This window comes from Bicyclus anynana, chromosome 9 (assembly GCF_947172395.1).
Source record: "Bicyclus anynana chromosome 9, ilBicAnyn1.1, whole genome shotgun sequence".
NCBI classification, from domain to species: domain Eukaryota; kingdom Metazoa; phylum Arthropoda; class Insecta; order Lepidoptera; family Nymphalidae; genus Bicyclus; species Bicyclus anynana.
In genome coordinates this window covers 2,506,208-2,622,283 of record NC_069091.1, presented here as the reverse complement: position 1 = coordinate 2,622,283, position 116,076 = coordinate 2,506,208, and the positions used below count along the sequence as shown (strand labels likewise).

The window sequence follows — 116,076 nt, the reverse complement described above, 5'->3', positions numbered from 1 at the left end:
GTTCCAAATATTACCCCTACAACCTCACAAATTTTACTTTCGAATATTGTCAGTCAATCAATATTCATTTACTTCAAGAAGGCTTATTTTACAAGCACTTAAGGAACGTCAAATCTGGCTATGTGTAAAAATTCTACCACCGGTTCGGAAGGCAGGTTTTGCTGAGAACTGCCGAAAAGAAACTCAATAGTTGTTTAAAAAAAAACATATAATCGTTAAAATAATTAGAAAGATTATTTATTAAAAAAAATTCTGTGGTATGCAGGTTTCCTCATGATGTTTTTCTTCACCGTTTGAGACACGTAATTTCTTAAAATGCACACAACTGAAAAGTTGTAGGTGCATGCCCCGTAATATTATAAACTAGCTGACACCGCGCGGTTTTACCCGCGTGGTTCCCGTTCCCGTAGGAATACGGAAATAATATTTAGCCTATATATAGCCTTCCTCGATAAATGGGCTATCTAACACTGAAAGAATTTTTCAAATCGGACCAGTAGTTGCTAAAATTATCGCGTTCAATCAAACAAACAAACTCTTCAGCTTTATAATATTAGTATAGATTATCATCGCGAAGCCGAACCTGCGCGAGATCTTCCATACGGTACTCCAATGAAGTTTGGCGAGCTTAGGGTGATAATTTTAAATTCTTTAACAACCACTTATCTATCAGATGGTTATGATAATAACCGGGAACGATAGCTTAACTTGTATTTATTTATTTATTTATACTTTATTGCACAAAACAAAAACAATAACAAAGAAAACAAAGGAAAACATAGAAAACAAGTATGTGCAAAGGCGGTCTTATTGCTTATACCAATATCTACCAGACAACCTTTGGATAAAGGAATTAATGTAATTAAATGCGGGATAGTGCAACAAGCTGATCGGAGAGCAACTTAACTTGCTCTCCGATCCATCAGCTTGCTAACTCCGACTAGAGAATTGAAAATTCTTTGGACGGGAATGGATTGATTCTTAATTGTTCATTTTAGAAAACAATTATAGTACAAAGTATAATAACTTCATACTGTTTAAAATTAAATTAAATTATCATCAATTTGGTAATGACACGATATATTAGAGGTTATAGATAACTAGGTATTAGATATCAAGAAAGCTGTAATTTTTAGATTAAAACAACGACTTTGCGTGCGGGACACACAACATACAGTAATCTTATCGGTCTTCTTTATTTATTGCATCTCTAATCCTATGCAAAAATATAGTTTATAATTATTATATTAAATTAATAAAAAATAAAAATTAATATATTTGGACAATACACACTTCATTATTTAGCCTCAAAGTAAGCAAACGCGTTTGCTTAACTTTGCTTGCGTTTGCACACCATACTAGATTACAAAAAAATAGTAATTCTTTTAAGGGCAGTTGCATACGTTTTTATAATAAACTACCACATGAAGCTACTGGAATGTCTCTCAAAAAGTTCAAAGTGTTTATTAAACGAAAGCTTTTGGGAAAGGCTTATTATAGTGTTAATGATTATATTAATGATAAAAAAGCTTGGCGTTAAACTGTAATATACGACTGTGTGCTTAGTTTGGTGGTAAACAAAAAAAAAACCTTGGCTGAGTTAGTTGTGGGCCCTTCTCGGACCAAGGCGCGTTTGGAACCCTCGTAACTTTAGTTTTAAGTTTTCGACTATTATTACCACCATTAAATTAAATTAAATTATGACATAATCTTGACCTTTCAAAAGTGCTTGTAAAATAAGCCTAATTAAAATAAATTAAAGAAAGCAACCTAGGACCTTTACAGTTTATTTTGATGATAAATGACCTGCCACAGGTGGTTAAGGACGCTACTTGCTTGTTGTTTGCGGATGATCTCAAGCTTTTTTTGGCTGTGGATAACGAAGAAGACTGCGTGAAATTACAAAGTGACATTGATAGAGTAGTCAAATGGAGTGGGGATAACCTGTTACAATTCAATACATTGAAATGCGCAATTATTTCATTCACTAAGGCGCGGTCCCCCCTTCGTTATGATTACAATATCGATGGGGTATCGATGTTAAGAGTCTCAGATGTTAGGGACCTGGGGGTGAATTTGAACTCGGAACTGTCGTTTCGTTGCCACATTACGAAGTGTTGCAAGAAAGCTTATAAAAACTTAGGCTTCTTACTTCGTACCGTTAGGGGCTTCAGTAACATTAAGGCGGTAATAGTGCTGTATAACGCTTTAGTTAGAAGTCAGTTAGAAACTAACTCAGTCATCTGGGCTCCACATGAGGTTAAATATAGTCTCATGTTGGAGCGAGTGCAAAATAAATTCATTAGGTATTTATATATGCGGCTATACGGCGTATACCCGTACTACCCACTAATGTATCCAACATTATTCGTACTGGGAATGGTCGGGTATACCGAATTACGGGTTAGGAGGGAATTTGCACTTGTTTTATACATCTTTAAAGTGATTAGAGGTAAGATGTATAATGCGGATGTATTAAGCCAGGTGAGCCTCCGTGCTCCGGAGCGGTACGTGTGGCGGCGACGCAAGCCGCAGTTGCTGGCGGTGCCGAGCGGACGCACCAACCTACTCAACAAGGCTCCGTTGACGCGCGCACTTCGCACTCTCAACATCGTCGCTGACAACATAGATTTATTTAATTGTACTTTGAGTGAACTCACAAAGGCTGCCCAGTGGGCTATTTGTTATAGTACCTAGGTAAAATAAGTTTTTTTTTTTGATTTTTTATTGTTTTAGTTTTTTTTTTTGTAACTTGTAAATTGTGTATGGCTACACTAGCGAATTGGGGACGACCTGTAATGCTAGTTTGTAAGTTTGTAAATAAATAAAATAAAAAAAAAAAAATGAATTTTGACTTTTTGACTTTGACTAAAACATGTAGCCAAAAGGCACGTCGATTTTCTTTCTACGATCGCTAACGCTTATATAAAATGTGGTTACTATTTGTTGTTTGAACATAAAATACTAAATTACGAACACAAGGAAAAGTCTAATTAAATTGAAGAACAATGAACTTATTCGTGCCTTATCGAGTGCAAATAGAGATAATATCTAACTTGCATTATGACTAGACCGCCTTTAATACTATTATTAAAGGCAGTAAAATCAACAATTAATGCACGCCGCACTGACCGACTGACTGACCTCTGCCTCCGATTCGTGATAGCCCAGTAGATATGACCTCTGCCTCCGATTCCGGAGGGTGTGGGTTCGAATCCGGTCCTGGGCATGCACCTTCAACTTTTCGGTTGTGTGCATTTTAAGTAATTAAATATCACGTGTTTCAAACGGTGAAGGAAAACATCGTGAGGAAACCTGCATACAAGAGAATTTTCTGAATTCTCTGCGTGTGTGAAGTCTGACAATCCGCATTGGGCCAGCGTGGCCTATTGGCCTAACCCCTCTCATACTGAGAGGAGACTCGTCTCAGCAGTGAGCCGAATATGGGTTGATAATGATGATGATGATGCACTGACCGATCGACTAGGACTATATCAGACCTATTGGCACAGAAAACATATTAGCAACAATATACCTGTCCCACTAGTCATAGGACAACGTCATTTACACTATGGCTGCTAAACGGTTTTGGCTGAAATTTGGAATAAAAATAGATTTTACTCTGGATTAACAAAGAGGCTTCCTTTTATCTCAGAAAAATCCTTGGGATTTGTGAAAAATTTAATACTCCGCGAATGATTTCGCAGGAGGGCGGGTTATAATTAAACATTTTTTTTTTCTGATCGTGTAAGTGGACCTCAGCGGCGTCACCGAGGGGTTTGGGCGAGCGCAGAAGCATCGCCTGATGGGGCCCGAAGGCAGAAGCAGAGTAGATGAGCGGAACGACTCTCTAAGGGCGTCTCCTCTGAGACTTGGGCCTCGGCTTAGATGGCCGTTCGGGAAGGGTGTTTTGGCCTGAGTGAGTCTGGATAGTTAAGTAATGCTAATACATATTGTAATTAAACAATATGTATTAGCATTACTGATGCTCCTCTAGTTATACATTTGTATTCAAAATATTTCTAGACTGCTCAGGAACGACCTGATGTTTTACTACATTGTAAAACAGAGGGGAATTCCTGAGTAATTTTATCTTCGTATTAAATCACTAGTAGATATTATGACTCGATAAACATTTAAGACGTCTGAAGTGTTTTTTTTTTATTTCGAGATTTTATCCTAGATTGAAAACAAGTTATATTTAAGTGTGGCTTATCGTCAAAATGAACTTAAACAAAACCAAAATAATGACCAATAGTATAAAAAATGCAATTATGTTAAACGGTACAGTAGTGGAATACGTGGATTCCTACATTTATCTCGGTAAACAAATTTCATTCAACATTAGGAGTGCAGAAGAAGAAGTAGAGAGACGAATTACTACTAGTTGGAACAAATATTGGGCTCACAGAGAAATCATGAAAGGATCTTATCCACTCAAACTTAAAAGAACAGTATTTGATACATGTATCCTCCCTTGTCTAACCTACGCCAGCCAAACATGGGTCCACACCAAAAAATATAAATAACAAAATCGTAACATGCCAGAGGGCGATGGAGAGGAGCATACTTAATATAAGAAAAATATATAAAATAAAAAGTAAAGAGATCAGACAGAAGACGAAATTAACTGACGCATTGAAACATGCCTTGAAGCTTAAGTTTAAGTGGGCTGGACATGTCTCGAGGCTAACAGACGATCGATGGACATTAAAAACTACCGCGTGGCCTGGTCCAGCAGGAAAAAGAAAAGTAGGCAGACCAAAGTCGCGCTGGTCCGACGATATCGTCCAATTAGCAGGCAAAAATTGGCTCACAGTGGCAAATAATAGAACTGAATGGTATCGGCTGGAGGAGGCCTATACCCAATGAGGGGTCCTTACTAGTTAAATAGATTTTATTAATTAGAAATAAGACTAACTCACTAACATACTAAACTTAAAACAGATACACTAACAATATACTAACATAGAAAAAAATTAAGCTGTTACTCTTATTAATTGAAAAACTTGTTTAATGTAATAATGTAAGGAATAATAAAGGCTTTGAAATTGAAATTGAATCGTCAAAATGACTGATAGACATCAATAGCTGGATACAGTTGGCCTATTCACTATTTTTGTCTTTATTTTCAACCTATAATAATAAACATCATCAAATCATTTGACAAAATGTCTAAAGCTGCTAATGTTAAGCACGCAGCAGGCGAATTCAATATCTTTGACGTATTCTAGTTGACAAATACGAAATTGAGATTCTATGTAAAAATTTCATCCGGTGCTTACCTACTGGTGGATATCAAACATTATGTAAATGACAATTTGTCAATTGATTTGATGTTCATTTTAATAGGTTGACAATAAAGGTAAAATAGTGAATAGGTCAGCAGGTCTTTTAAACAGTTCTTAATAACTACTCCGAACTTGAAACATGAAAAGGTGCGAGATGTATTAGCGAGTATTATATGCATTAGCCTAATATTTTTAACACCGTCCAGTAGATTGATTAGATAGTGGACTGAAAAGGAAACTTTTCAGTTGGAGTTGGTGTATGGACTGATGTTATGTGTTAATATTACTATTGCAAATATGGTTAATATTACTATTGTAGTACGAATTTATTTAAACGTATCTCAAATTGCATAAAAATATAGAATCAAGATGTTACCAAGATAAAACAGTTAACTGATAAGCACACTTCACATCTATCTACGTACAAAACAATTGGCATGGATTTTGATGATAATAATAAAAGTCGATAAAATAAATTAATATATTTATTGATGCACTTTAATCTAGACAGATAGATCTATGTACATAAACTTATTAAAACATTTTGTACAACCATGGAATGTGTTTGAAGTATTACTTAAATATAAGGCACTGTAAACTATCAAACATGTTTCTAAAACTAGAATTATATAATAAGCATTGTTTGACGTTTTCAAACAAAGCAGCAAATTGTCAAATTGTTTGACGAACACATTAATTTATTTGACATGAAGTTTGATCGTTTAATAGGCGCTTGAGGATTTCAAATATAGAAACAATTCGAGACACGAAAGTCTAGTAGATAGACAGATGTATTCAATATAGGGTATGGTTGCCTAAAGTCTTACCATGTAAATAGTACCTACATTGACAATAACAGAAATATAATAATCCATACAGATTTGTCTGTACAAAGCAATCCAGAAACGAATCAGACGAACCATGATTTTATTGTAGTTTAAAAATCTGAGATTGTTCTTGAGACTGCAAAATTTGACGAAAGCAAGAAACAGATTTAAGTTACACTACATGTATGTGTTAGAGCATAGACAGATAAAGAAATCAACGAAAAGATAGCAAAAAGAGATCAACTTATGCATGTTTTCGATATTCAATGTAATGACGCGCGTCGTTTATTGAGGCACAAAATGCGTCAAACAAGTTAGGTTAGCAATAGTAATCATACCGTTCACTTGATACAAATTATAAGTAACCTAAGACGCGAAAATAATAATAATAAGCCTTAAAGATGGTTCAATGTAGTTTATTATCAAAATTAATAATCAAATATCTTTTTACTGAGGCACGCCAGTCAGTGGTCTATTTCTTTGTTTGTCTACGCGCCACAGCCTAAAGCCCCAACTTCTGCGATGACCGTTTTAACTTTTAACTTTGTCAGTTCTGTATTATGCTACGCTGTGTCATGTCATACACATTGACTTTCGTATCGCGTACTGTAGTTTTTTATACAATATTTATACATTTCATAAACCATTTATTTTACAATTTACAAAAAGGTTCCGAAATAGTAAATACATTTTTTTTTTCGGATATACATAGATCCTGCAATATATATTGTAATTTTTCCTATGCAATGTCGACCAGTTTTATAAGTTTTTGTGCTTATCTTATTTTCAAAACTCGTTTACGTTTTGCATAACTCAACATTATAGATTTGAAAATTACTCATAATTATCAGAAACACAGTAGATAAACGGATATTATCGGGATTTTACATATAATTAAAAAGGTGTAGATAAGTTGTAGATATCTCTAGTAGGGGCACCTTCAAACTTGGCTAATTAGCTAACTTAAATATTAACTTAAAGATTAGCTTTTATACCTTCGCTTTACTCGTTACACAAATAAGCAACGCAATTATATTTGTCTCATTTTTAACTCTCGATAAAAAAAAAACATTTTGCTTGTTTGATAAAAATGTGCTGCGTACCATTTTTCATAATAGATTAGCTATAAAGCTTGTATGTATATTGTATCAACAATATATATACAAGCTTTATATATATTGCTATAAAGCTTGTAGGTATATACATTGTATCAACAATATATATACAAGCTTTATAGCTAATATATTATGAAAAATGGTATAAATAGATTAGCTATAAAGCTTGTATATATATTGTATCAACAATATCAAGTTAAGGACAATATTTTAAATTATCATTTATTTATGGCCGATATGATATCACTTGTAAGTGAGGTTGGCGATTCAAGACCATTTTGGTTAGCTAATAAGCCAAACTTACTAAAGTTTTTAGAGCTCATTAAGGGCGTTAAAAACGATCAAAATATTTTTGACTTTTTCATGACAAACACTTAACATTTGATCGTTAAAAAGGCGCTTAACAGCCTTTTGTTTACCCCATGTATCATTGCCTAATAGGCACTTTAGGATAATACAATCATAGGTGTAAATCATACAGGGTTATTTATTGCAATATGAAGGTAATCAATTAAAAGTAAATTTTTTCAAGACCTTATACTTACATTACTACATTGTATGTACAAAGACAATAAATAAAATGAATACTGATATCAATCATCATACATCATACAAAATTAATAAAAAAATAAACCTGTTTTACCTTTTTTCTATGGAAATCGGAAATTGTCTCTCAAACGGGTCCCCGATTCACCACGATACTATCTAATTAATAAAATACCCATGATATGTGTTTTAGCTGGAATTTCTTAATTTATAAATTGTACCACACAGCCACAGATTAAAGAATAATATGCAGATAGAGCGTACGGAACACGACGGTGTCGTAGCCGTTCCAAATACAAGATTCCAAAATGAATAGATTCTCTATTCAGTATGACACGAAGCGTCGCATCAGTAATATTCAATATTTTCAAGAAAAATTGCGTCTTATGTTTTTAAATATTTTAAAAACTGTTCTCAAAAGCTAAAGAAATAAGATGGAGTATTTTTTTATTGGTATCGTATATTTATTGTTCAATTATGAAAATGTTTGTATTTGCGGATGTCAAAGAGATTCGTAACGTTTGGTATTTATGGGTTTCACCGTCTTCAGCACGCTGCTTGTAAAGACTTATTCTGGATCATTCTTTATTCTGTGCACGCAGCACATAGTTCCGATTTTATGCGTTCAAAATGTCGCAGTGAAAAGGAGACGATATATTACATGTCCAAAGAAATCGTACGTAAAATGTACCAGCAATAAGGCACTAGAGAAAATTTGATCCCTAAAAATACTAAAGCTAAGACTACAAACAACTGTACACTAAATAAGTAAACATTCTAATTCTCAAATCGGCTCAAAAATATTTGATATTTACAAGGTGTAATAGTTACAAAGTCTGGTTAAAGTCATGATTATAATAGATATTACATGATTGGCTAAAACTTTGATATTGACATAGGTTCAACACAACTTGCAACTGCTGCTTAACACAACTTGTTGGTTTTAGCCCGAGTAGTTTCGGATCTAAATCGCAAAATTTAGGTAACCTGTGCATTTATTATGAAAATTCATTATATCTAAAAAAATATTTTACACAACTTAGCAATGTATTAATGATAAATGGTTTTGCTAGTTATTTTCAGTTAGAAAGTATTTTATTTATTTGTTGTTACAACAAACAGTACTTACCAATATATTTAATAGTTTATATGTATATGATTTGGGATATGTCGGCGTCACTGAAGCCAGAGCGTAGACAGAAACTCTCGGAACATCATCGTCGATTGATAAGCTAATTACATTACTGTTTAAAATTAAATCTATTAAAAATATCTACCAATTTCTAATTTTATTATTAATTAATAAGCTAATTACATTTCTGTTTCAAATTAAATCTATCAAAAATATCTTTAATGATATATAATAACACCAAAATGAATTTCTAATTTTATAATTCTTCTCGAATATTCGTCTATGTGCAATCGACGATGATGTTCTGAGATTCTCTGTCTACGCTCTGTGGGTTCAGTGGTATCAGCGCCGACAGATATGACATTACAAACGTAGATTGGTTTTTAAACTTGAAGGGGTAAAAACATGCGTGCTCCTATTTTAAGTCGGTTAAAAGAACGATTCTAAATGTGAGACAAATTGTGTTTGGGCAATAATAAATTATGGGTTTATAATCGAGCCGATTTGCACAAAAACTAAGAAGTAATCTACTATACTTTCTCCTCGGGGATCTGTAGAGGGACGCTGGCTTCTTCTGTCTTTCTTGCGTTCGCGGTAGCGGCGCTCTCGACTAGATTCTTTCTTCTCTTCTTGGTCCTCTCCTTCTGGAAGAACAACCTTAGGTAGTGGCAGGGGAACTCCACACAGTCTCCCGCAGGCTCCTCGGCGTCGATGTAGACTCCTCGCACCAGCACGGAGTTGGAGCAGTTGAGGAGGATGAGCAGCACCAGGCTGATGACGTGGGAGAACCAGTTGCTGAGCTTGGGTGTTTCTGTTGACAAATCATATTTATTTAGGTATCATACTATTACAATGACAATTAATTACTTAAAATCTTATCTACCCTAACTACGAGAAAAGTTTTGAACTTATGACATCATCTCCTAGAAAGTAAGTGCCTGTATAAATAAAAATGGATCTTCGAAATGTGTATATGCCCATAACTATCTAACAAATCTACTAAATCGGATGATTCTTGGTTTTATGTATTCGTTATTGTTAGGTTTGTGTATTATAAAAGTTATTGTATTAAAATAAAAAGTGCACTTTTTATTTAATCGTTTAAACAAATCGCTTGTATGGGAGTTTAGGAAAGTGTTGTTTTTAGACTTTATTTTAATACCAGCGAAGCTTTTAGTTATGTGCACAATTAGAAGCTGCAAGTTTTTTTTTAAATTTAACTTTTCTCAGCCCACGACTTTAAATCATGGTAGTTTCAAGACTCCACACTCTCAACCGCCCATGTAAAGACCAGTAAAGACTAACTTTACTAACTTTTTATACATGGGCGAATGAGAGAGAAATGATTACAACAGTCGCCAATCTCATAAATTAACAAAAATATTGAACTTTAAGAGTTGCCGAGGAATCAGAAAATATGTTTCTTGTTGACCAACGAACTGATGATAAATTTTAGATTTGGACGTACGTCATTAATTGTAGATATGTAGTAGTGCTATACCTGGGAAGAAGTAAATGTCCAGCAAGCCCCATATCCCTCGCCACACGTTGACGGTAGCCAGGAACGAGATCAGATGGTACACGTCAGCTAGCAGCAGCCTCGGCGCGCCCTGGAGCTTAGCCACCGCCCACCGCACCGGCGCCTGCGCGGCGAACGTGAGCACTACCAGCGCGTAGCCTACTACCTGGTAAACAGAAAAATACCTATCAGTAATGCCGTTAAAAACATCGTGAGGAAACCTGCATATCAGAAATTTTCTTAATTCCCTGAGTGTGTGAAGTCTACAAATCCGTGGTGGACTCGACACTCGAGCTCAGCAGTGAGCCAATTATGGGTTGACAAAGATGAAGAAGCAGAAGAATGCCGTTAAAATAAAGCCAAATTACATACGGGAAATTCGCAATACATTTTCATCCGAAATTCCTTAGTCCAAGACAAAAATCTTCGAACAGTGCGTTTTTCCAGTGGTGACCTATGGTTGCGAAACTCGGTCGCTAACTATGAGCCTCATAAGAAATCTCAAGAGTCACACAACGGGCGATGGAACGAGCTATGCTCAGAAATGAGGAGATCCGCAGAAGAACCAAAGTCACCGACATAGCTCCTTAGTCACACGAAGAGGCTCTTCGAACTATGTGCCGCGCCCATAGATAGTATAGTAGTATAGTATAGCCGAATGCCGATAGACGTTGGGTCCCAAGGTGCCGGAATGGCGACCCCGCACTAGAAAACGCAATATTGGTCGACCCCCCACCAGGTGGACTGACGACATCAAGCGATTCGCAGAGATTCGCTGGATGCAGACGGCGCAGGATCGTGATGTTTGGAAGTCACTACAAAAGGTCTATGTCATATTATGTCCATCGGTTGATATGATGATGATGATGAATGCCGTATTTTTATCGGCCTACCAAAAAGGGACTGAGCTTTTTATTTTACGCAGTCAGGGTTTTTAACCGACTTCAAATAAGGATGAGGTTTCCCAATTCGATCGTCTATTTTTTGTATGTTTGCGGACAACTTCGACGTTTATGAACCGATTCTGATGATTCTTTTTTTATCATTATAATAATATAATTGTTGGAATCTGTAGATGATTCACAATTGAGAGCCTGCGATAGAGACATACCTCATTTAATAAAATCTGAATGTTTGCCAGCCCGTGTTCCTCTACCATAGATAAAATTATGTATGTAATTATGTAATTATAGAGTTTGGACTGTGGTGGCATTTAGAAGGTTTAAGGGTCCAGACCCTCAACCATTCTAGAAGGTACTCTCATAGCATATCTATACTAATATAATAAAGCTGAAGAGTTTGTTTGTTTGTTTGTTTGATTGAACGCGCTAATCTCAGGAACTACTGGTCCGATTTAAAAATTTCTTTCAGTGTTAGATAGCCCATTTATCGAGGAAGGCTATAGGCTATATATTATCCCCGGATTCCTACGGGAACGGGAACCACGCGGGTAAAACCGCGTGGCGTCAGCTAGTTTTTAATATTTACGATGCTCTTAATACACGACCACGTGGTAGGACAATGGTTTCATTATCGCACCCTAATTTGACAACAATTAGGTATTGTTCATTTGACTACAGTAAACATAGACACTGAGTTTGTTTTTGTTTTGTAACTTAAAAACGTATTAAACGACACATTAGTATGTTAAAGCATCTACAAACAAGCCAACTTGAATAAATTCTAGTTCACTCAACATTCTCGCACGTCTGATATTTACTTGCCAATTTAATTTCCAATTACAATATGTGCTTAAACTTGATACAATAGTTGGTATTTAAAAAAAATGTAAAACTTAGTGGTGTAAATCTACCTATTTAGATCTTTCAAGACGAATTTTACAATGACAAATAGATATCGTGTGAGGTTATGAAATTTAATAATAATAATTTAATTTATACCTATAGGCTAGAGAGGATTTATGGGCGGCATCCCTCGAATTATTATTACTACTCTTTAATAATACTTAACACCACAATGATAAGATCACTTATAACAATATATGCACGAAGTGAAAAACAAAATATTAAGAAGGCCTTGTTTAGTAATCCACTAAGCAAACTTGAAACTGGATTTGACTTAGGTAATGGTCTAGTGTTGGTTCGTAGTAGGCTTGCACGATAAATCCTTTAAAGACTTTATTGTAATTGGCATATCTGTACGTACTTTAACGGCGCCTCTGTTGATCTTAAGACAAACAATTTATAATTCTCTTATCAGTCTTTATAGATAGTTACATACGGATGAAGATTGAGACTTTATTATAATTGTTGTTAAACTTAAAACCTTAACGACGGGCTTAGAGAGAGTTGTTTGCAAGTTTAAATATATCTCTTGTTTGGAGACGAGTGGAAACGACCGGGATATTTCAAAACGTATAAGTTGGTTCACGCAAAAAGAACAATTATTATCATCTTAACCACAAATTTATATCAAACGTCGAATCTCATCTGACTCGTTTAACTTCGTTTAATAAACCATATTTTTTTGGTAGTATAACTTATTTTAGTACCTAGGTACTCGCAACATACAGACGATAAAAGACTTATTAAAAGTGCTAATTAAAATTTACATACTTGTAAATTAATTTAATGTTTCCCAAGAATCCTAAAATAAATGTGTAGATCAGCAGGCATATTCACTATTTTTGACGTATGCTAGTTGACATACCTGTACGAAACTGAGATTTTATGTAAAAATGTCATCCGGTGCTTACTGGTGGATATCACACAGTAGGTGAATGACATTTTGTCAATTGATTTGATTTTTTTAAATAGTGAATAGGCCAAGTCTGCAGCTGGTAGCAAAATGTATCGTAATGTAATTGACATAATTTAACAATAAATGAACCAGCGCGTATATTACGTGACAGGGCCTGTATGAATATAATAATTAACCTGATGTTTATTTATAGAAGTCTATGTAATTTTTATTTAGGTAGGTACCTACCGAGATTATATAATTTTCTTCGTAGATAATTGTAGAGGGCAAATATTTGTGAAAATGTTAGGACGTGCATGTTTGCACGTATTTCATTTGTCATAATTTAATAAGACATCACATATATTTTTCTTATATTAGGTATCACCAATTAAGAAGCCAAATCAGTAGGTGCATTTTAAATTTTGTACAAACAAAGCCAAAATATCAATCAATAACTTAAGGGATGATTCCATGCGATTTCAGCGACTTTCAGTCTGCATCTGACTGTATGCTTTGTTTATAAAGATTAATATGATCTTACATAAATTGATTTTAAATTATCACTTTACATAGTAATGTTAAAAAGGACTATGTAGATATGTAATTTTTTCTACTTCCATTTCGTAATCTTATTCTACTCAATATAAAAGCTCAAATAAAAATCACTCATGTTACATTGACCCTCATTACATGACGGTGGCATAAAAGACTACTTTTTTAATGAAAAGGAATTTGATGACATATATGATCTGTATTGGTTTTATTAGCCCTTTTGAACCATTGAGTACCTAAAGCAAACGCAACGTTAAAATTTCCACGCCTTTAAATAGACACAGCAGTATGTGTTATCAATAAATAGTTTATTATCGTAAACAAATATACACCCAGTTCAACGAACTACTACATAAATATAACTTTTAATACCTATATCTATGGATAATTGTGTGGTTTTAGAATGGAAATGTCGATTTAAAACTGTAAAATATAAAACATTTTTCGAGAATAGTCGTAATTTGGAGGTTCCGTCAATGGTTTATTGTGTTTTGTTATCACTATCAACCCATATTCGGCTCACTGCTGAGCTTGAGTCTCCTCTCAGAATGAGAGGGGTTAGGCCAATAGTCCACCCCGCTGGCCCAATGCGAATTGGCGGACTTCACACACGCAGAGTATTAAAAAAAAATTCTGGTATGCAGCTTACGATGTTTTTCCTTCACAGTTTGAGACACGTGATATTTAATTTCTTAAAATGCACAGAACTGAAAAGTTGGATGCCCCGGACCGGATTCGAACCAACACCTTCCAGAATCGGATGCAGAGGTCGTATCCAGTGGGCTATCATGGTTCCTCTTGTTTTGTTACAATCACAAAGAAACCATGCAAAGGTGAAGATTGAATATAGTACCTCTACCAAGTACGGTTGGTGTTATCTAAGAGTCTATTAAATAATTATATTCTCACTCCAGTGTCGTAGATCGTAGAACCGAGTTCCTTTTGGAATATCTCGATAAAAAGTAGCAGCTGTATGTCATCAATGAAGACTCGAGTTCACTTTTGCGCGAATTACTCTATCCGCATAAAAATCCGTGGCGCCCTTTTTGAGTTAATCGCGATCAAAATAAATTCAAAGTTCGCGCCTTTCTCTTGACTTTTTGTAGCGTTGTCTTTCTCAAACATAATGCTATTCAAGATCATAGACAAATCTCGATCATTCATTCGCAATAGACGTTTCAAATGCGATTCATTCCAGGAGATGTCATGGTATGAATTAAAAACGATTCAATATGGGCTCCGGAGTTGAATAGCGTCGGATTTGGATCGTTAGGTTAAAGTTGATAGTAGCCCTTCTGATAGACAGTGTGGAGAAATTGTTTCATATGACCTACTCATATGTCATACATAATATATTGTTGAGAGGAGACAATATAGTTCTCTAGGGTTCAACTCCTTGAAGACAGAAAAGATAACTTTGTTTAATGTAACCGCCGAAAATATTACACGCGTAAAAGTTCTTTTTTTACACTAAAATGCCGTTACATATCCTTTCTGGCATATTTAAAGATGCCAAGTCATTACTATCGATCAAAGTGCGTTCGATTGACAATTGATCGATTTGTTTTCAAATTTCGTTCTAACACTGTTATACACCAGTTCATCAGCATAGATAGATACTGCAATGTAAATGGACTGACGTTGCATTGATTGATATAGCTCACAAAATAGGTACTTATTCACAGAATAAAGAATGATCCAGAATGAGTCTTTACAAGCAGTGTGGTGAAGCCGGTGAAACCCATAAAACCCAAACGTCCCGCGTCTCCTTGACATCCGTATAAACAAACTTTTTTCATAATTTATATTTTAAAATTGGACACTAACAGCAATTACGTTAATTAATTTAATAATCTATAATTACCAATAAAAAATACTCCATCTTAATTTTTTACTTTTTGTAATCAATTTTTAAAATATTTTAAGGATGACTTTTTCTTGAATAATATTGAAAAATACTGATGGGATGCTTCGTAGGTACTGACTGACTCGAGAATGTATTCGTTTTTGAATTTTGTACTTGGAACGGCTACGACACCGTCGTGTACCGTGCGCTCTATCTGCATATTATTCTTTAATCTGTGTACTTATTATATATTTTTTTCTCGTTGTAATCTATCACCCGCACACGCGGTAAATGATTGTGATGATCGATTAAGGATCAAAGTATTAAAGTAATTGTACAAACCGGATTTGTGAAATTTCTTGAGCACTTCTAGATCGCAGTCTTTTTACACGACTACTGAAGGTGTTTTTCGAATTCATGTAGGAATTCCTTGAAGTTAAATCGCGAACATGCTTTATAAAAATTGTCAACTATTTTTAAAATATTTGGTATATACAATGATAATATATTGTAGGTATAAAATATTTCAGATATTGATTTTCAGATATGGTTTTTATTATGATTAAGTAATCTCTGAAATAATACTAAAATATTGCTCATGTTTAATTATAAGAAAATTTTTATAACTATAAAATCGTTTTTATAACAACATTTAACATGTTCCAATATGACCAATTAGTTTCGAACCTAATAAGAGTTTCAAACCATATACCTTTTATGTAATTTACTCAGTTAAATATTTGGTTCGCTCAATGAATAATTTTTACCCTAAAACTATAATATAGTAACTAACATCCATACAAACTTTCGCGTGTAAGTGAAATCGTAATACAATGCGGAAATTACGTAAAAATGCAGTAATACAAAGTGGAATGTACCTAAAAATGCAGTAGTACAAAGTGGAAATTATGTAAACATTCAGTAATACAAAGTGGAATGTACCTAAAAATGCAGTAGTACAATGTGGAAATTCGAATGCATGTAGTTACTAAAACTGCAATAATATTATTATTTAAATTTCGTAAAAATGCAATAATACAAAGTGGAATGTACCTAAAAATGCAGTAGTACAAAGTGAAAATTACGTAAAAATGCAGTAATACGAAGTGGAATGTACCTAAAAATGGAGTAGTACAAAGTGAAAATTACGTGAAACTGCAGTAATACAAAGTGGAATGTACCTAAAAATGCCGTAGTACAAAGTGGAAATTACGTAAAAATTGCAGTATAATATCTCCCGACCCTGCCCTTGTACGCGTGCACGCTGTAGCAATCGGTTACAGACAGACAACTTATGATGAACGATAAATCGTAATCTATTACATGATAGAGGTGATCGAGTGATTGGTTACCCACTTTGTTGTATCGCGGAAAACTTGTGCTCAAGGTCAACGACATTCTTTTGCGTGTATCGGATTGTGAAAGCTTCCGGTGCCTTTGTACTGTGAAATCAATGTATTAAATCTGTGGTGCTACGTAATCTGTAGCACTATACGACTTTATAACTCTCTCATTCTCATATCATACAATTTGTATTATGAAATTAAAAAATATAGATTATTCGGACATTCAGGTAATAACATAGAAATATAAGTACTTGTAACGACTCGTAAATCTATGGGGTAATAAGCGTTGCATAATTATAAGGAAGTTTTGGAAAGTTTTGTAAAACTCAACACTTTTTCTAAAAAAAATTCGCGTTTTATTATTTATTTATGCAGTTTTTCCTCTTACAACTCGTAAACTTTGTCCCTATTTTTGTAAATGCTTACAGTAGCCAATCGCCACACTTTAATTTTTGTCTAACATTAATATGTACGTTTAAAATCGAAAACTTTACAAATGATGACAATTTCAAACGTAAGATTTGAAATTTTAGGAGTATCTGTAATGTAGATATAATGATAGAGATAGAGACTGTTGAGTTATAACATCATTATTGAATAGCGCTACTGCAAATCTTTGGCTACTGCTAAGTTACACACTCGATTTCAAAAACTGTAAGGTTTTTGAAATCTAACGTACGCATGCCAAACATGGGCGTTAACTGAACATCAACAAAATAAAATTAATGTATGTCAGAACAGTTTAGAGAGAAGTATATTGTGAGTAAGGCGCAGAGACAGATTCCAGTTAAAAAGAATAAAAGAAAAAACTAAGTTCAAAAATGTTTACAATGTATGTAGAAAATTAAAATGGCAGTGGACGGGACATATGTTGAGAGAAAAGAAAGAGAAATGGATAAAAATAATAACGGAATGGTACCCTAAAGATAGTAAACGAAATAGAGGAAGACAGATGAAGAGATTAGCTTAGATTAGCTAGTTGTTAACCCTACATTTTATTAACTTTGTTAGCAAGTAACTACGTGTATGTAATGATAAAAACAGCAATAAAGGCTTATTTTATTTATTTTTATTTTAAGGTTTTTGAACTCAACGTTTTGTTGTTTTTTAACGCACTCAAGTTCAATCTTCAAGTTTACATCTTGGTTCTATATATAGCGAAATATGAGGAGTATGACGTCGCCGCAGGATCTGACTAATAGGGTAAATGTCTGTAAGTACAGGCGTGTGCCGTCACTAATAAGCGCGTGTATTTCTGGCCGTCCGTTTATCCCACGGAGTTTTACTTTTCAATGTCATAGTGGTCATGAACGTGAAACCGTGCAAAGTGTGTAAACTTTGTAATGAGTTTGTGTTTTATTATATGTGAAACTTGAGTTTGTTTTAATAGTATAGTTTCAATCAATGATCTATTATGAACAAGCTTCTCTACATATTATAAACGACTCAACATCTTTTGAATAGCTGTCACCAGGTGATGTGGTCACCAGGGTCTCAGCGGAAAATCAGCGCTGAGGATTGGTTTTTTGCAATGAACGGCTAAATGCTATATCTAAATTGTGACACTAAGAATTAATAAACGTATTTTCTTTCTTTCTATCTTAGAGTGACTCAAAGGTCAGTCAGTCAGATATTAGGCCAGTTATCCTTGAGACAAGTTCCCAACTCCGAGGCAGTTTGAATTGTGGACAAATCAGTATATTGAATACTGATTATAATGATTGAGTATGAGTGCTTATAAAGTAAGAAAAATTAATGAAGGTAAAACACAATTGACCTTATATTCAAAGTCGGTTACGGTACGAGGCAATAATAGCAGCGTAGTACATCGGGGAACGGGAGAGGAAGAGCCAATTGTGGTCACTGACTCAATCACGATGTATGACCCATATGCGGAAAAATAACCTAAGGCCGCTCTTTTGAGAACCTACTACTTTAATGGTTATCATTATTTTTTTTAATTTGTCCTCCTCATTTTACGAAATACGATTTTTCATCATCATCAGTATTATCAGCTGATACTCGTAGTTAGGTACTTAAATTCAGCCTTCACTTAAATACCTTCTAAAGCTATACCTTAGTCCAATTTCCATAATTGGTTACTGTCCTTTTTATGATTGTGTAACAGTGGAATTTATAGACTTTGTAGGGGCACCCCCAGGGCATCATTCACCCGCTGAGTGTCAAATTTAACCTCTATTTGTTTGAGAATTTAATACACAGCAGGTGAATGATCCCCTGGGGTGGCTCTACAACGTATATGAATTCCACTGTAAGTGCCGTAGGCGCAATAATGAGTACGGTGGGAGTTTTTTTTTTATTCTTTGCAAGTTAGCCCTTGGCTATAATCCCACCTGATGGTAAGTGATAATGCAGTCTAAGATGGAAGCGGGGTAACTTGTTAGGGGGAGGATGAAAATCCACACCCCTATTCGGTTTCTACACGACATCGTACCGGAACGCTAAATCGCTTGGCGGTATGTCTTTGCCGGTAGAATGGTAACTAGCCACGGCCGAAGCCTCCCCAAAAGGAGTATTCGCTGACTAACAACCTTGAGCCATATAATGTCTGGCTCTGGCTCATGGCTCATGGCTGGGGACGGCAGACTTTTCTTGAAACATAGACTTACCAAGGAGGTCCAGCAGGACTTGACCAGGTTGTCAGGGTAGAGGAAGATGTCCAGCAGCGCCCAGGAGCCACGCCACACGAAGACCACCAGCGACCCCACCACGGTGACAGAGAACAGGCAGTCCAGGATGTACAGCGCTGTCTCCCTGCTGCTCTGTAACAACATAACATATGCTTAACAACAACTTCTAATAAATCATTGTCTGATGAGCTGCACTTTATCATTATCAACCCATATTCGGCTCACTGATGAGCTTGAGTCTCCTCTCAGAATGAGAGGGGATAGGTCAATAGTCCACCACGCTGGCCCAATGCGGATTGGTAGACTTCACACATGCAGAGAAGTAAGAAAATTCTCTGGCATGCAGGTTTCCTCGAGATGTTTTTCCTTCACCGTTTGAGACACGTGATATTTAATTTCTTAAAAAAAAAAGCTACGCTTGCTGTTTTGTATTATTATTGTTATTTTTTGCGTCGCTTTCAATGAATCTGTCCTGATATTATAAACTAGCTGACGCTGCGCGGTTTCACCCGCGTGGTTCCCGTTCCCGTAGGAATGCGGGGCTATATAACTAACACGGCTAGCTGTACTTTTTGCATTTTTTATATTTTTTCCGTTACGTTATATTCATTGTGGTTTTGTAACGCATTGTTTACTTGTAGATTTTTAGGTGGGATAACAAAAAGCTAATCTATAAATCTTTGATCTTGACTTTCGATGTGATGTTACAAAGATTAATTCACAGATAAAATAACAATTAATTCACTGTTCGGCAGTGGATCAACAATCATGAAGACAAAAATATGTCTATTAATGCATTTTGTGAAAAAGTTTATAACCTACCTACGCGCTTAAATAAAATAACTAATGTTAGATAAATAATTATAGTTAATGGTTGTTACTTGTTATGATGACATGAAGCAGAAACATGTATTCGCTGGATGCAGGCGGCTCAGGATCGTGATGTTTGGAATATCCTGCATTAGGCCTATGACTTGCAGTGGAAGTTCATCGGCATACTCAGACTAAATACATAAGGACTAGTATCGCACCCAAATTCACAAACAAAATTTTCTGCCATTTTCTAAGGAAAACGAGCTTAGATTTCATACATATCCTATACTAAACTAGCAGTTTTTGTTCGTTTATTAAAGCATTTAACTACACAAAAAGATATTTTTACGGAGGTTTTTAACCGACGGGCACGATTGTAAACTATGAAACATCGATTCTATAGAGACATTGTTTATAATCACATAAGATCGTTGATCATATACTTTGACAGAAAAATAATGTCTTGCAAGGCAGGTCTTTATCTAATTAGTCTGAGTCGGCATATGATGATGATGATGATAATGATCTCTTTGGCGCTAATAATGCTGAAGATTATAAACACAGAAGACTTGAATTCGATTCCCAGCTTCAATCAGCTTAAAATTTTATATTTTCGGAAGTAACTCAGACCTGGTCTGGCGATAAGCATCGGCTAACTGTACTTGTAATTACCACGCTACCGGTGTTACTAAATTTTGCGTTTATTAAGTGATTTGTAGCTTTGTAGAAACATAACCAAGGTATTGGGTATAATAAATATATTTTCCAAGATAGCCCGCTTCCATCTGTAATGTCTTCCCGGGTAATGATTAAGTAAATAAATAATTAAATCTTTAACTGCATCGTCACTAACACTAGGTGAGATCGTAGACAAAGGCTAATTTGTCTTTGAAGTAAAAAAAAAAGCGAACGATCACCTAGTTCTTAAACATTTTTCTAACAAGTCATGACCTCAATAACTTCAAAGAAAACAATCTGTAAATAAGCCAATAAGTGACAAGAGCCCGCCGCGATACTCGGTAAAGGTCAACAGATTGTAACGAGTTACTATTGTGTATTAATATACGTTGGTAGACTTCGGATTAGGCATACCACATACCACTGTGCTTAGATCATAGATGTCCACGTGGAAAAGACATAAACAAGTATGGATCTTTTTGGAACTATCGTGCCAAGGGAATGTTGGGAGGTTTTGGTTCTCTCAGGGCTTGTCCCCATTACTACGTCATGACGTGGTCAACGTGATGCTGTAAAGAGTTATGTTAGGAAGCGGTTTATCCTCACTTAAGAAGTTATCACTTTAAAAACAGTAGAAAAACAAAGATACAATAAGAAAATGCACTGACTGTAACCATATCCTTGAATTAAGCTACGTACTGCCCCTCCATTTGGTAAAGTTACAGCGCTGTAACATCGTTCGACTGTAAAATAGCAGAATCGCACCGTTTCCGATGACGTGCGACGCGTCGATGTGGCGACGGTGCTCTACCGTGCAGCAGTAATAGCTCACATCAATGCACGCACCGTTCCATGTCGACGACATCATGAAGTGGTGATGGGGATAAGCTCTTAATAATACGATGTCTACATGATGGCCTAGTGGATATGATCACTGAAGTTTGTGAAGTTTGCCAATCCGCATCCGCGTGATGTAAGGCCTTACTCCTCTCATTCTGAGAGGAGACTCATGCTCAACAGTGAGCTGAATATGGGTTGTTAATGATGACGATGAAAAGGTTTCTTGACACCAAAAACATTTCTTAAAGAGAACTTGGACCATACTCAGACCAGTCGCGGATTCAGACTTCTACGCAATACTGATGTGACGCCCACTTAATCCCATTGTTATACTGACGTCATAATTCTGCGTCATAACCAGAAGTAAATTATGAAGATTAGTAGCATAGAGGCTGATTAGCTTTTAATAGATCTCATAATATTATGTTACTTGCATTATAATGGGAAATGCAAATATAATTGTTATATCAGTCGTAGATAAGTATTATATTATATATAATATATGTATGTATAAGTAAACATTAATTTATTAGCTCACTGTAGGAAGCCATCAGCTCCCAGGTGCCTCAATCTACTACTCTTACTAAAACGCTACGCTTACTAAAATCTACTACTCTTACTCTTACTAAAGCGCTTTCATGGGTCCAAAAAGTAGGTGTTGGGTACATTACCAATGTTCAAACTTCGTGTAGGTATATAAATCTTTCTTTAACTTGCCTAAAGAACTTGGGCTCAATAGAACGGTAGCAAGTATTAGAAAGTGTATCCAAAGCAGCTCTAGAAGGATCTTACCAAATTGGCTAGGCAGGGAGAAGAACATGAGCGGAGAAGGGGAGTGCTATTTAACTGGCAAGGACGTCCTTAACCCTACACCATCCGGTCACAAGTCCGGGGATTAGCTCGCGGTTTTTCTCACTGCCACACATAGTGTGCCCGGCACCCGCAAGGAGAATCCATGGAATGCTACGATATTTCGTCTCTTCATAGTGAGTCGGACAATTATGCCCCCCAAAAATTTTCCCGCAACGTTTCTTAGATAGGATTGTATAGTTCTCTTGACGTCACGTTGCCGGGACGTTCATTTTATTGATTGACTTGAGCAAAAACCATATAGCTACTTACACAATTATTGTCTAATATTACAATTTTAAACGACAACAGAGAAATTCCTTTTCCCTAAACCCGGGTCAGAAGTCCCGGAGTCTCTTCGGAGTTACTCCTTGCCCACCAGAGTCTAACCAAAAAAGCTTAAAGCCAATGCTCCCACAATTTTCATACCGTATTGGCTTTCAATTGAATTACTAGACTGTAGCGATACCAGATTGAATGATTATGACCGGTACTGACAGCTCTCTTTAAGGGTGTCCCACGACTTTAATAAATAAAAAGATCATCCATTCAATCATAAAAGTAAACGCCTCAGAGAGGCAACAGGCGACCATCGGGCGGGCAGCTTCCTCGCGCAAAGAATTTCAATCGCAATTCAACGCGGTAATGCTGCCTGAGTCACATGAAACATATGTACAAGCCTGCGTGATGGGCACCCTATTAAGAGCGCGCAGCGTGTCGGTACGACATGGATAAAATTCGAAGCGCAAACGAAACGCCAAATTATGATTTTCACGTGAGTGAAAAGCACGGGGCGATTGACGCGCGACGCAAATTTTATGACGTGAGCGCCAGAACTATTTTTACCTAATTGCAAGTAAATTAAACAACATAACGAAAAACAAAATGGCCATGTTCAAGATATATACCTAATTTTCTATACAAAACAAAAATTTAAGAAAATAAGTTTGCTTTTCCTGAGATTGAAAACAAAATGTAAGCAAAACATGTATTTTTCAAAAAATAAACTATCGAGAAAAGTTTTACAAATTGTGTATTTTGTATAGTCATAACAAAGCTAACACTTTGAAATATCATTTACCCAAATATCAGGCTCCTAACTTTTCCAGAATCTGAAATCCAGAACCATTTGTAACCACCAAATAACATATTGCACACTCTTAAGAGCGGCAAGTTTTGATAAGTATTTTTAAGTATTAGTTTTATTATATTTTAATTTCATAGTTTTAGTCAATTTATGCTTATTTTAATAGTTACATTTTATTGTACGAGTAGGTCATCATTAATTAGTTGTTAATTAATTAATTCAGTCATTTATTCTTCCGTTGCAAACGAGAATTTCTTAGAATAAATAAAAAACTATATTTCGCTCAATAATAAATCGCTCCGTATCGATAAGGCCGCCTTTTGTATTCTACTTCTGTGCTATACTTTGTTTTTTCTAAGGTCATGTGGTGTACAAATAAAGTATAAATAAACAAATATTTCAGTACAACCCATAACAAAACCCAAAAGCAACCAAGGACACAGCGATCATCACATGCCACACTAGGTCGCAGATTTAAAGATGGCGACAGGTTTTTCCCCGTTCGAGTATCAACATTCCTACTTAGCACTTGTAATCGCAGACTGGCACGCTTTTATCTCGCCTGTACACATAAATCTTCGAAAAATAAATATGTAGATAGGATAATGATTGACAAATATCTAAAGCACTATTGATAAATCAATATTACTTGCGTATTTCGATTTTTTTTATCAAAATACATAATGATAGGGGATTATTTGTATAATGATATGGCGTATTGTTTCACTTTTAATTATTATTATCTTTGTAGAATATATTAGATTACATTTAAAAATATATCGTAAATATTATATCTAACACAATTAGCAATATACATTTTAATTATAAATAGATATCTTCTGTATCGCGTCCAAGTTGTACATTTATGATGAACGGATACAATTAAAATTTTTAAGTTCATAGCTTAAAAATTGATATAATTATCTAGATGTGCATTTATAAAACATGCCGTTATTTATTTTTGTAGATATATATTTATTAGCTGTAATTTCACGTTTCTAACTACATACAAAGTTGTTCTACCCGTTCATTCCCTTTCGTTCTCGCTCTTTCTTCGCAAGTTCTCTCGTCAGGGGTTGCCTGGTAGAGATTGCTTATAGCAATAAGGCCGCCTTTGCATGCTAATTATTAGTTTAAATTATTATTTTTTAATGTTTTTATTTATTTTTTATTTTGCGTGTTTATTTGCCGTCGTGCCATGTGCTTAGATTTTTGTATTTTTGTGTGCAATAAAGTATTTCTTTTTCTTCTTCATCATTTTAAAGCTGATATCCTCAAAATTCCTTTCATAACAATTGCTTGCATTATTAAATAAAGCTTTATTTCTATGATTTGACTAACTTATAATGTTTATACGCGGCATAGACGCGGTTAAGCCGGCGGGTAAGGTATACCGACGGGAATAGAATATATATGCGAGTAACTCCTCGGGTAACAGTTAGTACTAAAATAAAATTAAAATTAATGTAACAGCTTATAGCGGAATTAATTAATTAATCCAAAGTTTACCAATATTTTGCATTTATCGGTAGATAATTTTGTATTTTCATTTTCGCTCCAAAATTCGATAAATCAAAACCTGTCACAATCATCTTAATGCAAAGGATAATCGTATTTAATTACTAATCTTATGGATTATACCATAATTAATTATTATAATATGAAGGTATCGAGGAATTACAGGATTAGTTTACTTTTTCCCTTCCATACAAGTTTTAGTAGAACAAAATATACACAAGTGACTTTGAAGAAATTTTACTGTTGTTTCCACATTTTTTCCGAACGAAAGACGAAAGGCAATGTTTAGACTTATTTTCATACAAGCGGACGTCCGCGAATTCGTCCGCGTGGAATTCAGTTTTTCACAAATCCCTCGGGAAGATTATAGGTAAATAAAAAATGACATCCGATGCCTACAGACAACCCTTTGGATACCATAGAGTTGGTAGACATTGTGATTTTTGATAATAATGTGCTTTACGGAATACAAAAAATGCGGTTGTTATTGATATTTGATGTTAATAGATAGCCAACATACGTCAGAGTTAGTGAATTAGCCGGCAGATCTACTGCATTCGTTTTAGTGCTACGAACTATGTAGCGCGCCTCTACGAAATATAATTATTTTTGAGCTTCAGACTACTTTTGTTCATCTTGTGTAATATTATGTGTTTTTCATAACAATCGTGACTTAAAGAACTAGGTCAGTAGAATTAATTTGTAGATTTGCTCGTAAAGGTATGTTTATACCAGGCGCTGTAGGGAGATGAGTGTGCATGATGTGAGGACCAGCGGGGCTATTATGTACATCGGTTTACCATTGAAATAATGAGTCACTACATCGTTTTTCATCGTTTTTTTTTTGTTTTGTGACCATTTAAAATAGTTATTTAAGCGAAATAACCTTAACTGCACCATTTTACATTTTACCGCTTAAAGTAACGTTTTGTTTCAACGATCATCTAACATGATTATTTCAACGAAATTATATAAATATTAGTTTCTCGTTAAAATAAGGTAACTTACTTGCTACCACCACTACAATATTAATCTTACTCTACGTAAAATAACGATAATTGTGTCATTTCGTTAAAAACACAATGTTTTTTCAAACACACACCAATTAGATGATTGCAAAAACGAAAATACGATGGAAAACGATGTAGTGACTGATTACTTGAATGGTACACCGAGTTACATAATAACCCCGCGGTGAAATAGTCGGATACGCTATGAAAATATATGATTTAGTTATCCTTTATGCATAGGAGATTATAAAATAACAGAGGGCATAGTGGCAGTTAGATACTGTTACTATCGCGTTAAAGTAAACGCTAATTTCTAAGGTATTAAAACAGCACCATCTAGTGGCACTACTGCACAACTGTTTTAACTCCATATAAATTCGCGTTAACTTTAACGCGATTTTAACAGTATGAAAACATTGAAAAATCCCACTAGGCACCCTGATCTGCAACCCATCGCTCAAGCCAGTCAGATATATCTGTGATAAATCCGGATGTGATTTCGTTATCTTCCCAAAAAGATTAGGTTATGAGATCGCTTGGACAGACAACCGGAAATCCTGCCAATAAGGTTATATCCCGCCAACTGTTATTCAGGTTATCGCAACAAACAACCTTAACACTACAAAAAATATTAATTCATATCTTCGTTCTAGAAAACAATAACCATATCACCTACTTGCCTAATGCACTACAAATGACTCCAAACACGTCGTTTTTTTTAAATTTTGCGCTTTATAACAGTGGTCTGATTAATTGGATTAATGTAAGATTTATGGTCACGGATTTAGGCATCGAGGCGGCGATTTAGACAATGATCATTTTATACTATAGATCGGTTACGTCCCTACAAAATCACCGCAAAAAGTGATCCGAATAATAGGCTACAACACTGAGAGCACACATCTACAATTTTGTCTTTAATTCCATTATGTATTTATGTATAAATAGATTTTACATTTCCTGAACACACAACTCGATATTATAGACAATATTTAGGTATTATTTGTTTAAATAACGTTTATTGTTGACCACAACTAACATTAAGTTGTGTATAGATTTCCTCTTTTGAGCGCCTCATTTTTTATACGCTTACTACTACTCAATCATCAAAACATCTACTACTGTTAGATGTGTTACTCATCTAACAGTATATAATATCATTGGATTTAAAGCATAAATTCACCACGCTGCTAGAATATGAGTTGGCGGGCGGGTAATTTTATTTGTGTTTGTAATCATTACTATTGATACTGATAACTTCTCTCACTTACTCCCACAGAAACAATGATTTTATACTATTAGATATGTCAATAGCGCGTCGAAACTGAGGCGAACAAATGTGGCTAATTGTCTTAATTTAATTTAGTCGCAACAACGAAAGTTATTTAAACAAACAATACCTAAAACATTGTCTACAATGTCGAGGTGTGTGTTCAGGTAGTGTAAATACTATATCTAAATAAATGTATAATGTTAAAACACAAAATTGAGCATGTGTGCGCTGCGTAGTGCGCTGTGTGTGTGTGTGTGTGTGTGTGTGGAGTAGCGAAATTCGGAACACTTTTTACGGCGACTTTGTAGGCACATACTCGTAGCATATCTAATAGTATTATGAATGAATATCGTTTCATATAAATAGGACATACTTGGGTAAACGATATACTACGCGTAAGTCCTAATACCACAGGAATCCTACTAATATTATAAACGCGAAAGTCTGTATTTATTGTTTGTATTTTGTTTGTATGTTTGTTTGGATGTTTGTTACTCTTTAATGCCGCAACTACTGAACCGATTTGACTGATTTGGAATGGAAACAGATTTTACTCCGGATTAACACATAGGCTACTAATCCCAGAAAAATCCATGGTTCTCGAGGGATTTGTGAAAAACTAAATTTCACACGGACGAAGTCGCGGGCGTCTGCTAGTAAGATACGTGAATAAACCTGCAGGGAACAGCTAGTACAATAAAAGTAAAATATCTAAAGTTAACTTTCGTGTTTCTGAGGTAAACTTCTGTAACGTACCTACTCTCCGAGGTATGGGAGAGTAACACGAATTTCCCAGACCCGAGGTGTACTCGTAACTAAGAATTACATACAAGCAAGAAAAATCCACCAACTGGGTTTTATTCTAAATATCGTCACGTCACTTATTTATTGTTCAATATACTACAGTTGTCCTAATAAGTTCCTAAGCCTAAGGTTGCCTGGAAGAGATCGCTACTAAGCGATAAGGCCGCCTTTTGTATTCTACTTTTTCTTGTGTTTCTGTTTTGCTTGTTTTCTTTTATTTTTGTGGTGTACAAATAAAGAGTATTAAATAAATAAATAAATAAATATTATTATAATTTGTAGTTTTGTAATAAAAAACAGACAGACCTAAAAATGTGCGCGAGGCGGATAATAAGGGTTCCGTTTTTGTACTACGTACGTTCGGAACCCTAAAAATACAATAAAAATAAAAATAAATATCATGACCGAATGTTGATATCCGTCAAAAGGTATATTATGTTGTAAATCGTTCAAATAATGAAATTTTTTTTGTACATATTTTAAAGTTTTTTTATACAGTGTGCTATGTATATACATTACATATTGTACAAAAAATTGGAAAAAAATAATGATACTTACCGTTTTGTAAAACGTCGGCGCCTCGAAGTAATCCTCGGCAGTGTCAACTGTTATGCCAAATGGCGCTGAATCAACATTCCTCAGAGCCCTTAGCGCTATTACAGCCAGTGTAGACGCCACTGTTGAGAACATGATGGACCTTGCATCCACCAGAACATATTCCAGGAGGTTCCAAACACCTCTACACGCTGCTACGTTCACTATCGCCGCAATGCAAGTATACGTCCTCGTCAGTATCCAAAACTTCGCTTTCCCGACGTCTGGTGTTAACTTCGACTTGATAATTTCTTGTAGAAAGCAAAGCAGCAGACCGAAGACTATCCCAAACGCAGCTGTCCAGGCAGCACTCAGTAGTTTGTCGTGGGGATACACGTATAAGTCCATTAAGGCCCATGTCGCCTTCCAGTATATGATGATGAGGGGTCCCGCTATCCCAACCGTGAATAGGATATCGAAAACTTCCAAGAAAGCTTCGGTCCTCGGCCCGACGAACGACTCTACAATCAAGATAGTGCTTCCACGCATTATCTAGGATCTACTGTACTCTTTTGTATTCTATCTCGTGTTACTGATCCTTTAGGATACAATCCTTATTTCAAGTTAAACTTTTGTTTTGAGAGCTCAGCCGTTGTCAGGATATCTCCTTGTGCAGGTATTGAGAAGTTTTCGTCTTCGGTTTCTTGTATTCCCGAACAAAGTGATAGGTTAAAGCCATATAATAAAATATTATTTATTTAAAAAAACGCCCTAACTTCCACGATACCATCGGAAAAACGAAACACAACTGTTCGCCACTCAATATTCGTGTCAAAATAAAAAAATTGTTATGGAAATTCGTCAGATAAAGAGATTACTAGGAAGCGCGCACAAATATTCGCGATTTGCCGATGCAATAGGGTTAGAATTGAAATTCGACAGTTTTTATACTGCATCGTCATCAAAGATAGAACAAGTCTTGATAGCATGAGTATTCCGTACATTAATTGAAAATAAATTTTTAGTTAGCATAGTCACGGATTTTGGGACCTATTGAGTATTAGGAAAAAAAAATTGTTTTTAACAGTAATTTGTTGGCATTTATGTTTAACCTAATAATCAATCTTGTAAATATCTTCTAATTAAAAAAAATAACAATACGTACTAACAAAATACTTTGTTCCTTTTTCTTAAAAAAATATATTAATACACATTTATAATTACTGTATTTTCGTCAAACAAGTTCTACAATTCTTATAGATATTTGTTGATACAAATACTGGTAAGAATATGCAATTTTCCTAGGGTCAAGTTAAGGTACGATCATAGTATAATAGATAATAATAATAATGACTTTATAAATAAATGGGCTATCCAGCACAATTTAAAAGTAAAGCCATATTTTTTGGACATTTGTACAATTTTTTTCCCATTAATTCTGTAAATATCTGTTAAAATAATAGCCATATTCCCTGCGACTTAACATTATGTTACAAGCGAAGGTTCTTTTTCCTGTTATTTGTCCGAATATTTTTATAAAAACAATAAAATAACCAGTTAAGATTCTAGTGCAACGTGTATATAAATGTTCAGTAGCATAAAATGAAAGCATTTACGAGTACAAACACTTAATTAACATACGAGTATTGGTATTTTAAATCGTTGTTTTTCCTCACGGAACCCTAAATCGAATCCGATTGACGAAATCCGAGTATGAAGATAAAATGAAGCTACTGATAATTAAAAGATATGTACATCATTGATACGACAGGGACTGACAGGTGAATAACCAAATTTTATTTTCTAAATATATTTTAGTGTGGCTCTCACAGAGCTACAGTTAGGTAATACCGGTCACAGAACTCAGTTGCGGCCTCTTTCTTTGCCAGGCCCTTCTAGTGGAAGATTATTAGATACGAACTTCATCCATCTGTTTAATGATCTTCCAATAGACATTATCTATATACAGATTTATTATCTATACTTATAATAAATCTGTAGAGAGGTCAATTCTGTACATGAAATATATATTTCCAAAACATAATAAAATAATTTTTGTCTGTCTGTGTTTGTTATAGAAACAAAAACTGCTCGACGGATTTTAACGAAACTTGGTACAACTATTTTTCATACTCCTGGGCAGGTTATAGTATTCTTTTCATCACGCTAGGATCAATAGGAGCAGAGCAGTGAAGGGAAATGTTGGTAAAACGGGAGAGTTACTCCATTTTTACAGCGATAGGTACTGTAAGGGCAAGATTAAATGGGTCTAAGCGCGGACGAAGTTGCGGACATGCGCTAGTTTTTATCTGTTTTACAGACTAATAAGGTTGCACGTCTTTCTGATTGTAGTGAGGAAAAAAGTTTAGATTTGGAAAAAAGGTTCTGCTGAGGTTGAAAAGATTTTACTGAGGTTCCTGCTAGAGCGAGGCCCTGACAACGTTAGACTTACACCTAAGGCCGTTAATGTTATTGTAATGTTAAACATACCATGGAAGCTAAGCTAATAAGATATTATAAATGCGACCGTTATATCTTTAGCCATATGGGTTCATTAATTATACGTATAATATTAAATAGTTAACATAATATACCTACCTAAGCCAGTGACCTGTATTTCCTCCGTGGCAGGTTGCTAGTATATATTGAGATAAGTTTAAAATTTTATTATTTCTATAATTGCCCCCTTTGAAATCTACCACAAAATAAATAATAGTACAAGTATTAATATCTACATCAATCAGTGCAAGCGATCAATTTGGCTATTTGTATTCCCGTGAATCTATGTTGTAAATTGTTATGCCCCATCTTATATGATTTTAGATAATACACTAAATCAGTATATACACTCGTTTTCTGTGCTTTTATTATATTATATTTAGATTTAGATATCAGATATGGATACACGTAATATCAGAGTACGTAATCCATTTACGAGAATACTTCCGTATCATGTTATAGGTACAGAGAATTCCTGAGTAAACATTTTGCTTGATCTAAACGTAGGTAGTACTACGTAATAATTAGATAGTGTAGTAATTGCAAACGCTTCGAAAACTAGAAAAATGTATGGGAATAACATTTGCTATAGGTCACGTGATCAAGATCTATCATCTTCATACTTTTTCTAGTTTTCGAAGCGTTTGCAATCGTAGAAAGAGAATCTACACGCAAATTGGGTACAGGGGCATGCACTCTGTGTAAGAGAGAGGATATGGAGCTTTGACCCACCACACTGTTCCAATGCGGGTTAGCAGGCTTAGGGTGATAATGTTAAATTCATTTACCTACCAGATGTTAACGATATAATGAACGAGACCGGCATATTCTACAAAAAACGACTTCTATGCCGCAGTTGTGTACCCAATGTTACGAAAATCGTTATTAGAAATATATACCCTCATCTGTTACTTAGATATAAATCATAGATAATATTCACTTTGACTCTTTGTACATAGGTTGCCTAGTCAAATCGTGATCAAACATTAAAAAAAATTATAACTAAAAACTTTATAACAAACGAATTAATTCCCTCCCTTAGTTCATTTGTCGCCAACCCTATTCCTGAGGAGAAAATCTATATACTGGGAGACGATTGAAATCGATGCTTGCTCAATTGCTACGGTTACAATGAAAGCTGATAAAGTCCTCAAAATCCTACTTTAATTCCAGCTTTAGTAAAATAACGGCAAACAACTTTAATATAAATCTATTGAGTTGTCAAAGTTGTCCTTATTGTCGCCAAACCGGTTCTGTAACTTTTTTTTTACTTTTTTGGTCGATATCTCAATAACTATGAACGATAGATAAAAAAATTTGAAAGAACCGAGTTATTGTACAAAACTGGATGTAAATTTTTTTTTAAGATGGCGGAAAATATACATAGAGAATCGTGGTCGAGAATTCGAAGTTAAGCTTCTTTACGCTCTCCCCACGTCGTATCCAAAATTCAGCTTTCTCGGTCAATTTGCATTCCAAATATAATAGTTAGTAAAAGTAACTGGACTGTATACTGTACTGGTTGCATTAACAAAATCTAGACAACCCTACAGTTGTGCCAGCTTGAGAGCAGGCAACCTATGTGATTTCAGTACTGTTTGGTATATTCTTTTACCTATGGAACGATTTTTTTAAATAACAGTTGAGAGAAGTTGACTAAAAATGTTCAGTTAAAAAAAATATTGATTGGTCACGATTTCATTAGGCAACCTATATGCTGTGAGTCAAGGTGAATATAATCTATCATTTATTTCTAATCACAATTGAATAACTGATGAGAGGGTATATATTATAATAGCAGATTTTAGACCATAAGAGTATTTATTTATCATACAATATGAACTATATATAACTAAATCATGAAGTAGATCTTATCAATAATCTAAAATATTATTAGTCCTGATTCACATTTATCAGTATTGATTCGCTTAAAGCGCATCGGATGGGTCCAAACACACTTGTACGCACCGTAGGTCTAAAGCTATCACATGTATTCAGGATTGTAATTGTGCTTCGCGGTTTCACCCAAATATACCTTGTTCTCGTAGAGCGTATAAATCGCGTAGAAGTGCTTATTCGAGGTTATATCTTGCTTATCTCTGTGCCAAATTTTGTGATTTTGATGTAAATTTCGATTTGGTGTAACTAAACTAGACCAACTTTATTTTATACCTGACGCCCGCGACTTTGTCCTCCTTAATCCGGCTCTATTGCAAAAGCCTTGCTTAGCGGATGTCTACTAATTATAAACTACTTATCGGTTAAATCATTTTTTCAATAATTTTTCATTTTAGTACGTCAAGCAGTTTTCGATACTTCGTGATGAGTGACTTTTAGTTTTTATATACAATTATGTACATATGACCATCCATTTCTGAAAAGCAAGCTAATCTAAATTGACTAATGGTGTAAATCTATAGTATGTACACATGAAATACATAAGCAACGCTGTATATTTTCACTATATAAACTTTACTTTTTCAAAACTGATGACGTTAAGAATCCCGTTGTATTGCTGTTTATTTTAATAATCTATCTGGTGTAAAGAGGATCGATTTCCAACTTTAATCAATCAAGGAATTAATATTTTTCAATCTAATAATATTAATTAGCTCAGTTCTACCCTAGTTAAAAGCTTACGATCGCAGTTACCTTCCTTACGAACCAAAGTCTAGCAAAGGCGCACCGTATCGTACTATAAGTGATTTAGCTTTCATGTTTGATAGTTAATGACACTTTGTTGAATCTAAATTTATCGTAGTCTAGGATTAATTTGTTAGAATAAAAATAAATTAAATAAGTTTTTGCAAAGCAGTATTTAATGTTAAAACACGACAAAATACGCAAATTGGTGCGACAAAATGCGAATATAAACGGATAAATGTAAATCAGGCCTAACAATCCTTATCAAAAAAAAAGGAAATACAAATCACAGATAAAGCAGATCACTCAGCTATCTATGTTGAACCGAATTTACCAACGAATAGGAGGAAAATCAAACACTTTGAAAATCAACTCCACTTTTTAGTATTGCTTAACCAATTGGACACATATAGTTTCGACTTCATCATTATCAGACACTTGAACACAATAGCACTTTGTTTACAAGTCTTATTTTCACTATAAAATGTATAAAATCCCATAACTATTGTATCTTCGCAATTTCATCGCGAAATACTGCCTCCGCGCACTACTATCGCGTTATAGATTTAACCATTGACTAAAGTATTTAAACTGCAAGAATAAAACACTATCTTTGCGTTAGTTGATAAAATTGTTATTAAAGTAATTCATTTATTTGCAGTTTTTCTTGAGGAAATATTTGTAGAGATTAACCACATTTAATAAATTGACGCTTTCTGACTTTAAAGTTTACTTATCGTTGGTGGCTTATCTTTTTTACTAACAGAGTTACTTTTACAGAAAAAAATACAAATGTTGTTAGATTTAATTTTAGCGAGAGACGGTTTAATTTTTACAAGGGCGTAGGCCTGGTGTAGTTGTGTGTGTACAGTAAAGGGCTAGGCCTTCCTCCTTATACAAGAGGGATATGGAGCTTTTTTTATTTTTTACAAGTTAGCCCTTGACTACAATCTCACCTGATGGTAAGTGATGACGCAATCTAAGGTGGAAGCGGGCAAACCCATTAGGAGGTGGATGAAAATCCACATCGATTTCGGTTTCTACACGACATCGTACCGGAACGTTAAATAAAGGTACGCCTTTACCGGTAGAATATTAACTAGTCACAGCCGAAACATCCCACCAGCCAGATCTGGACCAATTACGAAAACCTCAATCGGCAGAGCCGGGGATCGAACCCAGAACCTCCGTCTGAAATTCTGAGGCCATCAGAAGACCCACCACCATGTTCCAATGCGGATTGGTGGATGTACGATTTTTTGCTTTAAACCGATCTAAGTGCTTTAGTACTCTGTTTTCTTGGTATTCCTGGAAACTTGTTTGAAGTAAGGGTACAGATATCCTATGGACCATCATACAACGTTTTCGACCGTTTAATTTAAAATTTTGGGAGCATTCAAGTCTGACAAAATACGATATAATTATTTTTAGATACTACTAGACTATACTATAATAGATTGACTATATAGACTTGGATATGAACCTTTTAAAAAAATGACAACATATTCGGCTCACTGCTGAGCTCGAGTCTCCTCTCAGAATGAGAGGGGTTAGGCCGATAGTACATCACGCTGGCCCAATGCGGATTGGCAGACTTCACACATGCAGATAATTGAGAAAGTTCTCTGGTATGCAGGTTTCCCCACGATGTTTTCCTTCACCGTTTGAGACACGTGATATTTATTTTTTTTAAATGCACACAACTGAGGTGCACGCCCCGGACCGGATTCGAACCCACACCCTCCAAGTTCGGAGGCAGAGGTCATATCCACTGAGCTATCACGACTCTCTACTCTCTCACTAGCTTATTGCAATTGTACTAATTGTTTCAGTGAAAACCCGTCATAAGTAAAAGCTTTGCCGAAGCAAAACACTGTTATCAGTAGACGATAGGAAACGATAAGCGACAGATCAGAACAAATATTGGTTTTAAACTGCTCCGTCATTATTGGCACTCTCGATTATAACTATTTTAAGACAAGTATTTAGTACAGCTGATGTTCTATTTTATTATAAATGTTTTGCTTTACTTGTAGGCCTTTTAGCACTAAAAATAGAGCGAAGCAACTGTTGAGTTTCTTGCTGGCTCTTCTAAGCAGAACCTGCCTTTCGAACCGGTGGCAGATTCTCTACAAATAGTCAAACTTGACGTTTCAAAAGTGCTAGTAAACTAAGCCTACGAAAGAAATGAAATGAAGAAATTTTGAAATTTTGAATTTTCGAACAGGAAGTGTCAATACAAAGAAATATTTATGGGTCTGTCTGTGATTTAAAAATAACTGAGTTTTCTCATGTGCTTATACACGAAACCAAAACACAATCAAGCTTTTCTTAAGTTTTTGTATGTCTGGCAAACGGTCATGCGAGTACAGGGGTTTGTTCGTTTGTCCGAGCTAGTCTCCTTCTTTCTGATTATATTATGGGACAGTTGGGACTGGGACACTGGAAGATAGAGGAGACTATTGAGCAACAACTAGACTAATATTAATTTCTGAAAAAATTGGTTCCCACGGGATTCGTAAAAAATATAATTTTAGGCGATCGGAGTTACTTAGCTACAAATAAAATCAAACTCACGCGAGCGAAGTAGTGCGGGCACGCTAGTTTGGCTTGCAATTTAGATATTTAATTTATTTTTGAGATCTTTTAATCAATCATTAATTCATTAGATTGGAAAACATCTTGCGAAGTTAGTGTGACCATGCGATTGGAAAATTTTCTTCGGTCTTCCAATATTGCAATGGCAGAAATATTTGTTATTTTTAAAGGTTTATTAAAATTAATGTCCGCCAACCCTCATTGGTGCAGCGTAGTGGGTCTAAGCTCCAAATCCCCTCTCTTATTATTAGGGAGGTCTGGCCTTATAGTGGCATAGTAAAAGAGGCTGATAATAATATTATAGGTAATAAAACAATAAAAGCTATTTTCATCAAAACACGAAGACTTGAAGACGTTTATTTCATTATATTAATACTTTGCCCACTTATTGTTAGTCGATTTGCAGAAAACTACTTCTATATTCGTTCTTCTATTTTGAGTTTAACTTCAATAATTAACATAATAATTTGAGATATCAAATTATTATGTTAATTATTGAAGTTAAACATAATAATTTGAGATATCAAATTATTATGTTATTTAATATCTTGTTATTAAATTTAATTATCTTGTTCCCACCATCATCTTTAATCACCCAATGCAGTTGTTATAATTATTTCCTATCGGAGAGCCGGTACCAGAAATTTAAATATGATAGTGAGATTTTGGCCTATATTTTTATTACTTATTTTTTATCGCTGTTAAAGAAGAGTAAACTTGATTAAGAATATTTTAGCGTTTTATTTATCAGTTACGGACTATTATACTATTATAAATAAAGTGCTAAAATATTTATAGAAAACAAAAGGGGTTTGGATTTATCCTCCTCCTAAAAAGTTAGCTCTCTTCCAGCTTTGATTGCATCATCACTTTCTACCGGCACTCCTGGAGTGTAACCCGTTGTTTGTTTTTTATTATTGAATTTCTATCAGTTCTAACTTAAAAATCCTAATAAAAAAATCTGCATTCCGACATTTTCTACTGAGTATTTTCTATGACAGAATAAAATCATGTAGGATAGTATTTTCAAGTGAGAATGTGGTCACCCTACGCGGAGATTACATTACAATGATTGTAAACACTTCACCCGATTTATATTTTGACTATAAAGTATTTTATCAGCGTCATCGACATCAAAAATCTGTTATACAACACGATAAAATATTATGTAGTATTCAGAGATAGCTATACATTACGAGTACATGGCACTACGTAGACGCATGTACACCGGTTTTTTTTCATTATGGCTTCGCAAATTGTGTTTTTTTAGTCGGACCTAGAGTAATAACTTTTCACCTAATAATGTGTAAAAAACGAAAGGTTACCACGAAGTTAAGCTTCTGGAGATTGTTTATCAGAAAATATCAAAAAATTAATTTTGACACTCAAACAATTGAGGATTTGGACCCTAGAAGTCTGCTAACTTCCAGAACTGCCACGGCCAAAATTCTATAATTGCCTAACGCACTTATAATTGACGGACCAAGCAGATTCTCTACTTGATGATAAGTGTAATACCATCACCTATAAATAGAGTACCTAACAATTTTGCAGGACATACAAGGAACACGTCCAATAAAGTGATGCTCTGTGTCCATCAACCTGAGGCGTAATTATTTAGCCTCTTAAGCGTGTAACTCTCAACCAGCCAGTTCCACATACCAGGACGTAGACTGCGCAATTCTGCCTGCCTAGCCTCTAACCCTGGGTAATGGTCATACAACGTAACTGTTTCTCCAGTCATATCCACTATCGTATATCTCCCTCTCAACGGCCGTTCGCCTCGTCCGTTCACACTTTTCGTAACGCTCGCGTCATGCATTCAGCAGCTTACACCCCAAGTCAAGTGTGCAAAAAGAAAGAGTATGGGCATCCAAAGATGGCAGATGCAGTTTTCTTGTTGGCATACTAACCGTTCTGAACATGGTGGGTACGTCGAAGTAGCCCTGCGGCGAGTCCACGGCGACGGCGAACGGCGCAGCGCAGATATTGCGCAGCGTACGCAGCGCTGCCAGGGAAAGCGCTGCCGCTGCTGTAGTGGAAGTCAGCGTCCGCGCGCTGTTCCCCGTGCACTCATTCAGGAGGTTCCACACTCCACGCCACGCGCCCACGCACGCAGCCCCCCCCACACACGTATACAGGCGAGAGAGCACGTAGTACGCAAAACCACGTCGCAGCTTCTGCGCCAAACACGTCTGGTACACGCAGAATACGAAGCCGCAAGTCAGCCCGAACGCTGCGCAAGCGGCGGCGCTGCCCACCGGGCGACCGGGCAGCACGTACAGATCCATGAGCGACCACGTCGACTTCCAGTACGTGACCACGGCGGGCGCGACCACCGCGCTGGCGAAGAACACATCGGCGAGTTCGAGCAGCGCGCTGTTGGCTTTCGGGCCGGCTGCCAGCGAGTCGCCCAGCCCGGCCGTGCTTCCACGCATGGCAGGAGCGAGTGCGCGAGTCCGCGGGTCCACTGCGACTACAGACTAGCGACTACGTCTCCGCCGACTACTAATTGTATTATGATCGCGCTGACGTCCCGCGCGCGAGCAGGGACCCTCTACGCGCGCTTGCGACGCCTTTCTCCTTTTATTTGTTTTTTTCACAAGATTAAGAAGATAACGAATAAACGAAGGCTCTAATAAATTTTGCGAGATAAAATAGAGAGAGACGCATACGCAATTCTAATTGAAACTCACACTTACTTGAGTATTTTGAAACAAATCCATAGTTTATTTTAACCCTTTGTCAATATTATTCGCAGATGCAATTGTAAAAGGTCAACGATCGATCAGTTTCTATGCAGTACCTACTTATAATTTCACTCAGATTTTCTGAGGCTTCTTAATCAATACTTACATACAAGAGGCAATATAAGGTGATTATTCGTATGATAATAATTAAGACAACATACTTCAGAATTTAAGTACTAGGGCTTTAAATAGCATTTTGCTGTCTAAAGAAATCATATCGTGATGGATGAGGTTGGACTGCGATGACGATGCATTTAACCAAAAATACTTCCCTGTTGTGACCGATAATATAGTGTAGTAAAAACAGTATATTATTTCGATTGCTGATGTACGTCAGCTACGAGAACCTATTTCTATTTCAATTAGCGAGAAGAGACACTATAGTGTGTTATATGAGTAGGTTTAGTTAAGAAATGCTTTTTTATTTATTTTTTCAAATATGAGCAAGGTGTCTGTTGTAAAAGGCCAATTTTCATATTTTTTTTTTGAGTTTTAGCATTTGTAGAAAGAGAAACTACATGCCATGCCATGCCATGGTTCACAGATCACAGATCAGTGATAGCCCAGTGGATATGAAGAGCAGTGATAGCCCAGTGGATATGACCTCTGCCTCCGATTCCGGAGGGTTTGGGTTCGAATCCTGTCCGGGGCATGCACCTCCAATTTTGCAGTTGTGTGCATTTTAAGAAATTAAATATCACGTGTCTCAATCGGTGAAGGAAAACATCGTGAGGAAACCTGCATACCAGAGAATTATCTTCATTCTCTGCGTGTGTGAAGTCTGCCAATCCGCATTGGGCCAGCGTGGTGGACTATTGGCCTAACCCCTCTCATTCTGAGAGGAGACTCGAGCTCAGCAGTGAGCCGAATATGGGTTGATGACGATGCTACGGTTAGAGGCCCAGGTTTTCTTCCTGTCTTTGTCTAGACTAGATTAAGACTATAAAAAAAGAGTAGTACTAGACTATAATAGTTCAAGAATCAGCTCACCTTTGTCTGAAATCTGGTAGTGAATATGTAGGTGGGTTCTTTTCCATCAGTCACCAGGAAATATGGTGGGGCGAGGAGGTTCCTTGACGAGCGGAGACACGTGATGCAGAAGTACAGGAGGATGGTGATACCGGCTATCATTACGGGCCTGAAAAAGTACAAAGATGACAAAAACAAAATTAAAATTCATTTATTTCAAGTACTTGCCTCGATGGTCTAGTTTTTTTTTATCATGGTAGCGTAAATGCCGTAGGCTCCTTAATGGGACCTCAGCGGCGTAACCGATAGTTTGGTCGAGGGTAGAGGCATCGTCCGAAGGCAGAATAAATGATCCTATCGCAAAATACGTTCTTAGCGGACGTCTACTAACTACAAACTACCTCACTACCAAATTTCATCTATGAAAGTCAAGCATTTTTCGTGATTTCATGACCTTTATATATTTATTATATTACTATACGTCTAACATGCGACAATCTTTCGACATATGTCTATTTCTCTACAATAGATATGCGACATTTGTCTATTTCTATACACCAGATAAGTCGTTGGACGCATGCTAGGCCTACTGCTTAGTAAAACACCTGAATATTCGTAGATATTATCTACTGTTCGTTGACATATACCTACCGATGAGGGTTGTCCCGGTCAGGGAAGGCAGCGTCCACCAGGCTGTCCAGCAGTCCCCAGCCTCCCCGCCAGTGCATGATGCAGGCCAGGATGAAGATGTAGGTGTAGAGCCTGCAGATGAGGCGCTCGCGTAGCCACCTCCCCGCCCGCCCTTCTCCCCACGCGTTGCGGGACCGCGCTAGTAGGTGTGATCTGAAATAAGCAGAAGACAACTACTATATATACTCAGAAGCACAATTATCCGCCCACTTTAATATACGCAGGTATACTAAAATGGGCGGATAATTGTGCCTCTGAGTATATTACATACGAGTACTCAATCCTAGCGGACGCCCGCGACTGCGACCGCGTGGAAATCGATGTAACCTTTCAATCCCTATTTCATTCTGGTAGTACATACATACTCGTATGCCAATTTTTGCAAATGTACCTTGAGTTTAATACAAATTTTCTGTCCTGTTTCAAATTCCTTCTGATTTAATTTTCGCGACAAACACAAGTAACCGTCTTTGTATAGGTCTCAAATCGTGCGAAATTTCATTTGAATTTGGTGGATTTCAAACAGCCAATCCGCCATCTTGGGGAGACCGCCATATTGGCTATACATTTCTTAGCTAGTCATGTATTGTCATCAGAACTCAGAGCGTGTGCAAAATTTCATCCTAATCGAAGACCGGGAAGTGGGTCAAATTAAGGTTCCAAGATTTTCTTATATACATACAAGTGAAGCTAATATAAATCGTGTAAAAGAGTGTTGTCTTAGCTCCGATTATGCGTAATATTGGGCCCATTAAACTACGTCATAGGTTTGTCATAGTCAGCGCCGGCCCGAAGTAAATTTTTAAATGGAGCGAGACCCAATTATGGAGCCTCTCCTGTTTTCTCCTAATAAATATGCAGATACCAAATTATGAGTGTAAAGTAAGAATGGAACGCGAAGATCTTGACCATACTCTGGGGTGAACAATTGAAAATCAGGCGCAGTACTGTCTACGGTTGACTAGGATTAACAATAAGGCGCTCTCTAGGATTTGGCGCCTGGAGCGACTGCTCCGTTCGCCGTATGGACGGGCCGGCCCTGGTCATAGTCTCAAGTTCGTAAAATATTAAGTTACCAGAGAGACGCCTTACCTGATCAAAGCGAAACAGACGTGTAAGACGATGCCCAGCAGGTATATCTGCGCGTAGGGGAACAGCTGCGGGTTCAACTCCATGATGCCCCATGTGCCTCGCCATACGCTCACCACTTGTGGCGCCACCACCACACTGGTGAATAGCGCGTCCCCTGGAAACAATGGAAAGCTTATGTCAGTTAAATATAACAAGTGGGATTTCAAATCTATACTTATAATAAATCTGTAGAGAGGTCAATTCTGTACATGAAATATATTTCCAAAATAACTATCAGGGGGTGATTAGTGATCGATACTGATGCCAAAAATGCAATCAGTAAAATTTTTGTCTGTCTGTCTGTCTGTCTGCCTGTCTGTATGTTCTTTATACAAACAAAAACTACTAGACGGATTTTAACGAAACTTGGTACAATTATTTTACATACTCCTGGGCAGGTTATAGTATACTTTTCATTACGCTACGATCAATAGGAGCAGAGCAGTAAAGATAAATGTTGACAAAACGGGAGAAGTTACTCAATTTTTTAAGCTTCCGTCGCGTGTACAGCCTTAATGGTTAAAGCTACATAGAAATCATATATGACGGAAATGTTCTCCTTAAAATTATCTATATAAATACAACAGCATATATAAGTCTATCTTTTATGGTTGACTCACAATAACTCCTGTAACTCCCGGATAGCTTAGCAGTTCGGAGCTTTCTAATGATATTTGTCTACTCTTATGTTTATAACACTCATCAATCATCCCTAATAAAAAAAAATAACATTATTACCTATTCAATAAAAAAAAAACATATAAATCGGTAAAGAAACACCAAAGTTATACATGAAATATGCTAAGCCATCGCGCGTGAATACTAATTCATGCTATATGGATTATTTTTGTGTAACGGTTGCCGCGCTCGACGCGACTCGCGGTGGGAGGAATAAATAAAGAAGTGCAGCCTTAATGAGTGGGGTAGGGGTATGGTAGGGTAGGTTAGGGGTAGGGTAGGGGTAGGGTAGGGGTAGGGTAGGGGTAGTGTAGGGTAGGGGTAGGGCAGGGGTAGGGTAGAGTAGAGGTAGGTTAGGGTAGGGTAGAATAGGGGTAGTTGAAAGTTTACAACGACTTTCACGCGGACGAAGTCGCGGGCGTCCGCTAGTTTTAAATATAACAACAATTTCACCGCGGCTAGTTGCCTCGACTGGTGACAGAAGGGCTGGCTCATTTTTTGTGCAAAGGATCAGCCTGGCTGTCCAGCGCGGAAATGCAGCCAGTATTCTTGCCACCATTCCACGTGGGCATGATTTGTATAGTTATTAGGATAAGTTAGCTTAAGTTCCTTATTGCATTCTTTCTCAATAAAAAAAAAAAAACAAGTGGGATTTATCATGACCAGTTGCTAGTGATGACCTACGGATCCGAGACTTGGTTGCTAATCATGGGCGTCTTAGGAAGGCACTCAGCGGGCGATGGAGCGAGCTTGGTTTCTCTGCATTTTTGTCATTCACGCTTGTTTGACGGCCTCCGTGGCGCAGTGGTATGCGCAGGGGACTTACAAGATGGAGGTCCTGGGTTCGATCCCCGGTTGGGCTGAGTGAGGTTTTCTTAATTTGTCCAGGTCTGGCTGGTGGGAGGCTTCGGCCGTGGCTAGTTACCACCCTACCGACAAAGACGTACCGCCAAGCGATTTAGCGTTCCGGTACGATGTCGTGTAGAAACCGAAAGGAGTGTGGATTTTCATCCTCCTCCTAACAAGTTAGCCCGCTTCCATCTTAGACTGCATCATCACTTACCATCAGGTGAGATTGTAGTCAAGGGCTAACTTGTACAGAATAAAAAAAAAAAACAAGTTAGTCCTTGACTACGATCACACCTGATCATGCAATCTAAGATGGAAGCGAGCTTACTTGGCAAAAGAGTGTATTCCAGAACCGACATTTTCTATGTGGCATAGTACCAGAATGCTACGCGGCTTGGCGGCACGACTTTGCCGGTTAGGTATTAGCCACACTTGATGCCTTCCTCCACACCGGAACTGAGCCAATCTAGATATAATAAAATCCTGAAATCCGGGATTCGAACCTCGTAACTCATAGCCACATAACCGTTGGACCTAAGAGTTTAGGTATTAAGATAATAATTATACAATTGTGTATTTTATACGAAATTCTGGTAATTACGAGTATACACAATTACATAAGTAGGTAAAATTTACTGAACTTAATTTATAAATGAATATATACACGTAATTAGACTATAAAATGTTATAAACTAGCCATTTCCCGCAACTTTTACCGTGTACAATTAAAATTTTAGAGCCTCAATAACAGATGAACCAGTCGGACTCATCGCCGAGGGGTAGTGGTTCGATCCCCGCCCCGTTGGACTATTGTCGTGCCCACTCCTATAGCTTGGCAACTTCGTTCGTAACACTCCCGATGCCCCCCGCGGCAGTGTTGTGAAGCGATGATTGTAAAACCCAAGACTGATGTATCTCACTTCCCCGCACGCACGATTTCACACCCGCGCAATCTTTCCCCCCGTCGCCCGCATATCATGGGAGTGTCGTCAACGAGCTTGTCAGACTATAATACAGTATTTCCCGACTATTACGAAAAAAAAAAATTTGAGTGGTTAATATTTATTTATTTCCTTTATGCCTTCTTTGGTCATTGTAAACATTTTATATGCAGATAAAGCTGTCTATAACTTGGCAAGTTCGTTCTTCTTTCGTGGTGTGGAGTCTAGCCTAATTTACTTTGATATCACAGACAGACACTTCAATATTATCAACGAGTGATACAGAGGTTATCTATTCAATCCCTATTTCTATATGAAGCCGTAAAACTATTATAACGTCAAACAACCAGATTTTTCCATAACAACGACAATAAAATGCTCTTTAAATAAGGAAAATTAATCTAATAGGTATCCCAGAATTTTCGTACCTACACAATTTTGATAGCCTCTCTGGCGCAGTATGTTGTATGGTTGTTAGGGTCTATAGACGTCCTGGGTTCTAGTTTTAAAACATTTTGGATTAAAGTGTCTCAAGCCAGGGCCTGTAGCCATGTAGCACGTCGATTCTTTTGACGGCGTCCGTGGCGCAGTGGTATGCGCGGTAGATTTACAAAACGGAGGTCCTGGGTTCGATCCCCGGCTGGGCAGATTGAGATTTTCTTAATTTGTCCAGGTCTGGCTGGTGGGAGGCTACGGCCGTGGCTAGTTACCACCCTACCGGCAAAGACGTACCGCCAAGCGATTTAGCGTTCCGGTACGATGCCGTGTAGAAACTAAAAGGGGTGTGGATTTTCATCCTCCTCCTAACAAGTTAGCTCGCTTCCATTTTAGACTGCATCATCACTTACCATCAGGTGAGATTATAGTCAAGGGCTAACTTGTAAAGAATAAAAAAAAATCCTCTTTCTATAATCGCAAACGCTTCGATAATTACTTGACATAGGCTTCCTATAAAATTCCAAACCTAAAGGTACTGTTACACATGCTCTTAAATAGCATGCTAAAAACGTGCTATTAAGTATGCCACATACGAACATGCTTATCATCAGTTTACATTTGCTACCAATAAGCATGCTATTTTTAAGTATGCTCCTGAATAAGCATGCTCAATGCAAACATTCCAATTACACATGCTAATTTGTACCTATCGCTCTCTGTCTATAGTATCATGTTAGACAGGGAGAGATGTAGGTGAAGAGAATACAGAATAGCAATCCTGATCGACTAGTATACTCAATAAACAAACCTGTTCAGACGCGCTAAAAGCACCCGCGCAGCAAGTAGCATGCTCGTAAATCGCACGACAGTTGATTCTTGAGCAAGCTTGAATAAATAAGCATGCTCATTATTAGCAATGTTGCGATAGACATGCTAATAAGTAGCAACTGCTCATTAGTAGTATGCTTTCGTGCTTGAAATGAGCATGAGTAACAGTAACTTTAGCATTAATCTAGCGGCTCCCTACTACTCTCTTCCCTTTGTTGTCGTCGGTTTACCTAGGTAGGGGTCGACCAACACTGCACATTACGTTATGGGGTCGCAAACAAACAAAACAACAAAACTAACCCACACTAAAACGAGCTTCTCGACAATCACATTCGGTGGTCTCTTCCACGTCTACGTGGGTCTCTTCTGTCTTCTCCATCTTCTCTGTCACTTGGCGGAGAAGGTTGTCATTTGCGTTCGGTGCCATCTAAGGGAAAAGAAGGAAGAAGTAATGTTTAATAATAATGCCACAGATCCAATAGGGATGATGACAGTTTTTTAAATTGTTTATAAATTAAGAGTATACTAATAGTAAAGCAATTTTGTAAAAGTAACAGAGTATCTGCAATTATTACTTTCGGAGCTACAGGGATTTAAAGGGTCGGATTAGCGGCGTTGCCGCGGATCCCTGAAAAACAGCCCATACAAAATGGTACGAATTAATGACGTCGTAGGTGCATAATGATGTATGGGCGTTCAAACAAAATCACTATTATCTTTGTTATTTGTGCGTTTATGTTTATAGTTCATGTATTAAAAATGTCACATTTAGTGTAAGGAAGCTAAAACTGTATGAAATTTTATCTAATTACGATAAAATTATTTTGCAAATATCCAGTCAATCTTTGCTTTTTATGTATAAATTAGTTAACATTGACCTTATTTACCCGAATGTATCATAAAAATCAATGTATTATAACCTAGTCATCATCCCTATTGACACAGGAACTTGTTCCAATTGACGTCAGAAGTGTGACGTAACCTAAGAAAGGGCACCAGCTCATTTTGCTACATACGAGTACTTAAAAGAAAAAATGCATGGATTGATGTCCGTATGACCATAGTCAACAGAATCCCATATTTATCTAAGGTACTTGAATAAATTCCAGTATAGCAATAGTTTTTATGGATTCGCATTATAAAATCTTTGGTTCGAGTCATGGATTTAGACAATAAAAGTTTGAGTTTGTCTTTCTTTTGTAGCAGATCGGAGTTGGGAAATGGGTAGTGCACCGTTGGCTCAAAAAGCACATAAAGCCATCAGTTCCGGCAGATCCCATGTCTTCTAAGCAGTGGCGTAGCTAGGTAACCAAAGGCCCTGGTGCAAATTAAATATCGGGCCCACTACTATCTTAATTGGTTAGGTTTTATGAAGTAAAAATATTAAAAATATAAAAATATTAAATATGTACAAATTCATCAAAATGCTAAGCTATTTTATCATCAGCTTTTTTCATTTTCAAAAATTTCTAAGTACAGTTTGATCGCGATTTTCTGGTTAGGATTCGAGGACCCCCTAAGCTTGAGGCCCCGGGCATTGCATCCCTTTACTCCTAGCTACGCCTTTGCCTCTTTACATGAGACCGTTGTATTTGGTAATCCTTACAGAAGGGCCAAGTCCAGCGATAGATGTCCATCGGCTAATTAATAAGCTGACGATGACAACGAGGGAAGACTGACTCGGCAGTGGATGAAGAACAGGCACATGGCGTTGATAACTGATAACTTTGAGGAGCTTCCACAGATCACGTAAACGTTTGCGTTGAATACACGCAGACTCATTGTACGTAGAGATAATCATTTATTAATCACACTAGGTACTGAAGCTTTTCTCGCGACTGAGACCAAAATTACAAATGAAACTTTAAATCATTAGTTTTTTAAATTTATATATATCCGAGTTTACATTTAGATAATTAGCACAATTTAGGCAATTACGAAGTATGTAAAAATTATGTGAATATGTGAATTTAGTCACATCGTGCATCACCACTTCGATTGAACAAATGACAGAATCGATCGAGCACGACTTGTGTTGATGCATTGTGGTTACGTAGCTATGTATGTATGTTTGTTTGTTTGTTTGCTAATAGTCTGACGTTTATTGTTTGTGTTGTGGCTCTAATTATTGCTAATGACTTCTATTGATAGTATTAATTTCAGTAATAGTTTGTGTCGAGTATCTTTGGTGCGATTGGTATCATTTTCTGTTTAGACATTCGTCATAATTCATTATTATCTACTGATGGACGTATACTGACGGACATGCTCTTGTAAAGACTTCCAAACACTACGGTCTTATGCTGAAATATGCGAATCGAAATATAGAGCCTTAACAGCTCAAGAAGAGTCATGACAGCCCAGTGGATATGACCTCTGCCTCAGATTCAGAAGGTGTGGGTTTGAATCCGGGGTATGCATTTCCAACTTTTCAGTTATGTGTATTTTAAGAAATTAAATATCACGTGTGTCAAACGGAAAAGGAAAAAGATTGTGAGGCGGAGTGCATACCTGAGAATTTTCTTAATTCTCTAGGTGTATCTGCACAACCCGCATTTGGCTAGCGTGGATGGCCTAACCATTCTGAGAGGAGACTCGAGCTCAGCAGTGAGCTGAATATGGGTTGATAATGATGATGATGAATAGCTCAACAGTAAATGTTCGGACTCATCACCGAGGGGTGGTGGTTCGAAAATAAAAATAGGAGACCATTTTGCATATATTGCTGGGCCCAGATTTGATAAATGGTTAATGGTTTAACTTAAGTCTAATTGATAATTGCGTAATCAAGATAATACAGGTGGTGGTAGTGATTTTGATTTCTTATAAAATAAAAGATATTGTAATGTGTTGGGCCCAAAACGCTCCTTATTGATTTTAATTTGAGTCTTATGTTTTGTTGTTGAATATTATACAGGCTCCTACACAATTGTATCAATTATTATCAGCATTTGCGAATAAGTGAATATTTTACGACAGGCGTTTGTTCAGAATCAGTAGAAAGAAATTTAGTTTCGATTTGGTAGGTACGGTGTAGACAAATTTGACTTTTTCTGCATTTAAGTGTAATTTACAAGCGTGTAGTAGGGGTAAGTGCAAATAAATCAAAGCAAAGCTTGACCGGGTCCGAGTTTTTAATTAAAATAATTTGTATTTTAATTAAAAACTCGGACCTGGTCAAGCTCACAAATCTATAGTTATATTAAAACAGTTACATAAACAAACAGGTTAAATAATTGGCTCAACAAATATATGTTTCTTGAAGAAAAATACATTTTTTTATCACTCTTCTAGGGAAAAATGTTCGCCGGTGTACCAAAGCGGCGAAGTAATATTTAAAACTGTATTATTTTTTTCTGTTACCAACTAGCATAACAAACAAGAAAATAAATATACAAATCTATAATAAGTCTTCAAAAATATCGTAAAACTCAGGCTGTATGGTCAACCCTTTGACGTATATGTAATCAAAGGGTCAACAGGGTTGTGGACAAAATAAAGATGAATTAAAAATGTCGTAAAACGTTGTCAAAAAAAGCAAACTTTTTTTGATAAAGTAATGATTTCATTATGAAAGTAGAATTATCACGGATTCAGGTAAATTGCCCGGTGGTCAGGGTAGGGCATTCCCCTTTGTAAATTAGTGAACTTCTTTTATATTTAAAACATGCAAAATAAAAATAGAACGGAGTGAAATGAGGGTCGAAAGTTTATATGGATTGTGACGTGGACGAGTTCGCGGGCGTCCGCTATTTCATAAATAAACTCTTTTTAACAAAAAAATTAAACCGATTTCAAAATCACACAAATAAACTAAATGTAGCACATGTGTGTGCATGTAATTTTCATAAAAATCAGTTCAGTAATTTAATTTTGTGTTAAAATGAAAATAACGAAATGGCCGAAATCACTCAACCGATTTCCACGAAATAAAACATTTTTTCATGAATTAATCTGAAAGTATACTCTTTCAAACAAAAAAAGAATTTTTGAAATTGGTTAAGAAATAACGAAGATAACAAACATTAAAAAAATACGCGTCGAATTGAGAACCTCCTTCTTTTTGAAGTCGGTTAATAAAGACGTTAACGGATGTTTTTTTGGGGTTGTTAGGGGTAGAATGAAAATTCACACTCCTTACCTTCTTCTACACGACATCGAACCGGAACGCTAAATCGCTTGTCTGTACGTCTTTGCCGGTAGCCAAAGACAAGCCAGACCTGTACAAATTAAGAAAATCTCAATCAGCCCAGCCGGGGTTCGAACCCAGAACTTACGTCTTGTAAATCAACTGAGCATACCACTGCGCCACTGAGGACGTCTGTCACATCTGCTGGTAGACATAGTTTGCGATAAAGAGGAAAAAGTCACCGAATTTGGTTCTAACAGAAAAAGTGTAAGTAGAAAGACCATTTCCTTGTACACAATCAGTCATCAAAGATATACAATAGTTTACTGTCAACCTTGGAGTGCAAAATTGATTAAACACAACTCATTCAGATCACAAAAACATAGCAACTGACGTGAACTGTGAAGGTCACGAACACATTACATAATTCATTCAATTTTTGTTTACAATTTCTCGTTAACTCTGTGTAAACTGACATTTGTAATGATCTCTCAAGATTCTTAGATTATTCTGTATTTTTTAGATTATTAATTAATTATATCATGTGCAGTGGCGTGCACTTCATACATGCATTAAAGTACTGCATACCCTAAGAGTTGTCTTCTTAATGCTTATTAAATAAATGTTTTACCAGTTTTTTTTTTTGTTTTATTTTTAAATATACTTAAACAATACACATCACTATCTAGCCCCAAAGTAAGCATACAGAGTAGCTTGTGTTATGGGTGCTAAGATAGTTGATATTTTAATCTTAATATACAATTATATACTACATATAAAAACTTATATAATGTATAAATACACACAGACACTGGAAAACACCCATGCTCATCACACAAATATTTTCCAGTTGTGGGAATCGAACCCACGGCCGTGGATGCAGAAAGCAGGGTCACTACCCACTGCGCCACGCGGCCGTCAGTTTGCTTAATTTTAATACTAATGCATACCCTGATCGACAACCTTATGCACGCCAGTGATAGAGCATCTAACATGATATACTATAACGCGACAGGTAGCAGCGGCAGGGATTGTACTGTAATTTTGTGGTAGAGGAAACATCACGAGCAGGTCCCAAGGCTTACGGCCTTTGTACGGTGTCTGTCAAAGGATCTTTCTAGAATGCATTAACACTCACCATCTTCAGCCTGTGCATGTTCTCCAAACCCACTATTTATTTATTAGACTTAAAAAAAAAGAAAAAAAAAAATAAATATCACGTGTCTCAATCGGACTACAAATTCATCCTCATATTTTATTTTTAATTTTATCTTTTTACCACGTAGACGTTATTAATATATATGCCCATACCAAATTATATTTCTAACAGACTCAGTTGCTTTACTGACAACTTTATCTTTTTAATAGGGCAGTTGACTCATACCAAATTTAATATACCTAAACAATATACATTTCGTGTAAAGTACATGAAATAAAGAACATTAAATTAAGTACATTAAATGAAGAGCAGTGATAGCCCAGTGGATATGACCTTTGCCTCCAGGTTCGAATCCGGTCCGGGACATGCACCTCCAACTTTTCAGTTATGTGCATTTTAGGAAGTTAAATATCACGTGTCTCAAACGGTGAAGGAAAAACATCTTGAGGAAACCTGTATGCCAGAAAATTTTCTTAATTCTCTGCGTGTGTGAAGTCTACCAATCCGCATTGGGCCAGCGTGGTGGACTAATGGCCTAACCCCTCTCATTCTCAGAAGAGACAGGCTCAGCAGTGAGCCGAATATGAGTTGATAATGATGATGATCATGTAAAGGTCTGAAATATGTATTCCAGGTAATGAAGGTAAATTAAGAAAAAATATCACACCCGAGAGGGGTTTGCAAGTTGGATTTCTAGTCGATCATCTCGTAGAGTTATTTTATTGTCCTTGAGACGCAATCCAGTATTTTTTTAATAACTGGCTTTACAGTTCTGGATTCTAAACTTTTCGAGTCTACAGAGTTGTGATAAATTGAAATCTCACTGATTGTACTTAAAGGAGATAAGTATACAGAATGAAATGCTGTGATCAAAGTAAATAAACATAGCTGCATATTTTAGTAATGTATTGAAAATATTTACATAACAATTTAACAGGTTATGTATGTGAAGCACGATGTACTTTGTAAGTGATACAGGTGATTGGATAAGGCTATCTAGGTATTTATAGTGACTTGTCGGTCCGTTGTTTGGACTATGCGGCTACGAATCAGGAGCTCTTTGGTTTTAGTCCGAATTAGATTTTATCTAATATTATTTCTTCTATATCTATCGTTGTCGTCATCAACCCATATTCGGCTCACTGCTGAGTTCGATTCTCCTCTCAGAATGAGAGGGGTAAGGCCAATAGTCCACCACGCTGGCCCAATGCGGATTGGCAGACTTCAGAGAATTAAGATAATTTTCTGGTACGCAGGTTTCCTCACGGTTTTTTTCTGTCACCGATTGAGAAACGAGATGTTTAATTTCTTAAAATGCACACAACTGTAAAGTTGGAGGTGCATGCCCCGGACCGGATTTGAACCCACACCCTCCGGAAACGGAGGCAGAGGTCAAATTTTGACGGCCGCGTGGTGCAGTGGGTAGTGAGCCTGCTTTCTGCATCCACGGCCGTGGGTTCGATTCCCACAACTGGAAAATATTTGTGTGATGAGCATGGGTGTTTTCCAGTGTCTGTGTGTATTTATACATTATATAAGTATTATATAATATATGTAGTATATAATTGTATATTAATATTATAATATCAACTATCTTAGCACCCATAATACAAGCTACTCTGTATGCTTACTTTGGGGCTAGATAGTGATGTGTATTGTTTAAATATATTTATTTATTTATTTATATTTATTTTAATCCACTGGGCTATCACGGCTACCATATTTATACTTATAGTAAATCTGTAGAGAGGTCAATTCTGTACATGAAACATATTTCCAAAATATTAGTGATGCCAAAAATGCAATCAGTAAAATTTTTGTCTATCTGTCTGTCCGTCTGTCTGTCTTTATGTTCGTTATAGAAACAAAAACGACTCAACGGATTTTATCGAAACTTGGTACAAATATTCTTCAGATTCCTGCGCAGGTTATAGTATACTTTTCATCAAGCTACGATCAGGAAAACGGGAGAAGTTCTCCATTTTTACAGCGATACTACTGTAAGGGTTGGATTAAAGAGGTCCAAGGGCGGACGAAGTCGCGGGCGTCCGCTAGTCTATACTTATAATAAATCTGTAGAGAGGTAAATTCTGTACATGAAATATATTTCCAAAATAACTATTAGGGGGTGATTAGTGATCGATACTGATGCCAAATCGGTAAAATTTTTGTCAGACTGTCTGTCTGTATGTTCTTTATAGAAACAAAAACTACTCGACGGATTTTAACGAAACTTGTTACAAATATTTTTCATACTCTTGGGCAGGTTATAGTATTCTTTTCATCAATAGGATCAATAGGGGCAGAACAGTGATGGGAAATGTTAGGAAACGGTAGAAGTTGCTCCATTTTTACAGCGATACTCCTGTAAGGGCTTGATTAAAGAGGTATAAGGGTTGACGAAGTCGCGGGCGTACGCTAGTAAATAAAAAAATGTTTTTTTTTTTAAAGACAAGACATTCAAGGATCATTATCATCATATTAATGATCATATTAAATTGTAATGACTCTCTGTGATTACCAAATAACTATATTTTCTCAGATGTACTTATAAACGAATAGTTGTTTGGATATTAAAACCCAATCGTCTGTATGTTAGTCCGGACTAATCTTTGTAATGGATGGACCGATTTTAATTGGACTTTCACTGGAAGATAGAGAAGGTATTGAGCAACTTACAGGCTACTTTTAATCCCAGAAAAATTCATGGTACCCGTGGCATTCGTGAAATACAGTATTTCACGCGTACAAAGTTTCAGGCATCTGCTAGTATTATAATATATTTCTAACAAGTTTAGTTTTGTTTCCTTACCTGTTTTTTAACCAATAAAATAAAAATTCGATTTTCAAGACAACATGACTTAATAATATGGCCTCTAGTCGACAATACATTGTATTAAAAAAAAAATATTTTTATTATTTCTAGCAATCCTCTGATAGGTGCACTAAAGGGGTAGATATACCTATGTATACATTTAGCTTTTGTTAGATTTACAAATTTGCATATAGATATTATTTTCAGAACAAATTACAAATAATCAATTAATAATTATAGTTTTACATCTGAAATCATTTTGCTGATTTAATGGAAATTATAGCAGATGTGAAAACCACAAAACTTTAATTTTACAATAAAGTATTTAATATGCACCAATTTATAATTCTATCCTAACAATATGCTAATTGATTGGTATGTATAAAAAATAACTGAAACACAGGAACCCTTACCTTATTTTCATACAAATAAAAAAGTAAATCCTTAAAAAAGTAACACTCCGAATTTCAAAAATAGAACGAAGTATATCGGCGGGAAAACTGACAGCAACGCGCTGCGTTCGGATACTAGCACTATTATGATCTGTCGGCACCTAAGAACTAAACTGCAATCGATCATTGTATCAACGGAGAAAGACGTTATATCTAAGTCAAGAGGCTGTATAGGAAAAATGCATGGCTTACGACCGCAATAATTGAGATATATTTAAAGTAATACGTGAATAGAAGTGTCTGTACCTGATTTGTCTACATAAAAAATAGAAGTAGGTGCGTTTCCTGATCTCTAACCGGTAACCTAATCCGGTTTTCAAAAAAAAAGTGTTTATTATTGTATTCGGTGACGAAGGCACTCGTTGAAAGCTAATTAAATTATTTATAGTCCGAAAACAATACCTACGTTATCTTCTATACTTCTATACTCTATACTAATATATAAAGCTGAAGAGTTTGTTTGTTTGTTGGATTGAACGCGCTAATCTCAGGAACTACTGGTCCGATTTGAAAAATTCTTTCAGTTTTAGACAGCCCATTTATCGTGGCTATACTAATTTTATAAAAGCGAAAGTAAGTCTGTCTGTCTGTCTGTTACCTTTCCACAGCCATACCACTTAACAGATTTGGATGAAATTTGGTACAGAGACGATTTGGACTTTTGAGCAGAACATAGGATTCTTTTAATCCCGGAAAAGTCCAAGGTTTCCGCGAGATTTGGGGATTTGTAACAAGTACAATTTCACTCCAACTTTCAATAGTAAGATAATAAGGGATAGCTAACCACACTGGTTTGGTAAAACGTACCACTAAGAATCAGCTCCAGAATAGGGGTTAAAACACTAGTGCATTTTTTAATAGATACACGAGTATTTTAGTACCAAGCTAAGCAATGATTATTTTATACTATAGATCGGCTACGTCCCTACAATATCACCGCAAAAAGTGATCCAAATAATAGGCTAACAACACTGAGCGCACACATGCACAATTTTGTTTTTAATTCCATTATATATTTATGTATATATAGTTTTTACACTTCCTGAACATACAACTTGTCATTGTAGACGATATTTAGGTATTATTTTGTTTAAATACCGTTCGTTGTTGACCACAACTAACATTGAGATGTGGAAATTTCTTCTTTTGAGCGCCTCATTTTTCATGACCTACTAACACATCTAACAGTATTTAACATCATTGAAACTATGCACCTTTACATACTCTGGTACGTTATCTAATCTCATGCAATAAAACTTTTGAGCTACAAACACCATCTCAACATAAACATGTATCAATCACAATAATCTAACTTAAACATAGTAGGCAGTTAGTCTGGATCGAAAGTGCGATTTCCAGACATAGTACCCTGTGGCGTGCACTTCATAGATGCATAAACACAATGCATACCCTGAGAATTCATTAGGTACCTGTATTGGAAGAGGAATTTTCCATTTTTTACATTTATAGCTGTAGTGCATACCCTAGTTAAAAACCATGTGCACTTTGACACATGCCAATTATCGCCGGGTTACCTTTCAAAAATCTCTACATACATAGTATCATATTTGTAATGTATGATAAAACCGCAGCATGTAGCATGCAATACCTATGAATTTCCTTTTCTTTAGGACAGCTTACCTTCGTCAAAATTCTATACTTCGCTACTGGTAGGTACTTACCCAATTTTAGTAAATTTGTCATCCAATGTTTCTACCATATCCTAAGTAAGCTTATTATGGAGTTGGAGTGGTAGTTTTGGAAGGTACGAGTAGCAAATATCAAACCTTTAGATCCTCAGTTGTCCAATTATAATACGTAATTTGATATTTTGTAAAGGATATCATGAAGAATGTTCAGTTACCAGACTATTAGAGACTCATTAGACTATCTTAGACTTTAGACATTAGAGACTAAAGACCTTTAAAGTTCTTTTAAATAAATCTTTAATCAAATTTTTCGAAGGGTTATTGATTGGAGCGTAACATATGGAAGGAAGGAATAATTGCATCATGTCCTCTGTCATAGCTTTTCTCGGACCCTGCCGGCCTGTTCACTAACTTTTGCGTATATTCATCATTCATTCATCAGCATTATTAACCCATATTCAGCTCACTGCTGAGCTTGAGTCTCCTCTCAGAATGAGAGTGGTTAGGCCACACAATAGTCCACAATAGTCCACGCTGACCCATTGCGGATTGGCAGACAAAATCAAAAAAGTATTAATTTTAGAACACATGTTCCTTCGACAAATTAGACAATAAATTTTACTTAAAAAATATAACCCTAGCGTGGGAATACTCCCAAACACCCTGTTTGTGTACTCCATATCCCTTTGGTTATTAAAATACTAGCTGACGCCGCGTGGTTCCGGTTCCCGTAGGTATACGGAGATAATATATAGCCTATAGCCTTCCTCGATATATGGGCTATCTAACACTAAAAGAATTTTAGTTCCATCGTTCCATCAAACAAACTCTTTAGCTTTATAATATTAGTATAGATATCTAGGTCATGAAAATTGTTTTAAATAAAACAACAAATACAATTGTAATAATAATAATATATTTGTCTGCTAACTTTATCAACAAATCGAACATGTTAACACGACAATAAACATTTTGTCTAACACACAACTCCTGGTAATACTTACTTAATTCAATACTTACGACTACTTAATTATACAAGAAAATTAGCATTAAGTATAGAAATGTTAGCATTAACTATAGAAAACCAGCACCTCCTTAGAAAGAATTTTAAGAAAAATCATAATAATAAGGGTTGTTGAAGCAACGGTTCTATACGTATACCACGGCTTTCTGGAAATAAGCTTACGAATAAAGACTCCATAAATCAGCCACTGACGATCAAGTATGTCCATGACATTATGCCGATTGCGACAAACATACGATCAGTTTTATCGGCTGTCAAAGGGTTGCCTGCAGGCATGTAAGCTTACTTGATCGTCAGTGGCTGACAATACACGATAAGAACTATTCTGCCGTTCGATTGTCGACAGAAAAATTCTCTACGTGTTCGGATGAAACTCCAGTTGCCTGAATATTGTCAAAATCTTCACTTATTGATCGCTAACTTTTACATTTATTAGCTATTTGTCGACGTCCTACTAATATTATAAACGCGAAAGTTTGTACGGATGTCTGTTAGGATGTTTATTTGGATGCTTGTTACTTTCACGCAGATAGAGTCGCGGGCGTCCGCTAGTTTATAAATAAACGAAGTTTTAATCAAAAGACTTCAACATGTTAAGTACAATTGAAAATTTTGAAAATCCCCGACAGTCGAACTTTTATGTCAGAAATTCTTTCCATGATAATAGAACAACGTGTGTAAGGTAGGTTGGTATTCCTGCATTATTATTATAATTTATTATCGCGGTAAATCATACATAATAAATGAATAAAAATTAATAATAATCAATCACGTACAACGCAAATAATAATTCCGCCTACACAGGTTTTAATAATATGTATTTGTCTTGATACTTACACGTGGATATATTGTATTGTTATGTGTTTTAAGGATCATTATGTCTGAGCTACTGTTTATTCTAACTAAATACAGAACTCGGTCACGACCATTTTATTTGTGTAATCTCCATTCATTTTTTATCTACAGAGCAATATTATTTATAACATCAGAGCTGTATTTTTTATCTGCATACATTCAAAAAATGGCAGTTTAGTAGATTTTATATTAAACATTCAATGTGATAGTTTGGTATATGTAAGAGGATAAAAATATAGCCTAATATAACACGCGCAAAAGACTTAGCTTTCCATTATAAAAAAATGTGTGTTTTAGCCATCGATCGTAGATCGTTAGATGGGCCTCAAAGCGTCGCGGAATTGTCATTGGTTTCGCACATTGAGTACGTCATCACTCGTAATACATTTCTCTTTATTCATGTTTTGGTTTGTGTTTTTACTCCTAAGACAAGATGTGCGTGCACATCTTATCTTAGTAGCGACATAAAATTGTGCGTTCTTTAGTATGGAGGAGCCCATCTAACGATTTATATCGATGGTTTTAGCTGTTAAAGCGAAACAAAGAAACAAATTAATATATATCACTAAGGATAATTTTTATTACCTACTACTTATAAATATTTCAAAAATATTTGAAGCCACATAAGGAAGAGTGTGAAGGAGGCGAGATATCTAAATAAGTTTTTTATACAAAGACTTTCAAAGGTAGGTATTCATACTTCCAAAAATTTACACATGAAACTGTAATTAATATAGATATGTTATGAAACATTGTAAGAGTTACAGTAAATCTATTTCAGGACGTCCGATTGGCTTTGGAAATACCTAGTAGTAAGATGACGAGCACGTTTGATACTGAATGCCAAAAAATTATTTGACCCTGTGGCCAAAACTGGAACCGACGCAGGTAAAACATTATTAAAATCACGACAAAGGGTAGATGATATATTTTTTTAAATAGGGTACTTGACTCATATAAATATAAACAATAATAATTTCGCATAGTATATGGAATAAGGGTCTAAAATATATCGATATTAATTAATAAAAGTTAAGTATTTCTTATAAAACTTAATTAAAAAATCATCATATTTTCCAAATGTCAAAAACGCTGTCGTCCATTTTGTGACGTCACAGTGTTACTTGATGTACTAAACGATAAACTAAATAATTGTTACGGGCGATTCCAGTCACTAGAAGTTTGGATAATGAAAGTAGAGACTAAAATCGACGAGCAAATTTAAAACAAAATCAAGTTTGATAATTGCAATTTGATTTTTTTCCAATATGTAGTAATGTTATCACAAATATACGTTTTTTTAATAAAGATTAATAGATTAGTATATATTAATTGAATTTGTCGGGCGATTTCGGTATCTACTTTCATTATCCAAACTCTATTTCAAATTTGATATGAGTCAACTCCCCATTATGCGCTATTTGTCGCCTGTCTACTGTCAAACGCTTGTCTGTCTATCTTTCCATTACACTCCAAGCGAAACAGACATCCTGAAGTAGTTAAACTATATTAATAATAACTTATTTTGTTATTGATACGTATTTTAAGATACGAGTAAGTAAAGTATAGAAGGCACAGAGTCAACGTATCAGCTTAGAACAAAATTATACATTTACATAATATTACTATCTGTAAGACAATGACAAGAACAAGAACAATGAATAGAAAATGCATTTTTGATATATTTCACAATTAAGAGTACAATCGGGATATAGAAACGAGATTTTTTACAAGATCTAGAAGACAATTTTTGTATGATTTAAATGCGAAATTAAAAAATATATACTAACATTTTATACGTAAACAGATAGACAAACGGCAACTTTAGTTACTTTGAGTAAAAATCTTATCTATTTCAAAACAAAAAACATCAAAATGAGTACAGCAGTTAAGGCGTGAAAAGTAAGTTACAGTTAAATCTGTATTCATAATTATTACCTACATTTTAAATATAAAATATAGACCATGTAGAACCATGTCTTAGATAATGCAATCGAGACACCAGGTCAATAGAAAATTACCACAGTATTTAACTAAAGATACAATTGATAACATCAAGCTAATAAAAGGCTTCGTCTAATCTAATAAATCTTACATCGCGAGGAAATTCCAATGCAGATTTACTTGTTGCGTTAATATGTTTTACTTCAACATAACATCTCACAACAACCTACTCGTATCAGCATATTTGTAGGTTTTATAAATAGATGGGATACATTTTGTTGTTATGGCAAAAACAGATCGTTAAATGCAAAGATTAAAGAATAATAGGCAGATAGAGCGTATGAAACACTGCAGTGATGCAGCCATTCCAAATACAAATTCAAAAACGAGTACATTCTCGAGTCAGTACGAGACGAAGCCGCCTAAGAAGAATTCAGAATATTATTCAAGAAAAATGGCGTCTTTAAATATTTTAAAAACACAAAAACTAAAAACACAAGATAAATATCGATTATTAGTCTATTATGATATCAATTTACGTAATTGTTAGTGTTGAATCTTGAAATACAAAATTATGAAAAATGTTTGTATTTATGCGGATGTCAAGTTTTTTTTATGGGTTTCACCTGCCTCATCGCGCTGCTTGCACCTACAGACTCTCAGACCTGAATTTAGAAACCTCTTTATTAAAATCATATCGTCGGTCGTCGTGTGTTAGGTAGGTTAGGTAATATGTAACCGTAAGATAGTAAACACGGTTAGATTATAATGATATACGAGTATGGCGGAAAATTATACGCTATTAGGTTAAGGTTATTTTTTATTTTGTTTGCACCCAGAAATACTCTGGTAATTCTCTCACAAACAGCTAGGTAATTCAGTTTGGAACAACATTTTGGTCATATGTTTTTTTTAATCTAGGTAACACGGCGAAAGTTGTAAACAATTTACTAAAACTCAAAACATGAGTTTGGTTTTCTACAAATAGCCTAAAAAACTAATTGAGAATTATAAAAAATATATTCGAAATAAAGAGGAAACTTTGTAAAAAACCTTAACTTTCGAAACTGTTAGACCTGTAGAAAGTAGCCTATATAATAGTAGGGCTGATAACATAAAATTGAAAATTTTTAAATACGAAGGTCATGAAATTATTAATTACGTCGTCAAGTCATAAATATTCTCTTTCAGAGCGCTTTCATTTGGGATCTCAGTCGAGTATATTTGTAGACATTCGGTTATTCTTTCCCACTTTCACCCCCCACAATTTTTAAACGGCTCAACCGATATTCATTAAATATGTCCAAGAACACACGCAAATAAATCACCTTTAATACAAAACTAACTAAATTGAAGTCGCTTCATCCATTCGGGAGCTATTTTGCCACAGACTCAGACAGTGCCTCTTTTTGCGTCAGGGGTTAAAAATACGACGAAAATCGGGTACTCCATCATCATTGGCGACATCCACCTTAGACACTTCATTAACCTTGAAAATGAAAAATTAAAAATAAAATCATATTACTTTGAGAATTCTTATCTACTGTTGCCAAATTCTTCTTTGACACACATTCTAATAAAAAACACTTAAACTTAAAATATATACTTAAAATATATAGTAAGTATTTGATAGGGGCGTAGCTATCGCCATATCCCCGTATCAATGATACGGGGCCCCCGGAATGCAGGGGCCACTTACGTGTAAAAGCAAAAATTTGTAAAAAATAGGTAATCTACAATATTACTTAATGGTGCTTCCCGGGAATAAAAAGCTCCAGAAATTACAAAAGTAAAAAAAACGATAGGTACTTTATGGTGATAGAGATTTTTAAGCCTTTGCCGCTCGTCAATTGGACCCCCCAAATAATTTTGATACAGGGCCCCTCTAAGGCATGCTACGTCACTGGTATTTGAATCAAAAAAAAAAACATATCCAACATTGTTCTCATGTAAAAAATCGTAAACGTACCTTCCGACATGTTTAAATAAGGTATGTTAGTTAGGTATTCAGTTAATTTACTAGAGATAATTACATTAATTTGTTTTCTAGGGAAAATTTTAAAGTCGACATTCTGAAAAGTGTTTTTATTTAAGTAACAGCCGGACCTTGAGAGTAATAAAGTACGGAAACGATGAACAAAAAACACCTCAATGACTGAACGTTTTCACGTTTTCATGCAGTGTTCGGTCAATAAACGTAAAAAATAGTAAATCAATTGTCTAGACCCATTTACTGGGCATTTATATTGTAAGGTACTTTTTTTGTAAACGGCTTTTTATTACATAATACCTAAATGACTGCGAGACATTTCCGAGAATCTCTATCCCATTAATATTTTTAACCGACTTCCAACAAAAAGGAGGAGGTTCTACGTTCGGCTGTATGTATGTATGTTTTTTTTTTTTTTTTTTTATGTATGTCCAGCGATAATTCCGTCAATTGTGGACCGATTTTGAAAATTCTTTTTTTGTTTTGTAGGGTTTACTTCCAGGGTGGTCCCATTTTTTTCATGTCAGGATCTGATGATGGCATCCTGGAGAAATTGAGGGGAACTTTCGAAAGTTGTAGAGACGGCTAGTACGTTTGTTAGTGTTTCCATAAGGTATTTTAAACCACTACAACTTTAGGAAGGTTTGGAGTTGGTCTGATGATGGAGCCGAAACACAGACGATGGAACTCGTCAAGGATTTACAGCAGTCACCTTTTGTTTGGGCTCGATTAATTTGTATTGATGAGTACTTTCCACCTATATCGGTTGTGACTGTATTAAGGGTCTGGTGATGAAGACGAGGGACAGTGAAGAGAACTCCTCGACGGTTCACAGTAGCTACCTTGTGTTTGGAATTGATAAATTTGTATTGATGAGAACTTACCACCTAGGTGGATTGTGACTGTATTAAGGGTCTGATGATGAAGACGAGGGACAGTGAAGTGAACTCCTCGACGGTTCACAGTAGCTACCTTGTGTTTGGACTTGATAAATTTGTATTGATGAGAACTTTCCACCTAGATGGATTGTGACTGTATTAAGGGTCTGATGATGAAGACGAGGGACAGTGAAGAGAACTCCTCGACGGTTCACAGTAGCTACCTTGTGTTTGGACTTGATAAATTTGTATTGATGAGAACTTTCCACCTAGATGGATTGCGACTGTATTAAGGGTCTGGTGATGAAGACGAAGCACACTGAAGAGAACTCCTCGACGGCTCACAGTAGCTACCTTGTGTTTGGACTTGATAATTTTGTATTGATAAGAACTTTCCACTTAGATAGGTTGTGACACGCAGTGGGTATGCTAACACTAAAAATAAAAAAATAAAAATTTTAATAAAAAAAATTCAACCGACTTCCAACTCAAAAAATAACTTTAACTAAAAAGCAAAAAATAACATCCTACCTATGTGCTACCTTCTGATCAGTTTGAAGGCGGTGCCAAGCCAGTGTCGTGTTTTAATTAAAGCTGTTTCTGGAATAACCACAGAAATTTTGTAGTTTAAACGTATTTAATTAAAACATCGCTGGCTTGGCACCGCCTTCAAACTGATCAGAAGGTAGCACATAGGTAGGATGTTATTTTTTGCTTTTTAGTTAAAGTTATTTTTTGAGTTTGAAGTCGGTTGAATTTTTTTTATTAAAATTTTTATATGCGCTAAGTAACGAAATAAGTACAAACGAAAAACATTTCAGCATTTCTTAGAAATTTCATGGAGCCTTTGAGTAAGATAGAATTATTGTTTTTATATGAATACCTAAGTGCTTGACCACAATCTAACTTTATGGTAAATGTAGATATGGCCTTAAATGAACTTGCGTGTTTCGAAAGTTCATATTTGTTAAAATTTTAATTTCAGTGTTGTTTTTGCAGCTATAAAAATCCAACAATTCAAAGTACACAAATTAAGTAGAGTAGGCTGGACTTAACTAAATTAAAGCCAGTCGAGAGATATAATCAGTTAACTAAACAAAGATTTGGGCTCGGCCAAAATGCAGCCTATCAAGTAAGACAATATTAATTGTTTAGTGTGGATAGCTTAACAAAAAAGTAAAAGTAGTTTTTTTTTTATTCTTTACAAGTTAGCCCTTGACTACAATCATGGTAAGTGACGATGTAGTCTTAGATGGAATCGGGCTAACTTGTTAGGAGGAGGATGAAAAACCACACCCCTTTCGGTTTCTACACGGCATCATACCGGAACGCTAAATCGCTTGGCGGTACGTCTTTGCCGGTAGGGTGGTAACTAGCCACGGCCGAAGCCTCCCAACTGCCAGACCTGGACCAATTAAGAAAATCTCAATCTGCCCAGCCGGGGATCGAACCCAAGACCTCCGTTTTGTAAATCCAACGCGCATACCACTGCGCCACGGAGGCCGTCTAAATAGTAGTAAGCACTATAATATTAATTTAATTTGCGGTAATATTTATTTTTATATATTACTAAACTTACGTCGCCCTGCGGTTTCACCCGCGTATTTCCCGTCCCCGTGAGAATACGAGAATAAAATATAGCCTATGACACTCACAAATAACGTGGCTTTCTAGTGTAATTTTATAAACTGTTCAGTAGATCCAGAGATTATCCCCTACAATACCACAACCTTTACCTCTTTCGACTATTAGTATACATATAGATCATAAAGACTATATTAAAAAAAAAAAAGATTTGAAATTGAAATTGCCATCCCACGACCTCGTGCTTTCAGACCTTAGGTCATTTTCTATAATCCAAAGAACAATTTGTTTAAAAAAATTCATGATTATGTAAAAGGATGAGTAGTTGAAGCATGAAAGTGTACAAACAAGCATTATCAATTAACAAAACATACTCTAATATTTTCCTAAACTTATGGTTGCGTGGAAGGGATCGTTATGAAGCGATAATAACAAAAAAAGACGCTGGTTTCTATCGTTAGGTTAGTGTGTTTCCTTGTTTTGTGGTATACAAATAAAGCGTATGAATAAATGAATAAATCGCATGACTTATCAACAACGAAAGTCATCCCCTTAATTTTGTAGCTTTCGAAGCGTTGGCGTTTGTAGTAAGAGAATGATATGTAACAGGCTACAGGCCTAGAATTTTTATTTTTCTTGTCATGCAATAAAATCATTGCTTTATTGTGCGAGATTGTTTGACTAGACTTATACAGCATTCTAGTTCACATTGCTATACTACAATGACTTAATATTTTAGATAAAATCGTATAAAGATTGAGATGTAGTAGCCAGATCAGACAGATTTTATAAAAGTTGAAGGGAGACGGTTTTTTTTTTGTTTTTTGTATGGAGCTCAGGATCAGCCATTGTACCCTGGAGGAAATAAAAGAAAATATTTTTTTAACCATTTTTCGATTATACAAATTTACGAATTTAGTTTAATTCTTTCGAAATAATATTGTTTATCTCCCAAGAAATGCAACACTAATATGGGTAATAATGGCGGATTGATGACGTTTTCAATGCAGTTGTCGATTTGACGTTTGCTGTCAATTATCATGTCATAGTTGCTTTAAATCTTGTTATCTTGTTAAAACTCAAAAACTTGGGTTTTAATTTTATTTATTTCTTTTTATTTAGTTAGATTTATTCACTTATTTAGATTTTAATGATACGGGGTATAAGAGTGGACCTGAAATGGACCAACCCCTTTTGTCAGCTCATGCTTTTACCATAGGTAAGTACGGTTGCACTATGGAGTTTGAACCGTAGTGGCTTGGGAAGTTCCAGTCCCTAAACCATCCAAGTTTAAAGTGTTTTTTTTTTATATTTTCCAATTAATATTTTTCTCGGTATACCATGAGAAATCGTATCCCACAAACAAATCGAATCGACAAAACCCACCCTTCAACAAATCAAATGTTTTATAATGTGACAATTGAGGATCCGTAGTGCTAACATACGACCAAGTGGAGAGAAATAGACAAAATGTCGTCGGAGTTGTCCCAGTCCCAACTCTTTCTAACCAACGCAATAAAAGAAATAGTGATATTTCCAGTTGCGCCGCCATTGGTACAAAGACAAGATAATATCGTTGGTTGCATGCTAGCAATAAACTGGACCCTTGAAACCTGTTGCTACACAAAACCAGCATGATCCAAACTTCCATGTATACTTAGTTCATTGTGTTGTAATAAATAAACATAAGATGTACCTTCAAAGACGGCGCCCGGTCATTTGACCACGCGGCATTTATATAAACAGTATACGATTGAAGGTAAGCCATAATATTTACTTTATTCTTCTAAGGCTTACATTGTAACATAGTACTCTTATTGTGAAAAATCATATTGTTGTTGGTTGTTGGCTGTAGTTGGCTTGGTTGGTTACCTATGATAGGAATTTGAGTTGACAAACTTTCAGCTTTTAAAATAGCGAAGATCTGGCCATCACAGATTCTTAGTCCAGTAGAGAAGAATTATAACTACATCTCATGTAGCCAAGTGGCACGTCGATTCTCTTTCTACAATCGCAAACGCTTCGAAAACTAGAAAAATGTATGGGAATGACATTTGCTATGGACAGGTCACGTGATCATCTGTCATTCCCAAAGATTTTTCTAGTTTGCGAAGCGTTTTCGATCGTCATCAACCCATATTTGGCTCACTGCTGAGCTCGAGTCTCCTCTCAGAATGAGAGGGGTTAGGCCAATAGTCCACCACGCTGGCCCAATGCGGATTGGCAGACTTCACACACGCAGAGAATTAAGATAATTCTCTGGTATGCAGGTTTCCTCACGATGTTTTCCTTCACCGATTGAGACACGTGATATTTAATTTCTTAAAATGCACACAACTGAAAAGTTGGAGGTGCATGGCCCGGACCGGATTCGAACCCACACCCTCCGGAATCGGAGGCAGAGGTCAGGTTTTCGATCGTAGAAAGATATTCGTCATGCCACTTGGCTACAGGGGCAGTTTATATTGAAAAGTGATTTAGCTATATATTATTATCATAGAACATTAGGTACCTAGAGCGTAAATTAAAGTATACACTACTTAATTAGTAAGTATTTTAATATAATAAATAAAGATTAAATAAATTACCGTGTAATAAATTTTATGACTATTATTATTAATAATAATTAATTAGAGAACATTGTAACACTATTTAAAATCTCACTCTGTCGTTATTAATGTCATAACAGTTAATATAAAAAAATGGATTAAGGGATACTTCTACCTTAGTAAGTCAAATTGGCACAGCTTCGCAACTCGCAACTTGCAAAGCTGAAGTGGCAATGGGCACATAGTTCGAAGAGGAATGGCGACCCCGCACTAGTAAGCGCAGTGTTGGCCGGTGGCTCCCACCAGGTGGACGGACGACATCAAGCGAGTCGCAGAGATTCGCTGGAGGCAGTCCTGCAGTGGACGTCCATCGGCTGATATGATGATGATGATGATGAAGCACAGACGCTTTATGTGAGTATTTAGATTATTAGAGTTAGAATAGTAGAAATGCATAATTAAACTCTGCGTGATCGAATCAGAAATGATCGATTGGATCGGATTGGATGAGGAGATCCGCAGAAGAACTAAAGTCACCGACATAGCTCAACGTGTCGCGAAGCCTAAATGGCAATAAGTGGGGCACATAGTTCGAAAAGCTGGCACATAGTTGATGGCCGTTGGGGTCCCAAGGTGCTGGAATGGCGACCTCGCACTAGAAAGCGCAGTGTTCGTCGACCCCCCACCAGATGGACTGACGACATCAAGCGAGTCGCTGGATGCAGGCGGCTCAGTATCGTGATGTTTGGAAGTCCCTACAAAAGGCCTATTATGTTCTGCAGAGGACGTCCATCGGCTGACATGATGATCATGATGATGATTATTAAATTATTATTTTCTAGCCGATGCCCTTTCTCGTGAAAATATGGGGATATATAAAACACTCACGAATAACGTGGGTTTCTAATGGTACATGAATTTTCAAAATCCTACAACACCAAAAACTTTACCTCTTTATAATATTATGCGTGTGGCGTGGAAGTTCGTTGAAAACAAAGTAAACTTCTAAGACAATTAAAAATCTATACTAATATTATAAAGCTGAAGAGTTTGTTTGTTTGTTTGTTTGTTTGATTGAACGCGCTAATCTCAGGAACTACTGGTCCGATTTCAAAAATTTTTTCAGTGTTAGAAAGCCCATTTATCGAGGAAGGCTATAGGCTATATTATATCCCCGTATTCCTACGGGAACGGGAACCACGCGGGCGAAACGTCGGCGGCGGCGTCGCGGCGTCAGCTAGTTTCTAATATTTTTCTACTTTGCTAACTCTCCTTCAATATCTCACACAAACAGTGGTCTGCACTTCATAGATACAAAAATAAACATACCAAGAAAAGACACGTTACGAATGATTTTGAGAAGAAGAACAGCCTACACAAGCTAACAACCTTGTGAACGCCACTGCAAAATACGCGCCCATCCAACGCCTGTACACATTACAATTACAGCCAACGGCCAACTGACTTCCGAAGATAGAAGTTTTATTATAATTAGTTGATATTTGATAGTTACCAAATAAAGTTAAGAACACACTGCCTGCGTCCGTCTCAAGTTGGAACTTGTAAATGTTTGGACGCAGGACGTAAATAGTAAAAACGCTTATTAAACAGAAGCAAAATATATATCAAAATAAATCAATTATTCACTGTACATAAAAAACTTCCGTAAAGTAACGCGTGATTTATATATACAGTAAATTTATTTAGATATTTTCTGACGCATTCAAACGACAACCCAGATCCAAATATAAATCATCTACCTACGCAGCACGAAAACTGAAACTAAGAGGCTCTATCTACAATGTTTAATTGCAAATTACTTCGCCTTGTCTCTTGGATTCGTCGGTTTTTAGTGGAAAACACCAAAACATTACACCTTCAACGAAATAATCCGACATATGGGTTTATGCGTATTCGTTTATTTGGTGATCCGACTTATGCCTGGCTCAAAATAGCAATTCTTTATGTATATTAATTTTAAATATTTTTATTTACTTTAAGTTTAAGTATTTAGTTGTAGTTATTTTGCAAAAGTCAAAAAAAGTTACTATTTTGACTCATTTGACCCTTCATGACATTGGTTTCATTTGATTTACTTAAAATCAAGTCTTTTTTAATTATGCATTTGATTTATGAACACCAAGCAAACGATTTCTATATTTAGAGAAATTTATCAACGAAACAATAACATATTAAAAAAGAAAAACAAAAAAATGTTTGCGATTTTTAAATTTTAAGATAATAAATAATAAATCCACTAAACTATTTATTACTCACAAATAATCCTGTTCAGACTTTATTAAATACATTGGGACAAGATTGGGTTATATGTACTTTATCTTGATAACATCCAAAACAATATATTTGGAATGATAAAAATGCCTAATTATGTAAACCAAGCTACTTTAACATCTTATTCTATGATTTTTTTATTATAATCTAAATAACTCTAACAACATCTCTCGTTCGCTTATTTTACTTCTTAAACATTTGTTATAACATTTTCTCACAAGTAATGAGACTTTTTCACAATTGGCAAAAACATAAAAAAAATTACTGCATTCAGTTCAGTTAAAATACTACGGCATACGAAGACATTGTGGCCTTTAATTATATATATTTTTCCTGTATGGCTTAAACAGAATGTAGCTATTACTTTTTTGATTGAAACAATAATACATTGTATATTGTAAAGAAGAAATGTCTAAGCGCATCATCTAAAAGTAACAGTTTTTTTACACTTCTATCTATTTTCCGATATTTTTTCATCATTTCACGTAAATTAGGTGTTTTGTATAAAAGCCAAGCTTTTCAATTGATATTTCGCTTGTATGATATAATAAAGCCAAATATATATGGCTTTTATCTTCCATAAATAACTCTAAATTATGGTAAGTTAAAACAGTTAATACACCTAATGTTACAGTTACAGTAGTTTTATTTACACCCAAATGTTGCGGGAATAATTTAATTCAATCAAATAAATGTAAAATTTTATATGCACATGCAAAGGTGAAAAGTAACTGAGTTTATTGTGTGAGTTAAAAGTATTGAATTTTGTAATTTTTGTAACTGTTTATCTAATAAGAAATATGTCAAACATGCGAATATAAAAATGAAAATTAAGCGATATTATGGGTTATAAATAAATCGCAATATTCCAGACACATATTTGATGGAAAGTTAGCATATTAGTTTTAATTCAGAGAGAAAATCTACAATACGAAGTACGAGTAGTAGATGAATTAGACATATTACACACGTGCATGATTTGCGACTGTTCTTTTGGTTTACAATTATTTGTCATCAACCGAAAGCTCTGCTTGTCTATTCACTAATTTGGTCTTTATTAATGACATATTAAAATAAACATCAAAGCAACTGAATCTAATATGATATCCATGAAAGGTTGTCAGTAGGCACCGGATAACATTTCTCAGAATCTCAATTTCATATACGTCAACTAATTTACATCAAAGTTAGTGACGCCTGCTGAACGCTGCTGAATTAAAGTCGTACATTCTGTTTTTTTTTTAAGTTTTTAGTAGAAGCGTTAACTGTAAACTGACATAAATAGATTTAGGTACTGACCAAATTTTCTTTAAATTTTTTTTAAAAAGTTGTAGTATTTTTACCACAATTCAACGTCCAAAGTTTACCGCCGCGTGTGTAACAGGCCTTAGACTAATATTTTCGTAGAATTCACTTTTAAAAATATTGTTGCGAAATTGTAAAACCACGATATACTTTTTAGAATCTACTGTAATTATTTGTAAAGTGGAAAAGTAAACCATAGATTTTAATATTATGTCTAGATTTATTATGTCTAATCTTCCTTCCCTCTACTGAGACTAAACCGTCGATGGAATTTAAAAGAAGATTTTCTTCTCTCGTGTTTTTCTTCGGGCATTTTGCTATCAGTTAGGTTATCGGCACTTTTTGCTACTTGGACACTTTTCCTTCTATTCTTCATAGATTTGACTAATTTGTAAAATTTCCCCTTCTTCTTAGAAGGGTCGAGGGTGAGGTCAGATAGTTCTTCTACTTCTACGCTGAACTCTGATGATATGTCGCCTAAGTCTTCTATGCTGTGGCTCTCTGGTTCTTTGGCTCGTACTTCTAGTTTGCTTTTTGAAGTGTTCGGCTTCGGTTCGGGCGGTGGTGGGGGGGCGTCGGGGTCAACGCACTGTAAAAAGTAAAATAATACGTAAAAAAGATTTTTTTTATTTTGTTTAATTTTGGCGATATTTATAACCAGCTGGCTGAACGTAGAATAAATATTAACGTTGATCTCATAGCCTATTTGAATATGGTTCTTAGACTCCTGAATTTGAGGCTGGGGCATAGTGATGAAATATTATTCTATACTTAATATATAAAGCTGAAGAGTTTGTTTGATTAAACGCGCTAATCTTAAGAACTACTATTCCGATTTGAAAAATTATTATAGTGTTAGATAGCCCATTTGTTGAGGAAGGCTATGAGCTATATATTACCTCTGTACTCTTACGGGAACGAGAACCACGCGGGTGAAACCGCGCGGCGTCCGCTAGTATTGTATATAAGAAGCCTCAATAGCTTAGTGGTAAAGGGAGCCGGACTCCCGGCTGACCGGGGACCGGATCTCCGAGAGTTGGTGGTTCGATCACCGTGTTGTACCCACTCCTAACATAGCCCTTTACGACCTATTTAAGGGGAACGGGAATATTGGTCACATTTAAGTAAAAGATATTGCAAATATTCTTTACTAGCTGATGTCGCGCGGTTTTACCCGCGTGGTTCCCGTTTCCGTAGGAAAAAGGGGATAATATATTGCCTATAGCCTTCCTCAATAAATGGGCTATCTAACACTAAAATAATTTTTCAAATCGGACCAGTAGTTCTAGAGATTAGCGCGTTCAATCAAACAAACAAACAAACAAACTCTCCAGCTTTATAATATTAGTATAGATTAGTATAGATTGAGAACCTCCTCCTTTTTTTTAAGTCGGTTGAAAATTAAGTCACTTTGTAATAATATTGTCATTTCGCTCTCGTCGACAACGCGAGGAAATTGCGTATGGAAAAACAAATTTGTACAATACTCAATTTATAAAGTTTGGGCCTTTGACAGTTAGTCAGCTTAGTTTGTAACTTATTCACGATCGAAACTCATTCCACTCAATACTCGCTGACAAGTACTTTCGAGTTCAAAGTAACAGGCACTTTGTGTAATTAGATTTGCTCTTTCCTCGAAAGTATTATCGGTTTACTTTCCAAAAGTGATTACTTTCAAAGGTCGATTGGAACTTTTGTGTGTTGAGGAAAAGTTCGGGAGGTCTGTTAAGCCGATTTACGTTTAATACCCATTTTCCTATCGATTCGGAATTTTTCTACACGAATGACTCTTTTTAAAAGTTTTTTAAAAGCTTTTTTAACTTGTCCTGTTTTTGGGGGTCCAATCTTGGAAGCGAAAAAACCACTTTCTGACTTTCAATTGGACTTCGATATAACTATTTACGTAGGTATTTTTGGGTACAATGGTTAAAAAAATTGTAACAAGGAGGCCAATTAACAACTCCTTAACTGAACAGTATTTATACATAGAGTTTAGATTAATTTCTCTTATATTCTCTGGTAGAGACTACTCTTTAGATTAGAACATATTTTGTATAACTGCGAGAGGAAAGGGTACAAGTTTATCCATGTATACTACAATACATTATTTGACCTATGGTTAATTGTACCTGTACTACTAAACACTTGGTAACACGATTTTGCCGGTCGTCATATGGTGAAGTGAGGCGACATGTGGTGAAATGGAGTCAATAAAGTTACCTGATCGCAGTCAGACATGTGTTTAAGTGACTCCAGTTCACCACAGTGGCTAGCAGTGCCAACCAAGCAACCAGGATTTGTGCCAATTATAAAATGTAAAATCCTCAATTGACCCGAGCATCACTGTTGAAAACCACTGTAAAGGCCAGATTTAAAGCTGAAAAGGAAAAAATATGAAAATACTTGGATCTTGGTCACAAAGTTACCGCCATATCGTTCCAATAGTTGTTTCAGTCCAGATTTAGCGAAAAGATTTAGCTTTTTTTCTCTAAGTTTTTTCTTAAGAAGTCTTCGCTTAGATGTTGAATCAAGGGTCAGATACAGAAGGCAGTGATGCTTGAGACGGCGCGTATTGTAAGGAGGTTCCTTAATCTGGAGTCCTGACCAACGGTTGTTTGCCACACAAGTCACTGAAGTCAAGGAGCGTAGACAGAGAACCGCAGACCATCGATCACACATAGATTAATATTATTAATAACTATGAGCTTAATGAAATCTTCTTGACTTGACTTCAGTGACTTGTGTGATAGAGGCAGCTTGAGTGGTCAGCCCCGACAAGTGCAAATAAATGAAGAAGAGACAAAAATAAGGCGCCAGTTGTTTACATGTACTTGTAAAGTACCTAACTTACATCTTCAAGTTTGATCCGATACGGCGGCACCTGGTCGGGGTGCTTCCACGGCTTGAAGTAGGGCGTGTCGGTGAGCGCCTTCCACCCGGGGTAGCGCCGCGCTGCTGCGTGCAGTTGCTGCACCAGGCGAGGAGCCAGCTGAGCTGTTACCCTGGAAATATTACACTTGTCTCTTAAACTACTGAAACAGAAATTATAGTCCAAGATCCATATAATCCTAACTAATTTCCCGCATTCTAACGATATAAAATATGCTTTTTTTTTATTAATTTTGGATTTTTTTTTTGATTTTTCATGTCGCATAACATAACGCTGTCATTCGTACGAATGACACCGTTACGTTTTTTGTGCGCTACCTATTCTGCGCATCTCTCACCGTGCGCTGCCACCAACAGCGTACATGCACGCATGTGCACGCCCTGCTGCTCCTCGGTTGCGCACCTTTCACTTTTCAGGCGTCAGTATTGAAAAGTACATAGTGTATGCTGCGGGGCGACATACACCTATTAAGACAGTCGATCTGAAAGAGTAAACTCAATTCGGGCGTCGGAGCTGACATGCACTTTTTTCCATCGCCTTCAATTTATAGGCATAACAGACAAGACTATGTAGGCGCCAATAGTTTCACTTGCATCGCGGTATTATAAAACTACACGTTTTTAATAGCATCACTATATGCCTCAAGTTTTAAGCTTCACAATAAAAAGGACTAGACTCGAAATCGAGAGGTCGTGTTTGATCCCCGCCAGACTTTCGTCTATTGTCGACCTTTCTAATACAGTCTTTATAAATAATTTGAGGAATGGATATTCTCTAAAAAAGACTTCTTAAAGAAGAATTGAAAGAAAGAAAGAAAGAAAGAAAATATATTTATTACTACATTATGCCACACATCACAATTATTTAAGAATAATACCCTGCGAAATGTGGCATAACCTAGAAAAAGGTCCTAGCTCAGCATAGTGCTATATGCTCCCCATAAACGAAGAACATACAGCGCTGATTTTCAGCTAGGACCCAGTTCCAAGTGCCACCACGAAAACAGGCAACATAAACCTATATTCAAAGCAACACCAAATTAAAACTTATAACTGGTTTAAAAATTATAAAAATTATAAATTGCAGCTTACCTATTGACCAACCAAGCAGGCAGAGCTCCGCGCGGGTCTGACCTCGACACGTAGCCCAACCAGCTGCCGGGCCCGTCCCTCCTTCGCACCACGAAACCCGTCAACAGGGACAGTGCTCTGTAATCATAATATTAATTAAGCCCCTATATAACTGCCTCATTGGCCCCGTGGTTAGCTGGTTCAGCTACGGACAATGAGGTCCAGGGTTCGAATCCCGGGTCAGGCCAACAAAAACAAAATAGGTTATTGGGATTTTTCTTACAAGGAAAATCTTAATAGCAGCCTGGAGTTGGGAAGTTGGCGGTGTTAGTACACCCCCGTGCCTCGGAGAGAACGTAAAGCCGTCGGTCCTGCGCCTGATTTCTCACCGGTCGTGTCGGTCTGCCATCCCATCGGATTTCGAGAGTGAGGGAAGAGAGAGTGCACCTGTGCTTGCGCATACACTTGTGCACTATAATATCTCATGCGTACATGGTTAATCTCACCATGAGATTAGCCGCCGTGACCGAAAAGTCGGTCGGGAGCATATTATTATTATTAATAAAGCCTTTTATTGATTGATTGAGTTACAAAAGTGCGTTACAAATTACAGTACTTTTAGATAATTTCTTAGAAACTAATGTTAGTAAATATTAAGTTCTACCTTTTTTATAAATCTAAATTTTTGTTAAAAAATACATTTTTTTTCTTTATAATCTAATCTTAAAATCTAATTGTTTTAATCATAAGGTTCCCTCTTACAGGGTATAGGCCCCAGTTCCTTTTTATTTAAAAAGTGTTACTATATCGGTAAAACCAGAAAAACCAACTACGTTTAACATAGACATTTTTCTATTGTAGTATTTTTTTTCTTGTCCATCCATTGGACCAGGTTTCTCTCTTTTGTAGACATAAATGAAATCTGCTCTCCGCACATATCATCTAATTTCAGCAAGCCGTAATAAGTAGATAGGTATACCATAGTGAATGTTTTGTAGTGACTAGTGTATGATTTAAGATTTATTTATTAATTTTGGATTTTTTGGACAGTGCTCTGTAATCATGTATAAATTATTTTTAGTCAACCATTAATGTTCTGATAGTTGTTTCATTATAAGTCCTAAAGAAGATTTCGCTTATTTATTTGATCATGAAGTATTGGATGCAGAAGGCAGTTTGAAAGAAGATGATAAATCCTTAATATTCGTATTGTGGGACGGTTTCTCATTCTGAACCTTTCGGTGCTTCAAGAAGAATAGGAAATATTTTTTTAAATTTTATCAACATTGTTTTTAAAGAAAATGTAAATAAATAAATCAGAGACTTTATTAAATACTAGCGGACGCCCGCGACTTCGTTCGCGTGGAATACCTACAGTTTTTCACAAATGCCGCGGGAATCAGTTTTTTTTTCCGAGATTAAAAGTAACCTTTGTGTTAATCCAGAGTTAAATCTATTTCCATTCCAAATGTCAGCCAAATTGCGCAAAGGAGGGACAAACATACACACTTACACACAAACTTTCGCCTTTTATTTTGAACGTGCTTTGTCTGGGTATATATTCCTCTTCCCTTGAAGAGATTTTGAACTTAGAACTAGCAGGCTAATTCACTAATTTTGACGTAACAGTTGACATGAAAAATTAAGATTCTATGTAACAAATATCATCCGAGGCTGTGACTTCGTAAATATATAAATTATCATACAGTAGATGACATTTCTCAGTTGATTTGATGATTATTTTAATAAGTTGTTAATTAAGATCTAATTAGTTAATAGGCGAGTTGTTTATGGTTCTCTTTTTAGCGGGTCTAACTAAACTTGAAGCCTGTACTGCAACAGGCATAGTGTACACAAACTATTATTAGTTTTTACCCTCTTTATTTGTGAAAAATGTCGATAACCTTACTTTGTGTTGAATTAATATTTAACCTTAAGGTCTCAAAACAGCTATTAATGAAATAAATTTTTAGATTTTCAAGTTTCTAAAGTAAACAGAAAAAATAATTATTATTATTTCACAGGCTATTATTATTTGTTGTACTCTATTGTATTCTGTGACCACTGTGACCGCTGAGTGAGTCAGTATTTACATTTTTTACACCAAAACACTGAATCAGTTCCGTATATTCTGTTCAGTATTTAATAGAAGGTCAACTTGCCGGCTTTTCTTTTGTCCGCTCTGTCTATCAAATAATTTTTTTTATTGTTGAACTAGCTGACGCCGCGCGGTTTTATCCGCGTGGTGTCCGTTCCTGTAGAAATACGGGAATAAAATATAGCCTATAGCCTTCCTCGATAAATGGGCTATCTAACACTGAAAGAATTTTTGAAATCGGACCAGTAGTTCCTGAGATTAGCGCGTTCAATCAAACAAACAAACTCTTCAGCTTTATAATATTAGTAAGAAGTATAGATACGAAACGGGATGCTTCTTTTCTATAATTTTTAATATTTTGAGATATAACGGCCCACAAAGCCAAGCCATCCTCCATATAGGAGACAGTGGCGTGCACAAGAATTTTATCTAGGGTAGGCACTATACGTACAAATTATTCAAAATGAAAATTTTCTCCATCAATACATAGTGAATCCTCAGGGTATGCATTGCGTTTTTGTATCTATGGAGTGCACGCCACTGCTAGGAGGTATGGAGTTTGGACCCACCACGCTGTTTCAATGCGGGTTGGCGGGCTTAGGGTGATAATGATTGGAATATTAATCGATCACTATTAGAAACATCTGATTTAAATGCTTTTTAAACCTTCATACCGTCGTACTTATTTCTGCTATTAAGCAAGCATCAGGATTTGTTGTTAAATCCTACTAATAAATAAATAAAGGCGAAAGTTTGTGTGTAAGTGTAAGTGTTTAAGTGTGTAAGTATGTTCCTCTTTTACGCTGCGGCTACTGAAGCGATTTGGCTAAAATTTGGAATGGAAATAGATTTTACTCTGGATTAACACATAGGCTTACTTTTCATCCCGAAAAATCCACGGTTTCCGCGAGATTTGTGAAAAACTAAATTCCACGCGAACGAAGTCGCGGGCGTCCGCTAGTCATACATAAAACAACACCTATCGGTTACTAAAATATAGTGAATAGTGTAAAAAGTGAAAAGCATCTATTGCCAAGGCCGTGACGGTTTGACGCACGCGCTATCTTATCACCTGAGTGGAAAGTCCGACTGTCATAAAAATCGCAAACGTTTCACCCACGGATATAATGCCATAGCCACACTATGCTCTACGCGCGGTTACTCGCGCTGCCGCGATATTGACTGATCTGCGCCTGTAGCCAAGTTGCAATTTTTTTTCTACAAACGCTAACGCTTCGATAAGTACAAAAATTTATGGGAATGGCAGATACGATCTCGTGACCTGTCGATAACAAATGTCATTCCTATACGTTTTTGAATTTTCGAAGCGTTTGCGATCGTAGAAAGAGAATCGACATGCCACACGGCTACAGGCCCTGCTCTGCTGCAATTAAACGCGACGTACCAGTCCTTTGACTCGCGCATGCACAAAATACGGAGCGATGGACAGGAAAAGCGGTTTAAAATACATCCAGCGGCTGCCTACAACTCGATGTCCTCAATTTATCTAGTGAGGGGTCGACCAACACGGCGTTTTCTGGTGCGAGGTAGCTATTTCAGCATCTTGGGACCCCAACGTCCATCGGCTATATGCCCTGACCATTGTCATATCAGCTTCGCGACTCGCTGAGCTAAGTCAGTGACCAGGGTAGGCAATCTGTATTTTTGTAGTGCATGCCAGTGTATAGCTAATACCTCGCCGGTTGAGTCGTGATAGTCAAGTGGATATGACCTCTGCCTCCGACTCCGGAGGGTGCACCTCCAGCTTTTCAATTATGTGCACTTTAAGAAATTAAATATGTCACGGTGAAGGAAAAAACATCGTAAAAAAACCTGCATACCAGAGAATTTTCTAAATTCTCTGCGAGTGAAGTCTGCTAATCTGCATTGGGCTAGCGTGGTGGACTATTGGCCTAACCCCTCGTATTCTGAGAGGAGACTCGAGCTCGGCCGAATATGGGTTGATGATGATGATGATGATAAAATACCTGACATATCCCTTCCGGGGCGGGTAGTCCTTGTGGAAGACGGAGTGGTTGAGGATCATCTTCTCCTCGCCCGTGTCCAGCCAGGAGCGCTGAAGCACGAAGTCGCGGTTCTTGAGCGGTGCCGGACACGACACTGAGGACATTGGTTACAACGACCAGTTGGAAGTAACACTAACAGTGGAATTCATAGACGTTGTAGGGGCACCCCCAGGGGATTCAGCCGCTGAGTGTCGAATTTAACCACGTTTAAGACTTTGACACTCAGCGGGTGAATGAACCCCTGGGGGTGCCTCTAGAATTTCTATGAATTCCACTGTATTTTTTTTTTTAATCTTTACAAGTTAGCCCATGACTACAATCTCATCTGATGGTAAGTGCGATGCAGTCTAAGATGGAAACGGGCTAACTTGTTAGGAGGGAGATGAAAATCCACACCCCTTTCGGTTTTTAGACGGCATCGTACCAGAACGCTAAATCGCTTGGCGGTACGTCTTTGCCGGTAGGGTGGTAACTATCCACCAGCCAGACCTGGACTAATCTCAATCTGCCCAGCCGGGGATCGAACCCAGGACCTCCGATTTGTAAATCCACCGCGCATACCACTTCGCCACGGAGGCCGTCAAAAATTCATCTTCACTTCGCGGACCTACTTCTACTTTTATTAATGTAATAAAATTGCCCTAAAAAGTAATGAAATAAAAACGAAAATCAAGACGTAGAAGCTGAAACAGATCTTATTTTGCAGATTGAAAGTTGTTTTAGGGTGCATTCACACTTGACAACATGGGTGTTTAAACACCAACAACTTCTCAATCCGTGCTTCTACTGAGAATAAAAACTTGTGCGTCTGGGGACACTCGACAGAAGTCATAACATAAAGTAATTCTTTTAATTAATTGAATCTAAATTAAATAATTTTTAATTAAGAATCCTCCATTATGGGAGAGGTGTGAAGAACATTTTGACAGCAACAGCATAGAAACTTTTAAAATAGTCTGTGGTCGTAAAATCAATCCAAACTTCGTTCTGTCATGTGCAAGTGTCAAACGTATCAACGTCAGCTGTAACGCGTTACGTTACCAAGACGGTTACAATTAACGCTCCCCTATGAAGTTATCACTTCAAAAAGAAGTTTAATATTTCATAACCCAGGACTCGAATAACCTTCCCATAGCGGCATAAAGGAATTAGTAACACAAGCATATAGCCGGTGGCTGAGCTTCAGGCAAGGTGTGAACGTACCCTAATAAGCAAACTTCCATTAGCAGCCGAACTGCCAGATGTGAACGTTGCCTAACTGCGAGTACGTCAGTGGGGTACGGGGAAGACTGAAAGTGCACGCTCAGTGCACTTTATAAATTGTATTGCGGAATCAAGCTTGCAGGCTTTTTGACCCTAATACTTTTTGATGCTATATTTCTCTATGTACGTATTATTTCTATAGGCTTAGCTCTTTGTTTGCAATTAATTTAGGTTACGTACATAAAGGTCTGAATCGGTGTTAGCGGTTTAGCCCAGTTGAGATTCCGTCATAAGTTATGAAGGTTCGATTTCAGGCACGCATCTCTGACTATTCGGAGTTCTGAGTGTAATGTGTTTTAAGTAGCTGGTGGGAGGCTTCAGACTTCACTCGTGGCTAGTTACCACCGTACCAAGAAAGACGTACTGCCAAGCGATTAAGCGTTCCGGTACGATGTCGTGTATAAATCGAAAGGGCCCGTGTGCGGGAGCCCTAAACGTTCTTCAACTCTCGACATAAGTTATTTACTGGCGATCATGTCGTCGCCTGCAGTCAGCCAAATGCATCCAAGCTACTTCCTGAGGCCGTTTACTGCATGTTAGCTTTAGAAATAATAAATTAAAAACTTTTTTAAATCTTTACAAGTTAGCCCTAGACTAAAATCTCACCTGATGGTAAGTGATGATGCTATCTAAGATGGAAGCGGGCTAACTTGTTAGGAGGAGGGTGAAAATTCACACCCCTTTCGGTTTCTTCACGTCATCGTACCGGAACGCTAAATCGCTTGCCGGTATGTTTTTGTCGGTAGGGTGGTGATTAGCCACGGCTGGAGCCTCCCACCAGACAGAATTGGACCAATTAAGATTACCTCAATCGGCCCAGCCGTGTAACGAACCCAGGAATCTTGTAAATTCCCCGTACCACTGCGCCATGTAGGTCTTCAACATGTTCAATAGTTACACATCCGTACGTCTTCGTAGTACGGTGGTTTTCTAGAGGAATTTTCCAACGCTAACAAAACCTCGTGTATTAATACTTATATAGGGTTCAGACAAAAACTTATTGATACCAATCAAGGTTAATCTTCTAAGAAAAATTGAGTGCGCGACGCTAACCCATTTAATGCTGACCCCACACTCCATTACCGTCGTATTAACCCACATAACGCAATCAACAGACTCGCCGCACAAATAAGATTAATGCGAAAAGAAACAATCTTCTCTTAATCAACTGCTGATTAAATTGGAGATGGTATTATTGCGTGAGCGATAAAATGGAAAGAAAATCAATATTATACTTAACGATCATAGACATATAGGCATAGAGCAGATAATCTGCGTCAAGGTATAATCTTTATTGAAGAAATCGTGTGCTTTTTTTCTTTGATCAAATTTCTTAAAATCCAGTTAGGGCGATGTAACACGTAAGGGAATAAAAGATTGTTAAATTATTTAAATCTCTCTGTAAGCTTACAGTTATGATATGGTTTACCTAAACTACCCCAGGAGGCACATCGCTCTGAGTACATCGCTGTATCTAAGTCAATTAACACAGTACACCTTAACCATATACTTAAATCTTCCTCATAAAGATATATAAAGTCCATTAGGGAAAATTTAAATCAAGCATATTTTTGAAAATTTTAATCATGTTTGATTAAAATTTTCAAAAATATAATATTTTGTATATTTTCAGTTTATAGAAAATTTATATAACTTTAAAAACAGATTGATAAGACAAGTGGACTTTTAAAGGTAGAGCATAGGTAGTTTAAAAATGTAGAGTTTATAGATGTACCTACTTATTATACACAAAACACGTATTATCGGGAATTCTGTTTTAAAGTAGGTTACATAAGTATTTTATTTTAAAACAATATTTCGTGGTTCGAGAGCAGACAAATTGAAAATTATGCAGCCGGGACACTGAGCGCCGGCTTACTTTATTCTTATATCGTATGGAATATCCCGAGAATACAAATAATACCTACTTTATTTAGTAGGTCAAGCGCTTCTTCGTCTGTTACGGGTTGTTTTTCTACTGGGTCAGAAGTAACTGGGTTTTTCTGTCAATCTAAAAACTGCCGAAGCACACTTAATAGCATCACGTAAAATTCGTAGCCCGTGTAATTATTATTTTTATCTATAGGTAAGTAATATAATGTACCAAAATAATATGATGGACCAAAGTCACCGACATAGCTCAACGAGTTGCCTAGCTGAAGTGGAAATGGGCAGGACATATAGTTTGAAGAGCGGATAGACGTTGGGGTGCCAAGGTGCGGGAATGGCGACCTCAGACTAGAAAGCGCAGTGTCGGATATCTATCCCATATGCCCATCAATCTGAGGCGAAGATGGTTAGCCTCATATGCCTTTAACCAGCAGCCTGTAAGCAGCAATCACAACTGTAAGGGGCGGCGGGAAATGAAACTCGTTCAACAAGTTCACTAGCACATCACTATATTAACACGACTCTTGACATATAATCACTTAAAACCGAAAACATCTCTTCCATAAAGCCGCGTTTTCTAAGGGAACAAATAACAAGCATCAAATAAGTCAAATATTAAATCTTATATTTATCGTGAAACGTATATCGACATAATGAAACATGTGGATTATGTTAATATACGTTTTTAATCTATTTATTAATTTTAATTTTGTTAATAAAATGATCTTTGGATATGAAACTAAGAATTACTCTTGTCATTATTCTTCATGGTCGTATATTGACATCACTACAATTACCCAATGTTGTTTGTAATATTTAAAGTATGATATCAGTTAAGACAAAGCCTTCTTAATTAATTTTCAAACACAACCTTGACCATCAGATCACAGCAATCAACATTATCAACCCATATTCGGCTCACTGCCGAGCTCGACTCTCCTCTCTGAATGTGAGAGGTTAGGCCAATAGTCCACCACGCTGGCCCAATGCGGATTGGCAGACTTAACACACGCAGAGAATTAAGAAAATTCTCTGGTATGCAGGTTTCCTCACGATGTTTTCCTTCACCGTTAGAGACACGTGATATTCAATTTCTTAAAATGCACAAAACTGAAAAGTTGGAGGTGCATGCCCGGACCGACTCGAACCCACACCCGGAATCGGAGGCAGAGGTCATATCCACTGGGCTACCACGGATCACAGCAATGCTCGCTTTTAACAGCAGCTGTTGCTTTATTTACTTCATCACTTCACACATACTCCAAAACTCGTTCAACTGTAAATCGAACGCAAACTGCCGTTACTGAAGCGTATATTTGGTTTAATTAAATTATTTGACATTTACAAAGGTCCCTTTGATCAGTGGGTATGGATATAGAACTTTGTAAGCGATTTTGTAAATATCATTCCGTATTTAGATCACACTGATACACAACCTACGAGACCTTTGATAAGGTATTAACTCTTTTTCTTTATTCTACCTACTCTCTTCGATATCTATACTAATCGATCTATATATACTTATAATCAATACTTATATTTATATCTATGCTTATAATAAAAGTGGTCGAATTCTATAAATTTCTTCGCAATTTGAGATTTTACTTATACCATTCATAACAACAAACGTTAGCGTGGCATAACGGATGGCAGCGCCCTCTAGAATCTATACTTGATGAATTCTGTACATTTTGTACATTCTGTACATTCGTATATAAATAGTTGAGGTATTAGAGATCTTAATGCTTGTTGTACAAGTTGGCGCATCTACAGTTTTCGAATGAATAATTTTGAAAATTTTAGGACCACGTGCACTATGGTCCACATATCTGTCGGAGCGTTAGATAATAATAATCTTACATTAATTAAAGTAACTAATTTAATAGCGATATCTGTTAGAAACGTATCCGTCAGTTGTTTGTCTGTGGACATCTGTCAGTTGACTAGACGATCTCGGACAGAGCGCGGTAGTTCTCAGGTTTATCTGGTTGAACACTTGTGTTAGTTCGAGACGTGGTTCGAGACGGTTCGGTAGCGAGTCAGTGGTAAGTTAATACTAGTAGTAAGGACTTTGCATTCTTAATTAATTAGCTTGGAGCAAACACGAGCGGAGAATGGGGGAGTTTTAGTTAACTGTAAAAGAGCTCTTTAACCCAACTGGATCAGTTACAAGTCTGACATTCGCTGGTGATTGACTCCTTGCTATACGATAGTTAATCCTGGTTTACATCTGATAGTATCAGCGCTATACTTGATCAAGTGTAATTAAAGGGTAGTTGCTGGGAAAACCTGGACTAGAGTAGCCAGAGAAACAACTGAATGGAGTAGGTTGGAGGAGGCCTTTGCCGATTGGCAAACGGACCTACAGAAGGTAAATAAAAACGAAATATACGAAAAATTTTAAATGTATAAACGATATAGTATTTAAATGTATGTAATATTTTGTATTGTATATACTATTGTAAGATATCCTTAATGAGGTCCGAATAAAAGGCTTATTTATTTTTTTATTTATTTATTTTATAATTAAAGGGTAGACCTGTAGTTGTAATGTAGTGGAATTTAGTCTATTCCACGTTATATCCTAAGCACTAGACCAAAAAGACTCTTAATAAATCTAACGAACAGTAATCTTCTACTATATAAAAATAAGTCGGGTTTTCCTTCCTGACGCTATAACTCTAGAACGCACGAACCGATTTCCACGGTTTTGCATTCGTTAGAAAGGTCTCGGGCTCCGTGAGGTTTATAGCAAAGAAAATTCTGGAAAAATTTCAACGTAGGGTAGGGGTAGGGTAGAGGTAGTTAATAGTTTACATCGAGTTTCACGCGGACGAAGTCGCGGGCGTCCGCTAGTTTCATATAAAAACAAGAAATAACAAGATGACCTATACACATACAGAGATTTGGTCAAACATTTGCGGTGCGTAACAATAACTTTAGCGAACCGATAGAACGAAGGTTTTATTTATGGGCCGCGGGCACGTAACGGTCAGAATTACTTTAGGCCTTGTGATTGTAGGGATCAATTGAATTTTCCGCAGGAAATTGAATGTCAAAGGTAAAACATGAAACGAATGAACGTACTTTGGTTAGGGCATTGTATAACGAAACTATAACGCAATTCATCTATCGAAACTTTATTAATTAAGAAGTTATTATGAAAGTTTTGAGTGATGCAACAAGAGTGTTTAGGCTTTTTTGTATTTGAGATCTTTGTATACATAAACTGTAAATATCTAGATCATATTTAACGTCCAGTTTAGGATGTGTTTTACTTTCGATTGAATTCAATAAAATGTACAGACATTTTTCAGGTAAAAATTTTACAGATATTATTCTGCGCATGTGATATAGAATGACAATTATGCGGGCTACATAAGTACCTCTTCATCTAATCGGTCAGGTCTAAATCAGTTTTGCCTACTCACAGACATTTTAACTGAACAGTTCGACTGTACAATTAAAGCTGCCAAGTCTGTAAGCTGTAACCCGCATAAGGCTACAGTTACGTACTGGAAGAGTATCCGACGTCGTTCTGCGCTCAGCATGTGCGTGTCCACATAGAGCAGTACTCCGGGTCAGCTGCGACACTGTGCACACCTAGACACGGAGGTTGGCTACGTACTGGCGTAGTATCCGACGTCGTTGTTGACGTTGATGTGTCCGGCGTCCTCCGCGCCCAGCATGTGCGTGTCCCACACGGAGCGGTACTCCGGGTCAGCTGCGACACTGTGCACACCTAGACACGGAGGTTGGCTACGTACTGGCGTAGTATCCGACGTCGTTGTTGACGTTGATGTGTCCGGCGTCCTCCGCGCCCAGCATGTGCGTGTCCCACACGGAGCGGTACTCCGGGTCAGCTGCGACACTGTGCACACCTAGACACGGAGGTTGGCTACGTACTGGCGTAGTATCCGACGTCGTTGTTGACGTTGATGTGTCCGGCGTCCTCCGCGCCCAGCATGTGCGTGTCCCACACGGAGCATACTCCGGGTCAGCTGCGACACTGTGCACACCTAGACACGGAGGTTGGCTACGTACTGGCGTAGTATCCGACGTCGTTGTTGACGTTGATGTGTCCGGCGTCCTCCGCGCCCAGCATGTGCGTGTCCCACACGGAGCATACTCCGGGTCAGCTGCGACACTGTGCACACCTAGACACGGAGGTTGGCTACGTACTGGCGTAGTATCCGACGTCGTTGTTGACGTTGATGTGTCCGGCGTCCTCCGCGCCCAGCATGTGCGTGTCCCACACGGAGCGGTACTCCGGGTCAGCTGCGACACTGTGCACACCTAGACACGGAGGTTGGCTACGTACTGGCGTAGTATCCGACGTCGTTGTTGACGTTGATGTGTCCGGCGTCCTCCGCGCCCAGCATGTGCGTGTCCCACACGGAGCGGTACTCCGGGTCAGCTGCGACACTGTGCACACCTAGACACGGAGGTTGGCTACGTACTGGCGTAGTATCCGACGTCGTTGTTGACGTTGATGTGTCCGGCGTCCTCCGCGCCCAGCATGTGCGTGTCCCACACGGAGCGGTACTCCGGGTCAGCTGCGACACTGTGCACACCTAGACACGGAGGTTGGCTACGTACTGGCGTAGTATCCGACGTCGTTGTTGACGTTGATGTGTCCGGCGTCCTCCGCGCCCAGCATGTGCGTGTCCCACACGGAGCGGTACTCCGGGTCAGCTGCGACACTGTGCACACCTAGACACGGAGGTTGGCTACGTACTGGCGTAGTATCCGACGTCGTTGTTGACGTTGATGTGTCCGGCGTCCTCCGCGCCCAGCATGTGCGTGTCCCACACGGAGCGGTACTCCGGGTCAGCTGCGACACTGTGCACACCTAGACACGGAGGTTGGCTACGTACTGGCGTAGTATCCGACGTCGTTGTTGACGTTGATGTGTCCGGCGTCCTCCGCGCCCAGCATGTGCGTGTCCCACACGGAGCGGTACTCCGGGTCAGCTGCGACACTGTGCACACCTAGACACGGAGGTTGGCTACGTACTGGCGTAGTATCCGACGTCGTTGTTGACGTTGATGTGTCCGGCGTCCTCCGCGCCCAGCATGTGCGTGTCCCACACGGAGCGGTACTCCGGGTCAGCTGCGACACTGTGCACACCTAGACACGGAGGTTGGCTACGTACTGGCGTAGTATCCGACGTCGTTGTTGACGTTGATGTGTCCGGCGTCCTCCGCGCCCAGCATGTGCGTGTCCCACACGGAGCGGTACTCCGGGTCGTGAAGCACGTCGTACAACGCGTCAGGTTCCACGTCCTCGAACTCCGCGACCACCTGTACGTGAGAGATCGACTTTTGAGTATATTCATTAATTAACAAAAATGTATATGGGTATGAAACGAGACGAATGTCTTAGCATTCCGTACATGGGCCGGGTCTATAGTGTGGCAGAGAGAAAGACTCCGAGCAGAGCCCTAGACTTGTGACCAACGGGTGTAGGGTTAAGGATATCCTTTATAACACTCCTTCTCCGCTGGTGTTGTTTTCCCTGCTTAGTCAAATTTTATATGAAGATACACGTTTTAAGATAGAACATTCTGCAGTTCTAGTGAGGACAAGGTCTTTTTGCAAATTAAAAAGAGATTTTGTTGGTAATCCTCTCGCATTCATTTCTACGGCATACAGACTAACCACACAGCCATTTTTAGGGTTCCGTAGTCCACAAGGAACCTTTATAGTTTCGTCTGTCTGTCCGTCCGTCTGCAGTTTAGCGCAGTGACTATACATAAGGTTTTATCTCACATACCTAATCTTACATTTAAGGTTTTATCTCACCTACCTTGGAGTTTTACTCAGTCATATACTTTTATGTGTGGTGTGATTTAACTTAAAATATTATTAACATGAAAAATATGTTGTTATTTTTACCTCATTATACGCCTCTTTATAACTGACTATAAACCTGGACCAGCTTTAGTACAAAAACAACAAAGTTAACAAAATGTGCGAGTACGTAAAATATTCAACACTTAAACGTAATGTACGCATTTAAACCGAGTGCGGGTATACAAGTACTGCAGTTGATGTACATAAAACAAAAAGTTTCCCCTAATTTGTCATACCCTTGTGATTTGCGACAATAGGGGTGGGGAAACACATAAAACCCTCGCCGCGTGGAAGGGTTTAGCGTACATTAACAAACGCATAAATAAGATAAAAGTTATTTGTTAACCTTTTGTATGCAGCTGAGAAATTTTATCCTAATTTATACCTAACAAAACCAGTGTTTCCGTGGAAATATGGGGATAAAATATAGCATATGTTACTAACTGATAATGTAGCTTTTCAGCTTGATGAAATAGATACAGTAGTTTCAGAGCCTATTCGTAACAGACAAACAAAAATAAAACCAAATCTTACCTCATTTCTTACTTACTTGAGATGAAGGATAAAAAAAGATTTATGGCCATTTTTCAGTCCAAATAGAAAGAAAAAGAAAAATGTTTCAAGTGAGATTATTAATGTCGCCAATTAAGGCTACGCCGTAGACTCGACTTTCAAAAGATCTACGATTTGTAATAACGTTATTTTAAGAATTTTAAAACTCAAGATTGTCTGTTTTGGTAAGGAAGATGAAAAGTCTCAGCAAGAGAGTCTACAGTTGCCCTTTAAATATAATAATTATGTATTTGATATGACTTTACTGATGACAAAAGTCTTCGAACAGTGCGTGTTGCCAGTGATGACCTATGGTTCCGAGACTTGGTCGCTAACTATGGGCCTCATAAGAAGGCTCAGAGTCACACAGCGGGCGATGGAACGAGCTATGTTAGGAGTATCTCTGCGTGATGGAATCAGAAATGAGGAGTTCCGCAGAAGAACCAAAGTCACCGACATACTTCAACGAGTTGACCGCTTTTTACACCATTCAACTACATAAAAAAGTATTTTTACGGAGCTCCTCTATAGACAGTTTTTGAAATCGCATTAGATCGTTAATCATATACTTTGGCGGAAAAGTAACGTCTAGCGAGGCAGGTTCTTATGTAATTAGTCTGAGATTATTCTTTAATTACTTTTTTTTTACAAGTTGTCGCTTGACTACAATCTCACCTGATGGTAAGTGACAATGCAATCTAAGATGGAAGCGGGCTCACTTGTTAGGAGTAGGATGAAATCCACACCCTTTTCGTTTTCTACACGACATCGTACCGGAACGCTAAATCGCTAAAAATTACGTCTTTGTCGATACAATGATATTAGGTTAAGTTAGCTGAAGTTCCTTACACATTGTATTCTTTCTCATTAAAAAAAAAAGAAAACCAATTTATTTACAGATGCTACTTTTCAAACCTTACTTTATGTACTCGGGTGTATAAAATAAACATCGCTCGGGATCCTCGGAGAATAAAGCTTCTCAAATGATTTATGTATCTCTCAGGTTGCGATATGACACGGGATGTTTACAAAGGCTTTAAGTTTACACAGAAAACGGTTGAAGATTACGTCATTATGATACCCCTTTTTGACGCAGCGATGCTTAATGTTGCTTTATAAGCCAGCGATACTCGACTAAAGAGTCTAGAACTCATAATAATAGGATATTGTATAGGTACGTATAACTGCGTACTTGAGAATTTTCTTAATTCTCTACTTGTGTGAAGTTTGCCAATCCGCATTGGGCCAGCGTGGTGGACTATTGGCCTAACCCCTCTCACTCCAATAGGAGTGAGACGAATATGAGTTGATAATGATAGATATTTTATTTTATTATTTTTGTTATATGACTTTAATTTATGAAATGACATAGTAAATAATTGACCATTCTAATATTAGTAAATAAAAATTATTATAATGTACGCCTATGCGGCAGATTGTGTATGAACATTAAAATGTAACAATATCTGTATATGACCACATTCTGGCAATAAATGATTTATGATTTATGAGATATATAACTAATCTTCTATACTTAGTACTAACTAATTGTTCACGTAAAAGGATTTTAACAGAATATTTTTTTATACCCGAAGCCAAAAAATGATTTTAGCAGTCTATGGACGTATGTTTGTTTTTATTTTGTTTTCTTGTAGCACCTACACTATGATTCCTCTGATTATGATGAATGAGGTGACAATAAATTTATTATTGACCTTCTTATACCTATGTACTGTAACTCGGGTAACATATATGGCTACATTTAAAGCGACTTCAACAATAAGAATGAAAAAGAGTTTTATTGGAAGTTTCCGCATTATATGACCCAGTTTGTATACCTACTGATTTTCCAATATTCCCTGTGGTAGTTTACCAAGCTACTTACCTAGTTACCTACTAATATACTAAACAGTTTTAACTTTTAAAACGAAAATTGATGAACGAAACTTTGCGTTCAATTAAAAGTTATTTTCCAACATGACGCGCCGAATTGGGGCGAGCAAAATCACCGGTTTAGGGTGAAACAAGTAAAACTAGGGTGCCTACAGTCGCACGCAACCTCTCTTGCTTAGTAAATATATTTTTTAATTTATACCTATACCTATATATTAAAAATGTTATCATAGATTAAGGATTAAGGATAGAAGGAACAAAATATTTATTCATGACCTTTGTGCATTTGAAACTCTCTAACTTTGAGTATTTGATATTCATGGTGAGTCACATAAAACTATGAATTATATATATTTTTTTAATATTTTTGTTATAAATGTCTTAATGCCATCGTGTTTTAATAGTCATAATCGAACTAGCGGACTCAGGCAAGCTTCGCTTTGTCTTATTCAACTTAACAACTTTACCCCATTGGCTAATACAGTTACTCAAGCAATCAATAAGCTATTGTCGACAAACAGAAACTTCAGCCGCTTGTAATAAGTCATTGTAAACTTTATTTTAAGGTACTCCGTGTTAGTGTTATGCTTAAAATATTCATGCAACAAATTCGCAAACAGAATCCAACAAGAACAAACTTATTACAACTATGGAAGCTTTATTACTGAAGAAATATAACTCTTTGAAACGTAGACGCTTGCTATTCCGCGGGCAGACGAGAAAATATAATACAAAGTAATAACTTAAAACTTACTAAGCCTTCTCTAGTATGGAAACGGATGTTTTTTTCTTTTCAATTTTTTTTTATTATTTACAAGTAAGCCCTTGACTGAAGAAGAATCCCTTGATTGAAGATAGAAGTGGGCTAAGTTGTTAGGAGTATCTTACTACTATCTAAGATAGAAGTGGGCTAAGTTGTTAGGAGTATCTTACTACTATCTAAGATAGAAGTGGGCTAAGTTGTTAGGAGTATCTTACTACTATCTAAGATAGAAGTGGGCTAAGTTGTTAGGAGTATCTTACTACTAACAACTTAAACCACTTCTATCTTAGATTGAATCATCACTTACCATCAAGTGAGAATGTAGTCAAGGGCTTACTTGTAAAGAATAAAAAAAATTGAAAATCCACACCCCTTTCGGTTTCTACACGACATCGTACCGAAACGCTATTGCTTGGCGGTACGTCTTTGCCGGTAGGGTGGTAACTAGCCACGGCCAAAGCCTCCCACCAGCCAGACCTGGACCAATTAAGAAATTGAATCGAACCCAGGACCTCCGTTTTGTAAAACTACGCAATGCGCACACCACTGCGCCACGGAGATCGTCGCAATCAACTAGAGTGTCTCCGGTTAGAGCCAGATGTTAACGCGAAGTCGCGTGCTAAATAAATCCTATTTTCGCGCAAATTTCATATATTTTAGTAGTAATATCGATTTTTTTCTCACATATTAGTGCCGACTAACTATTGCACTTATAAATAAAACGTAATATGCAATTTGAACTTTAGTTAGAATAATAATTTTTTCATCACTCTTGACTTGAATATACCCATCATGTAGGTGGTGGGGAAAACGGAAGCTGGAAGGGCATTCCATAACTTCGCAGTGCAGATCAGGAACGAAGAACCGGAACGCTTCGTACGAGGTCAAGGGACATCAACTACAATGATTGTTGAGCACAAGGTCTTTCAGAGTCAGAATGAGAGGGGCTAGACTATTAGTACACAACGCTGGTCCAATGCGGATTGGCAGACTTCGCACACGTAGAGAATTCAGAAAATTCTCAGGTACCTATGCAGGTTTCCTCACGATATTTTTTCTTTACCGTTTGAAACACGTGATTTAATTTCATAAAATGAACATAACTGAAAAGTTAGACCGGATTCAAACCTACACCCTCCGAAGCGAAGTCAGAGGTTATATCCACTGGGCTAACGACGCTCTCTATCTATTTAGCTCCCTCTAATAAGAGAATCTTATTAAATGACATGTAGGTACTATTGTCGTGCTTTATAATTTTTTGTAGAGAGAGAATATTACAATGTAATTATTTGAACTTCAGCATAAGACTTCGTCTAATAAATGATGGTATGGTAGCGCGTCGCAATCCGGTAGTCCCAAGCTTTATAGTTGTTGCCCTTAACAACATTAGAGGAAGGCCTGATGTACGGGTGTAAATGCCTGAATTGCTGTAGCTTACGAAAAGATCCCGTAGCCCTGTCAGCAGGCGAGGGGTCGGAATACCGTGGGGTTTTACTCATAGTTGGTTGAATTCTGACATAACCTTCTTGCCTCCCAGTGGCGAGAAGGTAACCATAAGAGGATTTCCCCACGTAAAAGACGGATGAAAAGTTGCTCGTCGCGTGCTACAAAAACCGCGTGTCGCGTGCTATATAAATCGTGTTTTCGCGCAAATGTTTTGTAGTCGTAGTTTCACACCAGTATCAACTACTTTTTGTTGAGCGAGAGCCTAGCTCGTAGTCATAATAACCAATATCAACTACTTTTTTTGAGCGAGAGCCTAGCTCGACCACTACTAAATTTCACACGGACGAAGTTATAAGTCTAAGATAAAATCTAAAGGACTTCCACACAAAGCCTTCATCGTCCTACTGCAAGAAGTTCTGATTGTTAGCCCAATAAAAGCCGACACTCTTGGCACCCTCCCAACCCTCTTAGACACAGGTCATTGAACCGCACTCGCTTTTCATATCGCGAATGCGACGGAAAATACATTGTTTAGGCAGCTCAGGGAAATTTCTATTGTTAAATAAGGAAATGTCTGTAAAATATTAATGTAATTAGGACTCAGTTTTTCAATCTATATTTTCTAGATATTTATTTATAGATCAAGCCATTACGTTGGACAGAATACTACCTTTTTTAACTGCATTGCTACAGACAGTGTCATGCAATCATGCTTTTACTAGTACCGTAGTACCTGTGGACTTAGCACCATGATGGCTTTTGAGGGGTATCAGGTTTCAAGGGTCTGTGCTTTTCAGAGCAAATGTGCATGTGAATAGCAAGCAGGAAATTGACATGCTACCAGTAGCAAACAAATAGCGCATAATTTATGTATTCAGTAGGCATAATATGCGACCAAACGACTTCTCGTGAAGAGACATAGACAAAATATATCAACCAATAGCAGCGCTTTCGTTATCTCTTTTGTCTGGGACTACTGGGACATACTCTGCCGCCATTGGTCGACATTTGTCGACCATTTTGAGCTATCGGGGCTCCACGTAATAATAAATGTACATTTAGCGTTATTTCCTTCTCATTATTCCCGGCGCATGACATCGTGGAAATCATGATTATGTCAAGAAAATAAAATTCGCCTCCAGCAAATTTCTCTCTGTAACAATTCTTACGACTGTAACCGCATTTATTATACTCGTATCATACGCGTTTCGTTTGACGCTTTGCCTTATTATATTACTAACTGAAGATGATGGTGTTAATTCGTTTTAACATTTAAAAATAGAGTGGGTATATTCGTCATTGGGTTGGTGCATGCTATCTATATCGCCAATGAAAGAACCTACCACCTGTATAAATAATGCATGTATCTGCAAAGAAATAAATTGATTGATTGATTGATTGATTGAAAGTATTAATTTCTCTATAAATGATTGGAGTCAGGCAAGTTCGTTGATAACACTCCCATGATATGGGGGCGACAGGTGAAAAGACTGTGCGGGTGTGAAATCGTGCGTGCGAAGTGACATCAGTCGTGGGTTTTTCATTCATCGCTACACGCCCCCGGCCCGCGCCGAACATCGGGAGTGTTACGAACGAAGTTGCCTAGCTATAGGCACAAATATCACATCACACTAATATTATAAAGGCGAAAGTTTGTGTGTGTAAGTGTGTAAGTATGTTTGTTCTTCTTTTACGCTGCGGCTATTATCCATGCCAACCATGGATTTTCCGGGATGAAAAGTAGTCTATGTGTTAATCCAGAATAAAACCTATTTCGATTCCAAATTTCAGCCAAATCGCTCCTGTAGCCACAGCGTAAAGAAGGAACAAACATACACACTTACAAACAAACTATAGCCTTTATAATATTAGTGTGATTATGTTTTATAGTAGATATCAGGAATATTAAACGAAGTGAAGGTGAAATTATAACATTTACTCGGAACTGGAGCTAATTATTGTTCATATGTAACCATCTATACTAATATTATAAAGCTGAAGAGTTTGTTTGATTGATTGAACGCGCTAATCTCAGGTACTACTGGTCCGATTTGAAAAATTCTTTCAGTGTTAGATAGCTCATTTATCGAGGAAGGCTATAGGCTATTTTATTCCTACGGGAACGGGAACCACGCAGGTGAAACCGCGCGGCATCTGCTATAAAATATATATAAACCAATACAAGTATTATGAATAATTTTCATCGTGGAAAATGAAATTTTCAAAGCAATGCTTGATGCCTGAAATAAGGACGGTGGTAATGCTTCACGTACGAGTCCTGTCACAAAAGGAAGTAATTGAATGTCACGATATAAGAAATGAATTTTGCATTCTCATTTCTCGACTTCCAATTGAAAACCGTCTCCGATTTTTCCTCGTCAAAAACATCGATCTATGTTTATATATAAATAATTATAACACCAATTATTGGGAATGTTCTCAATTGGCGTGATATCAATGACATTTACTTTAATTAACCTGCGAAAGGAAAGAAAATGTTGATACCAAGTAATGGAATTTGAGGTAAATTAAAGCTGAAGAGTATTTTTTGTTTTTTTTTTAAATAATATTTGCCATATATTTTAAAATATGACCAATATTACCATTCCCCTCCAACTAGTCGGGAAAGACTGTGCTAGGAGTGGGTACGACAATAGACCAGCGGGGCGGGGATCGAACCACCACCCTTCGGTGGTCAGACGCTCTTACCGTTGAGCTATTGAGGCTATTGAATCTGATATTTGAAGGCGATAATCTCCGGAACTGGTGCGATTAAAAAAAATCTTTAAGTGCCCATTACTTGAGAAATTAAAAGCTATATAAAATTACGCTTTATGTATACGAGATAATTTTTCGCGAGTGAAACCACGGTACACGCCTAGTTACAAATATACATGTTGAGACTCAGAGTAGATAGGTATATCTACATAAGTATATAACATCCAATAAAAATGCCTCAGCGATCATCGGTAACCCATCGATCGGGCATGTTAAAGTGTTCTGGGACGCAGAATTGATTTAGCCTCCTTTAAGAGGCAATCTTTCCGTTCCCCTGGGAGCGCTCGCGAATTAAATCCATTACTATTCCTCCTTCCCCTATTTTAGGATCCGGCCCTGTGGGGACACGAGGGTTTTAGCTCTAAATACTTGGGAATTACACAAAGATTAATGAAGAAGAACCTGTTAGGAATTTAAGATACTATTACTGAAAATTTCTTCAGAACCTTTTTATAATTATTTTAAACTAGCCGACGCCTCGTGGTTCCACCCGCTTAGTTCCCGTTTCCGTGAGAATATGAGGATAATATATAGCGTATAACACTCACAAATAACGTGGGTTTCTTGTGGTTAAAGATTTTCAAAATCGGTTCAGTAGATCCAGAGATTACCCCTAACACCACAAACTTTACCTCTATAGAATACTAGTGGACGCCCGCGACTTCGTCCACCCTTATACCTTCTTAATCCGGCCCTATCATAAAATCCTTTCTTAGCGGACCTCTACTAACTATAACCTACGTCTCTTCCAAATTATTATTATTATCTTTGTACGGTTTTCTAGTTTTCTTGATGCATGACCTTACCACTTATACAGCTTACACTTACACTTAGCATTTATTCAGTAAGACTAATGTTATCATAGATTTAAGAGTCGTGACGGAGTACCATAGAAATTTATGTTTTTAAACATTAACTTAATTTGTTACTGTTTTTGAACTGCACTATATCATAACTGTTTTCCTATCATCATTTTATATTATCTCGCGATAAAAGCGATAACATTTGTAGCGTGCAACAGTTTATTTGTGCATGCTTGATATCCCCAGCAGGGCTATTATGTACGAGTAACTCGGTGTACAATTCAAACAATCAGTCACTACATTGTTTTTCATCATTATTCGTTTTTGCATTTATCTAACATTGTGTATTCAACGAAATGAAATAATTATCGTTATTTTACATATAGTACAATTAGATGAGAGCCGTGATAGCCCAGTGGATATGACCTCTGCCTCCGATACCAGAGGGTTCAAATCCGGTCCGGGGCATGCACCTCCAACTTTTGTGTGCATTTTAAGAAATTAAAGGTCACGTGTCTCAAACGGTAAAGGAAACCATCGTGAGAAAACCTGCACACATGAGAATTTTGTTAATTCTCTGCGTGTGTGAAGTCTGCAAATCTGCATTGGGCCAGCGTGGTGGACTATTGGCCTAACCGCTCTCATTCTGAGAGGAGACTCGAGCTCAGCAGTGAGCGGAATATGGGTTAATAACGACAATTAGCATTAGTCGTGTTAGTAGTACTGATAGTAACGTTATTATAACGAAAAACTAGTATTTACGATAGATGATCGTAGAAACTAAAAAACATTATGATTTGATGTAAAATAGTGTAGTCAAGGTTATTTCATTGAAATAACTATATTATGATAATCACCAAGACGAAAATACGATGAAAAACGATGTAGTGACTCATTAATTGAATGGTACACCGAGACACATAATAGGCCCGCTGTTACAGTTTTATTTTGTAAGCGCATTCCCTATTGATTTTTGTATATACGAGCAACAGGTTAGTGTATGCAAACTATGATATCTACCTCTATTGAACGAGGGCATGTGTTGCATAATGCAGATGATATCCATACTTTTTAATATTAATATTATAAATGCGAAAGTAAGTCTGTCTGTCTGTCTCTTACCTTTTCACTGCTAAACGGCTAAACCGATTAAGATGAATTTTGGTATAATGGTAAATGGGACATTAGAGCAAAACATAGGGTAATTTTTGCCCTAAAATAAAAGGGGGTGAAATAGGGGTTGAAAGTTTGCATGGAAAGTCCTTCATTGTTAGGGGTTCACAAATCATAAAAAAATACGAAATATAATGTGATTCAAAATTTATTAAAAAGTCAACCCCTAAAGTGGTTTTCAAGGTAGTAAGCTATAAAGTAGGCTAGGGTCAAGCTTAGGGCAGGTGTAGGATGGAAGTAGAATAGGCTAGGGGTAGGGAATTAGTCAAAGCGAAGCTTGACCGGGTCCGCTAGTAATAACATAATGTGGTGGGATACCGACATAATCAAATGGTATTTTTACAGGGTAAGGTTTAAGTGGGTTAAAGGCCTTCTGTCACAGACACTATCATGCCCAAAAGAAGGTTTCAAGAATGAAATTTTATAAAACCTTGTATGCTTAACCAATAATGATTTTGTATTTTGTAAAGTCGCCTTTGACTGTTAATAAACACTCCGCTTTTTCTCTCAAGTCACTCTCCCCGCATCTCCCAAGTAACCCATAAAGAATTACACAACAAGAAATGTGGACGGCTCGAACACCACGATTATACTGAAGCCGACGCGACGAGCATACGCAAGTCGATCGCTACCCCTCTCTAACTCCCTAATCTTTACGGAAACAAGTCGCGCCACCTAGCGTCGGTACAAGCTAACACGAGATCGAGCTACACATAACGTATAAACTTTTAAGTAACAAACATAGTTTCAAGCTACTAAAACATTCACGGTAATAATTATTTAGACCCTCTGAGTCGGAGTTATTTTAAGCTCTGCAAAGAGGCTTTTAAGGTAATATAATCTAGTGCTTCCACCTTCACGAAGTTGCTCGTAACGAGCGCTTTCGCAGCACTTCCGTTAGGATTATACGCACAGAGCCGATAATCAAATTACGTTTAGGAACGTCGACGTAAGTAGAGCCTTCATGGCGCCGTGGTTACCTGCACTCAAGAACGGTTCGGGTTCTATTTTCGTGCCTTAGATGTCTATTATTGTGCCCAGGTTAGACAATGGACATTCGGAGGACGGTGATAGATACAGTGGCACAGGGTAGCATTCTTGGAAGAGAAGGAGGAAAACGGCTAAAATTAACACTTCGTAGGTAATTAATTATTCGTGATAGCCCAGTGGATATGACCTCTGCCTCCGATTCCGAAGGGTGTGGGTTCGAATCCGGTCCGAGGCATGCACCTCCAACTTTTCAGTTGTGTGCATTTTAAGAAATTAAATATCACGTGTCTTAATCGGTGAAGGAAAACATCGTGAGGAAACCTGCAAACCAGAGAATTATCTTAATTCTCTACGTGTGTGAAGTCTGCCAATCCGCATTGGGCCAGGGTGGTGGACTATTGGCCTAACCCCTCTCATTCTGAGAGGAGACTCGAGCTCAGCAGTGAGCCGAATATGGGTTGATGACGAGGTAATCCAAAAGTAAAGGGTTTACCTCCAAAATCGCATTCAAATTAGTTTCGTTACTTTTTTTCATCCTAAAAATAACAAAAAATCTGGGCAATAATATAACTTAAGTCAATCTTTCAAAGAATCTCATGACTCCACATCATTTTGAAGTTATGCTCTTATAAAAGAAATAAAGAAAGAACCTAGAGTTCTTGAGATTGCACTAGCATATATTTCCAGTACCCATAAGGCTTAATTTCCTCACTAGTTAGGTACGTCAATTAGTATAAAAATTTATTTTTTCTTATCAACAGAAATTATATTGTAGGTATTAGGTATACAACAGTCAAACAACGTTCTTATTACGTTCAACGTTCGTAGCGTTGGGGCAAATGCTTGAAATTCTAAGTGTAGTTTGGAATTAAGTTTGGTATTAAATTGTTAGTTAGGTATACGTTCTCATGACACGTAACATTTGGGGGAAGCATTTACGTTAATTGCCGTAATAATAATTTGACTTACGCTGAGCATAGACAGATATAACTGTATATCTGTATGTCTCTATCTCTCAAACCATAATGGACTCCCAGGTACCCAAATTTCCACATCGTAGGCATCGTATGTTTCGCATCAAATGGATTTTAGTATCCTTTTATTTTAGGAATAAAAAGTACCCTATGTTTTGCTCCAAGGTCCCAATTTCCATTATACCAAAATTTATCTTGATCGGTTCAGTCGTTTAGCCGTGAAAGATAACAGACAGACTTACTTTCGCATTTATAATATTAGTATAAATCATACAAGTGTGTCTACTGTTCCGCATCGAACGGATTGTATCTGACGATGCGTCCGGTACATACGATGCAGATGTGTGGACGCCAGCCATTAGAAAGGAATTTTTGAAAATGTAACTTTAAATAACCGCCTGTTTTTCTAAAATAGACGGGATGCTTCATGAAAATCGCGAGAATTGCTATTAATGTGGAAATGGAATATGCATGAATATGCATGTTACCACATTAGACCGCAAACCAAATCAGCATATTATGATATTATTAATCACTTTTATCGAATTCGGAAATCGTCAAATAAAAAATAACATTGTGTGGTTCATTTAAAAAAAAGAGTGTGTCAACTCCGACGTACGAATGGAGTTTACTTTTTCAGATCGACTATCTAAATAGGTATACGTTGCCCGCAGCATATACTATGTATGTCTGAATATTACGCCTGTAAAGTGAAAGTTAGGTTAGGTTAGGTTAGCGCAGAATAGGTTGCGCACAAAAAACGTAACGCTGTCATTCGTTCATCAAATTTTATTGCCCATATTTTTTATATAAAAAATCGATTCTTATGGAGTAAACTCCAAAAATAACTCTAGTATTTCGCTGTTTTTAATGCTATTACGTACGTTTATGTAAAGCTGTTTCTTTGCCAGATATTTCATCTGAACATTATCTAAATAGCCAATACAATAACACTGTATTAAGATTAATGTCCACAACCATTACGCTGCAAGATACTTTGGCAGGCCGGAATATCATTTTCGATCGCTTTAAGAGCTTTATATTTGGAACGCCTATATTTCATAACTGATGGGCTAAAATCCAAATTAGAAAGGATCACGCGCCTTTTTATTTGATGATAAGTGTTAAAACGTGTTAAATGAAATTTGTAGTTTTAAAGTAAGGTGTCTAAAAATTCTGGTCAAACTATTATTAGGTAACTATTTAATTATAAATTTGATCACGAGTATTTTTATTTTAACAACGTACGTACGTCACATATTTATTAACATACTTAATTTGATTTAAAAACTCTTTTCATCAAATGAACTAATTTAGATCAGAAACAGTGTTTTGTAGATAATACTAAAATTCATAATTACTTTATTGTCCTGTGTAATGCTTCATGTCCTGTTTTATCTTGCTTGTTGGTTAATTAGTATAGTGCGCGCAAGATAAGTTTGCGCGTGGCCAAAATCGGAACTACTATCGGAACGTCCACTGATCCGCATCGGATGGATCGCATTAAACGGATTTTATCTACCCTAAAATTAAAAGTCCGTTTGATGCGAAGTATCCGATACGTACGATGCGTATTAGTGGACGCCTACATAAGTCAGTCTTGAGTATTATTATCATTGACATTAGTTCTGTTAGTGAGTGAAATAATAATTCAACATCACTAATCTGAGGTCTAATATCTATTTTGTCTATCTTGTAAGGAGAGAGGGCTAACATAGGTTATTAATGATGAATGATGGTGACTGAATTCTAGACCTTTTCAGCAAATAACAAACTTTCATACTAGCGGACGGCTGCGACTTTTTCCGCATCACTTCATATTATCACAAATTCCGCAGGTACCCATTAATTTCTTCAGGATAAAAAGTAGCCTAAATGTTGTTCAATAACCTCCTATATCTTCAATTTTATTTATATGTATTGATTTATGTTGCATATTTCTGAATTGTTCTTATTATCAAATACATAGAATTAACCAGAGGTTCTGGTGGTTATGTTAACGACATTGAATATTCGAGTTATACCGCATCCTCTGCAAGTTTAATTGGAATAGGGAAAACCGCGCGCGACCTAATTCCCGACACGCATAACGATGCAACTATGTTGAATACCACGGTTATACATCCAACAGTGTTGTACGGACGCGCTTGACATCGCTGACGCAACGATGAAGTTGCTTAGTTATAATTTACTAACATAATAATATAACATGTTAACTTTGTCTGCTGTCTCGCATATTTGAATGAGAATCTATAGCGCTATTCTGTGACAATGTTTTATACTCGTAACTCGACAGTGTAGACTCCGCGCCACAAAAGAAATCCCGCAGCTAAAACTGAACCAAAATTGACAGCGCCTTAGACAAATGACAATAAAAATTACCAAATGACAATGAGTGTCATTAAGACATTAGCGCCGCGTCATTAGGGACTCGTTTCGTGGCGCGGAGTCTAAGTTTCGAATTTGTCTCTATTTCTCTTTATGTATCGTGTTTTGATTTTTTTTCTGTTTGTTCCGTTAGATACAGAAAGTTAAAACAAACTTGTGATACACAGTGTAATGTTATAAAAACATCGTTACAGAATAGCGCTACTATAATTCGAATTGGAGTAAGATTTAATCACTGTGCCATATATCACATACGTTACGCTATTGGGCGTGAGCTGAAAATAATCTGAATTTCGGTTTTCAAATTCATCAAACATAAGACAGGTTTTGTGAATTATTAATAAAATAAAATTATTTTTATTTATTTTTTGATTAATAAATGAATCATTACGATATTTAAAAAGCCTTGGATAAATGGGCTTCAGACTTTCATCTTTTGTAAAAGCACGAGGATCTGGCAAAAGTCTGGTCATTCCAGACTTCGTCCATTTGTCAGATTATGTTTTCTATAGAAGTTTACAGATTATATTCATACCTTTTTGTCAAAATTATCTAACAAAATATAAATTTGAGGAGGTCCGAAAAAAATAGGGACATCCCATTCAACGACGACTCGGGATGTGTCATTAGATCCCTGAAAACAAACGTCATACGAACAATATCTGAGAGCACTGGCAACACATTTAGCACTATCCTCCGCATTTATAGCATTTAGCACTTATTATTTGACGGCCTCCGTGGCGCAGTGGTATGCGCGGTGGACTTACAAGACGGAGGTCCTGGGTTCGATCCCCGGCTGGGCAGATTGAGATTATCTTAATTTGTCCAGGTCTGGCTGGTGGGAGGCTTCGGCCGTGGCTATTTACCACCCTACTGGCAAAGACGTACCGCCAAGCGATTGAGCGTTCCGGTACGAGGCCGTGTAGAAACCGAAAGGGGTGTGGATTTTCATCCTCCTCCTAACAAGTTAGCCCGCTTCCATCTTAGAATGCATCATCACTTACCATCAGGTGAGATTGTAGTCAAGGGCTAACTTGTAAAGAATAAAAAAAAATCCAATAATATACAAATGAGACAAAACAGGCTTGAAAGTGAGTAAAAACCGTTGCTCATAATTACACCAAACGAACCGCTGACCGCCGCAAAATGATACCCTTAATAATGGAAAATTATATAATCCGGATATAATGTTCACTTTTGCGCTCCACAAACAATAAAGGCGGCCGAAGCGGCGGTCTCAAACGCCTGTAAAGCCTTTGTAACAATTTCTTAATACCGGCGCTAAAGGCATGTGTTAATTTTGAATAATTTTCACGATGCGAGCAAGCTGGAAGCTTTTCCTAGAATACTGGGGAAATACTTTTGATGCAGATTTCTTTGAGTTTTTAATCATTTGTTCATCATCTTCAACAACGATAAAATATATATATCACTAACTCGGAAAGCATATATTCTTTGAAGCCTGAAATCGGAGCCCAAAATTTAGTTTGATTGCAACGCCACAAACTTAAATTTCAAACTTGAAAGATGACCTTGGTATCTTAATGTAAAATATGAGTAGTTTAAGCGATATTACAACTAAGTATAATGCGATTCCCTAATTACCAGGTAAAGTCACATATAGACATAGAGACACTAAGAAATCAGCTTCTTTTATAAGGAAGAGGAAACCTGAATGAGAAATATGCTGTTAATTTAAACGGAGGGTTGGTTACTTTAAAATACGAGTACATTATTGACTATAGGTTGTTAAAAACAAATGAATGAATTATTTGTTGAAAATTATTCTAACAGACAAAAAGACGCAGTGAAAAGATCAGTGACGGTCTTCGGATTTTTGCCTACAAAATATGTGCATTCTATATTTAAAAGCCCTTAAAAACGAACCCTTAGTAATATCAGACGCATAGAGAGCAATACAATTTCCTTTTACTCTGCGAGATAAGTTGAAAGATCTAAATTAAAACTTGAAGCTCCATTTTAAAATGAAAGGACTTGACAAGGCGAGTTGTGGCAAGTTTAATTTAACTGCTGCGCGCAAGAATATTTTCAGCTTTCATTTTTAGATCGTGTCTATACATCTTATTATTTTGTGGTGTTAAAAAACCGCCTAGGGTCCCAATTTAAGTAGAATAACGAGTTTTGTGGAGCAGTACAAATATATGAATGTTATTTAAACGGGTACATACCACGATAAAACGACGAGATTTTTATTGTCGATATTTCGACCCAGTTGCATGGATCGTGGTCACGACGGGACTGAAGTTGCGAGATGAGAAGTGAAGTCAGCTGTTAGGGGCAAAATCGATCTACCCTCTTTCTTGTTCTTTTTCTTTTTTCAACGACCTCGCGTTTTTGGCTGTTTAGGCAAACCACACTCACGACATCGCTTTTGTTATTATGCGTGTCGCGGCGCCCTCTTGGTTTGCACAATTCTACCACCGGGTTCCACTCGCTGGCTAGTTTGAAGCCATCTTCCCGATTGAAATTTTTGTATTTTCGAATTTCAATTCGAAAAAAAAATGTGGTATGTACCCGTTTAAATAACATTCATAATGAACAACCACGAAATAAGTTTAAAATCATTAGTACAAATATAACCGAAAAATGCTACTACTTTCTAAAATTCAAATATATTTGAATCGAAAAATGATTGCCTTCAAATTGACTCATCCTCTTTATCTTCTGTAGTACAGAAGACAGATGTATTCTGTAGACTGACACACGGATACATACAATAAACTAATAATGTCTCTTTTATAATACGTCGTAAAGCATCTCTTATTTCACCAATTTCAATATTGTAATGTATTTCATTGTGCTCATGTGCCGTAATGTAAAATAAAACCTTGAGCATCCGTCTAAAAACGAACGATACTTTTTTAAACCTATATATAAGTATTTATTTAAGTGCTCAACATTTTATTAATAAAATTAACTTCGTGGGATAAAATATAATAATTAAGCATTTTATTCTTTCATTTTAATAACTTTGACAATAAATGACATCTATCTGTAACAGAAACACAAAAATATTAATTTACTGTATGAGCAATACTGGCCGTTTTTAGTACATTTGCCTAAAAAAACGCGGGTGCTCGCACTTCGCTATCTGTGCAAATATGACAAGCGTGTCAAAATGTCATCATAAGGAAAACAGGCAAAGATGCAAATTCATTATCAGAAAGTTTGTCCAAAGTGTGTTATAAAATGTCGTATGACATACGTGCGCTTTGATATTTACAGCCTCTGCTTCCTTAGCTGAGCGTGCAATATTGCCTCGGCTGTAATTTTCAACTTACCGCATTTATATCATAATGTACTTATAATTTCTCTCTTCTATACGCTTCTAAAGAGCCAATATTGAATTGAAAATAATTGAATCGTTCGTCTATTGGTTAGCTTAGCCGATCATCAGGCAATTCCGAGACCTACGTCGGGCTATGAAACAAGCATGTTACAAGTAAGCTACCGAGCTCGGTCATTATCATAGATAGACAATGATTTTTATCGCCTTATGTTGACAGCTTGCTGTGTAGCAGCGTGGTGGGTCTAAGTTCTAAATAACCTCTTTTATAATTATTCCTGTAGGGTCTTTGAAATTTAAATAATGATGATTTCTCTGTACATTAAAATATAAAAAAATGAGTCTAAAATACTATAATTTACTACTTAAGTAGGAATATTAAAGTAATTAGAAGGGTTAGGCTTAATTATCCATGCACTAGGCTAGGTCTGTCTCTAGGGAAATTAACGAAATATAACATAGCATGGAATGGGTTCCTTATATTTATCAAGAACACGAACATGGCCACAAATTCGTTAGCGCAAAATTAAATACAATCCTTTTTGTCCCAAGGGCAAATTTGAGGCATTGTTGACGTGAAATTATTTTTTATTAAATGTCTTTGTTGCGTTAAATCAAAATATTATCGTAAATTCATTTTGGATGGTTTTTTGTCAGATTAGCAATACGTTTGAAAATATAAACTAGCGGTAGCCCGGGACTTCGTCCGCTTATGATTGTTATAAAGTCAAACAATATCACCCTATACCCACCAATATGCGTTAGATCAGTGTGATGTGCCTGAGCTCCAAATCCCGCGCCTCTCTATTTACCTATAAAGGTTATAATAGAGGCGGCCCTGTAGCGAGCCATTAAAAAAAAACATAGACTCGAATTGAGAACCTTCTCCTTTTTTTGAAGTCGGTTTAAAATACACTCACACTGACAGTGATTAATAATAGCAAATGTCCAATCCTCATCGTACGTATCGCATCAAACGGATTTTAGTATTCTTTCATTAGTCAGCCCTACAAGTGCGTCCACTGAGCCGCATCGTACGGATCGCATCGAACGGATTTTATCTACCGTAAAAATAAAAATCCGTTTGATGCGATGCGTTGGACATGCGGATCTGTGGACGCTAGCGATCTGCCATTATTCTTCTCACAAAAAATGTCTACGAGCATTTGTGAGTTTTGTGAATTAATTTAAAATGTAGCGGGCAGCTTTCTCGCGCAAAGAATTTCAATCGCAAGTCAACGCGGGAATGCTGCCTGCGTGATGAGCACCCTACCAAGGGCGGCAAGTTTTAATAAGTATTTTTGGTATTAGTTTTAATTTTAATTTATTTTAATTTTATAGTTATAGATTGATTTTTCCTTATATTTTTATAATAAGTTTAGCCTATTTAAGTATTATCTTCGTAAATAAATAATTTGTCTCCATTTAAAATGTTAATAATTGTTGAAGATAGAGTTTCCGTCACATTATTAAGTTTTGCTACGTTCTAAAAATAATTGAAGCCTAAAGAGGTAAAGATTGTGGTATTTTAGGGGGTTATCTCTGAATCTACCGAATCGATTTTGACTTTCACCACTAGAAAACCACGTTATTTGTGGTGTCATAGGCCATATTTTATACCCGTATTCTTACGGGAACGGGAACTACGCGGTTGAAACCGCGAAGCGTCGGCAATTTAAAAATATTCTACAGGGTGGCATAGATTCCAAGAACCTATCAGAGGTCGGCACTGCAATGCGCTGAAATGGGATTCAGATTTGATTCTGGATATTTTCGGATTTGATTTTTTTTAATTGATCAGTATTTTTCGATTTTTTTTGACATTTAATTTCATCAACAACGCAATTTAATAATATACCTACTTAATTAACAAAACTTCCTAACTTGTATAAACGTAAAGACCAGATTCCGTAGAGCATTTTTACAATTCATTACTATAATAAGTTAATTTTTCGTGAGTAGCTTCATCTTGTTGAGACGTTTATTAATAGTTATACAACTTAACAGCCACAATGTCCTACAAATTGCGTGGTACATTATCTCATTCCGACGCTCAGAATTTTTTCTCTGGTAACCCAGTTAGCTACCAGAATCAAAAATTTTCGTAAGTATATAAGTTGAGCGTCTCATCGATATGAATCTACTCTCGGAAAATTAACTTGATAGTAATCAATTGTAAAAATGCTCCACAGATCCTGGACTAGCAATATTTAAGTAAAGAAAAGTTGCACGTTTTCAATTTTCCTCCGGCATCGGCACAGGAACGGATGGCTCGATGCTGTTAACGCTATAATGACTTTTCCTCACTCTAACTATCGTATCTTTCAATTTTAAAGCTAACAGTATTTTTCTGCTTTCATAGGCAGGTATCAAAACTTTTATATTGTTAGTATTGTATATATAGACATACTTTGTTTCTGGTAAGTAGGTACATTGATTTAGTTTTTCACAAAACCCTCTGGAACCATGGATTTTCCGGGATAAAAAGTAGTCTATGTGTTAATCCAGAGTAAAATCTATTTCCATTCTAAACAGCCAAATCGGTTCTGTAGTTGCGGCGCGCGTTAAAAAGTAACAAAAATCCAAACATCCTCACAAACATCCATACAAACTTTCGCGTTTATAATATTAGTAGGATATGACAAGTCTAAATAAAAACGCAAATAACTTTTTTATTTTTTTTACTATTAAAGTGCAAGCAATAAAGGGTTGTGATTTAAGGTAATATCCATCGCCCATTATAAATATCACCTCGAGGGCACTCACGCTATGAATTCATTCTGCATGCGTTAACCAAGAGCGTAGAATACTGTAGAAGCCTCTTAAGCCTTAAAACTAAAATGTAACCAATCAGCTTTGCCGTATAAATAAACAAGGCGATAGTACCTACTTACTTAGGTTTGTTACCTACACTAAAATTATAAAGATTTGTATTTTTGTACGTAACAAAAACTCAAAAACTACTGTGCCGATTTGAAAAAATCTTTCACCTAAAAAAGGGTTAAATTAGGGAATAACATAAGCTATATTTTATCACTGTATTTCTTAACGAATGGCTACGCATGTAAAACCGTTCTGCTAGTAAACTTGAAACCATAGTATTACTATTACACTGAAAATCAGTCAAGTAAACTGAATAGCCTCGCAACCGGAAACTTTTGTGCAACAAAACAAACCTTGACGGTGCGTAGGGCGCCATGCGCGGCGTTTTCGGCCCAAACTTTAACCCCATCCTTCTCGTACTCGAGGCTCCATCCATCCTGCGTTCCTAGGAGGTTCTTCAGGGTCTCAAAGTCCGAGTCATCCGCAACACGCGCTTCGGCACGTGTCCAGCCCGCGCCGCCCATTCGCCCGACATCACCGGCCCGGGTAAACTAACCGTGGGGAACCAAACCTTCGATATTCGATGGGTTAAGCCCAACGCAAACAAAACTTACTCTTATTATTTAGACATTAAGGTTTATAATTAAGTAAATGAACAAAAGCTTCAGCAGTCGATGTTACGTGGAATATCCGGCCAAACAAAAACAGATCTTCTTTTTTAATGAATAGAGTAGCATTTCAATAAACCATCTCTAAGGTATCTTTGGCACATGCGCGTTTCTAGAACAGTTTTTCGACCGCTCGCCTAGGCATTGTTTGTACACCTAAAGGGAAATGGGAAAATCATTTAAAGCGTTTAAGTTTCTAGTGTATTTTGTCACGAAAGCCTGTTAGTTTGGTGGGGGCAGTATAATGACTCCGAAGTAATTGGGTTTTTCGTTGACACATATAAATGTATTGTGTTGGTTACTGTGCAGTGTCCAATCATCGATCTTTCCAGGGACGCGGGCAAGTATCGATTAACTACGCAGTTGGATTTGGAGGACACGTCTTAAGATACGTCGTAAATCAACGGTCTGATAACACTGGCTTATATCTGTGTCTCTTCAATTGAATTCCTGAAATAACATGTTCTTCAATCGTTTATCTACAACCCGCGGCCATTTTAATAGTATTGTGGAAGAAACGAGCCTTGATCTCTTTCAGTTAATGGGTTCAATTTACCTCGGGATCATTTTTCTTCAGCATTGCCCACTAAAATCAACTTTTTTAATGTTTCCAAGGATACGCTGAAGACTGTTGAACCAGACGGCCTATAAAGAAGCTTTACCAGCCCTTTTTTCCGCGTGAGTACACTAGTAATGGGGTAAGTTTGTAATGAAATACTTAAGTAACTAATTTATAAAGTGAATATATAAGTGAATGAGTGATAAAGTGACAATGTGTAAGTGATTGATAAATAAGTCTGTGCAAAGTAAATTTTAGTTAACTAGTTTAGTTTTAGTGGAGTATTTAAGTGAATAAAAATATTGAAAAGTTATTAGGGATATAGGGAGTATTTCCCATAACTATGGGGTTATATTCTTTACCGAAAAGTAATTTATGCAAACACTTGTACATGGATTGTCTGAGTTATTTGAATTACTTTGTATCAAAATATAAAACGTTTTTATTTTTTAGTTAAAAAAAATATTACATTATGCAGTTCGACTCCTATAAGTGGACTCGTCAACACCTTGAAGTTGTGGGAAATACTTCCGAGCACCCTGTATGTAATAATAATTAATGAAATAGGTACGTGTTTGTGTGCGTGTGTGTGTGTGAAAAAGTGATAAACTGTAATGTGAAAGTTTCAGTTATTAAGTGATCGGATACTATTTAAACTCGGATTGTTCTTTCTGTGTTCCGAGTATTTGATAAATATTAAATTATGAAGTAAACCAGTTACTAAACAGTGAACGAAATATTTAAATGATCTAAAGAATTATTTAAGCAATCGGAATTTTCGGTATGACAAAAAAAAATATTGTGTTCTTATTTACTTTAATTCAATTAAGTTTAATAATTTCGAATAGGTTTCAGAAGAATTAAATATGCGATCAGAATTTCTGGTGAAAAATTAAATTTTGTTGTTCTTTTTTATTCAATTTGATTGTTTCAGATGGCGCTAAACAAAATACCGATTAGCTTCGGCGATGGATTTAGTACATGTTAAATGAGGATTGAGAAATTTAGTAAATTCTTAAGTAGATAAGTATTAAATATTTACATATTAAATGATTAATAGATATAGTTAAATAATCAGATTTTTCGTAGAGACTTGAAATTTTATTGTGTTCTATTGTATTGAATTTAATTATGTCTAATAATTTGGATCAAGTTTCAGGTTGAGCTGAACGAAGTACCGATTATCTGCGTAGATGGATTTGGTAAATATGTTTAAGTTTACAATCTGCTAATCTTAAATCATTAATTTAAATCTCTCTCTTCAGTTGATGAGAATGGTGATCTCCATGGCAAGTAGTCTCCTGATATCTCCTGATGAATGTCCCTACCTACCGATTGACTACGGAGATGGATTTAGTAAATTATGATTGAAGATCGAGGAATTTAGTAAACGCATAAGTAGATAAGTATTGAGTATTTACATATTAAAGTGATCAATTGAAATAATTAAGCAATCAAACTTTTCTGTGAGATTTGAATTTTTTTGTGTTTTTTGTATTTAAATTAATTAAGTTTAATAATTACGCGGCTATCTCTTTTAGTTAACCTGGTTCGCTTTGGAGATCTGCGATTGGCCTTATTTCTTCTACATTTCTTAATATCATTATGCTGGCGTTTACGCTGCAGACAAATGGTTGAGTATACTGAGATTCAGCTTTATCAGCGTAAGTATACAAGTAATCATCTAATAGGCTAGTTGACTTTTTTTTTTAATGATCTTAAATTGTTCGTTATCGTTCTACTAGATTGAAAAAAAAAATATCATATTTTTTGAGACGTGATTACATGAAAATTTTGATTTTTAAATATTTTTTCACAATACAAGCCAAAACGCAGCCGGCCATGATGGTCTATATTTTATCTGTTTCATGACGTCACTTTAACAAATCCTAACCAAACGGGGCGTTTGGCAAAAATATTAGATATTAATTAGTCTGACGTTTAGTACATCAAGTCTTAGTGACGCCACAAAATGGACGACAGCGATTTTGACATTTGGAAAATTAAAAAAATAATAAGTAATCCTTAACTTTTATTAATTGATATCAAAATATTTCGGATCCTTATTCCATGTACTTACAATACGAAATTATATTGTTTATATTAAATTTGATATGAGTCAACTACCCTATTAAGTAATATCGTTAAAATTTACGTACGTCAATAACTAAAAGCCTAAATAAAAAAATTAATAATCGAACAATGAAATTGAAATATTTTTGAATTTGAATATTAATTAATTTTTATTTGGATGTCTATTTGGTCCAAAGTGGGTGGGACCATCCATCTAATCATCATTAGTTTGGGTTCGATTCCTGCAATTGGAAAATATTTGTGTGATGAACATTGGTGTTTTCCAGAATCTGGGTGTTTATTTTAATAATAATATAAGGATTTATGTTTTTTTTAACAAAATAAACATTCATAAGTTATCTTAGTACGCTTACTTTGGGGGTTCATTGCAATTAGTGGCTTGTTCCTTAAATTCATCAAATAATTTAGCGAATTTGTGTATATTTCTTTAAATTAATCAAATAATTTAGCGAATAATATATCTATTTAAATTAACCAAACATATTAGCGAATTTGTGTGTATCTGTGATCTGTGAACAATAGGCTAGTTGACACTTTTTTTAATGGCCTTAAATTGTACATTATCGTTTTACTAGATTGAAAAAAATTATCACATTTTTTGAAACGTGATTTGAAAATTTTGTTTCTAATTATTTTTTTTAAAAGTACAAGCCAAAACGCCTGTCGGCCATGATGATCTATATTTCAACTGTTTCATGACATCCCTTAAGCCTAGTTTGGTTTACTTTAACATTTTATTCGAGTAGCATACTAAACTACTTGCTACCGCCCAAAAATCGATCGTACCTACTCGACTAAAATACTAAAGTAGTCGTTTGACAAAAATATTAGCTAACATTTACTTTGACGTTTAGTAATCAAGTAACATTATGACGTCACAAAATGGGCGACAGCGTTTTTGACGTTTGGAATATTTGAAAAAATACATGATTTTTAAATTAAGTTTTATAAGAAACCCTTAACTTTTATTAATTAACATCGATATATTTCGGACCCTTATTCCATGATTTACACGAAATTAATATTATTTGTATTAAATTTAATATGAGTCAACTACCCTATTAAGTGGTTAAACCATTGAATGAGTGATTGATACAATGATGAATAGAAAGTTTTAGATATTAGTTATCTAATTCATCTACTTCATCACCATTATCATTATTGACCAATGGACGTTCACAGATACACCCTTTTGTAAGGACTTATAAACACCATTAAACCGATTGCATCTAACGGTTCCTAGTTAACTGCTTGATGTTACATAATAATATTGTGTTCTTTTAAAATGGTCGTAAATCTACTCATTCGTAAAGACAGGCTTTTCATTTTGGTCCTTGATGTCAGTGGGAGAACATCAAACACTGAGCTTTCTGGTTCCGGGATTCTATCTAGGTATGTGTCCACCCATTGCTTCTTAAGCTTCGCGATTTGCTGGAAGAGTCATTTGGAAATAGAATTTTGATATGGCAGAATTTTAACCAGTTGCTTGACAACCTTACTACCTACCTATTCCTTATTACCTACTCTATTCCTGTATGCCTAGTGGGAGTTTTCAATATTTTCATACTGTTACTATCGCGTTGACGTAAACGCGAATTTATATGGAATTGAAACAGTGGTGCCACTAGATGGCGCTGTTTCAATTCCTTAGAAATTCGCGTTTACGTTAACGCTATAGTAACAGTATCAAACTGCCACTAGGCCCTCTGAATTTATTTGTTACAAAAAATGTGATAAATAAATAAACCATCTATAAAATAGTACGAACAAATCCTAAACATTTGGTTTGGATAGGGTAGGTTAGGTTAGTATAGGCCCGTTCTTGAGTTATAAAATTAAAACGAAATTTTGTATTATACAGGATTAAATTTTGTTATAAATATAAAAATATCCGTAATAAAAAACATTCTTCCTATATACTCGTATAATAAAGGCTATTTGGGATTGACGCAACTAATTTGTTCTGAGACATGCCAACTCTTGGAAACTGTTCGTAGATTTCTCATACTTTCTTAAATTACAACAAACCAGTTGAAGTTGAACCGAGTGCACCAGTCCGAACCAAAACCTCATATTTACCTGTGACGTTTGCTAGATCTTTAATCTAACTTTGCTAGATTTTTACCAATATAATACACAAGGAAATGCCAAATCAGAAGTGAAGTAAAACTAAAGTAGTTATCGTAATAACGACCTTTTTTAATATTGCATATTGATATACCTTGTTAGTGTCATTTATTATGTTATCTAAAAATATCTATGGCTATGTTTTTTATGGTTGATTGATTTGTCTATTAGAATAAATTATATTGTTTATTTGCTCCAAAATTTATGCATTTGTTACGTTGCTGACCAATTTGTAAATATTCTCATTTGTTTTCATATCTAGATGTGTCTCTTAAAGATACTCTATCCAAAATCCTAAATTTCAAGTTTGATGATATAGGAGTTTCTTAGCCGATCTAGTATCTTTTGGATGAGTTACTTCGTCTTTATATTGTAGCTAGGTAAATGCCGCTGGTAGGTATATACTGTCTTTGCCAGATGTTATTGTATATATCTAAGACATGTTTACAAACTGATGCATACTTTTTGTTCCCTATTTAAGGGATTCCATCACTAACTGGAACTGATTTAGTTGTTATCTTTTTGATACGATTTCCTTCATAGTAGGTAGAGTGTTAAGAACGTTTGGTAGAGGATTAGATATTAATCTCACGGATGTTTGGATCTATGCAGTGATTTCCATAAGTTAGCGTTAAATTATTGTTTTGAAATGGTCGTATAAACTTATTTTGTTCCTTAAAATTTTCAATTTTGCTCCTTAAAAAGAGTTTTTTAAATACTCTCTATATTACCGCAATCTCTTGTTATTTCTATATATTGAATTGATTTGAGGATTGATTTTTAAAGTTATAGCCGACGCACGCGAGAAGTTCAGTTTTTTACAAATCCTATGAGAATTATGGGTTTTTTCCCCGATAAAAAGTAGTCTTTACTAATGCCACACTCGATGTGCATTGTTAACCAACAAATAATTTGAAAATGAGGGTATAAATCGCTAGTCATTTCAAACCTAATAATAATTATAATTAACTTGGTCTTAAATTAATGAAAATCAATTAGATTATAATTCATGCGCTGTAGGATGGTGCTGCTGACCTACTGTATATAGAACACAGAACTGACAGAAGATTATATGAAAACCTGTCAAATAGTTGCTCCCAGCATTGGGAGCTTTTATTCACCGTTTTCATAAAACGTAAATGCAGTCTATACAATATAATGTCGTTAGGCTGACATTTCGTTTGTTTGACATTCAGTTTGTCGCGATTCACGATAGTAGTACGTAATAAGAACATCTTATGGCAACTGTCACCCGCACCATCCTGCATGCAATCAACAGCGTATGAAGTATAATAATTATATATAGTTATTATATTTGAATAAAATAAAAAAAAATCATAATTTAAAATAAAAAAGTTATGAAATGGCAAGCATTTTCTACCATAATTTCTAATATGTTTGTTGGTAAACAGTGCACATCGAGTATGGTTTTGTATATATTACATTGCTAAATAACCTTCTCTATCTTCCAGTAAAAGTCCCATTAAATCCGTTCAGCCATTTCAAAGACTAGCCCGGACAATCTAACAGACAGATATTTTTTTTATGATTTTGTTATAGTATCTTGTAAATAACTATAGGCACATTAGCCCGGACAAACTGACAGACAGATATTTTTTTAAAGTATGATTATGTTTTAGTATCTTGTAAATAACTATAGGCACTTGAGAAAACAGTCATTTTGATCACAGGCAGACACTTTAATTTTATTTATATACAGGGTGCTTGGGAGTGTATCCCATAACTTCAAGGTGTTGACGAGTCCACTGAAAGAAGCCGAACTGCATAACTAATATTGTTTTAACTAAAAAATAAAAACTTATTATGTTTTCATACAAAATAATTCAAATAATTCCGACTATCCATGTAATACACGCCTTTATCTATCCTTGCATTTTAAAATACGTAAATCTTGGCCAAGTCATTATTATAAGGATGCGTATTATGAGACACATTTTAAAATTTTTTTACGAAAGAAAATTTACCCCGAAAATATTAATTTCAGAACACATGTTCTTAAAACATTTTTAATGAACTTTCGGTAAAGATTAAAACCCCAGAGTTATGGGAAATATTACCCAGCACCCTGTATATGTACCTCAAAAAACTACTAAAACTTGAGGTCAAGTTCAACGAGTTAATATTTTTATTCAAAATTTCTTTAAGAAATTGTGCAAATTGTCCTTAAAATTATTTTCTCAATATTACTTTATAATATTACGCGAATGCTCAACGTTCTTCTACGAAGCTCGAGTTTATGGCGAGGTAGTCTACACCGGCAGCTGGATCTTTTGGAAGCTGTGTGGCGGACTCCACTTCGAGCTATCGGGTTTACACTCCGTCTCAAGGTAAACATGCAAAAGGTAACTTAGAGGAACATGAAAAGAGGTAAACTGGTAAATAAATGAAATGAATGACCTTTTAAAAACCTAAATAAAAAGAAAACTGGTAAATAAGTAAACATAAACAGGTAAACTTGTAAACATGTAATGTTTTAATATACATACATGTTCACAGGTTAACAAATTAACAAACCGGTCTGAAGGTAAATCGGTAAATGGTAATAGAGGTAAACTATTAACAGGTATTTAAAGGTAAATCAAAAAAGGCAAACAGGTAAACTATATATTTCTGGTAAAATATAACGGTAAATAGCTACTCCAGCAAACAGGTAAACATGAAACAAATATTATGAATGACTTAAAGCCCGTATCAAAAGGGTTAAGTAGAGAGAATGATTTGAGAAACTATAGGTATCTGGTTAAAGATATTTTTTACAAAATACGACTCCTAAGAGCGCTTAATAAGGGATCAGAGTTTATAGAAATTATGTGATCTTGATAAGTGGTAATGGAAGGAACTTCCCATTAATTAATCATTAGTAATCTGATTAAGAACTTACTTAAATTAAGTAATTAAGTTACTTAGTTTAATTGGGTTACTAGTTGATTAATTAAATCATAATGGTGATAATGGAAATACCTATTTAACCCCTTTAAAAGGTATAATTTTCAAAATCTTGTAGCAACAAACTTTTATTCAACGGTAGCCCAAGGTACTCTGTAGGTACAA

At 36.4% G+C, this 116,076-nt stretch overlaps 2 protein-coding genes and 1 long non-coding RNA gene across 5 annotated transcripts; 1 reads left to right on the top strand and 2 right to left on the bottom strand.

Annotated features, from left to right (window-relative positions):
* Positions 1-7,405: 7,405 nt before the first annotated feature.
* On the bottom strand, positions 7,406-54,599 carry LOC112058487 (uncharacterized). 3 transcript variants are annotated; one of them, XM_052883494.1, is made up of 9 exons: positions 54,465-54,599; positions 50,090-50,168; positions 46,249-46,375; positions 42,176-42,329; positions 41,045-41,236; positions 40,415-40,562; positions 19,508-19,660; positions 10,413-10,596; positions 7,406-9,722 (listed from the first exon to the last, which is right to left on the bottom strand). In XM_052883494.1, exons 3-9 carry the CDS (start codon positions 46,373-46,375, stop codon positions 9,442-9,444), a joined length of 1,239 nt encoding a protein of 412 aa, XP_052739454.1. In that variant the 5' UTR covers positions 50,090-50,168; positions 54,465-54,599; the 3' UTR covers positions 7,406-9,441. The 3 variants fall into 3 exon arrangements, with proteins under 3 accessions (XP_052739454.1, XP_023955122.2, XP_023955123.2); XM_024099354.2 differs by lacking the exon at positions 50,090-50,168; XM_024099355.2 differs by lacking the exons at positions 40,415-40,562; positions 41,045-41,236; positions 42,176-42,329; ... (1 more) ...; positions 50,090-50,168; positions 54,465-54,599 and adding an exon at positions 38,588-39,159.
* A 2,447-nt stretch (positions 54,600-57,046) lies between these two features.
* LOC112058489 (START domain-containing protein 10-like) lies at positions 57,047-108,090 on the bottom strand. The gene is made up of 6 exons (XM_052883365.1): positions 107,910-108,090; positions 86,967-87,114; positions 78,620-78,752; positions 74,555-74,671; positions 73,425-73,575; positions 57,047-71,162 (listed from the first exon to the last, which is right to left on the bottom strand). Exons 1-6 carry the CDS (start codon positions 108,078-108,080, stop codon positions 70,803-70,805), a joined length of 1,080 nt encoding a protein of 359 aa, XP_052739325.1. The 5' UTR covers positions 108,081-108,090; the 3' UTR covers positions 57,047-70,802.
* Positions 108,091-108,232: 142 nt separating this feature from the next.
* Positions 108,233-110,246, top strand: LOC128198352 (uncharacterized). Its single transcript, XR_008251082.1, has 2 exons — positions 108,233-108,479; positions 108,557-110,246. It is a non-coding gene; the product is annotated as an uncharacterized LOC128198352 (long non-coding RNA).
* The last annotated feature ends 5,830 nt before the right edge of the window (positions 110,247-116,076 follow it).

What these genes read in the sequence shown, in the direction of transcription:
- LOC112058489 (XM_052883365.1), bottom strand. Translation starts at nt 108,080, where the DNA reads ATGGGCGGCGCGGGCTGGACACGTGCCGAAGCGCGTGTTGCGGATGAC. An exon ending in CCCCGGAAGGGATATGTCAG is followed by an intron (nt 74,672 to 78,619) that starts GTATTTTATCAT and finishes TTATGATTACAG; the next exon opens with AGCACTGTCCCTGTTGACGG. An exon ending in ATCGGATCAAACTTGAAGAT is followed by an intron (nt 71,163 to 73,424) that starts GTAAGTTAGGTA and finishes TACTTTTTACAG; the next exon opens with TGCGTTGACCCCGACGCCCC.
- LOC112058487 (XM_052883494.1), bottom strand. Translation starts at nt 46,375, where the DNA reads ATGGCACCGAACGCAAATGACAACCTTCTCCGCCAAGTGACAGAGAAG. An exon ending in GTCTGTTTCGCTTTGATCAG is followed by an intron (nt 41,237 to 42,175) that starts GTAAGGCGTCTC and finishes TGCTTATTTCAG; the next exon opens with ATCACACCTACTAGCGCGGT. An exon ending in AGTCCTGCTGGACCTCCTTG is followed by an intron (nt 10,597 to 19,507) that starts GTAAGTCTATGT and finishes TCTGTTTACCAG; the next exon opens with GTAGTAGGCTACGCGCTGGT.